Genomic DNA, 142,086 nt, shown 5'->3' with positions numbered 1-142,086 from the left:
ATCACTATAACTCAATATCATTATTATATCATGATATAATTCAATTCAAAGGCAATAAATGATAATAATGAATTATTTCACTATTTGCAAATACCAGTTGACCCAGGTCTCGTTCTTCCTCTCTCCTGCAGGGCACCTTTGTGTTCTCGCTGGTGCGCTGGTCTCCGCTGAGCCTGGTGAAGGGCCTGGAGGCTCCGGGCTGGGCCACCACCCTGGGCTGGCTGCTCACCCTGTCCTCCGTCTCCCTGCTCCCCATCTGGGCCATCTACGCCCTGGCCACCACCCCGGGGACCCTGCCGCAGGTTAGACAACACACTCAGGGGCTCCATGTTGTCATTTTAGCAGCGTGTGTTCCCAAAAATACATTTATGGAACACATGTACACCGTCAAAATATAGATGGAGATTTACATTTTTGTTCACAGATCTTGTTCCTCATTTCTCTCCTGTGCTTTTGTTTTTTTTTAGCTTAGGAACACATATGCTTCTTGGGGGGAAAATCAAAATAGAGCCCTGTGCACTGTAAACCAGTAACACTACCTCCTAAATTCATCAGATTTGTAATTACCCTGCAAAAACTGTCAATCTTAAAAACTGATTTAGTCTGTTACTGAGTCTTATTTTCCTCAAAACAAGTGAAAAATCCTGCCAATGGGGTGAGATAATTCCCCTTGTTTCCAATGCAGTTTCATTTGATCAGGAATCTTCTAGAAACAAGTGTCAGTATCAAGTGTCAGGATCAAGTAAATGACGTGATTGAAGAGAATTAAGATTTTAAAACCCATCACTAGACTAAAAGACGTGTTAAGATGGACCAGGATGTTAAGATGTTAGAAGAACTGACTAACTGTGACCTGTGACCCTACAGCGCTTCCGTCGTCTGTGCAGCCCGGCCCAGGACTCATCGCTGGCCCTCCGCCACTTCCCCACCGACAGATTGGCTCTCCCCTTCGACTCCACCCTGCCCCTGACTGACAAGCCCAAGGAACCGATCACCGACATCAGCGACGGTCGTAGGACCTGATTACGGTCAACGACACCGTCCCAACAGACACTGCCCAGCCAATCGGGTGTGGCAAAGGGGAGCATCAAACGTTATTTCTTCTCCTTCAAGACCTGGTCCCACCCCCCTACTGTGGCGGCCTGCGGTCGTTTTTTCTGAAACGGCACACACTCCTACACCTTAACCACTGTCTCCTAAACATCCCCGACTCTTTCATTCTCTTTATTATTTACTGCCTGAATGAGTTTATTTGAGGACCGGTTTCCCAAAAGCGCCTGTAGCCAGAGGATCATCTTTGTCCATTTTAATTATGGTGGAACAAAGACGTCCTTCACATCAAGATACCTCAGAGAAGAGTTTTGATAGATTTACACAGATTACAGATTAAAAACACAGAATTGGATAGATGCTACTGTTATTGTTTGTTGGAGTCTTTTCAGATCTGCACAGATAAACACATGCCATCCAAGGCAAACGGCACAGCTAACTCACCAGCAATCCTGCTATTACGAAATCATCATTTCTGACCATATCTGTTGGCATGACCAACTAAAACACAAAGTAGATGTTAAATCTAAAAATGCATGGTTTCAATGGGAACTAGCAAGTGGGAGACAAGTGTGTCCCTGCTAGTGTGTTAGCATGTCCGCTTAGCTGTGGGTGTCTCTCCATTGAATATATCTTTCATTCTGTTTGAATGACTTAGGTATTATCTGAAATGACTCTATGAGTCAGATGTACATTTTATAAATTGATTCATCTGAACTTTTTGTATGTGTCCTCCCCTAGCGGCTCCTAGCCTCTATGATAGCCATATCACAGAGTTACAATGGTTCATAACATGCCTAATGGTTCATAACATGCCTTATGCCCACAACAGGAACTGCTCGTGTTGGTGTTTATACACAACACAAGGGTTTTGTTCTTGCAATACCACTTTTTCACTGCCACTACCCAAGTACTAAACTTCAAGTAATGGCCGATACCGAGGCTTTACTTCAGAAGTAAGAACGCACACCCAGTGGTTTGCAGACATTAGGTTTTTGTAACAATTCCACAATCTTTTCTTTTAGTTTCATGCTTTATTTATTCAACCAAACGTTTTCGGCTACATGGCCGTGGTCAGGGTGATACAAAAGTGATTTGGATCTGCAGTAATCCATTTTTCTCTATTGGAAAGAAGCTTCTATACATGAAAAGGGCAGAAAATCAGTTTGCTTTGCTTTAATTTCTGACACGTTGTAACAGTGTCGGTGCATCTCTAGTTTCTCTAGTTGCTGTTAAGTGCTCTTGCTGCAAAAGTGAAAGGAAGTGTCTATACACTGTACTGAAATACAGCTATCAAACTGGGATCCATGCAATCAAGAGTATGTGAATTGTTTTATGCAGTCCCAATACAAAGTTTTTACATTTTCAGTGGCCAGAGTTTTAGCAAGATTATCAGCTCCCACCAAATGGTATGTACAGTATTTAACTGCTGCTGTGTGAAAAACAAAAATTTTGAGGATTGAAGTTTCATTCTGGACTACGAGACAGCATAAAATCCATTCAAAACTCAAAAGTATGTGAAAATAATTTGAAAAGTGAACTGCAAAAAAATCTATGCCACTCCAATTTTGACTGCTCTTTGTAGAGGACTTTGCAGCGCAGGGTCAGACGATTGAATGGTAACTTGTATAGTAGAACTATGAATGTTGACATTAGCTATAATGTCTCCTCAGATGCTTTTTCTGCCCAACAGCTGCAAATCAGAAATGGCAAGTCAAGAAATGACATTCATTTTCTATGCACTGTAAAGAGATTATAAGTTTTAGAATAAGAAATCATGGTTTGACAGCGCTGTAATGTGTAAAAGAAAGCAATAGCAACACGTCAGCTGCTTAAAAATATGCTGTTGTGTTTGTCTGTACCATAAGAGGTTGTTGACTGGTTCTGGGGTGATAAGTTAGGAGTAAGTTAAGAGAAATCATTTTACCACTGTACAATAATGCCTTCATTTGATTAAAAAGGTATTCCTCCCTTGATCTTTTGCACATTGTCTTGATGCAAAAGGATTCAAAAATGCATTTTTCTCTGAGATCCACAGTATTATATTTTATCAAAGTGAAAGAGAATTTAAAAAATGTGTGAATCTATATATTTTAAAAAAAAAAGTATAGTTTAGAAGAGAAGTCACCCCCATCCGTTTGTTTAAAGGGCAAAATAAATTCATAATATTCCATATCATATATTACTCAGACTTTTTCTTGAGTTTGTAAGGGGGTTTTGAATACTCGTTTCCAGAACTGCTCTCATTCTGTCCTTCTTGCTGTATTACGCAACATGAGGTCCTTTCAATGCGTCTCAATGGGATTTTGAACTCACCATTACAAACTGTACTGTAGTACAGGATAGAATGTGCTGTTGACTGGTGAAATGTATCTTTTTTTTTTTTTAGTACAAAAACTCCAGGGTGATGAATATTTTTTGAGTACGTGTGATGTGTTTAATATGCTCTCTATGGTAACTTGAAGCTGCTTTTTTCTGTGTACTGTCATTCAGACCTGGGTCAAAAATCGAACTGAAATCCTTTCGAACGCTCCTCTGAGATTAATTTAGTCGAATTCGCTGCAAAACCCGCCCATCTGGTGTGTGAGGCACGCTGAAACAAACGCACCGACTTATCGACAGGCTTTCATTTACTTTAAGCTGATCCAAGTGTTCTGTCACCTCTGTTTACTGGGCCGTATTTTGATGTGGCTCTTTATTTTTAAATGGGCTTGTTTTGTATATGTATCATCATTTTCTTATCTAAATGAAAAAAATATATATCTTTACCTTATGGATAAACATGCTTGTGTTGACTGTGTTGATTTCTTCCATGAGAGAGAGAAAGAAATTTCTTGCAAGAGAGTCAAATCGAGTGAGAAGTCGTGTGTGTGCAAATGTGTGTGTGTGTGTGTGTGTGTTCCACCTTAGAGAATACCTGTGGCCGAGGCTACCTGTCACCCAGGAGACACTGCTCTCTCCCTCAGCGCCATGGTAACAGATGAATGCTGGCAACACACCTGCGTTCTGCAGAGAGAGAGAAGAAATGAAGGGAAAGAGAGAGTGAGTAGTTTTAACAGAAGAGTGAAAAAAGAGAGGGATAGAGAAGAGAGTTGGATCAAAAACTGAAGAGTGAAATAAGTGAGGGAGAGAGAAGGGAGGGAGGGGGGAGTATTTATCCAGAGTGTGCTCTCTCTCACACACACACACACACACACACACACAACCAGCCATTTAGCCATCATAAGAACCATTCCCTTTATCTGCAGCATTTTCATCCTGATGGGAATTGCTGGTTCGGCATGAGGATGAAGGATGACAGGAGAGAGGAAGGGATGGAAGGATGGAGGGAGCGATGGAGCGAGAGAGAGGGATGGAGAGTGTGTGTGTGTGTGAAGAGGGAGGAGAGGGAGTCATGGAGACGAAGAGAGAGAGAGAGAGATGCAGCGCTTGGGGGAATTCTGACACCACCACTTAGAGTCTGGCGGTTATGTAAAAGGCTCGGGTGTCAATTAGCCGTATTGGATTCCCTCCCCTCCCCTCCCCTCCCCTCCCAGCCACCGTAGCAAACGGCTCGGTTTCACACACGTGGCTCGGCACGCGGGTGAACACACACACACACACACACACACACACACGTTGTTTTGGCGACGCGCAATATTGTATGCGCCCTGCCTTCGCACGTGTGATCCGGGTTACTGTGTAATTGTGCGTTATATGTGTGTAGGGGGGCGGAGGGGGGGAGGGTGTATTATGTGTAAAACAGCGGCCTGTGTGTGTGTGTGTGTGTGTGTGTGGATAAGGGGTGGGGGGGCGGTTTATGTCCATATGGTTCCCTTGGCATACATCTCTGTTTCAGATGATAGGGGATTAAAAACCATCCAATGGGTTGAGTGTGTGAGATTCAAAGAGGAGAGAGGAGGAGGAGAGAGAGAGAAAGAGAGAGAGAGAGAGAGAGAGAGAGAGAGAGAGAGAGGAATATGAGCCAAAGCGTGTGTGTGTGTTGCAGTATGTGTAAAGCATTGAAAGACGCTGAAACGCTATGGAAAGTTGCCTAATTTTTCTCAGGCTCGACAACATCCAGTTTGCAGCTGCAACGCTTTTCCCCACATGTATTAAAAATCCTTTCTGTGTACATTTGTCAGTAAAAAAAATAGTTTCTTATACTAACTTATGGTTTGAGATATCAGTCTTATTATTGTCAGGACCAAAAAAGGCTGAAAGATGCCCACAATGCATCGAAGACAATCTGAAAAAGTTATGTTATATTGTCACACACGCCAGATTCTTTTCTTGTTAGGGTGGAAAACCCTCTGGATTTCACATTTAGATCATATGATACACTGAAACCGCTACAAACCAAATTCCTTAAGCCCCTCTAGGCTGAGATTCCCACCCTGGTTATTCAATAGTAGTACAAACACTGTCTCCTCACACACACACGCACACTGTTATCTTTATACGGATTTAGGATAGTCTTTGCATACAGACTTCACCCAATATCAGTCTCTCCTCCCCAAATCCTGTCCCCCATGCTACCACACACACACACACACACACACACACATATACGTAAGCACACAAGGCCCGTCTGACATTACACTGTCCTGAGCAAACATCCTCTCTCACACACTCTCAGCTCTGGTTTGGGTCTGTCTTTATGGGCGCCTTTTACTGCGGGTAATACACTTGACAGTTGGGTGAAAAGGAGAGCATCCTGGGTGAGAAAAGAAAGAGAGAAAGGGGAGGAAAGGAGGGAGGGGGGGGGGCTCTTTACCTCCGTTGCATAACAGCGGAGTGTTTCGGACATACTGTAAGTTCACCTCGACACCGGATCCACTCCGCATTGGTCACCATCTCGACGTTTGTGGGTGTGTGTGTGTGTGTGTGTTTGTATCAACGGTGACACGTCAGCAGGCCGTGGGAGACGAGGACACTCTTATATCACTGCGAAGATAGTATTACTACACACACGCGCAACATGTATTTGTTCATATTCACCAGAGGAGAAGGAGGGGGGTGTCAAGTGACATTTTTTGTGGAGGCTCGGCGTTTTTTAAGTGCGGGATGGATCTTCTTCTTCATGTTGGCGGTCGCGGATGTGGGATGCTCCATGTGTGGATCGTACCACGCTGCGATTCGAGAGGGGTGCCGAGGCTTATGGTGGCAGCACATGGTGTTCCGTTTTGGCCGCGCTTCCCACGCTCCCGCCCACACACACACACACACACACACTCACACACCCACTGGCTGTATCCCAGCGCCAGCCAGGCCGTACTGCACACACTGCTCAGTCACGTACCGGGAGCTTTGGATTAGTGCTTTTGGAGAGCCGACATGGGCTCTCACCCGCTTGACGCACCGCGGCTGAAATGGAATATCTGCTTTGAGTTCTCAAGTTCTGCGTTTTGGGGGGTGGAGTGTCTGTGTGTGTGTGTGTGTGTGTGTCGACAAGGAGAGACCTGCCTCTTCACACACAAACACACACTGAAACCCCTTCTCTTCAACTAGCTATGTGGAGTCTAAGGTAATAGCTATTAGGTGACTCAGCAGGAGCAAATGAACAGGGTCCTGGAAGTCTTAAGAGTCACTACAAGCCATCATCTAGTTGGCTGCCCTGCCAGAGTGTGTGTTTATGTGTGTGTGTGTGTGTGTGTGTGTGTGTGTGTGTGTGTGAGAGAGAGAGAGAGAGTGAGGTATGCATGGCTAAATCCCTCCAAGCACACACAAGTACGACATCCCATTGGCACCGCCACACACACTTCCCTCAAGCTACAATAAATAATCAAGACAGCTCCCGGGACAGTTCCAGACACCTCCACGCATACTCACACACCTGCAGAGTCCACACACACACACACACACACACACACATACACTCTCTCTCTCTCTCTCTCTCTCACACACACACACACAACTTTTTTCTTTCTCTTACACAAGTGCAAGAAAACAGCACCTACTGTATGCATACCGACTTCCTCTAGACTTCCTCTATCTCCTCCTACTCTCTCTCTCTCTCTCTCACACACACACACACACCATTAAATGTCTCACACAGGAATGGTGAACTCCCTGTGTTCTTATTCTGGAGTGGCCATAAATTATCTATTCCCCTCCAGTCCCCTCCAGTTGCTGAAACTCTGCAGTCAGACCCTGTTGGACTTCCCCTGTGCCTTCAATTATTAAAAGAGGCAAAGTGGCAAAGTGTAAAAATAACGGACCGCTGTTTAAATAAAGACGTTTCCCCCTGTTGAGATAAATGGTGTTGGTGCTGGGAGCGACAGGAGTGGCTGTTTAGGAACTTCTTGTGTTTTGTTGATGACTACAACTTTTTTTGGTTGCATACACGTGATGCTGACGACCTGAAATAGACTAAAACACACTATAGAGAGGGAAGAAGGGGTGATTGTCATTCTCTATCTATGAAATAGGTTTTTACCATTAGGCTACAATTTTCTCATTTAGGTGACTTTCTTATGTACTTACACTATGAGTGAGCATGTAGAGGTTTAGTGTCTTGCTCAATGTCACTTTGATAGGAGAAAGAGAGGGAGAGAGAGAGATTTTTACAGGAGGTCTTAGTTTTTTTTTTGTCTCTCCAGATGATTTTGAAGCTTTTTGGATAGACTGACACACACACACACACACACAAACTCTCTCTCTCTCACACGCACACAAAGCATAAGGGGCCTCCCTCTCCTTTGCTGAGGCAATGGGAAATATTCTAGTGACAGCATTGTTCAGGTTTCTCTTCTCTCCTCTCCTCTCCTCTCCTCCAGCACTTGACTTTACTCTGATTTGAGGGAGAGGGAGGGAGGGAGGGAGGGAGAGAGAGAGAGAGAGACAGAGAGAGAGAGAGAGAAGAGGGGGGTGGAGGAGTGGTGATTGAGCGCAAAGGGGGCAGGACTTTTTCTCTCCGGGTCCTATTAAGAGCAAACTTTGTGTTTTTGTTCTCCAAGTTCAGCTCACTGCTCTCAAGCCTGCACCACTGTTTTCCCCCTCTCTGCTCTTTCTCTCCGCTGCTCTTTTTCTTTTCCATTTTTTCCCCCCCTCCAATGCTTTTGTTTATTCGGTTGTTTGGTGCGTTACTTTTCATGGGGGGTTTGGGCACCGGGAGGATGCGCTTTTCGGCGGAACATACAGTCAAAGTTGTCTCTCCGACTCGTCCAGGGTTGTTTTAGTGGAGATCTGGATGTGTTTCGTGCTGGAATGAACAATGGTGCGGCTCTCTGGTGCTCCGGCCGGGGGCATGCTGTGGTTTCGGCTACTCTTGTTGTGCGTCGTGAAGTTGGATCTGGCAACCGGGCTCTCTACTTTCCAGGCTTTCTATCCTCCACCTGCGAACGGCTCGCTTCTCACACCTGCCCGGAGGACGGAGGGGGTCGTGCGGACCATTGACCGGATTTACCACGGAGGAGGGAAGGTGGGCTACCTGGTGTACCTGGATGGGAGCCGGTTTCAGCTGGACATGGAGAGGGACGAGGCAGTGCTGTCGCATCACTTCAGCCCCCAGTATGTGCTCGCTATGATGGGGGAGAGCCCCGCGCCTCTGCAGCGGGAGTGCGTGTACCGGGGGACAGTGGACTCCAACCAGGAGTCCCTGGCCGTCTTCAACCTCTGCGGCGGGGGTCTCGAGGGCTTCTTCGCCGTGGAACACGCGCGCTACACTATCACGCCGATCATCAGGGCGAAGGGACACGAGCACGACGTGCGCGCCCTGCAGGACAAGGACGCGGAGAGCGCGCTCCACTTGTTCACGCGGGAGAGCTTCAGCTTCGAGGCCATGCGCGAGGGGCGCGAGAGCTGCGGGACGCGAGACGGGCGCAGGGGACGCAGGGATGCCGCGGGAAAACGCCGGCGGAGAGGACGCGGGAACGGGAAACGGGGCAGACAGGGGCTCGACCCAGAAAACGAGGAGCACGACGGCGCGCACGGTAGGAGATGGTGGAGCCGGCTCGCCAAAGCGGCCGCTGTGGAGACCGGCAAGCGGAGCAAGAGGTCGGTCTCCCGCGCCAGGCACGTGGAGCTGCTCCTGGTGGCGGACGACTCCATGACCAAGAAATACGGCAAGGACCTGCACCACTACCTGCTCACGCTGGCCTCCATCGCCTCCAAGTTGTACGGGCACGCCAGCATCGAGAACCCCATCCGGCTGTCGGTGGTGAAGGTGGCCACGGTGACGGAGAAGGAGAAGGGGCTGGAGGTGTCCAAGAACGCGGCGGCCACCTTGAAGAGCTTCTGCAAGTGGCAGAACCAGCAGAACCCGCTGGACGACGACCACCAGCACCACCACGACGCCGCCATCCTCTTCACCAGGCAGGTAAACAAACTTTCCTCCCTCTTTCCGCACCTCCTGTCCACTCCTCCTCGCGCCTGGCAGGCTCACCGGGGCGCCAGGTCCGCCTTTCTTCAGTCCCACACACCGGAGGAGAGGCTGCATAGCGCCCCGGTGTGATGCCAAGGCAGGGCGGAGTGATGCCATGGTTTGTTTTTATTTTGATAGTGCACGCGATGGCAGCGTGGTTTACTGTAAGCAATAACGGCTCCTTAAGTCGTTTATTGTATCTGTTAAATACATAAAATACGTCATTGTTATAAAAAGAACACATATGTTCAATAAATCTTTTTTTTCTTATTTTTGTTATTCAAAAATATAGTATTTATTTTTTTATTTATAATATTTCAGCCCATTAAGCCTCCTTGACTAGTAGCCTAACAAACATCGTTGCTAAGCAACACATAAGCAGGTATGAGAGTTTGACTGGCACAGGTGTTTATATATTATAATATTTAGAGTAATGCGGTCACGGGTGTGCGTTTATACAGTAGGCTTTAATATTAATGGCTGTCATTCATATTTAAATGAACAGTTAAGCCTTTGCGATCACAGGTGTGTCTTTATCGGGTAGACCTGTTTTACAACGGGTTTGACCGTGACTCAGTCTACTATCTGCTACTATAAGCAGCTTTCCACAGGTTTATTGGTCATCTCCTTCTACTTGTATTTGATTCTCTCTCTTTCCTTCCTTCTCTCTCTCTGTCTTTCTGCTGATTCTCGCGTGTGTAATGCGGCGCAGCGTCTGTGAAACAGCCATAAAAACTGTATTTCCTGCGCCTGGTGTTTTTCTAGGCAGGCTCCTCTGTCTCCAGCCTCCCCCTCCCAGTCCCCTGACAGCCCAAAGCCTCGGAGTGTGTGCGATCTGAGGCGCGCGCCCGCGGCGCGCACGCACATTCTTCCCAGGGTAGGAGGATGTAGTTGAAATCAGCTGCTGGGTGCATTTCAGAAATATCCCTAATACCCCTTGAAACTGCAGTTAATTAGGTAGTCATCCCAGCCTAGCACTTCCTCTCTCTCTCTCTCTCTCTCTCTCTCTCTCTCTCTCTCTCTCTCTCTCTCTCTCCTTCTCTCCTTCTCTCCTTCTCTCTCTCATCACTCCAGTCCGCACATTTTTTCCCAGTTACTTTTCCAGCGTCTGTCAGCCGGGGCTGGGAGCTGTCAGAAAAACAAACACATCCACCCTGTGAGAAGCCATACGTTTACCTAGACCACACTCATTTATCCCTTCTTTCACCGTCTCTTTCTCTCCCCTCCTCCCTCCCTCCCTCTCCGGTCTGAAGCCGCAGGGCAGCAGCAAATCTCAGTGCATTTTTCACCCCTTCTGGTGTGGCTTGATGGCGGTTAGCTCCGCTTGATGTGTCAGATAGCTCTCCTTGGATTGCGGCGTGTTCAAGTCATGCAAGGTCTTGTCGTGGCTGAGGCGGAGAGGTATTACCTCGGATCTCCTGGTACCGGCGCCAAGTTGGCACCGCAGCTGGTAGTGCATACCTGAGGTTAGCAGGTTGGCAAAGTGGCACAGTTCCTGTGTGCCAGCCACCTCATGGCTCCCCGCTAACCCTGTGGCCTCTGCACCTGCATGGGCAAGACTGAAACTTCCCAGGCTGTAGTCTTGTGTGGTGCCATCCTCGGAGGATGGGTCGGGCATGGAACCGGCTGTCCAGATACCTCGCCCTGGCAGAGGCAGGGCAGGAAGGCGAGGATCTAAATGGACAGCGGACTGTAATGGGACATGACAGGCAGTGTGCTGTGTATTTTTTGTCTGTTCTGCTTGGGCTTTGAGCCTGCTCAGATACCCATCTTTGCCCTGGCACAGTCCTCAGTGTGTTCCCATCTACAGTGTCAGTGTCCTGCCACTGAGTTGCACCACTTTTTTGTATAGTCCATGTTGGGGTTTGACTGATATAGGTTTTTGAAGGTCGATACCAATATCAATTATTTAATATTGAAGTTGCCCATAGCTGTAGCATAGATATTTTGGTGCTTATAATCAATATCTTTAAATTTGACAATTTTCATGCCATAAGTTACAAGTATTCAGTGTTTCCCCCTTAAATGTATTCCTGTCAGAGTGGAAAAGCCTCTGAAACAGCACTTCCAGCATTTGACACTAAAACCTTCCACTGAAACCCAGACTAATGAAATTATTTTAGGGTTCACAGCTCCTTAGGGCAGGGTGACCCACCACACCGATTTAATGACAGGGGAAATTCTGAGATACATTAGGCCTTGAATGAAGAATGAAGACAACATGACTGTCTGGCAGATATCTGGTATTTAATAAAATGCCAATATCGGCCCGATATATGAGCCATAGTATACCATATATCAGTCTATCCATAATCCATGTCTCTATGTTTTACAGGCAGTGTATAGTGACATACATTGCTATGGATGTGTGAACAGGATCTATTATGGACATAGTTGGTACTGGAGGTCCGCTGCCCTCCCTGGTGTGGCTAAGGCAGCTAATATGTTGACTAACATGGATAAACCTCTGAGAGACACTGTGAGGTGAGTTCTGCAGGACAAGTCTGTGCAATTGCAGTTAAATCCGGTCAACATGTTGCTGTGTGCTTACTTGGCAGAGCCAGCACAGCTAATAGGTGACCTGCAATTAAGGTCATGACCTTAACGGAGGTGAAAGATTAAGTCAGGAAAGGAGCCATTTGCCTTACTTTAACTTTGACCTCTGAACTGTTTGGCTATTAAAGGCCATTATCAGGAGTCTGTGTTTTGGCTGAGCGCTTAGATTGCTGTTACTTTACTCTTGTGTATCAGTATCACAGGCAGACAAGCAAGGTTTAGGTTTGTTTACTTTTAAACACTGGAGGAAAATAGACCTACTTTGTGTGTTTCAGTGAAACTAGAAATTCTTCATCTGAAAGTCATATTCTTTAGGAATCTGTGTATTCACTCACATTGCAGCTTATGTATTCTAAAGAAAAATATCAGAACGTGATGTTTGTTAGAAGAGTACCAAATTATTATACCATTATACCAAATACCTATTTTGGAAAAAGCAGCTGAAGGTTATCATCCAATATCTTGAATATGGATGATCCAGTCTTGAAAAGTGTTCATTTTGCCTTTTCTTTACAAAGTATTAAAATTTGTTTTTGCTATTAATCATTCCATAAGAGTAGTTGTCAGAAGAGGAAAGGAGCCCACACACTGTCAAAAGTAGTAAGAGTAGTTGTGACATTTTTTCAAATTGCGGATATTGCATTTTGGCACAAAACTCCTCATTTTAGAAACAGGATAGGCCCATTAGTGCTTCACTGAGGGAATGCCAGTCAGGAAATAGCCTTATTTGGCTCAGGTGCCTCGTACCTTGTTGCATTTTGGCTTGAAAAAGAAAAGGGATTTTGATGTATGAGTGAGAGAATGTCAGTGTGCAAATTATTTTGTCAGGGCTTAGGAAACTTTGTAGCCAAAATAGAAAGTTACAGGGGGAAAAAAGGGAGTTTTGACTGTGTGTTACAACAAATGATCTTTCGATTATTCCATCGTACTGAATGCAACATAATGTACTTGAGTGATCATAGTTCAGCCGAAACTGTATTCTGCTCATCTTTCATCTCTGTGTTGGACCGACTGCGAAGTGGATCGTGATTATTGTAGACCGCTGAACTAGAAGTGAAGCTCATTCAAGACTTCATGCCTGTAAAGTCAGACCAGCCCATTGTTCGCAGATGGAGAGGGGGGGTGGGTGGTGGTGAGGGGGGGGGGGGGGGTTAAGGAGTGCACAGGGTTGGAGGGAACTGGTCTCTTTGTGGTCGGGTCCAATTACTCCAGCGCCGGCACCCCCGCACCCGGAGTGAGATGACCCGTGCGGCAGTGTCACCCGGTTCCACACATACCAGCACCAGAACAAAACAACAGACACATTGAGGGAACCCGGGCCGCTCTGACTGTGTGTGTGTGTGTGTGTGTGTGTGTGTGTACACTAAATGTTACGTCATAGCAGACCGATGCATGCCTGCGCTCCCTTATTGTGAGCTGGGACAGTAGACAAAGCCCTACTGTAAGGTGGACAGAGAAAGAGAGAGAGGGATTTGGAGATATTGACATACACACAGTGCGTTCACGCTACTTTTTCACTTTCTCATTTGCTTCATGCAGTAATACTCCAAATATTTGGGTAGGCATTGCTGGCAGCCGGCACTTGTCATGCCAGTGATATTTGAGCGTTGACTTTTTCAACTGTTTCCACCGGGGTTGAGGTCAGTTCACTTTCAATTCACTCAGTTCAAAACTACAATAACACAGATTAGAGACTTTGTTCTCCTTCATTTCTTTACATATTTCATTTTTATTTTAGGCGTTTATCTGACACTCTTATTCAGAGCGACTTACAGTGAGTGCATTAGTGGAGTGAGATTAAAATCCTAGATCACCAAAAGTACAAGCAAGAGGTCAAGGGTCAGAGCCATGCTGCCGTTACAATATTCCTGTGACAATAGAGTGATCATGTAAGAGAGAATAGCTAGAAAAAGAAATAAAATAAGAGCTAAGGAGAGAGGTAGAACAGATTTCTTTGGAGAGCAGTCAGAGTGATTAAAAGAGAGGGAATATCATTCATTGATATGAGGTACTTCTTAAAAAGATGAGTTTTCAGTCTACAGTGGAAGATGGGGCGTTCCCCTGCTATTCTCACTGGAGTGGGACGGTTATTCCAATTGTTTGGGAGTGAGGGAGGAGAAGAGCCAACATATGGGAGTGCAGGTCCCTGTTTACCAGAATCAGGGTTTTGAATTATTTTGATGAAATTCCACCTCCTGAATTGAGTGAATTAGAAGTGAGTTTGACCCAAACTATTGTAAATCACTTTGGATAAGAGCACCAGCCCAAATACCTAAAACGTACACAGAGAACAGCCTTATGTAATGATGATTGATGTAAGATACACATTGATGTAGACACAGCATGTACCTATCCGCAGTCCATTTCCTCTGCCGTCTCCTCCACATGTGTATAACACGTTTTCATGTCACTTATATGGGAACATGTGCACACGTGTATATTTTGGCGTGACGGATACGCTGCAATGTGCTCTCCTCCCTTTCCTGTGCTCTCGTCTCCTCTCCTCTCCTCTCCTCTCCTCTCCTCTCCTCTCCTCCCCTTTCCTCCACTTCCATCCTTTCTCCTTGGGTTTATTATTATCATGTATGTGTGAGTGTGGGTTTCTGGTGTCCTTGTATTTACCAGTTTCCCTGTGTCTGTATACATCACGTGTGTGTGTGTGTGTGTTTTCATGCAGTACAGTGTACAATTCCCACCCCTCGCCCTCCTCGCGACGACTTTCTCTATTTGTTTTAACTGTTCTCGATATTTCACACATGCTCTATTTCGTCTGCCATATGTTGACAACCTGCAGAAAGCTCTTGGATCCCAAACCCTCGACCCCCAATCTGTCGACATGCGCTGCGGGCCAGAGAGTTCAGTCCCTGCTAAAGCTGCCTGGTAACAACACACAAGCCTGCTTCACTCCACATAAAGCGATGCGTGAGCGACTGTAAATTGCGCTCCTGTTTGCAGTCACGGTCTGAAGATTCCTTTGAGTGCGGACGCGGCCGATTCATGTTTCCAGGCAAAGTCATTGCTCAGATGAAAAATAACAGTCCGCTCAGTTCAAGTGGCCATGCTGTTATCTTCTTAGTGAAGTGATTTTGCCAGTAGTTAACAAAATGCGTGACTTGAGCATTCAGTCATTTGTCCAATCAGTGGGAGATGAGCGTACTTAAAGATAGACAGGCTCATGTAGAAGTGAATGAGAGGTGTAAAGAGGCCAGTCATTACTAAAAATCTGCATTGTGTTCGCTATGATGCAGCTAAACATATCACAAAGCATTTCTGCACAGCACAATATGAAAACAGCATATTAAACTGCTCAAACAGAGGTAGAAAATGTTCTTTACGTCTAAACAAATAAGTGGGGAGATAGTCAAATTTGGCCCCACTCACTATCTAAGGGCAATCTCCTTTCTAGCCACACCTTGCTGTGATGTCTCTCATTGCTTTGGCAACCTGTCAATCACAGTGACCTCTCCAGTCATTGGTGGAGAGCTGGTCCCACTGGCTTTCGATTAGCAGGCTTGTTGCAATCAGTGTGCAGTGTATTTTCACTAGATTCATGAAGCTCACTAGCAAAATGGCTAAGTGCACTCTCTAAGAGGGATATTGTGTGTGTGTGTGTGTGTGTGTGTGTGTGTGTGTCTATGTGCGTGTGTGTGTGGTTAACAGAAGCCTTGACTCAAATTGCTAGTGGTTTTGTAACACAACGAGGGTGCATACTCCTGAATGATCGCACACACACATACACATGCACACACTCGTCTCCTGACCTGCACAACCAGCTTGCCACCTGTTCTTGTGGTATTTCGCCCAATGTTGCTGTAACTCCTTGTTCCCTCCATTCTTCTCTTTAATTTCCGCCCGTCCTCCCATCCTTTCCCTCCGGCGTCTGATTCCTGAACTTATTTCTCTTTCTCTCCCTCCCTCCCTGCTTTTCTCGTCTGTCTGCGAGAGGCCGCCGGGTGAAAACAAAGTCGGGAAGAGGAGATACGGAAGAAGAGAACAGCGCGGACAAGGATGTTAGTTTGGGTCCTTTAGCGACATTTCAGGCTTTTTCGACCCACCGCTCTGATTCATTCATTTCTAAAGGGAGATTCCCATTTTCCCGCTGTTCACCCACTTCCTGTGATACTGTGTTATCCTAATGAAATCCATGTATACACGAGAAAGTGGGACAAAAACAAAGTTCTCATGATAGAGCCTGGGAGGGATCGAACAAATAAATAAACTGGAAGGAGGTGTAAAGAAAGAGAGGGTGAAAGAGTGTGGGAAATGGGAAAAGAGAAACAGACCAAATTTAAAGACAAACACGCTTCTCTATACATTCTGTCACTGTCTGTGTCCCACTCAAAACAAACAGCCTTCCTTCATTGGGTTTCAAGCTTGTCTGCGCACAGAAAAATAAAAAAAAAACCTTCTTAGCATAGAGTTGGCTCACACATACACACATGCAGCGAGTGTATTTGACTTGCCCTTTGTTTTGCTGGTGTGTGTCCTGCAGTCACTTGGCAAGAGCGGGCTTTCCCTTCATGGACAGTGTGTGTGTGTGATTGTGCATATCTGTGTATGTGCTTGTATGTGTATGTGAGTGTGTAATTGTGTGTGTGTGTGTGTGTGTAAGGCGGTACCGCCCGGCCAGTCATGTGTGTGTGCGCAGAACACAGAGCGGTTTGTTCCAAGCTGATCCGCCCGGAACGGGTAAACACCCTCCCCAGAGAGCCTCTCACACATTACCCAGCAGGCCTGTCAGCACCACTTAACATGACGATTCATCCTCTCCACGGGATGTGGTGTGTATGTGTGTGTGTGTGTGTGTGTGTGTGTGTGTGTGTGTTCCTCGTTTGAATGTATGTACACACGCATGAATGTTTGGCTGCATGCCGCTCTATGTGAGTAAGCAAGCGTCTGTGTGTGTGTGTGTGTGTGTGGGCGCCCGAATGCACATATATATTGAAAGCATGTTCTTTCGCATTGTGAGAGTGTGTGTGCATGTGTACGTGGGCGCCCGTGTGCACGCGCCCATCGCGAGCGTGCGCTTGCACCCCAGGGTGACAGTGTGATTGACTGATTGATCTCTCTCTGCGCAGAGCGAGGCCAGCCAGCGCGCCCCGAGGCCTCATCTGCATGGATGTGTGTGGGAGTCGGCGCGCAGATCAATACACAGTGTACTCTGGCAGACAGAGAGAGAGAGAGAGATGGAGGAGAGAGAGGGAGGAAGACAGTGGAAGAAAAATGAAACGGGGAGAGGCTTTGAAAGAGAGAATAAAAGAGAATCGAGAGAATAAAGAAGAAGAAAGAGGGAGAGAGTGGATGTGATGGAGAGAAAAACAGAAAGAGGGAGGAGGAGAGACAGAAGAACAGTCGCCGAGGAAAGATGACTTTACCCAGTGTATATTAGGAATTCCTTCCATTTAGCGTTGTCACGATAAGTGAAATTCCGATACCACTTCAATAACATCGCAAAAGATTGAATTCAATATTGAATTTCATTAACTTTTGGTCAAATGTGTTTAGCAAGCTGAAATTCCATTTCAATGTCGCCTCCAGGGGGCATATACACACAGACTGGAATAGTAGAAGAAGAAGGACCGGAATAGACAGAGCTGTAGTCTGGCTCTCGACAAAATTCATCATCGAACAGCTGAAAACATGGCAACAGCTTCAAACAGTCCCATGTCAAATATTTTGAACAGAATCCCACGCCACCGAAACTGGTTGGCAAAACTGGGCAAATGTTGTCCAAGTCAAGTGTGGTAACTTATCAAATATTCTCAGAGACTGTGACATTGCTTGGTGGTTTTTCTTGTTTGCCGTGGTATTGTAGTAGTATCAGATTTTTAGATATTAAACTTAGTATTGTATCAAAGTCAAAATACTCCTTCCTTATTCAGTTGTTCCCGTCTTTGCACAACCCATGCCTCAGTTGTCTCAAGGCTTAGAAATCCTGCTTAAACCCGTCTCCCCCTCAAGACTGAAGTGGATTTAATGGGTGAAATCAATAAGGGATCACAGCTTTTGCTTGTCGTCACTTGCTCGAGTCTGAAGAGCAGGTGGTCCCGGTATCTGGTAGATTCAAAAGAAAGACACGTAGACGTATGGAAACGTGTTTTTGAGAGGGAAAGATCCCGGGCAGACAGGCATCCTAGAGGGCAAGACAGAAGAGCAGCAGACAGAGCCGAGGCTGAAGCATGTAGGGGGCTGAACAGGAAGGAGCATGATAGCTGGAAGGTCCTTTATTAAAATCCAACATTTCATTTCCCTGCTGCCCGAGGAAAGGGAGATGGTTGTTACAGCTATTTCTTTCATGAAGGCACAGAGGGACGCATTACCGAAAGATTCCCGAGGGCAACATATCCATCCGTGTTCAAGGCTATGACTGACATTCTCAGTGTGTTTTGCTGTTGAAGACGCTGCCTGCATGAACACGATTTTAAGTTTTACACTGCACTGCAAAAACATGCATCTAAAAAGTCATTTAGTTTGGTATTAGAGTCTTACAATCTTGTTTTTCCTTAAACCAAATGAAAAAAAAACGGTATTGGTATAATTCCACTTGCAGTTCATAATGCAGTGTATTTCCAAGTGCATTTTAATCTATTTAAGGAATTTAGGGAATCTTGAAACAAGTGCATATATGTTGAAATAAGGCAGATCACTCAAGATAAAGGCATCGCTGGCATGAAAGTAAAACTCACTAAAGATTATCACTCAAGCTATTTGCTGACAAAAGATTTACATTTTTGTTGAGATGAGACAGTTGTATTTTTGAAATATTGAGCAATTAACATCCTTCGGTCATGTTATTTACACTACCAGTCAAATGTTTGGACCCACCTGATTGAATGTACTATGTTTGTCATTCTCTTAAAGCCATTTTGATCTAAAGGCTTATGCTTAAATGCTTGAAATGTGTTTTTTAGACAAATATAAATAGTGAAGTTGATCCTATGTATGAATTTCTCTCCAAAGCCTTTGCCTTTCCATCAAGGCAAAGGGCGGCTACTTTAAAGAATCTAAAATATAAGATAGTTTTGATTTGTTCAACACTTTTTTTGACCACTGCATAATTCCATTTGTGTCGTTTCATAGTTTTGATGTGTTTACTACTATTCAAAAATGTGAAAAATAGTAAAAATAAAAAAAAATGTGTGTGTTTGGTGACTGATAGTTTGTCCAGTTGAGACCTAGAATGGCTGGTACATGAGAGACTTGGCCAGGACGGCAGTAGCGGCTCACTGACTGTAGCTGTTTCCTCTGCTCAGGACCTGTGCGGCCACCACTCCTGCGACACCCTGGGCATGGCGGACGTCGGCACCATCTGCTCTCCGGAGAGAAGCTGTGCCGTCATCGAGGACGACGGGCTTCACGCCGCGTTCACCGTCGCGCATGAGATAGGTAGGCATGGATACACACACACACACACACACACCTACACACAAACACTGACGCAGGCACGCCGGAGCATGCGCTTACACAATCTCTCAGCACATCTTTATTGTTGATTAATATCATGCAGGTATTGTTTGATCTCATACACCTGATACCTGAGCACTCCATGTCTGTTTTCTTTTCTCATTCCTGCTGCGTGATAGATCTCCGAAACCGTGACGACTCCCATCATCATATTTCCCTCTCTATCTTTCTCTTTCTCTCTCTATCTCGATTTCTATCTCTCTCTGTCTGTCTTCATTCCTTTTTGCACTTTTTCTGTCATTCCTACTTCTGTCTGTTTCTCTTCCTCTCTATCTCTCATTTTTCTCTCATTTTTTTTGTTTTCCTGGCAATAAAAGTCAGTAGATTAACTTTCTCCTGAGTCAAGGAAAGAGGGATATTGATACAAGTCAGAAACACTGGAGGGATCTTCCCAATGTCAGGATATAGTTGAGGTGTTTGAGTCTTGTTAGAGCTCAGATAAGAGTGGATTTTGTCTGCTACAAAGTAATAAACGTATGTATTTAAGAGGAAAGTGGCCATGACTGTGCACCATCACTCCCTTTCCGTTTGTCTTTCACTGTCTCTCTTATGCACGTGCAGTCAAACTCCCTCCACCTTGTACCTATAACCTCCCAGTCAAATGTCCTTTCTCTCTCTCTCTCTCTCTGTCCCAGGTCACCTGCTGGGCTTGTCCCACGACGACTCCAAGTTCTGCGAGGAGCGCTTCGGGGCCAGCAGCGACAAGCGGCTCATGTCCTCCATCCTGACCTCCATCGACGCCTCCAAACCCTGGAGCCGCTGCACCTCAGCGACCATCACCGACTTCTTCGACGACGGCAACGGTGAGTCTGGGAGGAGGGAGGGGAGGCAAGGGGGGGGGGGGGGTAGGAGCAAAGGGACAGGGGAAGGATGGGTTCATGCTTGTGGTTCAGGCAAATTTGTAAACAGCATCTGTAAGTCTTTAAATCTGTCAGATGTCAGCATAGCAAGAACTCTTCCTAGCCAATTTTGTAAGACTACATGTCGCTTTTCTTTTCATTTTGGAACAAATCTCTTTATATCTTGATATGTAAGCATTTATTGTATTTATTAGTCTATTTAATCCCATTTACAAACCAGATACTGGCTGAAGAAGAGAGAAGTTGCGCTGCAGGCAAAAGACAATTGTCTGGACAGGAAATCAGAGCTTTATCCAAGATGAGCCACACTTTGCATAGTTTCATTAATTAGTTTCATTCATGAATGCCAGATGAGCATTGTTGGTTGACATTTTACTAGGCAGCTCCATTACTTGCAGCATGGTTCATGTGCCAACGGTATCATTTCAGGCTTGGCAATGTCTGTTGCTGTTCCACCACTTTTATTGAGTGACAGGCCAACTCAAGGTCTAGTTTGGCAATAGGCTAAAATAGATTGGCAAACACCAGGAACAGGCAGCAGGGAGGGCCAAGAATCTGCAGGGGATTTCACTGATTAGCACATCCTCAACAGAGAGGAGGAACTAACCGGTGAAATCACCTGATGTAGTGTTGGTTGGAATGAAAAGCTGCTCGGCCCTTCATGGCACATGGCCACCCATCCCTGCACACCCCAGTCAACAGACTAATCCAGAGTGGCATATAATCTCAAAATGTGGTTGCCTGACAAAAAAAAAGACCGCAGACCCCCTTTTTAAAACCCCCTCCTCCTTCTGTCCTCTCCTCCGTAGCTGAGTGTCTCCTGGACCCTCCTCGCCAGCCCCTGCTGGGCCCCGAGGAGCTCCCGGGGCAGAGCTACGACGCCGTCCGCCAGTGTCGCCTGGCCTTCGGCCCCGAGTACACGGTGTGCCCGGGCATGGACGTGTGCGCTCGCCTGTGGTGCGCCGTGATTCGCCAGGGACAGATGGTGTGTCTGACCAAGAAGCTGCCGGCCGTGGAGGGCACACCCTGCGGCAAGGGACGCATCTGCCTGCAGGGGAAATGTGTGGACAAGACCCGCAAGAGGCACTACTCGGTAAGAGAGAGAGAGAGATGGATGGATGGTATGAGGGAGAACGGTTGAAAAGGACACGTAGTGTTTGGATACAAGAGGTGTGTGAGAGAGAGAGGAACAAAGAGGGAGAAAATCAAAAATAGATTCCTTTTGTAAAATTATCCGTTCTTGTTAAAGGCCTTTTTATAGTTCAAGAAGTGATATTTTAAGCACAAACCAAACACACTTGCACAAACTTGTGTTTGGGAAAGAGAGAGAGAGAGACAAAGAGATGGAGGAATAAACTTTAGGTACAATACATAGGACAGCTACTCAGAAAGAAAAGGATGAGGTAGAGAGGGAGACAGAGACACCTAAAGTGGAAAAAATGTCATGGGGTATATGTATGACTTCATTGTGTGGTCTGATTTTTTGTGCCACTGATGATTTATGTTACTTGTTCTAAATTCAATTTAGCCTTAATGAGTTAAAGGACCGAGTGTGTTTCTGGCAGGCTCTTGACACTGTGTGTGTGTGTGTGTGTGTGTGTGCGTGTGTGTGTGTGTGTGAGGGAGGAAGAGAGAGCGAGTTGAAAAGGAGGGGAAAGAAGGAAAGAATATTTTCTTTGTGTTTATTTGTCACATGACATTTGAAGAGTCTGACTGGATCCTTGGCAGACTGTGTGTGTGGAGTCGGCCCAACTTCTGACTCGCTTCGCTTTCGCTGCCTGGTGTGACGACCAGTTTACTGCTCACACAAATGTTAAGCCTTCCATTTTAGATGGAGCCTCAACCGCTGACTTCAAAACCTTTGAGCCTCCGTATATTTCTTTTGGTATGATTGCAGAATAAGTAGCTTTAACCGTGGAAAGAAATGGTTCAATTAATGGTTCTATTAAAACACAGCAATGGCACTAAATGATGCGTTAATGTGGAAAAATTTGATCCAACAAAGCTCTTCAGAACTTTTGAAGGATCGTAGAATTAGTTTTCTCTCGTAAAAAGTCAAGTGCTACTCCTCCAGTCATTTTTATCACCGATGACTCATGCGCCACTGGTTGGAAAAACACAGGAATATGTATCTTGATCAGAAGTCCATGTTAGCATCAGAATTTGGTTCAGACTGCGCCTCCGGGGGGAAACGTGAGCTAGCGCTGTCAGGCCACAGATCCAGTTATGCTGTCCTGAAGAATGGCTTTGAACATGACATTAGTGACTCTCATTTTCATCACATGCAATTTTATCACATGCGGATGGCCTCATTCCTCTCTCTCTCTCTCTCTCTCTCTCTTTCACATCACACTGCATGACTAGTCTGTCTTGATCGCGAATCCCTCTCCAAAGGGGTTTCCCCGCGACACGTGGCCTGGCCGAGAACTAATCTGACTTCCAACATGTCTGATAAGCGCTAATTGTCCTCTCTCATCTCCCTCCCTCTCTCTCTCCTTCACCCTCCTCCTTCATTTCTCTTCATCTCTGTCTGATCTCGCTCTCTCTCTCTCTGTCATTTCCTCCCCCTCCTCATCTCTTCTGTCTCTCCTCCTGCTTTCATCTTCCCTCTCTCCTCTTCTCCCTCTCCCAGGCGTCCAACCACGGCAGCTGGAGTTCGTGGGGTCCCTGGGGTGCGTGCTCTCGCTCTTGCGGAGGCGGGGTGCAGTTCGCCCAGCGTCTGTGCAACAACCCGCCGCCGCGCAACAACGGCCGCTACTGCACGGGCAAGAGAGCCATCTATCGGTCCTGCAGCGTCACGCCGTGCCCCGCATCCAGTGAGTGTGACAGGCTGCCAGACTCTGAGACTCAGATACACACACACACACACACACTCATTACTACATATCACTGCTGTCAGGTGAAAAACCTTGTGCCTCCAAAACTGCAAAGCCAAAGAGCAGTAACTGTAGGAGGAGAGAAATTGAGAAAAGTGACTTCAATGTTTATCTCCTTTCCCAACAAAACTACTGTTGGTAATATAATTGGATAATGTATCATTTATAAGCATTTGTGGGTATAATTTATGTTGATGAGAAATCTAAACCCCCGTTATAATTCTTGACCTTTAAAGCACACAGAAATAGCCACTGCTGTTTGCCTTTGTATGGAAGAAATGTGTCTGGGTTTTCAGGAATTATTATTATTATTATTTTAAATTATGTAGCATACAAAATAAGTAGTCCTTCATTTCTTTCTAACCTTTTTTGCTGGAACTTTTCTGCAGCTAAGAACCTCCGCCAGGAGCAGTGTGAGGTGCGCAACGGACCCCAGACAGATCCGAAGGGGGTGAAGACCTTCGTGGAGTGGGTGCCGAAGTTCGCAGGAGTCCTGCCTAAAGACGTGTGCAAGCTGACCTGCAGGGCAAAAGGAACAGGATACTATGTAGTCTTCTCTCAGAGGGTGAGTTTTAGAAGAGCTTTTAGTAGAGTGGTGCTGTAATAAACATTATTATTTTTATGGTTATGGTTATTGCACACCTATAAAGGTCCTTATTGTTGTACTTATTGTTATGCTAGACAATTTCTTAATTGGAGCAGTGAATTCATAGAAACTTCATTCATTCATTCATTCATTCATTCATTCAAGACACCACTTACATGTATTGAGGACCAGTTTTAGGACTATGCATCTCATGATGATGATGATGATGATAAACATGATAATGATAATTAATGCTGATAGTGACGAAAGATATGACAACCATGATGATAATGACTATGGTGATTCACCATTTTTGTGGCACTGTAGATGGGCAACAAAGTGAGACCTTGTCAAAAACGTATTCAGATGTTTCCTGGCAACAAGTTGATCCTATTTGATTAAAGCAACAATGCTGAAACAACTCTGTGTACTGTTGCCTGTCGGAGTTACCCAAAAAGGATGCAGTGCTCTGTGACAACAACAATAATATTGAAGACAATAATGAATATATGACTTTGTCCCTCTGTAGGTGATAGACGGGACAGAGTGTCGTCCTTACAGCAGCTCGGTGTGTGTGAAGGGGAAATGTGTACGGACGGGCTGCGACGGCATCATCGGCTCTAAGCTCCAGTTTGACAAGTGTGGTATATGTGGAGGAGACAGTACAGGCTGTATACGAGTAGTGGGCAACTTTACCAAGAAGAGGTGAGGAGAAGACATGCGTACTGTATAAACAGACACTGTGCATGTTAGGACTTGGAGTGATCCTAAGATTATAGAAAAACCTATATTAAAAATCAAATACACAGGCGTGCATGCACAGACATTCACTCACATGCTTGTAAACCATAAAGAGGAGTCTTAACGTTAAGAGATTAAAATAGAAACTGACTTTATTATATCACTTAAAGAAAGGCCTACTATTTCTCACCGGAGACAATATCACACATTTGTTCATTTCTGATTCTTCTGGTTCAAAGTCTGTTTTCCAATAAGACAACTGCAGATCTGACCCCTCTCTCTTCTCCTCCCCTTCTCTCTCCTGCTGAACAGTAAGGGCTACACTGACGTAGTGAAGATCCCCGTGGGCTCCACCCACATCAAGGTCCGCCAGCACAAGGCCAAGGACCAGACTCGCTACACCGCCTACCTGGCTCTCCGCCGGCCCAACGGCGAGTACCTCCTGAACGGCAAGTTCATGATCTCCACCTCAGAGACGATCATCCCGCTCAACGGCTCTGTGCTCAACTACAGCGGCTGGAGCCAGAGGGACGAGTGGCTTCACAGCATGGGCCCCGGGGCCCTCCAGGAGGCCCTGGTGGTCCAGATCCTGGCGACGGACGCTAAAAAGCCCCTGGATGTTCGTTACAGTTTCTTTATGCCGCGCCGGACGGCCCCGCAGCAGCAGCCGCCGCCTCCTGCGGTCGTCCCCAACCAAAAGTCGATCCCTCTGCTCAGCAGCACGACGGTCTCAACCACGACGAGGACCACCACCACCAGCAGCACCACTACATCCACCTCTGCACCCCCTCCGCCCACGGCCCCGGGTCCCTCCACCGCACCGCCGGGGCCTCAGTGGGTAACGGGGTCCTGGATGACCTGCTCCAGGACTTGTGACACAGGCTGGCAGAGCCGGACGGTGCAGTGTAAGGACCGGGAGGGCAAGCTGTCCAAGGGCTGCACCCTGGGCGCCCGCCCCTCCGCCTTCAAACACTGCCTGGTGAAGAAGTGCTGAGGCGGCAGGAAGACAGAGACTGAGTCGAGGATCAAACAAGTCGTAAGAAGAAGTTATAATCTGTAACTCTAGCTCTGAAAGGGGTCGTCAGTGCTGGATGTAGGACCTTGAATGGGACAGTAAATTTAAGATGTAGAACCTTAATAGGACCGTGAATGTGGGCTGAAGGGGGGTGGACCAAACACACAGAGACTCAGAGACAGAAGACTCTGCCTTCACCCCTACTTGCCTTGCCCCTATATGCCAGAGAAATGTCCTGGAATTGTAAAAGCTATGCAGAGGACATTAAGTATGGAGGACAATTTCCATATAAAGTGCAAATAGCTGGGACAGTTGCCAGGCCCTGGCATAGCTAAGGACTTACGTTGCATGTCATTTACATGTGGACAATAATTGTCTGTCTGTCCTGTCGACTCCCATCCCTGGAGGCTCAGTGTGTATTGCCCTGTAATGGTATGTGTGTCATGTTGATTTTTTATGCTATTCCATATGTTCTTATCACTGTGGGGTTTTGGAAGTTTGTCCTTTGTCCTGTTTGTGTCCCAGACAACCGCCCCAACCATGGGAAGCACTCATTATCCACTCTCTCATTTTCGTCGAATCACGTCCCCATCCCAACCCCTATGCCCCGCCCACAAGACCCCGCCCTGTCTTATTTGACTGGTCTGCCCAACTTCCTCTGTGGACTGAAAACCAGGAAGCAAGACGAGGAACTGGAAGAACATAAAGTAGTTCCCATTCCAAACGAGTTCCCATTACAATTCTAAAACAAAAGAACAGGAGGACAGAGGACAGATTAAGATCCCAAACGTTTACTTGCTAACCGAGGATGCATCGGATGACGACTCGGCCGACGAGAACGAATGGGAAGCCCGAGCATCGCATCCAAACAGCGCTAGAGTCTATGGTACAAAGCCGGTAGAACCAGCTGGGAAACCGAACACCTGTGTGTCTTAACTGACCGCGTCAAGACCACAGTCCATCTTGGATTTGATAATCGCCTACAGTGTAGAAACGACAGCATGGTAGAAAGAGAGAGTACTGTGGCCTTCAGAGGACAAACCTTGCAACTGTAAGATTGACAAAGGGGCAAGGCGACCATGACACTCTATAACCTATAGAGTATATGATTTTGACATGTAAACAGGTTTGGGGCAATGCTTGACATTGTGTGTGTGTGTGCGCGTGTGTGCGTGTGTGTGTGGTGTGTGCACCTGCTTGCACCTGTGTGTATCCCTGTGCCCACGCCTGTGTTTAAAACACATATGTAACATAAACATATGTGACACAATAGTGTTTTTGTCCTCTACTGCATCTATAAGCTCCTTGTATCTTCCCTCTCAGCTCCGTCAGGTTTACGTTCCCTGTGTTTTCACACCGACCGTCTGCCTCTCTGTTTGTTTGTCTGTTTATCTGTTTAGGAAACAAACAACACTAGTATGACAATGTGTGCCCTGGATACTCGCAACGACAGCAAGAGGGAAACTAACCCTGTCCTTATGCAATTCAACTCCACCTCACTCTCTCTCTGTTTTTCCCTCTCTGTCTCTCCCTCTCTTTTCATCACTCAATCCCTATTCCAGGATCCACTCATCTATCCAGTCGCTTCATTCACTAGATTGACACTACCAGACCTTGGAGAAGTAGTATTTGCAAATGAATCATTCATTTTAACCCGTTTTCCTCCCTGATGGGCGGCGTTTGCCACATCACAACAATTCCGTTTGTGCCAGCAGATGATCCATTACAGAAAATAGAATTTCAAATACCTTCCTGTGATTATCTAAACTTTCTGGCACTCATTTTATTTTCCTGTGTGGCAAGCCCCACCCATCTGGCACCTATGTAGGATAAAACAAACCATCCAAAATATTCGCAAATACTATTTCACCCAGGTCGACATACCACACACTCTCTTCCCTCGCCCATTCAGATTTACACAAAGAATACACAATGTAAACATATTTTTATACAATTAATAGATCTCTCATGTATGTGTTAGTATTCAACCATATTTACACAGAAAAACACATGCAAACACACACACACACACATTTAAACAATGCATCTTGTACACAGTATTTGCATAACAAACACACATGCATGTATGCATACTCACACAAACTATACATTTTTAAAAATTATACACACATTTTTGAAAATTCACACTCATTTAGACACATAATAGCACCACACACACACACTCAACACACACACACACCCTACTCGGACTCTTCCAGTGGGGAAAGACCCTTTCGCTGAACGACAGAAACACAGCACTGAACTTGTAATTTATTGTTTGTACAACTGGTATGTGTGAATAAAAAACAAACGTGATGAGTTTTATTTATTATGGTAATTTTGTATCAAATTACTATTTAACTTAGGAATATGACTGTGCAGAATCATTCCTTTGTAAGAAAATAGTGTTTTTTTTCTAGTCATCCACATGAATATATGTACATAAAAATCTATATATTTAAATATCTGTGTATCGGTGTCGTTCATTTTATCTTGGGTGTGATGCCTTTAGGGAAATGTCGCATACACACACAAAAGCGAGTCTGTTTCATCTTATATTTTTATCTCGGAACAAGTGAAAACATGGAGTCATCAACACATTATTGATGCATCAAAGTTTCTGTTGGTTGTTTTGTAGTCTGTTGCATGATGTGTCAGGAAACCTAGTTGAAAGCAGGTTATGTGGAGAAACAGGTTGCCCACTACTTCAACCATATATTAACCATACTGCTATAGCATAATGAGACCAATAACAAGTTAGGGTTAGTTAGTTAAAAGTATAAAAATTGAGTGTTATTGGTGTATCATCCTTCTCACTGCTGACACTTTACGTTTAGACAGCAATGAAAAGATCAGATCTGACATATAAAGTGACCACAGATTTGAAGTGTCTATGAAGAAGCAAAGGTGTCATTTAGCAGTCAATAGGCAGAGCATGGCACTAACATCACCAGGGTTAGAGGTTAAATTTACACTGATGCCACCCATGCTGAAGATGTACTTTATGCGCTTATTTTGGTTGCAAAGACGAAAGACAAAGCAGCAAACAGTCAAGTGGTGAAATCCCTCATGTGCTCATCCCACCTCTACTCCTCGCTACTTTCACAATGTCTGAATAGAAGCATGAATATTGAGCGGATTGCCCTCTCTTCTTTGGAAAAATAAAAGTCAATCCAAATTTTTTCCCTGGCAGCAAGTCAAGATGCTCATGTGGTTAAATCAACAATGCTGAGGCAACTCATTGGATAAAGTTGGCCTGTGATGAGTCAGCTGAATGAGCTGAATGTCAAACATTTGTATGTCATTTGCATGGCTAGACCAAGTCAGTGTGCTACAGTTGATTCCTGGCAATGGTAGGCCGAGACAGTGTGTGTGATGTCACATGTTCAGTATTATCAGACACACTCTGCAAAGTCACAGGTTGATAAGACAAGACAAGATGAACTTGATTCATCTATATGGAAATTGCATGGCAGCAGCAGCAGAGAACAAGGAAGTAGCAAAACGGACAGTAAATTCAACATGTTGAATATTAAAGACAGTCTTCATCATGCTAAAACGCAGCTGTTATTGGCTAGAAAGAATCCTCTAAATGTTGACTAAAGACAGATTTACAGATTTAAAGGCGTCCGCAGTTTACAGATCTATAAACTCGCACACTAGCGCAAAGAGCACATAAGCAGGATGTGCAAACGTGCATCATCCATTACCCACGTTATGAGATTTACAGAGCAGATGTGCCGATCTGCATCGTTAGCTGTTCACACTCAGATTTACAGATGGAAGTCATCTGTGAGCAGAAACGTGCCTATAGAAATATGTGCCTGCTCATGTACAGAGGAGTACAGACGAGTTCGCACGCATCTCTGTGTAGGCGCTGCTGCAGGCCCAAACAGATTGAGTTATGACAGGACTGTCACCACTGTGTAGCCTCTTGGAAAAATATGGGATATGTGGGAGAAAAATGCCTCCCACACCATTAACGATATGCTAAGATCTCTCTCTGACTTCATGTTGATTTTTCCATTACTTTACTTTAACTTGTTATGATAAATTATGATGAATCTTGGCTATATCAACAGCAGTATTCCATTTCATACCGTAACAACAAATTCTCCTCAGCACGGGTTTTCATTCCAACCAAACACCACAGCATCTGATCTCACTGATTGGCGCCTTCAAGGAGGGACTAATCAGTGAAATCAGCTGCTCTAGTGTTTGGTTGGAATGAAAACCTGCAGACTCCTGGGTCAGGATGGCACTTGGTTGAAGACTATGGCTCTAGAGGGATTGTTTACTGGAGAGGAGCTGACCTCACCAGGCCCAATCCAAGCCTAAAAACCCTTATGAGGCGCTCCAGTTTGCCAGAGTTCTTACAGTTATAATGGTTATAATATATTTGTCAGTGTTCATTTAGCTCTGACAGAGTACAAATCAACATTCTGCCAGTGTTTATACAAGAACACACCCATTACAGTTAACACTTTTGGATTGTTTTGAACAGCCATCCCAGAGTCATATCAGCGCTATGAGAGGACAAACAACTCTCCAACACTTCTCAACTCCAAATAACTGTCACTGAAAAATCAACACTTATTACCACTGGAAAATGTGCTGTATATCAGTATTTTCTTATTACATCTTTGTGCATTGATTAAAGTAACCCATGTTTTTTGCCCTATTGCCCAATTTCTGACAATATTGTCCATCTCCATTGCCTCTAAAAGTTGCCCAGATATCATCACCCTACATTGCAATTCTGACCCAGGATCAGCACCTTGAAGCAGAAGCAGCTCTCAGCCCATGACGCCACACAGTACAGATTTATTAGTGAGCCTCTGCTGCCTCCATGCGGCCGGTATCCTCTACTCTGCAGCCTTACTGGTCTCTAAATGTGATGCCGCAGCGCCACCTGTCGGCCGAACTGGTGATCGGTCTCTCAAGCCGTGGAAAGTGTCTGCAGCAGGGTTGGGGATTTTCCTTGGCTCACACCTTCCATCTACTGGAAAATCACGAAGCTGCAGCTATTCATGTTTCTGACCTGTTGCTTTTAAGGTGGACTTCCATAATCTGTGCCTTTATACAGACTGATCAGTGAAGTTTGTTTTGGTGAGACAAACTTTAACTTCTGGTGCACAATCCATGCCACTATTAGGCCTCACGCACCATTTTAAAGAAAGTCGTTGCAGTGGAAATTAGCCTAATAAGCTTTTTTGAGGTCAGTCTAATTCATTTTGTACCTGTAAAGATTTTGTATACCATCAGTAGTCTCACCACAGGTCATAATCAAAATCATTGGTCATTTTTTTGCTCATTCCACACTGTCCTTTCAACTTGTCCCCCAAGAATCACTCAATCTCTCACTCCAATATTCCTATAATATGACATAGGGACCTACAGTGTGCTGTAAACAGTAGTGAGTTTACAGTAAGTTTACTATAAGTCTATTAACCTTAGGTCTCCTATAGTATTATATTCTTATAATATTCCTTTAGGGACTTATAGTTTTGCTGTGATATTTAGGGTCCGTATAGTAGCCTATTCTTTCAAATATTATTGTGTTACTTTAGTTCTTTTTCCTAAGGGACTGTTCCTGAACAGTCTGAATTTTAAGTTTACTTTCTACCATATATGGAGTTTCACCATCTTATTTGTGATGTCCCTCGGTGCACTTTAGATAATGCGATCCCTGCTTTGCCAATTACTTTAAGGAAGCTCCAGAGTAAACTCTTAGTGTCTGTGTTTGAGGGGAAGAGCTGTCCGGGCGGGCGGGGGAGAGAGCCCGAGGAGCGGGGCTCCGGCTGCCTTGGTCTGAGCGGAGAGGCAGCCGGTGAAAGACGCCGCTCCACCTTAAGACCTCACCGGCCCCTCTCCGCTCCCTCTCCCCGGGGAGCGGTGCTGCGGCACCCGGCCACGGCGCACCACAGCCGGCTTGGCACGGCGGAGGTGAGTACGGTTCCCGGAGCCCCTGGCCAGTGCGATACGGTTACCATTCCCCGACCTGCTGCCATCTGCCTTCTCCAGTTCCACTAACACCACATCACCGCTGCTGCAGATCAGCCACTGCTGCCTGTCACCCTAATTTATGTTGTAATGTGGATACAGGAGAGGCTTGAGTTTTAAGTAAGAGGTGTCAGTGAAGGGGTTTCATTACCATACCATAAATGTATGCGCTCATGGTGCTGTAAGGCACTTTGGATTAAAATATCCACCAAATAGCATGTATGACTATATGCTGACTATATGACATATAGTCAGTAGTAATATTTCATAGTAGGGAGTGTGTGTGTGTGTGTGTGTGTGTGTGTGTGTGGGGGGGGGGGGGGGGGGGGGGGGGGGTAATATCTCTTGATCCAAGCATCGACAAGCAGAGTATGAAGAAGAAGAAAAAAAAGTTTTCTCGGCCCAAAGCGTCCTATAGCCTACTCCACGATGATTGATTATTATGGCAACGCTCCAGGTCGTTGCGCACGGGATCTGGCCCCTCACATCAAAGGGTCCAAAGGAAGGGGGTGGTCTCGGGGCAGGGGGATATATAGGAGGGACCGGCTCTATCCTGACTGCAAGGCAAGAGCAGAGAACAGACTAGACGGGCCAGCAGAGGAAAAACCTGCCCCCGAAGTCAAAGACAGAAAGAGAGATAGAAACTGAGACAGCTGCTGAGTTTTTGGAGAAAGAGCCGCAGACGCTCCGACCTGTTGGAATTTACTGATTTCTTTTTGTGAGGCTTTTTGTCAGTAGTCAGACTTGCACATAACTTTAAATGAGTTTTGCACTGGATTTGATCCCTTTTTAGAATTTTTGTGAGTGTGCGTAATTTTGGGGACAGTTTTATGGAAGTTAAAAGACTTGGGGTTTGTAGCTTATAGTGGAAAAACCCTTTAAAGGATTTTACTTGCTTCCTCGCAGACACTTTATTATCAATTTCTCTTTCCACTTGACGGATTTGACAGTGATATGATGTGGTTTTTACGCGTTTCGTTCGGTTTAATTGCCGCTCTGTGCGTCGGCGCGGTGCGCAGCGCCTGGGAGGAGAGCACCGTGGTGCCGGTCAGACTCGACCCGACGGCCCGGTCGCAGAGCGAAACCGAACCGTGGCGGACTCTCTCCGCAGAGGAGACGGAGAAGGAGGCGGAGATGAGGGTGTACCGGTTGGACGTATTTGGCAAGGAGCTGCTCTTGCAGCTAGAGCCCGACCAGACCTTCCTGGCACCGGGTTTTGTGTTCCACGTCGTGGGGAGTCCAGAGACCGGGCCGCCGCAGGAGCCCGAGACCGGAGCCGAGCCGGGATGCTTCTTCTCGGGCACGGTGAACGGAGAGGAGCGCTCCGCCGCTGCGCTCAACCTGTGCCACGGACTCAGGGGCGGATTCTACCTTGAGGGTGAAGAGTACTTCATCCAGCCCCTCAACTCCAGTGACGCGCTCCCCACGGAGGAGGACGTCCACATGATCCGCCGGAGAGGTCGGGCATCTTTGACTGAGGAAGGGAGCTCCAAGTGCGGGGTCAACGAGGACGAGGAGAGGGTGCCAGAGAATCTGGAGAAAAAAGCCAAGCACGGAGCCGCTAACTCAGACCAGAAAGGTAGGGCTTCAGAAACAGAAGGCACATTGCACAACTTTTATATGCTTTTAGGGACACCACACTATCACTTTAATGGCGTTAGGGACCTGGACTTCATTTTGTTGTGTCCAGAGGACCTTTTTATTATATCAGCAACATTTTAAGCTGACGCCCTTATCCAGAGCAACTTACTGTGAGCGCAACAGTAGAATAAGCTTAAATTGTAAGATCACCGAAATTACAAGCAACCAAAAACAAGGAAACAATGAGTGCCAGGGCCAGGGCCATAGTGGCTGAAAATATTCCTGAATGAAATGAAATAAGGAAAAGAAAAGAAAACAAACGAAGTATTAGAAAGGAAAAGAAATAAAATAAGAACTAAGACCTTTTTTATTCTACAGAATCTCCTGAAAAGTATTAAATTCGAGGTAGACCCAAGCTGGAGTCATGTGTGCGCCAGGGTGCACAGCAAGAGTTAATGCGCAATGGACTCAGCTACCTTTGACAGCTCGAACTACGCACTACCAGAGAGGAGGGAGGAGAAGGGAGTGTGGGGGGGGGCTTCTCCAAGGGGAAGGAGGAGGAGGAGTGACTGAGGGAGAGGAGGGGAGAGGAGGGGGGAGGAGGGGAGGTACGGGGTTAGGGCCAGCCAGAGCCGGCAGCGCTGAGACGTGTAAACTCGCCTCCTGGTACAAGTAGCACCGTCAGACATTTTTTCCCAAGAAAGGATTTTCTCCCTTCGCCCTTTCTCCCTCACATAATTTTCCACCAGAGAAGGTCATTTTAGGAATGTGGACCCTGAGGAGGAGGGGCCGCCGGTGGTGTGACGCTGAGTCACGGCAGCCAGGCTCCTCCAGGCACATCCGGAGATCGCAGGCTCTCTTTGGAGCCTCTATCCCTCTGAAAAAACGAGGCTTTGTAGCTCATATTTAGGACACTGGTTCCAGGCCAGAGTATATTTTTTGCATTTTGTTGCAGACAAACTAATCCATTCATATCAAAAAATAACTGAAAGAAAACTCAGATGTTACTTTAGCACAAGCAAAAATTAGCCCTGAAACCTGATATCAGCTGACATGGTCCAAGAACCTGTTTAAGTCTGTTTGAGTTTACATGGTCTGACCTCTCTCTCTCTTTCTCTTTCTCTCTCTCTCTGCCTCTCTCTCCAAACCTCCAGCCCACCACAGGACCAGGCGTTTCGTCTCCACCCCTCGCTACCTGGAGATCATGCTGGTGGCCGACCAGTCCATGGCCGAGTTCCACGGCGCCGGGCTCAAACCTTACCTGCTGACCATCATGGCTGTGGCGTCTCGCCTCTACCGCCACCCCACCATCCACAACTCCATCAGCCTGGCGGTGGTGAAGCTGCTGGTGGTGTACGAGGAGGAGCGAGGCCCCCAGGTCTCATCCAACGCCGCCTTGACCCTCCGCAACTTCTGCCAGTGGCAGCGGCAGCACAACCCGCCCAGTGACCGCCACCCCGAGCACTACGACACCGCCGTGCTCTTCACCAGGACGGTAAGCTGGAGAAAGAGAGGAGTTTGTGTGTATCTGGATGGGTTTAAGATAGAGAAAGAATCAGAGATAGACAGAAGGAACGAGACATTTAAGAATACTCAAACTCTAACATTTTGGTCTCTCTCTTCCCCTGTAGGACCTCTGTGGTGCCCACTCTTGTGACACCCTGGGCATGGCAGATGTCGGCACGGTGTGCGACCCTGACAGAAGCTGCTCAATCATCGAGGACGACGGGCTGCAGGCGGCATTCACTGTGGCACACGAACTGGGTAAGATGCCTCTCAAAGCAGAAAACAGTGTCAGTGTTTTGGTGCGTGAACGTAAGAAAGTTAAAGGACCTTTGACATTTAGTATGCCAATCCATGCACTGAAAGAACTCTATCCTCCACCCAAGTTAACCATCATATTTCCTTTTTGTATCTCCTCTCTCCTTTCCTTCCTCCGTCCCTCCTCTATCCTTCCTCCTTTCATCCCTCTCTCCAGGCCATGTCTTCAACATGCCCCACGACGATGCCCAGCTGTGCTCCGGGGTCAACGGTAACCACTGGGGCTCCCACATGATGGCCTCCACCCTGTCCAACCTGGACCAGCAGCAGCCGTGGTCCCCCTGCTCGGCCCTCATGGTCACCACCTTCCTGGACAACGGCCACGGTCAGTGCCTCCTGGACAAGCCGGTCAAGCCCCAGCCGCTCCCCCAGCCCCTGCCCGGGACGGTCTACGACGCCGACCGCCAGTGCCGGCTGACCTTCGGCGAGGAGTCCCAGCACTGCCCGGACCTGAGCACCACGTGTGCGGCTCTGTGGTGCACGGTGACCACGTCCAACGGTTTGCTGGTGTGCCAGACCAAGAACTTCCCCTGGGCCGATGGAACGCCATGTGGGCACGAGAGCTACTGCCTGGCGGGACAGTGTCTCACTAAGACCCAGGCGGCCAAACACCAGGTAGAAACTAGATCCAATCCGACCGCACGGCAAAAGATCAACCCACATCACATAAGGCCAAAGCAATTAACACATTGTAAACATAGTCACAAAACTTTGAAACTTGGCAGTAGACATGGCAAAATTGGTTCATGTTTACTGTACTCTGCTTGCTATTAGAATAAGGTTGGGCTCAGTTCAACATATAATCAATTTAGGAAGTGAGTTTTCTTTTATGAGGAAACTATTGGGAACCAAAGCGCTTTCATTATTATTTGAACTTCATTTTCAATTTACATTTTGACTTGACTGAATTGACCCCATTCCAGTACTGGACATTTTAACATTGTAATGGGCATGTGCATGTGCTTATATGTGACTGACAGCACTGTCCTCTTTGCTTTCAGACTCCTGTGAACGGTGGCTGGGGACTATGGGGTCCCTGGGGCGACTGCTCTAGGACCTGCGGTGGAGGGGTGCAATACTCCTTCAGGGACTGCGACAGCCCCCTGCCCAAGAATGGGGGCAAGTACTGTGAGGGCAAGAGGATCCAGTACCGCTCCTGTAACACCGAGGCCTGCCCTGACACCAACGGTAAGAGATCTTAGCAGGACAGAGCCTGAAATATAATGTTGAGGTATCATTTTTTGTATTCAGGTTTACAAACCGATAAGTTCTCTAGCTTGAATACATAAACTCTGTTTTGATGTACCTTGCACATTGGTGTGAAAGTTAACATGCAGGTCAGGGTGAACCAGTAAATCTGACACCTCTCTGCCTCTCTCTCTCTCTCTCTCTCTCTCTCTCCCTCTCTTATTTCTCCATGCAGGCCTGTCGTTCCGTGAGGAACAGTGTCTGGCCCACAACGACATGTCAGCCCAAGTGTCCTTCGGTTCAGGAGAGGGAGTCGTGTGGGTACCAAAGTATGCTGGAGTGTCACCCAAGGACCGCTGCAAGCTGGTGTGCCGGGCCAAAGGCACTGGATACTTCTTTGTCCTCAAGTCTAAGGTGAGGAGCGAGGTTTGACTGACGTGTGTATGATGCAGTGTAGAATGTTACAACCTTCCCAGGGTTTTGGTTTGTCTCATAGTCTTTTCCCGTACTTGTGCAGACCTGCAAGTTGAGGGGGTCAGCTATTGTAATATCTCTCAGCCCTTGGGCTACTGCCATGCTCTGGAGAGGACTAGCTTTTTTCCTCTTAGAAAATAACTGTAACCCTTCCTTCTCTTTTTCCCTTATATAACTGTCTCACTAGACAGAGCTCTAATGTTCCGCTTGTGTCTCTTTGCTGCCCCCAGGTGGCCGATGGAACACCCTGCAGTCCAGACTCCACCTCGGTTTGTGTTCAGGGCCAGTGTGTCAAGGCTGGATGTGATCGTGTCATCGGCTCTAGCCGGCGCTTTGATAAGTGCGGTGTGTGTGGCGGAGATGGCTCCACCTGCAAGAAAGTGTCAGGGTCTCTGGACCGTGCCAGGTAAGATTTGACAATCTTTTTGGTTCTGCCTTTTTGAAATACCTGTTATTCAGAATCAGCAATCACCTTTATTTGTCAAATACATTACAATCTATTGCAAGATTTCTTTAAGTATCCACTGCTGGATGTGAAAATATATACTGCTAGAAGCAAGCATCACTGCATGTATACCAAAATGTATTTTTTATGGCTAAGTTTGACCCTCCTCCCTCTCTGTCCTTCCAGGCCTGGTTACCAGGATGTTGTGACTATCCCTGCCGGGGCCACCCACCTCGATGTCAAGCAGCGCGCTCCTGGCAACGGTCGTCACGATAACAGCTACCTGGCAGTGCGTCGCCAGGATGGCAGCTACCTGCTGAACGGCGATTACAAGCTGATGACCTTGGAGACCGACATCGCCCTGCGAGGGGCGCTCTTACGCTACAGCGGCTCCTCCGCCACCCTAGAGCGTCTCCGGAGCTTCTCCCCGCTCCCCGAGGCCCTCACCATCCAGGTGCTGTCGGTAGGGGAGTCCCCAAGGCCCCGGGTTAAGTACAGCTACTTCGCTCCTAGACTGAACAATGCTGCTTCAGCCTCCAACAACGGAGGCCGCCGGCCGTCCATCAATGCCATCCGCGAGGTCGGGGGAGCCGAGTGGACCCTGAGGGAGTGGGGTCCGTGCTCCCAGAGCTGCGGAGGAGGTACGCAGCAGAGGGAGGTGGTGTGTCTGGACCCCCAGGGCCGCCCGTCCAGGGACTGCCCCGAGGAGCTCCGCCCCTTGGCCTCTCGGTCCTGCGCCTCCCAGGCCTGCCCCTCCTGGCTCCTCGGAGAGTGGTCGGCCTGCTCCAAGACCTGCGGCCGAGGCTTCCGTAAGCGCCCGCTGCGCTGCATCGGCCACGACGGACGCACGCTAGCCCACGAGAGCTGCGACCCCAAAGACCGGCCGCGACCCCTGCTGGACTTGTGCAATCAGGGTGTCTGCTAAGGACTGCTTCCATATTCTGTCCCATTAACCCCCTTTCTCCAACCTAGAAGATCAGCCTTCAGAAAGACTCTGATCTTCACTGCCTCCTTCTTCCAGCACACAATCCAAGAGGCCTATGAATGTTTACATCCAGAGCAAGAGTGCTGCAGCTTTCAGTGGGTCTAACAGTTGCCCACATGTCAATGGGTCCAAATGACTGAGACTGTAACTGCCAATCCTTCCTCGTCTCCTTCCAGCCATTTTGGGGCCAGACGTTGGTCCACTGCGGCACTGCCACCTCACTGCAGCGATAAAGACTGCATGCAGCTCGCTGCCTGTCTGGCTTCGTAGCACAGCGGTGGCACACTGTGCCCCCATCAAGGGGAAGAGTACATGGACATTCCAGTTTTCTTTAAAAAAAGCATGCTGCTTACCGTGCCAATGTCATGCTTGTGTGTGTGAATGTTTGAGTGTGTGTGTGTGTGTGTGTGTTGAATCTATAATGTGTGTGTATGCTGTTTGTCCAAGCTGGGCTGGACAGACACATAAGGGTGGGGGAGGTTATTGCAGAGTATATAAAGAAACAAATGAAAGAGAATAGTACATATTCTACTTACTCACCCCATCAGGTATGGAAAAAAGATAGTTTATAGTCAGTGTTTATGTTGCCAGTACAACTTTATTTATCACAAACCTGCAACACTTCATACATCTTTATTATTGCCAGCGGCACATTGTAACACATTGTCAATATGTCTCAGTACATCAGACTTTGCCTTTTAGCCATATCTTGCCCTCATCTAAACAGCCCCAATGAGGGAACTGTTGAAAGACCAAAGAAGAGTGTGTGAGTTTGTGTGCATGTGTGTGTGTATGTGTGTGTGTGTGTGTGGAGATCTAGTGAGGGACTTGTCTCCTGCTACTACTTCATAAGTAAGTCTCTCCTGCCTTCTGCGAAGGCACGATGTTGTTGTTGTTTTTTTCTATCAAGTTTTTTTCCCTTTTGTACAGAATATCCAAACATTATTTATTTTTGTACAGCCTGTTAAATATAATCATGTGGCTTTTTTTAATATTATTTTTTATTTGTTATTTGTTATTGAGACCACAGAAGGAAGTAGAGTATATAGAGTATTTATACAGTGTTATATATATATGGTCCTAGGTTCATGAATAAAGTATCACATTGACCTGTGCACCCAATGTCTCCGGTGTGGTGTGTCTATTTGAAACGGGAGGTCCATTGATGTGCACACACACACACACACACACACACACACACACACACACACCCTGAATCAGTGAATGCTCTCATAACATCAGCATGATTTGGAGTAGATGCTGGCAAACCTAAAGAGAATTTCCCTACAGGGATCAATATAATATTGGATTATTATAATGTTAGCTAGCTCCAACCATATAATTTGTATGTGATACATGTTTACAGCCACTAGATGGGAGTATTTCACTACAGTCTCATCCAGTCAAGTTATCCATTAAAGGAAAGTCTGGTAACTGATTTTGAAGCTCTAGTAAACTAGTTCCAAACCTTTAGCGACTCCCTAACTCCCCCCCGATAAACGTCCCACCCTCCCTATCAGCCACAGATCACACACACATGCATCTTTCAGACACACATTTGCTTATCACTTGCTTGTGATAGAAGTCAGAGTCTTGATGTAGGATAAGGTGGATAAGATAGTTCAGGAATCAGGAGTTTGACTATCACTGCGGGGTGTCTGTCAGGACACAGTAGACAGGAATTCCTTTTAAAGGGTTTATTCAGGTTCAGGGTGTATGTTTATGCGTGTGGTCTGGAACAGGCAGGAAAATAGGACATTACAATTTTACAGTATAAGTGCAGGAACTTACCAATTATACAATACTATATCCTCATATACTATTATCAACCACTATAATAATAATAATAATAGTGATAATAATACTTAGTTTACTAAGTATACCAAATTACTGCCCATTTATCTTTATAGAAATAATAATAATAGTTTGCACATAAAGGAATACCCATACAATATCTGAATAGGCTATTGGATATTTGGGGTACAAACAGCAATACCAAGCAAGGCAAACAAACCATTGCACGATGAAACACCATATCTACACTTAAACTTATATCGCGGCGCCCTCATGTGGAGAGATAGGCAAAAGCGCACCGCTCTGGGTGCGCGGTGTTGCGCAATCAACCTCCGAAGCGCATGTGGCACAGACAGCACGCCCGCTCCAAGTGGCGCAGCAAGGTGCCGTCAGACTACATTCAACCAATCCACAATTACTATCAATTGGTAGTCATGAGATGACAGTACAAAAACTATGACTTTATAACCTCACACTAGGATAGAAATAATTATTCCGGCAATAACGCTAGCTTGAGTTATACAGGTAGGTCTAGAACATATAAAAAGGGGCAAAAAACGGGAGAAAAACAGTCTACTTACTTAGTTTTCAAGGACTCACACTTGAAGGAGAAAAAGGAACTAAGGAACACCCTGAACTTGTACTATTAACTATAAAGAAAGGTACTGTAGGTATGGAACAATCCACTCCGTGTAATCTTGTGAAGAACTGGCTGAATTAGACTACTGAATAGGGTGGAGTAGTAAAGGGGCATTCCTATTGGTCATTGGAATGATTGACTCATTTATCAGCCAATAAACACAGGAATTGATTAAATGGCAATTAACATTACAACTAATTATAGAGCAACATGAGGAAAGTCATTAAAACGTCCGTGACCTAATCACCCTTTTGTACACTTGATGTGGCGGCCTGGCGCCGACTGTGTCTTCAGAGAAATCAAGGCCTGATCTTCAGGTCTGTCTCGTGACATTTGTCCTCCCGGTCTCACTCAGCTATCTTTCCTGCGCGGTCTGATAACGCAGAAATGCCACAGAAAAAGCCTTTAAAGAGTCAGCGATGGATATTTGCCTCAGAACTCTTACCACCGATTCTGTTACACTTCTTGTCCCTAGCTCTCTTTCCCCCTGCGATATTTGTATTTCTTTGTTTCAAATTGTGTGAGGTCAAGCACCCTCCTCTGAGCTTTTTGGACCTCAGTTTGGAGACCACGTGGTGTGAAAAAATACCGAAGCACTGACGTTAAAAAAGTTGAAGTCAATGGCACTTCCTCTTAGGCCCCGAGGAAGAAGTTCCCCCACCTCGCCTGCGCCCACTGCAGCACAAAGGAAGTCATTATCCTGTAATTATGGATGGTTTAGAGGAAGATTGGCCATCTCTGTAATCTACGTAACGGCATAATGTGTCAGCAGATTCTGTAAACAACTGGTGTGGGCGAAGATGTATCCTTTATGTCTTTTTTTTATTTTTTTTTATTTTTTTTTTGAGTTTGACTGAACTCAAAAACAAGTTTGGGAGAAAAACACTGAGTGAAATGTCTTGCGTCACCACTGAAATGTTTTATTTATTTATTTATTTTTCTCTGTCTCGGGTCTGCGGCTCAGTTTTTACCTGCTTGTTTCTCCATGCCTCAGCATCACCACCACTACATCTACAAAACATCTGGAGGCCATTATGAATCATCGCTTCTCAGTGTGGGTGGCATTTCCCTGAACTAAATTATCTTCATCCTTTAACCAAACCTTAATTGCCCATAAAAGTTTTAAATTATAGCAAAGTTGATCAGGTTTTCAAGCTTCAAAGAAATGGTATTTGTATATTATGAATAGCAGTTCATATATGCCAATGTATATTTCAATATTAGGTAATGCTAATGAATGCCATAGCCTTGAATTGATATGACCATTTATCTAGTTCAGGCAAATATTTATTATGCCCATGCACGCACGTTCACTAGTGGATAAAATCTCCAACTGAAATCATTTTGGCAAAATCTTTCTTTGATACTTCCCATGTAATCTACACTTTACCAAAACAGTGTTAAGCTGAATTGGGCAACAGCTAAACAACCCAATGAAATGCCACATAAAGAACGAATATGATCAAGTTATGGTAGAAAATTGGCTTTGTTAGAGAGTGATTATGCCTTTTTATGAAACATTTACATGTCTTAATTCCTTTACATATTAGTTACTTATATTGGCTTTGACTCTTAAACTTATTGGATGCTTGAAATGATGCTGTCCAGGACTTAAAGCTTATTCTATTGACTTTACATAAGAATAAGAGCGTCAGTCAAACATCTTAAATGTCAAAGAGACCATCCGATAACCACAAGGTCTCAATCAGAGCATCAAAGCACTCCTGTTGAAGTGTCCTTGAGCAAGACAGTTATAGCTAAGTTCTGGCATTTTCTAGACTTATGTTATGACTATGACTATGTTAGACTTATGTAACCACAGTGTCTCGGCCAAATGTGCCTAACAGTTGTAGAGCCTTTACCAGTGGTTTCCAAAGGGGGGTCCAGGGACTTCCAGGAGTCCTTGGGGGGTTCCAGGTGGTTTCCAGCTAAATGAGCCATGGTTTAACTCTTTTATTTCCACTTTTATTTTTGTCTCTGCAGGTTGGAACAAGGAGAGGAGGTGTAAGTGTGTTTTGATCAGAGGTTTCACTTCTGCCTTCCCATCATTAGAGACAACTTCTTCAACTTGACAAAACAGAAGTCTCTCAGATGGGGTTCTTCAGCACAAAATCTCCCTTTGCCTAATGTGGGTCTGTTTGGGGGACTTTGACGTGAAACAGTTTGGGAACCACTGGGTTAGACAGTGGTTTTCCAGAAATCAAGGCACTGTTGTATGGAGAGGATGAACAAAGTCTATGTCAGTGACTTTGAGTGTGAGCTTAGGATTATAAACTTCTGTCTGATTTATTCTTTTCATCAAATTTGAATTATCCACATATTGGAATGGCTTGCCTGAGGATATTAGGCGAGCCAGATCAGTATCTTCTTCATCTTAAAACACACTTTTATAGACTCGCTTTTCCTAATTGAGATTCTCGCTCCAAGAGAAGTGCAGGTTATCTGACCTTGGAGATTTTCAGCATGTTATGCTCTTATCTCATCGCTTCTAGGTTTGTTGTTTTATGTTCTGTATGATCTGTATTTTTGTATGGATTTAATTGTTTTTTAGTTGGTTGCTGTCATTTTACTAGGCTATGTCTTTCGTCTTTTTTGGTGCTATACAAATTTATCATCATCATATATCATCATTATTATTATTATTCATGATCTTTGAATGTTACTTTATGCTTGTGTGGTGTTGCTGTTTTCAAAAGAACCTTTTGGGGTTACATATTTAAAAAGATAGAAAGTACATAACGGTTTTGCCTGATGGTCTGTCAGTTCTTTGATGCTCACTATCTCAGAGCTGCACTAAACCCAGAAGTTTATAATTCAAGTCAACAGCAGTGTATCAATGAGGTGAAGTTTCCAGCTCAGGCCAACTGTTACCCCACAGTTTTAAAAACATCTTGGGCAGCCAAAACTAGGCCAGATCGTGGTGCTTCATCTCTGAAAATAGCCCGAAGCACGTTCAAAACAGGGGCGCAACGCGCCGTCAGGTGGGTGTTAAAGTGGAGTGTTGTGCTGCTCGGTGTCATTACAGTCTGCTCCCTTTCATCCCAGCGCAGGTCGTGATGTGACGCCGAGACGTGAAACACTGGAAGTCGACGGGGAGATAAAGGCCGTCATGAACGCGGTGGCGAGCCCACACACGCTCACGCGCACGCATAGGCGCACATACGCACAAACATATGCACACGCGTTCGCCCTTTCAGCTGCGTCAAGCCAGGCGGGGGTAACCAGAATAATACCGGAAGATCACCGATTTACCTTCAAAATAAAAGCTTAAAAAAAAAAAAAGCTAATTGAAAATTCTACTACTACTACTACTACTGCTGTAACTAGGCCTACTATTACTACTACTACTATAACTACTATTACTACTACTAGCCTACTACTATTACTACTGGCTACTACTAATAATCAGTTTATTTGTAAATGTAAAGCACTTTTTAAAAACAGAGATTACAAAGTGCTTTAACAATCAAAAAATCAAACTCATAAAATAAATTAAAACAAGTAAAAGGAGACGGCATCATAAGATAAGATCAGAGCAGAGGATGAAAATAATAACAAAAGACGACAGAATAAAAGACATCACCCAGAAACTATAAAAATAAAATGAAGAGTTTTAATAAGTTATTCATATGAGAAAAACCTTCATTAGTCTTTCTTGTATTGGTGTGCAACAACAAGTATCATATCAAATAGCTGAATGGGACCATATGAAATTAAACTCTATCTGTAAAATAGCTACTAAAATGATTTTATTGTATTATGGTGGAAAGTGTTTGCTGACTTGTTGGGGTAATGCTAAAAAAATGCGAAAAAATACTGGATGACTTAAACACACACACATACACACACACACACACACACACACACACACACACACACACACAAAACATAAACTTAGAAGGATGTCTACTATCGAAAGAAAGATCCCTTTTAACCCTTATCTTGCAGTCCCATTCTGTAGCCTTTAGGAAAAAGGATTGAAATAGACTTTTATAAGATAGTAGACACCCTTGCAAGTTGGTAGTTGTCTGGAGGTTTGATTAGGCTATTTTGGCAGTCATGTATAGGCTATATGGCATCTATCTATCTTCTTCCTTAAATGCATTCTTCATTGTCACTTTGGTACTGTGAATTACTCCAAAATAACGCTCTTATTTTGAAGGTTGTGACCGGAAGTTTTTAAATCGTGTCTAGCTTGACACCGGTCTCTCTTCCCAATGTAAACTCAACAGGGTAATTTGAGCAAACGGGGACCGCGGGGGAGGGGATGGAAATAAAAAGCGCAGCAGAGGGAGGTTTGAGTGGGGGAGACGGGCTACGAAAGGACGGAAACTGTAGAGGCAACAATATAAGACAGTCCCACGTGGAAGGACAAACTGGGCTTTATCACTTTTGAGGGGAATAACTGAATCTACAAAGTTGTACAGAGGAGTTGGAGCGGGGTTTTTTTTGGGGGGGGGACACAATGCTCCCCGGTGAGCTAGCTAGGTGACGGACGGCTGCGACCACAGGCTCCCTGCCGGAGAAAAGACTCGTTTTGTAGAGTTTCCTGTCACTGATTGAGATAACACTAGTTGCCTGGAAATTGGACACGTAAGGAGGCAAAGGGAGGATATACACAGCGGTTATGGAGGAAAACCCCTGGAGAAAGACGCAGGCGGTGAGGTGGAAATTGTGGAGGAATTCGCTGCTGCTTTGTTTATTCACCGGTGAGTTGTTGTTGTTGTTGTTGTTATTTCGTTTTGTCCCGTATAAACACTTTCTCCACCCCTCAGTCAGCCGCCCCGGTTCATGAATTATTTCCGAGTTCATCCGCGTTAATTCGACTTTTCTTTATGTTTTATTCATGGTGAGAAGCCGCCGGACTCGAGAATCAACCGCTGCCGTTTGAACCGAGGGGATAAAAGGTTAAGGGAAGCTTTTTAGGCAAAGGATTAAATCATTTGTTGTCGGTCATCTAAACATCTAAGTGCTAAGCCAAGGACCCCAGTTTATTTTATAAGATTTTATCCAGGGGACCCCCCCCCCCCCCCCCCTTTCTGAGGAGATGCTTCTCGTTGAGTATGGATGAACTGTGCAGAGTTTCCACTTTAGGTGGGGGAAGTGAAACCTCTAGTCATTCTTATCTACATTGTTCTCTCATTGGGCTAACACCGAAAAAATGAAATAATAATAATAAACCTTAACAATCCCTTATTGTCAAGAACCTCTCCAAGACCCCTGGAAGTCCCCGGCTCCCATTTTTGGGAACTAGTCTAGTATAGTCTAGATGCAGTTTCACCCAAAACTATAGAGTAAACATGAACTGCTGGATAGAGAGCTGGAGATAAGATGCACACTCATCCTTACCCAGAAAGGGAATAATTTCTCAGTAACTGCTACTTAACAACTGGGGTAAACCCCTTTTTTTTGTGGGGGTGGTGTTAAGTCTGCAGGACAGTGGTGTAGCAGCGGTTGGGGAAGAAGATTTGGTGAGTTTAGTCAAGGTGTGTGTGTGTGTGTGTGTGTGTGTGTGTGTGTGTTAGTAGTACATGGTGCCATTGTCTCCCAGAGTGTGGAGAGACAGGAGCCAGGAGTAAAAGGAGGGGTGGGTAGGGGAGGGGGGCAAGACTTCCAAGGACCACCCAGAAAGCGAGCGCACCAGAAGTTCTGCCCTGTCTGTCTTGGGACCTCCTAGGCATTTTTACATGGAAATAATATCACGCCTTTACGCCGGGATGTAGTGTTAAAATACAAAAAGTGGGCGAACTAGACATCCTCCAATTTGGACAAAAGATAATTCTAGTCACAGAAAAAGCATGTTTCTCTCCCTTTTTTAAAGTCCCTAGTTTCACAGTTTGAGACTACTTACTGTGAATTCAGGTCATTAAGATTTATGTCGGCCTGTAAAGGTGAGTTTAGGTTTGTTTACCCTCCGCTGCATCATCCCCGCCTCTATGTAGCATCGTACCAGTTCTCTGTTAAAGCCTCTTCCTGCAGTAATGAAAGGCCGGTGCTCTGCTTTATGTCTCCTCTACCTGTGCGAATGTTCCCATGCCTGCAAATTTACATATACAGCCTAAGGCACACATCGTTTTGAGTGTGGGTGATTGTTGAGAGAAAGCAGATCTTTTCCCTTGGTGACACACACACATGCACACACACACACACACATAGAGCTTGTTTTCTTTGCAGTTGCCCTTCAGTTCAAGTGTGTTCGTGCATCTGGATCGTGAAAGACCCGGCTTCACGGAGCTGTAACCTTCATGTTCGGACTTACACAACAACAAAAAAACCACACACATACACAAATATCACAGCTCAAGCCTCAAAAAGCCTTCGAATAGAAAAGGCTCGTGTCACGGCAGCAGGTTCAGACGAGTACACCGAGAGAGGCACAGCTGTGTGTACAATGCTTTTGAATACGCAGGCTTTAGCTGGAGGTGGGTGGGTTGGAGGGTGGGGTCGGGGGGTGGTGGTGGTGGGGGGGGGGGTAATGAAACACATTCATCACACACACAAAAGCATGTAATAGACCTGCGACTGCCACGTCACGCTGTAGCACAAACGGCAAATGTTGGATGCTAAATTAACACGCTGGATCGGTGTCAATGCTGTAGGTGCGTACATGTTAAATGTTAGCTCTTAAATCATGATCATTTATCCGCCCTCCCCAGCACACACACACATACACACACACACACACACACACACACACGCACCAGTCACACTGTGTCCCATTTTATTGACTGCCCACTCCTAATGTAATTAATTCAGTCGTTGAATCATCATCCTCAGTACTGATGATCATGTGTCTGATCTAACCACCCAGCCCAGTTGTTTTCACACTTTTTCTCTCAGGGCACGATTTCAAACACTGAACAATTCTCCAACTTGCTGTTACACCTGCACACATCATTCCCATCATTTCAATTTGAAGTTAAATTGATTCCTTGACCCTGCGAACATATCGGCAGGATTTGGAATCGAGTCCCTATCGTTTCATAATTATGGCTAAAAAAATGAGAATTGTCTATTGGCGGAAATCCCAGATCTGGATCACCACCAAAATGTAATCAATTGGTCCTTCGTCCAAGGCCGATCTGTCCACCAAACTTACTGGAAATCTGTTTGTAAGTTTTTGAGATATCCTGCTGAAACATAACCTCCTTGGCGGAGATAAAAAGAAAAAGTTCATGTGAACCAAACTGATTTTGCAGGATGTGTTCTCTAATTTTAAAGCACGAGGAAGACACTCAGCCCAGAGAGGCTGCCCACTCAGCTTTGCTCCAAATTGGTATAACAGTGCTACTTAATTATTGAAAGTGATTTTGATTGCTAATTTTATATATCCACCAAATTCAGCCGGTTTGTAGCCTATAGTGTTTGATTCTGCCTAAAGTCACACCAGAGTTTCCCTCAGTGTATCAGAGGTCAGGCAGGTCACATGGGCTGATTTGCTTCCTGAATCAGAAGCATCTAACATTACTGTTGGATCATTTATGGTTATTATGTGGCAGGGGTTGACAGGCTATCTTTTGAAGCCCCATGTGACGTGTAAGGGCCTTTGTGAGGGTTTGGTGCGAAAATGGCATAAGTGACATTTTGGCCAAAAATGAGTAGGGTAATATATATATAATTGGAAAGCTTTCCAGTGATTAAAAAGAGCACATTTGTAATCATAAACAAAATTAAAATATAGGGGAAAATCCAAATGATTGAATGACCTAGATAAAATTTGGTGCAGAAAGGATAAAACTGCACCTATAGCTTTTTATAGGATATCAATTTTCTGATTCTTAATCTCTGTAAATGTATGAATGGTTCCTATATATTTTTTTTTAAATAAAAAAGATGCACATATTTTAAGTTTTGCTTCTGCTCAGCTGTAAAATTAGGAGAACGTCACTAATATCCAAATGCCCCTTTGGCTCTAAAGCCTTGTTTGGCTGTGGAAGAATCAAAAAGCCTCCAGTTTCTCACTGTTGTACATGGAGACTCTTTTAAATCTCCCTGCGGTCGGGCTTTGGTCCTGATCCAGCCGACTTGAAAAAATCGAAACATTACAGGCTTGCGAGGGTGACTGGGTTTACTGGAACAAAACCCAAGCTTCCTGTGTGTGTAGACTCTTTTTTTTTTTATTTCCAAGAAACTCACACAGGTATTGATTGCCCCCCTTTTTTTTAGAGTCTAGTGCTTCTAAAGTTCTGTGCGCTTATAATAAGTCAACTGTCTTCTTATTTTTCAAGATGGCTTTGAAGGTATAAATAGAAGCAGTTGGTTGGGGTTGTGTGTTTCTAATGCTCCGGGGCGCTTTGAGGTTAGTCCATGAAAGGCTTCATTATAGCGTTCAAGTGATTTTTCATCTCGGTAAAAGGTTAAAGCGAAGAAGTCAAAACTTTCCCCAGATAAAAAAAGACTGGACTTAATGCTTTCTGTTCAGGGTTCTTTTGATTTTGAATGGACACTTTTTTTTTCCCGGACTTTTTAACTTTTCCAAATGTGTCAGTTCCCCTGAATGAAACCTTCTAAAGAGTTCTTCTGAGTTCAGTTGAATTTAACTGCAGTTCAAAAGCCTTCAGCACTCACTGAGTGTATTTTGCGGAGCCGCTACACTGACACTGCCATGGTTGGGGGTTTAATTCCCACTGGGTCCCCCCATGCTAAAAATATCTCCACTTATTCACCAAATGGCTTATTTATTAACCTCAGTCATGCTTGGTCTCAATTCACTCTTAATTGCTTGCTTGAATCATATCAAAATGTAAAGTGTAACAGCGATTTCTTCATATTTGTTGGTGATAAATCATCATTTCTCAATTATTTCATTCAAGATAGGATATATGAACTTAATTTTTTTTTTTTACTAAGGTTGACTTCCTGAAGTAGAGTCCCCATGGACAATGAAAATCCTTAAGTTTGTGGATTTGAGAAAAATTAAACATGGCCTTTAAAGTTTTTGAAAATGAATGCATGGCCTTGATTTTTTTTTTTTTTTTATTAAAGTATAGCACTCAAATTCTTCATAATGCCTCACCTCTCTCTGTCCTAGCATCAACAGATTTGCGTTGATACAGCAGCAGTTTTAAAATGAAGGATTTCACCAGGATTTCTTGACTTGACAAGATCATGAGTAAAAAATGAGGCCTTTACGATGTCTAATTTTGACCAATGTCATATCTCACCCCAAAACACGACCATTTAGAGTCCTTGAATTTGATCTTTAAGTGAAAGGAGCCCCGCTGAAAGTAAATTGACCCACACAAAACCCTGTAAACATCAGCGTCAAGCACTTTCTCTCTTCTCCCTCTTCCGTTCTTCCCCATCAGGAGTAAGGGAAGAGCTGGTGACGATATGTTAGTGACATCCTACATCAATGGATTCTTAATATTGTGTGTGTGTGTTGCAGGTGGTAGTGAGGCCCAGTGTGACGGCTGTTTAGAGTATTGCTGTGATGGAACGCCGCCTTTCTGCTGCTCCTACTACGCCTATGTGGGGGATGTCCTTTCGTAAGTTAACAAACACACACACACACACACACACACCACCTGTCATCTAATGTGCTATGTGATCCCGCTGAGGGTCTGACCTTTAACCTGTGCCTGACTTGATTGGAGACAGCTGCTCTCGGCACTTTCGCCAAGTTTTCAGATTGCTTAAGAAAACATTATTTGCATAGGCACCAATTTATTGACGTGACTCCGTATTTGTATTTTTAATCTTTTAATGCAAAATCCTAAATGACTAGTAAAAGTGAAAAAAATTAAAAAGAATTGCATGAATGCGAGCAGATCTTGGACGCTGACTAATGCTGATTATGACGACGTAACAAACCTGCTAATGATGAATAATATTTTCAGATTTTACGGTGCCAATTCACAGACTCCTCTGCAGCGAACTCACCACACACACACACACTCCTTCACATGCTCCTTCACATGCTCACACACTCGCCACACACATTTCACACAGCTGAGTTACATCAGATGCTGCCGTCCGTCTCCATGGCAGCGGCTTAGGGTATAAGTATTTGGTCAAGTGTCTGTTTAAGACAGCTGCCTCCTTTCACACTCGACCTGCTCACTCACACTGTGAGTGTGTCAGTGTCTGTGTGTGTCTGCGACCCTGAGACTGTGCTCATTTATAAAGCCGTGTCAAGTGTGTTAAATCATCAATATTGTGTGTGTTTTTTGTGTTTATGTAAGTATTAAGCTCAGTGTCAAGTATATTAAACCAAGGGTAATGTGTTTTTCTGTGTGTGTGTGTGTGTGTGTGTGTGTGTGTGTGTGTTTCAGGGGCACTGCCATCTCCGGGATCGTCTTCGGCGTCGTGTTCCTGATGGGGGCGGTAGCAGCCCTGTTCCTCTGTGTGTGTATGTGCATGAAGAACGGGCGTGGCGCGCGGGTCGGCGTGTTCAGCACCTCCTACATCAACACTGTGACCCAGGGCTACCCAGGTGGGACAATACACACACACACACACACACACACACACACACACACACACACCATGATGAAAAAGAAAGGGGAAAAAAAGACCCTATATCGCAGAAACATATATCAGCTTTAAACGGTGGATTAACTGCATTTCACACACAAAAAGGCACTTAAGCCTAGTTTAGGTGGGTTTGGATTTACCCTCCCAATACATCCCTATATATATATATATATATTCACACACACACACACACACACACACACACACACACACACACACACACACACACACTGATCCAGTATACATACTCGACCCTTGTGAAACCTTATCCCCAGTCCTCAGGCAACCAGATATGAAAAGAGCAGCGCAGATCTAGAGCAAAATGAATAGGTGTAATATGTTACCGGCTCCACCCCGGCCTCCAGCACCCTGTAGAGTTTCCTGACTGGTTACAGAAAGAGATTTGCGCTTTAGTTCATGATTTTAAAGCCTCCAAACCATCTTAAACTAATCATTGGTTGTGTTCCGGTTGTTTGGACTCATCACTCCCTTTCAAATTCACTTGAAAACATTTTATTTCCCTGCCTTTTACCCATCACTTCCTACTTTTTTTGCGTGTTTTGCTCTGATCTCAAGTGTCCGTATTCGTTTTGTCCCGTTCCCACTTTAAGGAAGCACACGCTCGCCTCCCAGGATGTTGATATTTTTCCGAAGTGATTTTTTTGTGCACTTGCAGGTACACTGTCTGCACGCCTCTGTGTACTTCAGACGCCGCACGCTGTGACACTTCCCAGCCTCAGGAAAAGCAGGCTTTCCGGGGGCTTCATCATTTATTTAACGCGTTTCGTTCTCCTCAGTGGTAACATCGGCATGGTACATCGGCCCGGGACGCCACACTCTGCCCTCCAGCTCCGATCACGTTTCATAACACGCGGCTCGAACACACACGGCGATGCGATATTTGAAATGTATGATTAGTCTTCTATTCATTACATGCCGTGCGCTGTCCCTTTGCGCTGTGCGTGAGGTGCTGTTGGCTCTGTGTCATGTGAAGGTGCCATTATCTTTCTACACAATGAGTCATATTTGTTTTATCCTGTTTCCACATTCAGAGAGCAGGACAGCATGTGGTTATCCCACAGAGGAAGGATGCTGATATTGTTGTTAACAATGAAATCTATTTATTATCTTCTTGTAAAAATAAAATATAGCTTTGATTACAGGCCTGATCTTGTTTGAGCTCCACAATAGCTTTGTGATCAGCCTTGGACTTTGAAAGGAAAGCACTTCCTTTAAGGCTGGAGTTACAATACATGTCATAAATGTAATAATAATGTTAAAAGTGTGAGATTTGGCCCATTTAACTCATTGGGTTAGGACTAAGGCTCATTTAACTGATGTTCATTAATGTTTTCTTTCTTCTCTGCTCCTTTGGTGTTTCAGTGAAAATGGTTTGCAATAAAAGATTTCTGGTCCCTGGTCAAACTTATGCATTGCTGTCAATGAAACTTCATTTTGTTACCGTTGTTTTGAGCCTCTTCAATGTTCCTCCTTCAAAGTCCCTTGACCCAGAAGTGTGCAGCTTATCAATTCAGCCACTAGAGGGCGCAACTGTCCCACCAAACACCTTGCAAAATGGGGCCAGGTGGCCTGAGCTTAGGCTGCCCTCATCCACCTTTTGCCCTAATAACAGCACGCAAGAAAAACTGTGGAGTTCAAATTATAGCTGAGTGGATTTGTCAAACGCAAGAAATGCCTTTGTAACCAACCTACTAAAGCAGTGTCTCTTTCTGTTTGTTTTTTTTCTCTTTTCTTGATCTCAGGTCCTCCACCTCCCTACACCTACGACTACGAGATGTACCCTCCCTCGCTGCACCCCCCGCCCTACACCCCGACCCAGCCTCGACCGGCCAACTACTCCCCGCCTCCACCTTACCCCGGCTGCACCCGCAAGTGAATCCCCTGCTGCAGCTGTTCATCCAAGCAAGGGACAACTTGCAGAAGGCCAAGATCAGATGCAAGGGTTGTTTTTTGTTTTTTGTTTTTTTCCTTCTAGAGGGGGGGGGGCATGGGAGAAGAAAAAGTAAAATACTGTGAGAAGAGGATGTGGGTCAGAGACGCTGAAGAACTGCAGGGATGATGGTTTTTTAGCAGCCCCGCTAGCCCCGCGGCGGGTATTTCATTTTTTTTCCAGCTAATACCCAATATCCTTATCCATCCCCGGCTGTGCACATCAAAGGCACCGAGCCGCTTTGATGAAGGTGAAGACCACTTTTGAGTCCGCGCGGAGGGGGACCTCACTTTACCGGAGGAGAAAAAGTCTTTTGAGGACAGAATGTACACTCTGCATTCATTCCTCCCCCCCTGCGAGAGGGAAGACGCGAGTTTCTCCCTTCTGATTTTTAAACTTGATTTTATGTCGTCGACGGAGGAGAAAGTAAACCTGTTCTACACTTGAGGCGGGCCCGGACCTGTCAGATCTAAATAGACATATGGAGGACTTGAATATGATGCATAACAGTACTGATTGTTGATGGCATGCGGAGCCGCACGTGGACTGAGTTGCTGATACTGAAATGGCTTTTACTGTCTTACTTGAACCCAATGTTGTGAGATTGATAACATAATAAGGGTCAAATCACTTTCAATTCAATCAAAACCGGAAGTGGATGCTCTTTAAAATTCAAAAATTGGATATTTTTTTTGCCTTGGAAAGGTTCTTGTATCCAAATTGTGAAGCTGAGTAAAACTGTAAGGTCTGAGAATGAAAATTTAATCGTTATGTGAATTACAGTTGCAGTTAATGTTTTGAATTGAAAGTGAATTGACCTGAACCGCGACTGATTCTCGTGATCGATGATTGTGGATGTTGGAATCGGTAATAATAATGTCAGATGAATGATTTTAAGTGTTTCTGTTTCCATGACGATGTGTAAATTAAAGATGAGATTAAAACATGAATTTTTTACATATTAAATATGAACGTCTACTGCAGTCTCTATCCAACCATCTCACTGATTTATAGTATGAGTGATCAATAATGCACAGAGGTTTGTGTGTGTGTGTGTGTGAGAGAGAGAGATTATGTGAAAATGTATGTGAGAGAAAGAGAGTATGTGTATGGGTGTGTTCAAGAGTGTGAAAGAGAGGGTGTGTGTATGACTGTGTATACGTGTGTGAGAGAGAGGGTGTGTGCATTTATGTGTGTTTGTGTGAGAGAGATGATGTGAGTGTGTATGTGCAGTAGCCTATATGTACGTGTGTGTGTGTGAGAGGGTGTGTATGTGTATTTGTATGGGAGAGAGGGTGGGTATGTGTGTGTGTTTGAGAAAGAGGGTATGTGTGTGTGAGTGTATGTGTGAGCGAGAGGATATGTGTGTATGAGAGTATGTACAGTATATGTATGTGTGTGTTTGTGTGTGTACAGTATATGTATACGTTTGTGTGAGAGAGAGTGTGTGTGTATAAGTACGTGCATGTTTGTATGGGAGATAGGGTGTGTGTGTTCAGTGTGTGTGTGAGAGAGAGATAACGTGTATGTGTGTGTTTGTGAAAGATAGTCAGCGTGTGTTTAAGTGCGTGTGTGTGACGTGTACGAGAAATTAATGTGTGAGTGGGAGAGAATGCGTGCATGTATGTGTATTTATGTGTGTCTGTGTGAGAGAGAGAGAGAGAGAGAGAGAGAGAGAGAGAGAGAGAGAGAGAGAGCGAGAGCCCATGCCTGTGTATGTGTGTGTGTCTCCTCCCCATCCATCCCTAATCGCATTCTGTGCTGCGGTCAGGTGATCCGGCGCTCAGCAGCTGTGCAGCCTCGGTATCGTTCACCATCAGACAACGGGAGTCAGCGGCGCCGAACACACACACACTTTTCACCGACAGAAACGTTACACCGCACGGTGAAACGCTGCGTTTAGGACGCATCGTGACAGCAAAACGACATGGGGGACCGAGTAGCTTTACTGCTGCTGGCTGTAGCGGCTTCGGCTCTGGCTGTCGAGGTAAGAAAAAGCCCGTATTTGTCACGAGTATTTGGAGAATTTCCACCGTGCTGTCGCCGTTAGCTGCGTCAAGCTAGCTAGAGTTAGCTAGGACGAGACAGGAAGTGGGGCGGTTTTGCCTTCAGAGTTAAAGCGTAGATTGTGTCACTTTTGAGAAAAATGGGAAAATAATGATGTTTTGGGCTGTGCAGAGCAACATAAATTGTATCAAATAACGTATTGGAATCGTTACATTTATTATAGAGTGAAACTCAAGCTGTAAAATTGTCTGGTCACTTATTTGCTACCGTCATTTTCCGTCTATTGCATCTTGTGTAGTTAGGTATAATAGGGTTATGAACATGTTCTTCGAAACGACATCTTAGAGGCAACACTTTTATTTTCATTAACTATATTTCTCATTAAATACATTCTTTACTTCAACATTGGTAGTTCGTACTTGAAAACGTTGTTTCAACATAATAGGGCTTTATATTGAAGGCTGTTAGCGGAAGTCTTGTTTGTTAACCTGGTTAGCTTGACACTGGTTGGGAACAGTTGGATGTTTCTAAACCGGGGCGATAACTATGCATGGATTTAGTAAAACACGATGAAACCAGCGAGACTTTGCAGTATTTTGCCTTTGTCATTTACCTCCCCAGAAGCATAGGCTATAGATGATTACATGTTTTTAATTTAAATACCCGTGTTGCCAGTGAGATGCTCCGTGCCTTTTCTCAGGCGAAGTATCCAACTGATTTATTTAGACTATTTGACGTTGTGTTGGGTGTCCGAATAGAGTGTCCCTATTCTGTTTCTGTAAAACCGATAAGCAACATGCTTTTGACTGATTTTAAAATGTGTTATAAACAAGTTAGTTTTGTCAACAAATTATTTCCCCCCAACCAGAAATTTGCAAATAGCCCTGAATTATTGAACACGGTGATTGTGATACGGTATTTTGTTGTTTATTTGGACAAATGAAATGTTGTTTGACTCATTATTGTGAATAAATGAAAAGCGTATTGTCCCGAGGGCTAATTTTAAGGGAGTGGGCGTGTTTGGGAATGAAAATAAGTGTATTGGAGATTCCGTTCCCCCATAATAAACCATAATACGCCATATTCTGGTTTAAATGAGGGAAATTCACCCGTGAAGATGACAATATCCGTGGGAAACACAGATTATTAACGCTCTCCGGCATATTTCAGTGTGATGGTAGAGAATAGAGAAGTAAGATGGCGGCGGTGCACTGCAGCATTTATCGAGGGTCGGGAAACTGGGAAGCCAACAGGAGCTTTTATTCTAATTTCTGCCTTTCAACAGGCTCCTATCTCTCCCATCGTCCTGTTTTGTGTGATAATGTTCCCTCGCATGGTCCTTTGGGAATGTGTTTTTCTTGAATCACGTCCGTACAATGGAAACGTGAAGCCTTTGGACCCTGGTTTCACATAATCACTGCTCATCCATTTTTCAGGCGTCTTTGCCAAGAATGTCGCTGTGAATGTGCACTGCAAAAAATATCCACCTTAACGGGTCATTTACTTAGTTATTTATAGCCTTCAAATTGTGTTTTTGTTCAAACAAATGTGAAAAATTGTCAATGAGGATGAGATAGTTTAAGTCATTTCCAGTGCAAATCCATTTGTTTCAAGAATTGTTTTGAATCCAGTGTCATTTTCTTGATACTTGTGAAGTGATTTGCCTTTTCAGCTTTGATTCAAGATACTGACAATTGTTTCTAGAAAATCCCCCAAAACAAGACAAACTCCACTGGAAACAAGTGGACTTCTCTCACCCTATTGGCAGAATTTCTCACTTGTTTTAAGAAAAATGAAGATTTTAAGACTGGATACGACACTGAATGGCGTGTTACGGTGGACATTTTTTGCAGTGTGGCTTTGTTGTGAGAAAAATTACACCTTCCTGTAAACCACCGGTAGCCACATTGTTGCTGATAAGACCAGCAATTGTGGTCGAGCCGCAGCCTTTTAATTCTGCCTGTGGGATCTGTGGTTGTGCTTGTAACAATTATCGCCCCAGATACATGATAAAGGTGTTATTTGTAACCGGTCGATAGCACCAAACAATGGCCATTACTCAGGTTAGAGCTCTTTTTTGCATTGTTGTTCATTCCTGGCCAGCTTTTCCCAAGTTTTTTAAGGTGGATCAGGTCAAATGTGTCAACTGACCTTGATTTTTTCTTGCACATTGTAGCCTATAAATGGATGTACTTGGAATGAATAGTTTGGGCTACTCATAGAGGAGAGTGTTTGCTTTGTTAATAATCCATTGCCTATGTTAGCTAAGACTGTCTTTACCCTTTAGGTTATTCATTTGCATTTAGACCTCAAAGGCAGAAGCACTGAAGTGTGATAAAATAAGTGTTGGAAATGTCAGGAATAATATGAAGCAAGATTAAGCCTCAATTGAAAATGAAATTTAGCCCGATTAAAATGTCAACATTTGCACGTTCTTTATCTTGTAGACTAGCCTATAGCCTCATGATTGCCCCATACACACACACGGCCCATAGAGCTTGCCCTGACCTCTCAGTACACGGCTTTAGGAAGCTGTTTTTCCTGGCGGGCCCACCCTCTACATGGAGGCCGTAATGCGGAGCGTGGGAGTTGGATGCCAGCCTTTGTGTGTTTCCCCATCCTTGGGAAATGGCTCTTGGATCAGTGCAGGCAGTCTGTTTGTGTGCATACTGCAGTCTTTCAGCCTGGGGCGGACCAGCCCTCTCCCCTTATTAGTGTGCATTAATGCCATTATGCCTGTTGGCGCTGCCAGTGTTTCTCCCTGGCACCTTCTCTGCTGCAGTTCCTCTTCTTTAAAGGAAAAATCCACCCTCAGATAATCTTGTTATCATGATGTTCAGTGCATTCCAGGAGTTATTTTGTGATGAAGTGTAGCCTAATTAACTTTTTTGGTCTAGCTGCTTTCCCTCAACCTGCCTCGTCTACTTTTACTTCAGTTAGTGATTTCCAACATTTCCCAGAGTGCCTTTGAACAACCCTCAGAGAACAGGCCTGAACGTTTTCCTCTCAGCTGTGGGTCATATGTGTAGGTGGAGAGAGAGATAGGGGAGGTTCTGTAGTCGAGAAAAACTGAGTTGCATCCATTGGTCAAAACGCAACATGTCTTGTGGCTGCATTGCATTCTGGTCTATTTAGGCGGCTGTCAGTGGAGAAATTGGTCTCTCTGCCTTTTCTACGATGGATTTCTCCCTGTATGATTGTTAAACGTTGAACTGATTATTGTCTAGAAAGAAGCCCCTGTTCTTTAATCCTGAGAGGCAGATGCCAAAACCTGACATTTACCCTTGATGTTTTAGATAGATTAAAAATGTTCTGCTTTCAAACTCCATTGTAGCGGCGCTGGAAATATATTAATGTGACATCATATCGTCTACATTTGTCCAGTTATCCATGGAAATAAGAAAAATACACCACCAAATATCCAAATGGGGCCAGAAATGCAGGGTGCATCGCCAATAGCTGTTTTTGAAGTGCTGAAGTGTTTTAAGTGTTTTTCCAGCCACACCAGTCACCGTGGTCATTGATCTTAGTTTGTTGCACTCTCTCTCTCTGTCGCTTTGTCTCTCCTCATCTCAGTAAACCATGGAGGTTGTGATATGTCAGGAATGGCTGTCCTCTTCATTGTGACCGATGAATGTAGTTCGTCTCCGACTCTCTCCTTCTTTTTCTCTCACTCTGTCCTTCTCCCTCTCTCTCGTTTCCTTTGTTAACCCTCCTTTGCCCAAGCAGTGGATATGAATGATAATTTCTTGTTCAAATGGAGAGCATTCTCTGTCTTGGTCATGTCAACAACAACAACAACAACGCTGAGCCGCTTCCCATTAATGTTCCCCCTGGACGCCCCTCTCTCTGTCCCGTAGAAAGGAATTCCTGACCTTTTATACTGTTGTTTCTGTTGTCATGGTGGGGTCGCTCTGGAACAGGGGATGACGCTGACGCCCCCACCCCCACTCTGCTCTTCTTCATCCGCTTAACAAAACCTCAGACGACACATAGTTATTCCCAGTCACCCAGCTGACCTTTTAATAATGATGTAGCCTACATCAGCTGTTCATTAACTTATACCTGTACCTTGTTCTTTGCACTCTCTCTCTCTCTGTCTTATCTTGCTTTTTCTCTCTCTTTGTCTTTCTTCCAGTCTTGAATCTTCCTCCCTTAGTAATTAAAGTGCTTTTTTTCCCCCAGCATCCCTACCTTGAATGAAATGGTGGGCATCTGGTGGAGCTGATTTCAGCAGTAGCAGGCCAGGCTCAAAGGCCCGCTCTGTGTGCCGCAACCTGGCCTCTGAATGAGGCAACGTGGATAGATGCCAGAAGATTTGATTAGATCCAACAAGCGTCTAATAGCACCGGAATAAGTCTGAGAAGCTGCAGCCCCACTCCTCACCAAGGCTAATATATTTATAACCCTCATTTAACCAGGCGGGTGGACTAAGAGCACATTGTTATTTACAGTGAAGGTCTGGAGGAGACGTTTCAGATGGAAGGAGGTTTCACACCCTCCTGCGAGCTACACTCATACAGTAAAGGCTTACCTACCTTGCTCAATGGCACCACAACCACAGTTGTTGTAGAGGGAGATTTTCCCAGCCAGTGTTGGGATTGGAAACGGCAATATTCTGGACACAAGCCTGATTCACTGACCTTCAGGCCGCCGCTGCCACCCAGTCATGCTTATTATAAAGAGATAAGCAATGTCAGGCAGATATCATCCATAACACCCAGTCGTAATAGATGGCTTTTTTTATATGACATTTTGATGAGGCGAGCTGAAGTCTGGTAGTCGTAAGGGCCGGTTTTTAGGGCGTCTGACTTGGAATGGTATCTCCATTGCCAGGACACAGTATGAATTCATTTAGTGTACAAAATATTAGGACCCACTTATTAATATGCCATATGGATGGTGCACCTGACTGTTTTAGCATGTCTCCTCCCCTTCATCTTGCTCTCTTCTTCATGACTGAACTAGGATCTAAAAGGTGAAGTCAATAAGGGATCTTAGCTTTAATGGAAGGAGGAGGTAGTCCTGATTTACCACAGACTTTAGGGAACATGACACTCTCCCTTCCCACCCCTTGCCCACCCTTCCACAGCTTGAAGAAAGCTCCCACTTCGTAGCACCATTCATCACCATTGAAGCGTTTTTCTGTCTGTAAATATCAGCAGTGCGCCATAAAGACACACTCTTCGTTTCACTGCTGCTGACTAAGCAGCTGTGGGCACAGAATCTGAATAATAAGCCGAGAAACCAGCCGCCCCGACCCGCGCAATTACTCAGCAGCACTACAGAGTACATCCAGTGTACATTTCATCAGCGAGGCAGACACACACACACACACACACACACACACACACGCACACGGTATATATACACACAAAGGCTCTGTCTCCGTCTGAAAGAATGTTCCTGCTGTCGTTGTCATGGCATCGGTGCTGCGCATCGTTACAGTCACATCTTCGTCATAAATCCCATGCGTCACGGTCAAGGTTACAGTGTGACAGATATGCCCTGTGATGTGTGTGTGTGTTTTGTCTGTGTGTGTGTGTGTTTTGTCTGTGTGTGTGTGTGTGTGTGTGTGTGTGTGTGACCTTCACATTGAAAGATGACCCAGGCCGTGATAATCCGACTAAGGCCAATACAATCAAGCCTTAATCATGGTTTTGGTCAGACAGGCACAACAGTATCAGCGCGTGTGTGTGTGTGTGTGTGTGTGTGTGTCTATGATTGTCTGCATCTATGCACAAATGTGAGTGACTGTGACTATGGATGCCGCTGCAATCAGTATACTGATATCACGTGTATGCGTTTGTCGTCACACATCACGACTGGGACACACACTCATAAACACACACACACACACACACACACACACACACTGAGATGGCCGCGGGCAGACAAGCAAACAGACGCCCCCACCTTAGTGCCAGGGAGTGTTTTTAACATTTATTTTGGGCAGAGTGCATTAAGGCTGTTGTGAAGTGGTTCCACACATTTAGTCGGTCTAGAAGTGCTCCCATGAAGCCAGAGTGGCATACAGCACTTCTGGGGCTTTGGTTAAAAATGTAGTGAAAATGTAAGTAAAGAAATACATAAATACAAACGGTAAACCAGCTTAGAAAGGCTGCGTTCTTGGACATTTTTACAAATTGAATCACATTCTGGGCTTTGCTGGGACCAATCGAAGGTATGAAACTCTGGAAGAGATCAGTACCAGCAGAGATTGTATTCGAGTTGCATAAATTTAGAATTTGTCATGCTCATATTGTACCGTTGATTTCAATAAATCTATTTGTTGAATAAATTAATTCAAAAATAGAATTTTTAAGGCTCATTTTGAAATTGAATGCAATGCTTGAAACTCAATATGATTTATAATTGAATTAAACTTTTACCTATAATTTCAAAATCACTTTCTCAATTCAGACGTCAATCTCTGATTCAATCTCATGCTTGCAAACAAGCATGAGATTGAATCCAACAATCCAATTTTTACTTCAAATTGTGCCTTAAAAATTCAAATTTTGGATACATGTATTCAATAAATTCATTTTTTTTTAATTCAGCAGTGCAATATGAGCATGACATACTCAAATTGCTACAAATCTCTTTCCATGTGAAACCACTAGGAACTAACTTTTCCAAAATGTCCTTGCCACAAATGAACGGTAAAAACTTTCTTGAACCACCTCTGGGGTTGGACTCTCTTCTTCCTCTATTAGTCTTCATCTCTCTCGTTTCCAGCAGAGGCACGGCATGTTTTCAATACAGTATGTTTTTCAGAAAACGGATGGTCACCAAGAAACCACTTTGCCCAAATGCATCTGTGGCTCCTGCAGATATTTGCCGGTCGCTGTCTCATTATTTTGAAGATGAGGAATCTTCTCGGCAAATTTCCTCTTAATGATGCGCTCGCCCCAAGTTCTCTCTGTGTATCCCCAAGTGTCCACTCCCTCTACCCACACACACACACCTGAAGAAACCCCCCGGGGGTCCTTGTTTTCCAAAGTCGTATTCCTCCGCTTAGAAGTGATCTCATCCCCTCATCTCCTCATCCTCTCGGTTCTCTCTCTCCCCATGTCTCCGCACACCTTCCTGGGCGTTCGGGGTTGCTATGGCAGTGGAGTCTTCCCCAGGCGCCTGGTACTCGGACTATAATTAGGCCGCCATGCGATATTCCTGTCCTCCTCCTCCCATTCTCCTCCCTTTCTCCCTCCTTTTCCTTCAGTTTTTTGTTCCAGGATAATTTCTCTCCCTTGGTTTTTTGTAAACGCTGTGTCATCCATATGTTACTGATGTGTTAGAGGCCCGGAGTTGGGATTCACGGATCAGATGGTTTGTGTTTTATGAAATCCATTACTTCTATGAGTCGGGCAACACACTATCAATTGTAGACGACGGGATTTCTTGGAATCGAAGTGTGAAATTGAAACACTTGTTTGAAATGCCAAGCTGTCTGTGTATGTGTGTGTGTGTGTGTGTGTGTGTGAGAGAGAGAGAGACACGAGTGAAATGAGAGTGTCAGAAAGAGGAGGGGTATTCTTGACTGTGGCCAGCTATTTCTGGATCTATTTCCTGTTTGGTCTCCTCCGTGATGGAGGCGGACTTCCTGTGTTTGTACAGCGCCAGCAGCAGTGATGAAGAACCAGACAAGTGTCTGTGTGTGCAAGAGAGCCATTGGATGAAGAGAGAAAATACCCCATGTTTGAAGTGACAGTATGCTGCAGATTTAGAAAACTCCACATGAGGAAAACTGATACTTTCACACACATAATTACATGTATGACACACAGCTAGGGAGGGTCCAGTTGTAAGGAACATGAACAACGGCTTCACTGGCAGAAAGCCTGTAAAAGCATTTTAGGACCGCTACTCTGCAGTGTTTTCCTAACCCTTGTTGAGTGACATTTTGCACAAATATTACATGAAATGTCTCCACTATTTAGGGATTCAAGCCTAAAATGGACAAGATCCCTGATGTGTTTGATTTATGTTGATTTTGTTTTTTTAGTTCAGACTTAAAAAAAGAGTAGGCTTGGCTAGTATTCAAGCCTAAACAGAGATGTAGTGTGGGGCAAACCCACCTCAACTCAATTTACCCGCTTTTTTATTTGTGAAATAGAATTTACTCATTTTAAGCTGATATGAATCAGAATTATATACATTTAGAGTATTCATTATAGTAGCTTAATCAGACTGATAAAAAATAATAGGACCTTTTCAAGAGAATAAAACATAAATTAGTAATACTCTTGTGTTAGTGATTGTTTGCCTTACGGAAATCACCCACTGGCGTTCCCAGTTGACCTGCCAGCCATGTGCGGAGGCGGTGCTCTTAACCACTGCTGTTGATTCCAGGTATCCACTCCCATCAGCAAGCCAAGGCCCTGATTGATAATGCCTCTTAACAATAAGATTACTGATCTAGGATTACCTTCTCAGGTTACAGCACAACATCAACTATTGCTTAAAGCTGAGCAGCGTGACTTATGGCCTCTAGTTTTGAAATTTGACGCTAGTGAGCACGTCAGAAGAAAACTGGTCCTCAAGCCAGAGAATTTGATAAATCAGGGAGTATCAGGAATTTACAGGAATGTGCCAGAATGTACTGTATGTTCCAACATTCATTGCATTAGATGGTTTTCAGCTGTTTTATGCACAGCAGGCCCAAGTAGAGACCTGACTGTTCACCCCTTTAGAAAAACAACATTAACAAACCAGAAAGGAATAAAATGTTTATGGAAAGTCATTGAAAAGCCATAGAATTTTACATCAGAGCCACAGTGGTAACCCTGTTGGCAAACCTTACTTTGCAACTGTTTTATGACATAAGACTTGTATGCACCTTGTAGTTTAGGCAACAACAACCCACACTAACATATTTTTGGGTGGGAATATGAACAAATTTGTGTCAATTCTTGGGGAAACGCCATTGCATAGCTTAAAAGCTAGCAATCTGATATGAGCATCCCCAGTTTATGGTGTGACCATTAAGTATCCTGCAGTGCAGCAGGTCCCAGATGTCTGGCCGTGTGTGTGTGTAGGCCACCAGAGCACCATCTGTATATGGCGGCGGTCCATAGCAGAGTAGCACCCAGCTGGATACCAGTGAGGTCACAGCCAGTTTAGCAGGCCAGTAGTGGTGTTACATGCAGCTATTACAACTGATATCAGAGTCCTAATGACACACCCTCCTCTTTCTCTGGCTTCGTTTGAACATGCGCACACAGAAACACCAACATGCAGACCCAGGTACATGCAAATTACACATCCACATGCACACACACACACACACACACACACACACACACACCTCTGCTTCCTTATCAAAGCAAACTAAACTGATGATGAAATTCCCGCTCCCAGGTGGCTTGGATAGTGGCGTTGCCTAAGGTTGCCACAGCGATGACAGAGAGAGGTTATAACGGGCTGGTCCCCAGGGCTGAGAGCAGGCTCCGTCGCCATGGCGATTATAACCAAGGAGACCAAAAGTCCCTCCATCACGTCTAGACAAATTAAGTGGGCTGAAGTCAGAAACTATTTTTCTAACACACTTCTAATCAGATTTTAAACAGATTTGTCTGAGATGCTAATTCCCGAGAAAACCCCCCGAGACAAAGCTTAATCGCATTGAATATGAATGAAGATAACTCTTCAAACAAACTTTAATTCTACTCACAGACTCGTTGAAAACTTCTGAAGATGAAGACTGTGCGATGGAGAGCTCTGAGGAGAAACCCAAAACAACAAACACGAAGTAGGGAGAGTATGTGTCTGATATGTTTCAACCTGTTTGGAATACCAGATGGGTGTGGCTGGGGACGTTTCACATGTTTGGGAAATTATTAATCACAGGAAAGACTACTAGATCCACTTTCTGGCACTGATGGCAAACCCCACCCATTTGCACCTAAATAGGCTAAACGAAACCATTTTAATGCTATGACCCAGGTCTGATTGGGGAAACCATCTCATCATTATTTGACCTTTTAGGCCATAATAAATCAGGGGATCAATAAAATTGCAGCCAGGACTGACCTAGATCTATTGATCTGAGGTATGCTTGAATGAACTTGCAGTGATTTAATCTGCTTTACTGGAAGGTGCTCTTGTTTCTCCTGTTTCACCTTGCCTTACCTCAGCCTAAATAGGTGCAGGACTGCTCAGAAGATAAGCTAGGGAATCAACCCCACACCCTTTTTATTTTTTATTTTTTTTCACATATTCAAACCGCAGCCACCGTTTGCCCTGGTTTACTGGATGAAGGCGTTCTTTCCAGTTCTTTCATCAGACTCCGGGTCTGTAATTGGACTTTTGGCAGGCAGGGAGTGTGAGGGGAAGGGAAGAGGGTCTGGCTGCCCTGTAATCAGTGAAACACACTACCCACTGGATCCGCTCCCCAAACATCAGAGGCAGATAGCATTACACACACGCACACACACACACAACAGCCTGGGATAACATTACACACACGCACACAGCGGTCGACACACCCGCGCGCACTCTCTCACACACACAAACACACGTTAAGTCCGGTCAAAAGATGATCTAAGGGTTTTAAGTAACAGCAGGTCCTGCTTGCCAAGTGATTAGAGTGTGTGTGTGTGTGTGTGCGTGGGCGTGAGCGCGCCCGCTGCCGTGCACAGGCATCGCCGGCGTGTGCGCGGAGGGTTGAGCTTTCTGTCGCCGCGCCAGCCTTATCTAATTCAGCCGTCACATATCCTTCCCAGCTCAGCGAACGACTTCCCACGGTGAAGCATCTTGTAAACAACCTACAGACAGCCGGGCTTCTGTTCTGTTTCAACACGATTGATTGATTAATGACTCGGGGAAAAGCAATATAACCGTGTGGTATCACATGACAGCGCCATCCCAGGCATTATTGTTTAAAGGCTACCAAGGATAACACAATGAAGCTGTCTTGGTTCCATTGTGGTTGGGGGGAAAAGATTCGTTTTGTGTCTCCATTAGACAGACAGTGGGTGTGTGTCTAAGCCAGTGGTTGCTATCTTTCACGCTCAACCAGTTGACGTTATCTTGTATGTAGTCTTAGTCTGTAGTGTGTTAATGGGAGGAATGGGCAACAAATCACTGTGTCTGCACTAGTTTCTATGTACATATGTGTTTGTATGCCTGTGTGTGTGTGTGTGTGTGTGTGTGTGTGTGGATCTCAAGCGACACGTCTTGCTCTCCAGGGAGTCTCCCCCAGGGATGAAAGCTGATCTAAGACCCCCCACCCCCCACCCCCCACCCCCCACCCCCCTCCCTCAAACTCCCTATGGCAGGCCTGGGCCACTCAGATAAGACCGTACAATTAATAGCACCGCAGGAACAGCCCCCACGGGGACACTTCAAAGATTGCCTGTGTGTGTGTATTTATGCGCGTGAATACATTAAAATGTATCTCAGGCTTTGTGTGAGTGAGTATGGTGTGTGTGTATACATGTATGAATTCATTTGCGGTTTGTGTATGCGACAGATGCGATATTTCTTTTTCATGAGACAGCCGTTCACTTCTAATGGGAGATAAGCGTTTTTTCTGCTTTTTTAGTGCAGCCGTAAGTGGGTTTGTTCACACGTATCGGCGCATTGAACGTGCGTCCCTTTACACACCGACATGATGAAGGGAGTGGTACAAATGCACAGAGACGAAGGGAAAGACCAGTTATCATATCTCACCAAAACACACGCAGCATACCCGAGGGAGGGGAGTGTGTTCCTTTGAGAGGCGGGGGCCAGCAGAAGTCAAACGTCGACCAATCAAAAGGCTTTTCTGGCTGAATATCCCAGTTTGCAGCCAATAGTTGCATCTTCTCCCCAAAGTCAAATGAGTCAGTGACACAGAGTCTCGGCAGCAGATGTGATGAAGACGCATGACGAAGCAAAGATCACGTTGTGTGTGTGTGTGTGTGTGTGTGTGTGTGTGTGTGTGTGTGTGTGTGTAAGTGTGTAAGTGTGTAAGGTTTTCCTAAATGTGATTTGGGTCATGGGTTTCCAGCTGTGGAAATGGGTCACCTGTACGAGATGGAAACTGTGATTTGGATTACAGTATAACAAAATCACAGTGAACACACACAAAGAGACGCACACACACACACTAACACACACACACACACACATGCGTGCATGCGTGTGGACAGTCCACGTGAATGTGCAACTGCTGCAGTGAGCTTGTCATCCTCATAAACCTCCTTGGGGTAGCAAACCACTTTATCAAATTGCAGTAGCAAATAATCTTGCTTTAATCGCTTTACTACTGCAAACTTGTATGTTATTGCATTATGTTATTAGATTGTTGTTGGTTTGTATTTTTCTTGTTTTACTTTCCTTCATCTATTTCCCCCTGGGTCAAACGAATCCCATTTCATCCTCAGCTTATTACGGATATGTTGAACGCCTTTTATAGTCTAAAACCCAGCATCTCCTGCCCACTTTTACCAACCTGGACATGGGCTATGTGCAACTTAATTTTGCCTTCTGCCTGGGCCCAGTAAGTTAAGCCTTTTGTTTGTTACATGATTGACTTGGTTTTCGGATACAGCTTGGCCTATTTTCTACAAACAGTACACAAACACACAGGCACAAATTTCCCCCTTGTTTTATTCAGCTTATTGTTTTGTAATGTGTTTGCCAGCCTAGTTTTCTCGATCACAGCTTTTTGGTCTGTTGTGCTCATTTTGTCACTAGAGACGGCTGGCATCGGCTAGTGTCATTAATAAAAGCAGCGAGAAGCCGGAAAACATTACGATGGATCACTGCTTTAGTTATATCAAGTTTTGTAATTGCCTTCCAGGGGAAGTTGCATGCCGAGCGATATGTGGCTGGTGTGTACTTTTCATTCAAAACTGTCAACAGCATTTCCACGGCGTTTCAGCTCACTTTAATTGAAGTATCTTCATAGCGTCGGCCTTCTTTCCCGTGGCTCCCTCCTCTTTCGGTGATGGCTATCATGGAGGATTGAGACCAAAGGGGGATATTTCTCCTGACCAGGCTCGCTCCCTAATCCTCAGTGCCCAGATTACTGCTCCCTCCCTCCCTCCCTCCCTCCCTCCCTTCCTTCCTGCAGGCTGACAGGCTGGCAGACTGGCAGGATTGTGAAGCAGAACAGAGATGGGATACAGAGAGAGAGAGAGAGAGAGAGAAAGAAAGAGGAAGGAAGGAAGCCCTGCGTCTCCTTCCATGGTGTCCGTTTGTCTAACACTCTTCTGCTTATGTCTCTCGTCTTTTGTCCATCTGGCTTCCCTTCCCTGCCTCTGTTACTCGCTCAGCGAGTAACATCGCTTCCCAGCAATGTTTTTGGCCGCAAGAAAAGTAGCACGCTTCACTCGGCTCAACTGTTTTTACTGTTTCTTTGTGGGGAGGATTTGCAAGTACTTATGCAGTCATATCCCTCCAATCATTGCAAGATGAGCGTAGTTCAGGAATAGAATGACTCTTCCTCCTCGCAGCTGAATAGACAGGCCAGCATAGATATGAATAGAAGGTGTGAAGTAGTCAATCTTTGAAAATGGTGGCTTCTCTGTTTGCCAGGAAGAATTTTGGATGCGGCGCTCCACGAAAATTGACACTGAACTTTCCTAACAGAAGTAGCAGACGTTCTTCTTTTTGACATGAGAGTTTCCCATCTTTTCTCTATTAAGCCGCCGCCACCACCGCCGCCGTCTCTCACCTTCTCTCAACTTCTCCCCGTCTCTCCCCCTCCATCCCCGCATCCCTTCTCTTTTACTGAGCACTTGACCTTCTGCTTGAGCCCGAAGGCTTATTGTCCAATTCATCTGTGCTCCAATCTCTCCCCGTCTCTTGCTATTGTGTTTATTGTTCTTTCTCTCGCTCTCTCCTCCCGCTCCTGCCTTCCCCCGTCATCCCGAGACTCTGATTTATAAGCTTGCAGCGAAGGTTTGGCTGCTCCCTCGTCTTCCTTTCCCCCCAATCCTTCAGCAGAAAGACAGAGCGGCGGAGAGATAGCGGCAGAGAGACTGAGAGGCAGGGATAGAAAGGGAGACAGATTGGTGAGGACTTGATTTACCATCCAAAAGAGGATGATACAAAGAATTTGAATGTCGGCGAGCAGTTGGCACAGATTTGCCTACCTAGGCCTCAAGCAGAGAGGAAGTTGATTTATCTCTCTCGTTAAGGGACAGGGAAAGGCCAGAGGGTGCGTAGATAAGGTCAAAATGGAACTGGGCATTCAGAAGGCTAGTTAATTAAAAGATAGGACACATGCCGACGACTTTTTAAAGATTATGTTAAAACTTTCCTGGCTCAGTATGCCTTGGGTTTTACCATTAGCGAGCAGGATGGGATTTGATCTATGTCCCTAAGTGTTGTTCACTCACAGATGGCAGTGTGGGAATCGAGCGTCAACCCCCTAAATAACCCTGTGTTGTGCAGATGGCCCGGTGTCAGGACTAATGGCCACCAGTGCTAAGATGCCATGTGTTTGCGCTGAGGAGGGATGGGGGCAAGAGGAGATTTTACACCCCCCTGTGTGTGTGTGTGTGTGTGTGTGTGTGTGTGTGTGTGTGTGTGTGTGAGGGATTTACAGATTTCCGTGCCACTAGGGCTTGTGGCTCAGCATGTTGGCCTGTGAAGGACGTGAACTTCTGTAGGTGCCATATCCGACCCGTGGAACAGTAACCTGATCTGTGTGTGTGTGTGTGTGGTGTGCCATTTTTACCAGCATTTGACTGCAGTAAATGGTTGAACCTCAAAGAGCATGGTTACTACACTTTTCTGACAGTTGTCCTGTTTTCCTATTGAAAACAAAACTGCAACTGGTAAAATTATTCTCATGGGTCAAATGTTTTAGTGTCGTTTGATGTTGTTCCTTTACTGAAAATCATGTCACAGTTAAAGGAATACACCAGCTTTATCCCAGCTTAACTACAATGTTAAATGATATGTGACTAACTGTGGCTGTTTTTGTGTAGGAGAAAATTTACACAAAATATGATACAAAAAGAACATACTGTTTTAAACTAGCAGGGACTACTTAACTTGTCTCCATAGGAAGTGAATGTGGTGGGTGATGGGAGACTGTGTACAGCTAAAAATCACTGCACAGCGGATGGATACGTGGTTGCTCACCTGAAATAGTTCTAAAAATAAACCTGGCTACATCAGCTATATTGAGTTAATGAGATTGCATTTTTAAAATTTAGGAATCTTCAGGCTATTTGATTAAAAAAAACCAACAACTTTTTATTACTCAAAGGTGAGTCTCCTTACTGTGGATAAAGCTAGTTGCATACAATCATTCAACATAATGTATGCTAGAATGTTAGCATGGAGCATGATTTTGGTGTCCGTGTTGTCATCACTTAACAGGCAAGTTGACCAATCTCCCAAAAACATGGTGCGTTTCCTTAAGGGGTGTCAGAGGGCTAAAGAGGGTGTGAATCCAGCTCCTGACCTTTATCACCATGTCTTCCTGTCTTTCTCATCTTTAATGTTACACTCCACTGTGTTACATAACTGTCTCACAAATTATCTTTAAATATTAATTATCACGTTTGGAATTATTTTGCGGTGATATTCTTAAAGGTCATGGTGAGCAGACAAACACTCACTGTCATAAATACACATGAGCAATCTGCATACTTGCAAAGTCTGTCTTTATAACAGTTTTACATTTGCTTACTCATTTACAACGTCATTACTAATTACCAAATATGCCAAAGTCGACATGGCTAACATCATAACAGGCTAACAAAAATACAAAATAAATTCTATTTGGTTGAAAGACTTATTAAAAAGGCATGGCTTGGGTGGGAGTGTATGAGTTAGGGATGTGTGTGTACCTGCTAGCAATCTTTTTCCTTTTCAAAAACAGACAGAAACAGGTGAAACTAGACTAGGCAGAGTCACTTTTCAGCAGCTCCACTCACTGCTGTCTTCATCCGCCGAGTGCGTAGTTTCAATCAATATGTGTAAATGGAATTTAATGAAAGCTGAGAAAGTTCATCTTTCCAACGACACCAAATACATGCCTGCTGAATCGATCTGAAGATTTCACATTTCAACTTTTAAATTTCATTCAAATCGATTTCCCTCCCACGGCTGTCCACATATTGGAAGAGGGCGTTTTGCCCTGACAGCTTAGAGAGAATCAAGTCTGGAGGAAAAAGTATGCTATCCACCTCACAAAACAACATTTGTTTGCCTGCCAGGGCCTTCAAAACCATTAACAAGATTAGGGAGCACACAATGGCAACAGTCTCTCCCTCCCTCCCTTGCTCTCCTTCTCTTTTTTCCCCTATTCCCTCCCATTTTGTTCTAGCTCATTTACCAGTACAATGCAGACATTCAGTGGTTTGTCTGCACCTCCTCTCCTGAGGGAACCTCAACACAAAACCTCCTTATGCAGGCAGACAGCAATGCGCATACACGCACACACTCTGAAACACAAACACACATGCGCGCACACAGGCACAAATCGACACACAAAGAGACGCAAATTAACACACAAATATTTATACATTCATGCCAAGGGCTGACACTCTCTCGCTCTCACACACACACGCGCGCGCACACACACACACACATGCACTCCCTGTGTCTCTAACCAACCTGCTCTTGTGCTCAGTATATGCCACACCAACAAATAAACACACACATCAACAGAGGGTTATATAAACACCATACTCTCCTGGAAAAACGTGAAAAATGCATGCACAGGCGCATAAAGATACGCGCTCTTTCCATAAATAGTATCACACAGGAGTGTGTTTGTGTGTGTGTGTCATGTTTGTTTGCACTTGTGTATTAACGTCAAATGTAGAGAACACAAGGTCAGTTGTTTTTCTTTAGGGCTGCTGTTTGATGCAGTTTAACCTCCATGGTTATAGATTATTGATGTGCCAGTCTGTCAGTGTTTCTTACGCTTCTTTTGCTCTGTGTTTAAACACGCACATAAAAAGCAGATCTTTTGCTCTATTGTTCAGTGCACAAATAAAAGGTTTGCCAAAAGAAAACACAAGTTAGACTGAACACATCTTGTAGCTCAGTGAATTGAGCATGGCACAAACACTACCAGGTTTAGGGGTTTGATTCCTACGGGTTTCCTGCACCTGCTTAAAATAAATGCATGCACTCATAGTAACATAAGGCGCTTTGGATAACGGCATCCACCAAAATGGCATCTGTTAAAGACATATGCAGAAGAAGAAAAGCTGTCCTTCACCCCTCCTTCCCCGCCGTCGCTCATCCCTGGCATTTCTCTCTTCTTCTTCACGGCTTCTCTCCACCTTCTTACAAATCCTTTTCCCCTTCATCTCTCTCTCCCGCTCCTTCTCATCTCAAACCTGCTCACCCCATCTTACTCTCCATCTTACATGCTAATCTCCTCTCCCACTCTCCCCCCCCCCTTCCTCTAAGTAATAAAATTTAATTGCAGCCATCTTGCATTTTTCAATATGAGTGCTCAAGGAGTTTTTACGTAGTGAGTGGTGCATCTCATTAAATCTCTCTCCCTCTCTCTCTCTCTCTCTCTCCCCCCCCCCCCACCCCCCACCCCTAGGTGCCCACAGATGTTTCTATGGGTCTGCTGGCGGAGCCCCAGGTGGCCATGTTCTGCGATAAACTCAACATGCACGTCAATGTTCAGACCAGCAAGTGGGAGTCGGACCCTTCAGGCACCAAGAGCTGCATCGGCACCAAGGAGGGCATCCTGCAGTACTGCCAGGAGGTAAGATGGGGGGTGGAGGAGAGGGGTTAGAAGGAGGGTGGGGGTTGGGGGGCATTTCAGGACACACAGGGGCAACATGGATGTGCTGGAGGGCAAACCCCTTCGACACCGTTCACCCTTGATTGTACGTGTGCATTGCAGCTAATTCCCCCGCGGGAATCAATAAAGCCTGACATTACAGAATCATACTAATCCACGCTTTTAAGCCGATATAAATCTTTATGATAGAAATTCATATTATAGTAAATAGTGTCAGCCTAAAGCGGTGTCGAGTGGAGGTGGTACAGAGATGGAGGTCATGTCAGGACAGTGTTGAGGAAAGGATAACAGAGCGAGAAGGTCAAATTTCACGGTGTCTCCTCTTGTATTTTTGGTAGCGGGGGGGGGGGGGGGCTGGGGGGGATAATTTCACCGCTGGAACCCGCGTTTTGCTCCCAGACCCATTTTCATCATCATTTTCAGCGCCTGTCGCCGCTTGAAAATGGCTCTCATTTGCCCGTGTATTCCAGGATATATGGAATACTTGGACTGCAATTACCCTATATTTATTTTGTTTTGAGTGAGCAATAAGCCCGGATGATGAATTTTTATAGTCTTGACATTTTAGTAGAATTTTCTGGGTGGGGTAATTTACATTTTAGGCGTTTAGCTGACATTCTCATCCAGCGCGAATTACAATGAGGGAGCAGGTAGCGGTGCAGTATCTTATTAAAGGACACTTAGGGCGCGATCACACCAAGCGTGATTGGAGCGCTTTATTTCAACTCTGAGTTTACTCATTACTCATTTAGTTGCTTTGGGCAGATGAGAATAATAGCCATTCGGACTGAGGTAGCTCCAGGTAACTGCACCTGAAATTGCAGGTTTCTGTCCTCTCCCAAGAGAACTGAAATGCGGTTTGTTAGGAGTGAGAACGTAATCCCAACCAACTACAGGAAACAACCCCAAAACGCAAGCGTTTATGGGCAGAAGGAGACGGATGATATCTGAAAGCCAGCAGTTACTCTTGCTTGGAAAGCCTCGCACAACAAAATGAACTGATTTCCTTGTGTGTTTTTCCCTTGTATGAAGATCAGAGTTGGTAAATTATAGCAAAGAGTGCAGACAAGTCCAGCATGCTTAGCTAATATTTGTTTCGACTCCCTGCTGACAAAATCTCTAACCTGGCGGGATGACATGTTACCAAAACTCTGTCCAGTAAAGAGTCCATGTGACTTTTGTTTACAAGCCCTGGTTCTCTTGTAATTAGGCCGTGGGAACCAAAACGAACCAAATACACACATGCAACAAAGTAAACCTTTCCACTGTTGTACTGGCCAAAGAAAACAAACTGTAGGAGTGATCGCACCCTTTGACAGGACACATGGCTGTTGATGGACATACATTTGCTGTTGTGGGAATCCAACCTGTGACTTTTCAGTTTCTCTAACCACTAGGCCACCCTTCCACCGGGGAGTTTTCCAGCAGCGTAGGCTATCAGTGCTGAATGAATGTGTTGCCTAAGGAAAAATGAGAAGGAGGAGTTGTCGGATAAGATAAGGTGATATGTAATGAGATTCCTCTGAAAAGCATGTATAATAGGCTCAGGGGAAGATAAGTTCATCTTCCCATTGTTACCGGCGATAACAAAATCCAGCGATAACAAATAAATGCTAACCGAATCAATTTTAGGTCCTCGGATTTAAACACAGCATTTTGAACTTCAAACGTCAAAAGGGAAGAATATGATGAGAGACCGGGGGGAGATGGGGGGGGGGGGGGGGGGAGTGGAGAGATTTCCCACCCACAGCTGAGGGAAGAGCCGGCTTAGCAAAGTAGAACGCGACAAGGAGCCGAGAAGGTGATGAAATGATTTTGATTTCCTCTCTGAGAGGCGCGACAGGGAGGGGGGGATGGAGTAGGAGGTGTTGCGAAAAAGGATGAGGGGAGAGGTATTCAGAGAGGGATGACAGGTTGACAGAGAATATTGCACAGAGGCGGGTGTCGTGCATGGCTGAGAGCAACATAGAGGTAAACACAACAGTGTCTTTGCCTAACAGATAAAGAGCGATATAGAGCGACAAGCATTACAGAAGATCAAAATATCTTATAAAACGGGGGTGCCCAAATGTTTTGCTGTGAGGCCAAAAATCAAAATTTAACATGGGCAGTGGATCAAAAAGACTCCCAATGGACATGAATTAATTAGACAAAAAAAAATCCACTCTTTAGAGCATGACTTGGAGCAAGATTTGACCGGTGGGCTACACATTTGGCAGCCAGCCCAGTCGCAGAGGATACAGAGATCAGGATCGTGTCTTCGAACACACGACACCCATTTATTCTCAATCATTTTAAACTTTTGAGATAAGCGTAGGTATTAGATGATGGATGTAGGCCCAATCCTCAAACCTCCGCTTCTCCAAACTGGCTGGGACCCAGAGTGTGATTCATTTTCACTAAATGACTACAAACCACAGAATTGGATACCCTTGCTGTTGAAGCTCATCAGCAAAAAGATATGGAACCGCCATGTTGAGTGTGCCAGCCAAATGGCCAAGAAAACAATGTTGTGTTGAATGGGAACGCCTACTCCACTGAATCTCTTCCAATTCTGTTGTGTTAAGGAACCTAAACTGGATCATTATGATACTAAGTGTGTGTGTGTGTGTGTGTGTGTGTGTGTGTGTGTGTGTTTAGGTGTACCCAGAGCTCCAGATTACCAACGTGGTGGAGGCCAACCAGCCGGTCAGCATCCAGAACTGGTGCAAGAAGGGCCGCAAGCAGTGTCGCAGTCACATGCACATTGTTGTGCCTTACCGCTGCCTGGGTGAGACTAGTGTGTGTGTGTGTGTGTGTGTGCGCTCCAAACAATTCCTCTTGGGATTGGAGCAATAATGGGACAGCATTTTGAGTAAAAAAAGGACATGGATATACACTGGCTACATCTTTACATATACTGTATCTCTATATATCTATCTATCTATCTATATGCTGTAGCTTTGTATGCATGTGTCATTATAGCAACAACAGCTGAGAGGGGGTTCTTTACTGTAATTATGGGTACAGCGGTCATGCAATAGGTAAAATATTGGTATTGATATCAGCCCTCAAAAAGCATGTATACTGTCTGAAAACATTTCTAGAAGGTATTGTACATGCATAAGAATCAGAAACAGGAGAAACCAAGAAACAATCACTATCTAGCTCCCCGCCCCGGTTACCACAAGAGTTACCATAGCAACCACCAAAGTACAGTCAACCACGGTTTGTGGGAATTATCCACGTAGGTTGAAGGGCTGTAGCTGCGCATTGTGTAATGTGTATTAATTATACATATGAATATTGTATGTGCTGCAGTGGGGGAGTTTGTGAGTGACGCCCTGCTCGTTCCCGACAAGTGTAAGTTCCTGCACCAGGAGCGCATGGACCAGTGTGAGAGCCACCTGCACTGGCACACCGTGGCCAAGGAGGTGAGCGCACACACACACACACACACACACACACACACACACTGCCTTTAATGACTAGTGGGAATAGTTATTGGTCTAATGATTGCTTCCATTTTACGCAGTAAGTGGACTCTCTCTCTCTCTCTCTCTCTGTCTCTGTCTCCGTCTCTCTCTGTAGTCCTGCGGCGACCGCACCATGAATCTCCATGACTACGGGATGCTGTTGCCATGCGGCATCGACCGTTTCCGTGGGGTGGAGTTCGTGTGCTGTCCGTCAGAGGCAGAGCGCGACGCCGACAGCGCCGAGCAGGACGACGACGACTCAGACGTCTGGTGGGGAGGAGCGGAGGCCGACTACTCCGACAACAGGTACACACACACACACACACACACACACACACACACACACACACAGAAAAATGACAGCAAGACAGCTGTAGAATTATACACACATTAGTGCTCTCATCATCAATGGTACTGATACACTTTAATCTCCAACATTACCCTGAGAATAAAATTTCCCTACAGGTTGGTTATAATTTAAAATCTTTCTCCTTCTCTCCCTCCCATACTTTTTGCTTCCCTCCATCTCCCTTGTTTCCTCCATCCTCTCCTTCCCTCATCCCTCTTTCATTCCCATGTCCCTCTCTCCCATTCTCCCACCAACTTTCTCCTTCCCTCCATCCCTCTTTCCCTTTCACCCCTCTGTCCTTCTTTCTATACCGCCTTTCCTTCCCTCCATCTTTCTTGTTCCCTCCATGTCTCTTTTCTTCTTTTCTTCCATTCTTATCTCCTTCCCTCCATCCCTCTCTCCCTCACTTTTTCCTTCTCTCCATCTCCTTTGTTTCCTCCATTCCTCTATTTCCTTCCCTCCCTCCCTCCCTCTTCTTTCGATGCCTCTTTCCTTCCCTCTCCTTCCCTTCCTCCCTCTCTCCTTCCTTCCCTCCATCCCTCTCTTCCCAGTATGGTGCGGGAGCCGGAGCTAGTGGAGCAGCAAGAGGAAACCAGGCCATCTGTGGTAGAGGAAGATGAGGAAGAGGAGGAGGAGGTGGCTGAGGAGGAAGAAGAGGAGGAGGAGGAGGAGGAAGTGCTGGACAATGACCAGGACGGAGACGGAGAGGAGGATGAAGAGGTGGTGGAGGAGGAGGAAGAGGAGGAGGGGGACGAAGATGACGACATCATCGACACGCTTGATGACAACGACGACGGTGACGAGCCCACCACCAACGTTGCCATGACGACCACCACCACCACCACCACCGAGTCCGTGGAGGAGGTTGTCAGGGGTGAGGAGGATTGCCTGTGTCTTTGTGTGTGTGTGTGTGTGTGTGTGTGTGTGTGTGTGTGTGTGTGTGTGTGTGTGTGTGTGTGTGTGTGTGTTTCTCATCTCGAGATCTCTCAAACATAGATTTATTATTTTCCTCAAATGTCTCTTTCTTCATCTTTTTGTTTGTTTATTGAAAACTTGATTTATTGCATTATCAGGGTATCTGCGAGTCTGAAAGAGTCAAAGTAAATTATCTAAATTCAAGGCCTTCAAAAGTATTAACGCGTCTTAAATACAGTTATTAGATGTCTTATTTTTTTCACCATGCAGTGACTCCCTTAAGAATTAATTTCCTGCTGTCCTTTTTCTTATCTTTCTATTATTTCTCATTTCAGAACATTCATTAGCTGTGATCAATCAGAAATAGACTTGTTGTGCCATCTTTGTTTCTTTATTTTGGTTTTACATTGGTCTTTTCCAGGTAGCATTAAAAGAGTCTTAAAAAAGGCTCAAATTTGGCTTTCTGAAACCTCCAGATACCCTGTTATGTCACATCAAATATTTCATTTATGTTTGAATTTGTCCTTGAGTTCAAATCACACATTTAAGAGGCGAAGACCCTGAGAACTTGAGAAAGATGCTGACAAACATGGCGAAAAATGTCACTCGGTAATGCCCAAACACAGATTACGTGCTCGCTTGAGCATATGGTGAGCAGTGACCGAAGAGACATGTGGGTGTGTACTGTTTTGTGTATGTTGACCTGTGTGTGTGTGTGTGTGTGTGTGTGTGTGTGTGTGTGTGTGTGTCCTCCAAGAGGTGTGCTGGGCCAGTGCGGAGACGGGTCCATGCCGGGCCATGCTGCCCCGCTGGTACTTTGACCACCAGGAGGGCCGCTGTGCCCAGTTTATCTACGGCGGCTGCGGAGGCAACAGGAATAACTTTGAGTCGCAGGAGTACTGCCTGTCTGTCTGCAGCAGCGTCAGTAAGTCCTGCCGACAGCGGCTAACGTCCACCGGTCTGACCGCCAGACGCTTTCTTGTCCTAACCCTCGCTTCTACTCGCTGTCCGTTAGCTGTCTACTAGCTGCCAGATATTAACAGCTGTCCCTACTCACTGGTCTCCTGTAATCCTCACTTGCTTCGTGTGCTTCACTTCTAGACGTACTCTACCTGTCAAGTCCACTGCTGGCTAACCTTTAGTTTTCTCTAACCATCACCCTGTATGTCCGTCAAGCGAACCTTCACACTAAACACACTCTCTCTCTCTCCCTTCCCTATAATCATTTATGGATTCTTGAAGCCACCAACCTGACTGACTGTACGTCTTTTCTTCCTCCACCCGGGTCAATAAGTAATTGGAATCCTTTTACTGCCTCAGGCCTTGTATGTGCTTGTGCTTTGAGATGTTTTGTAAAGCGTTTTGGTTTCCTAAGATTGTCAAACCCATACGTCCAATGGTTGCAGCAACATTTTACTTAGAACCACCTAGGACCTGGTTTTGAAATGGTTTGAAAACTGTAGAAGGGTTTCAGCTGCAAGTATGCTCAATGAAACTCGAAACTGTTTCCTCTTTTTATTACACAGCTATTTGGATACTCAGTACTGATTGGCCAATGAAGGCATTCTGAAGTCTGTTATTTCTGCTTTTTCAATCAAGAAGTCCGGTCGAGTTTGTTGATTTCTAATCAAATTAAGTAGCAACACCTCATGCCAAAAAGTCATTACTCCTTGGTTACTGAAGATGAACACTTGGTTAAGCTTGTTTAGAAACATGGCAGATTAATTTTCTCGGAGAGCGCAAAACTTTTGATTGCCGTTTAGAGGCAATCTTACTGAGTTTATTTACGTTCCCATGGTTACAGTTCTGCCACAGTGTAGCTAATGGATGCTAGCGAGAGACGTTTCTATGGTTGCAGTCCTGCTGAACAATTTTTTGGCAGAAGCTTGTAAATGACTTTGGCTTCTCGTTGAGGTCTTGATTCCCTCTGTCAGAACCTATTTTGCGACAACGACCGGCTCGCTGCATGACAGTAATTCCAAACTTGTCACTGAGGAATTAAATTCTGGTTCATTTATTTCAGTGACATTGATTGTCAATGGTAACACTGAAAATGACGAGGAGAGTTCTATGATTTCCCCACCTTGATGATGTGTACAATCACTGGAAAAAAAAGTTTTTAAATGTGTGAATGGAGTATTTTTAAGGTTTTCCAATTGTTCCGGTTGTTCCAGACGGGATCATTCAGTCACAAACTGAACTGATTGGATTTCAAATAGTAATTCAGTCCTGGGTTGCCAACCTATTTTTCCCCCAGGCGTTTTATTTAATTCATTGCCAGCAGAGTGTATGTGTATATCGGAGTGTGTGGGTCTTTATGTGTGTGTGTGTGTGTGTGTGTGTGTGTGTGTGTGTGTGTGTGTGTGTGTGTGCGTGCAGGGGAGTTATGTGTCATAGAGCTGGGAGTGGAAGGCAAACGGTTTAAAGGTTCATGTTGATTTCGATGTTGTGTAAGGTTCGGTGACCTTGCTTTGTGTGTGTGTGTGTGTGTGTGTGTGTGTGAGTGAGTGTGTGTGCGTCAGTCACCAAGTGCATGATCTGCCCTGCAGCAAAATGCAGTCATGCTATCTCCCTCTCCCTATATTTCACTCTTACTTTATCTTCTCGGTGTGTGTGTGTATATTTGTGCATGCGGATGTGCTTGTGTGTGTGTGTGTGTGTGTGTGTGTGTGTGTGTGTGTGTGTGTGTGCGTGTGCTGGTATGAGATTTCTGCTCTGCTGAGCATAGCGGAGGTGAGAAAGTGCTGCAGTGTGGGAATGAGAATCCGGTCTGTCTTTTCCCCCAGCGCTAGCGGCCCACAGCCCCGTTCTCACACACACACACACACACACACACACACACATTCTCCCACACTCATGTACTTGTGGTCGCTGTGTGGTCAATTAGCGGTCAGTCACAGTCGGTCCCAATGAGGTTGACATTTGGTTAGACCAAAACAGCAGTTTTTCACGAATATAAAGCATATGATGATTAAAGTAGACATTTTCATACTAATTAAATGTGTGTTATATTTCTTCGTTCTCTACTGCCCATTGATATAACACAACAGTGATTCAGCCTATAGCCAGTTCATGAAAGCTTTTACATTTGCTGTTCTAAACACCTGGTATCTGTTCTTGGGAAAAATCCTCTGGCGTTCAGGAAGTGATGCGGCAGCAGCAACAGCAGTTTGTTTGGAATAAGTAGAAGAAGAACTGGGTAGTTAGCATGAGCAGTGATAGCCACTATATGAAGGTAAATATGTTGCAAAATGCGAGAGCTTGTAGACTTGATGTGAGAACGTGTAAAATACGATGTGAGAACTTGAAGAACAAAAATGAATGTGAAGTCACAGAAAAAATATTCACAAATGTGTAGATTGATATTTACATGAATACAATGACAGCTGCAAACTTGTAATCCGACATTTACTCATATTTATTTATTTTACTTGAGTCCATTTTCCAGTACGACCACAACTCCGTGATTACAACCTCTCGAATCGGTCACTGCAACTTCACAAATGTGCTCTCTTGCATCACAAAGTGACGAATCTGCGCGCCTTGACTTTTGCAACACTTCTTGCGATAAATGTGTTGCAAAACTCACTTGTAGCTGTGAGAGAGCGCCCCCCCCCCCCCATCCGCTAACCTTACTAACTTACCCTGGCTTGGTGTGCCATAAGGTTAGCGGATCTAACTTCGCAGACATGGAGGACGTCCTGAGGACAGCACATGGAGCAGAGCAAAAGAGCGCTTCGTCTTCCGATTTCTGATTGGTACACCACCAATACAATATTTTTTCTGTGACATTCATTTTTCAAGTTCTCACATCAAGTCTACAAGCTCTCGCATTTTGCAACATATTTACCTTCATACCACCATGGCTGTACAGACAAAGAAAAGAGAAAACCTACAGAAACTCAAACTGCATGAACAGAAAATCCAAGGAAAAAGACGTCACAGCACTGGACACACTGTTTGACTGACAGGTGATCTCTGGGAAGAGCAGTGCAGAAACACCACAGCAATGAGCACTTGGCACCAAAGGATGGAGACAAAAAAAAACAAAAACCAAGGAATTCACAGATTACCAGCAGTCAGAAGTGAAATGGTTTTGCGGTGTGGTGAATATTGAGGAATGGAGGATAACAAAATACTTGGCTTAGGTCAAAGTGAAAAACATCTCTGTTGTTTTTGTGTCTCTGTGCAGTCATGCGCTCTCCTCAGACGTAACCAGTTTCACATGCCGCACGCACGCGCACACACACACACACACACACACACACACACACACACACACACACACACACGGACACAGCCGCACAAGCAACACCAATCTCCTTTGATAGCACACTTGTGAAAGATTATCGACCCTCCACTGATTAAATCCTGTTTTCATGCAATAAGTGATCCATTTATATTCCACTCGATGTTTAATTAGACTCACCAGTGGTAAGTCAACCACAGAGCGCAGTGTAATCTACGCTGTCGAGCCCGCAGGATAGATTCCAGCGGCAGCATTTTGGCGTGAGAGCTGAATGAAGTTACATAAATGAGAGAGGGGCTTTGTCTATGTTCTACAAAGGACTATGGGTCATTTGAGGCGTTTCCTTGTTTGCTTGTAGAGAACGCTGGCTTCAAGCTACGGCTACTAGCTTGTTTTCTTTCTCTTGATCTGACGCTAACCCTATTAACCCATTTCGGGCTGTGTGTTGTGTGTGTGTGTGTGTGCTGAAGCAACACAGCCAGTCCCAAATCAACCAAGCAAACGTATATGATGAAATTAAGTCTTTTCTCCCTCCTCTCTCTCATTCCCCTTTTTCTCCATTGTTCCTCCTCCTCTTTTTCCCCGCACACTCTTCCTCGCTCTCTCTTTTCCCTTCATTCCCGTCCTTCCGCCTCACACCATCTTTGTCGCCCCCCTCTCGCAGTACCCACAGCCACGCCCAGCCCCCCCGACGCCGTGGACCACTACCTGGAGACGCCCGGCGACGAGAACGAGCACGCCCACTTCCAGAAGGCCAAGGAGAGCCTGGAGGCCAAGCACCGCGAAAGGATGTCCCAGGTACTGACAGAGAGAAAGGAAGGGAGGAAGGAAGGAAGGGATGGGAATAACATGGGAATGGGAAATTAGAAGAAAGGGGATGAAGCCAGGAAGTGGAAAACTACAGATGAGTGTTTTAAGTATGATGGTGGGAAGGGAAATGTGCGGAGAGGAAGGAGAGGAAAGGAGCGAGTGAGGACAGCCGTCTTGAAGCAGGAACAGAAACAGCATGTTTAAATAATCAACGTGCAACATGGCGACTTCAAGCATTCAGACAGTGGCAAATCCCAGAGTCTGATGCCTATCTAGCATCATGTTGTTTTGGTGTTAATTTTATCATCATGTCATGTCACCTAGCATTGTGAGCTGGGTTTTAGTTCTTTTTACTCTAAGTATATATATATTTTTTTTTAGTCAACCCTAGAAAACATCCTGCCATTTCCAGGAAATTTTACCGGTGTTGGAGAAAAAAAATTATCCGTATACTGACTGAGCCACTACATGTAGTTTGGACGGGTAATGGTGACCTGGGAGAGAGAGGAGAATTTCTTCTGTAGCAGGGAGAGAGAGGGGAGCGGGACTGGAGAACTGTGCTTGTATGAATAGAAAATGGAGGAAGAGGAAGGGGGAGAGAGGAAAGGTGTGGCAAGTAAAAAGAACAATGGGTGCGTTCGGTAATCCCCGCCGGGCGAGCCGACGGAGCCGATGCAACTTTAATTGTGTTCTTTAATCAACCGGCCCGCTCTCCGGTGGAGAGCCAGATGGCCCGCAATGAAGTCACAGTTTCCAAAGCTGGAGACGAGAACAATGACAACCTTGCACAGCAGTAAGGGTGACTTTTTGCCCGTATGGGGTCGGTGCGCCGCTGTGCGCAGGTCTGCTACCGCCAGGCTGCAGGACAGCCGTGTTTGCCTCTTTTCTTCGATTTTTATTAGATATAGTGTGAGCTTGGCCCTGCTTCACTGTTTGTTTTGGCATGCGTAGCTACAGGCGCAAAGTTTTCTGATTTCACACAGTTCACTACACCCGCACGGACACTCTACGGTCATGTGACAGGCAAAGGTCCGGGTTGAATTAATGAGCGCACCCAGTGAGTCAGAGAGGAAGGGAGGGATGGAGAAACATACAGTCACCTTTCTAAGGAAAATGGAACTGACCTGAAAGGGAACAGAAACCTTTGGAGGGTATTTACAGTGCTTATCCCGTCACATTTTCACATAGCATACGTGTAAATTTCCGTACAACTTATGAAGCAAACTCTAAACTCTAACGGAATGATTTACACAGGCGTGAACGATGATATTTAACCTCTGCGGCACAGATCATATCTTTTTACAGCTGTGTGAAAAATCTGATTTTCCCCCAATTAGACAGCTGTGAAAAGATCAGATCCGTGCCTCAAACAGCAATCAGCTGTTCTGCTCCAGTATAAACCCAGCCTGTGGTACAACATGCATACAGTTAACAGTAAATCGACCAGTACGATGTGTAACCCAGTGTGTGTTTGTCCTTCTTCTTCTTCTTCTTCAGGTGATGAGGGAGTGGGAGGAGGCTGAGAGGGAGGCCAAGAGTCTGCCACGCGCTGACAAGAAGGCTGTCATCCAGGTCAGACACACACACACACACATACACACACAGAGGCACCCAAGGTTGCTTCAATGTCATATTTTGTCATGTTTTTATATGTATTTTTTTCAATTATTGTGCCAATTTCAATCCACATGTCGCCACATGGTTGCGTATGTGTGTGTGTGCAAGGAGTGTGGATGTGGGTGAGGGTGTGTGTTCATACATTTTATATGTGTTTGTCTGCGCAGACACGCAGGTTGGCATCCACACAGAATAACATGTAACACACTCGTTTTTTTATGTGTGTGTTATTCAGATTACTGGGAAAATTATCCATATGATCCATATGTTCCCATATGGTTGTGTGTGTGTGTTCATATGTTTCCTGTGTGTTTGTGCATGCGCCTGTGTGATGACCACCTGCGTTTTTTACATATGTGAAACTGCGCATGAGTGCCAGCATTCATATTCCTCTGTGTGTGTGTGTGTGTGTGTGTGTGTGTGTGTGTGTGCACAGCGTTTCCAGGAGAAGGTGGAGGCGCTGGAGCACGAGGCGGCCAGCGAGCGGCAGCAGCTGGTGGAGACCCACATGGCCCGGGTGGAGGCTCTGCTCAACGACCGCCGCCGCCTGGCTCTGGAGAGCTACCTGACCGCCCTGCAGCAGGACCCGCCCAGGGTAGGCCAACACACACACACACACACACACACACACACACTGTAACTGTAACTGGTGCTGATGATTTACAGAGTTTCATGACCCATAGGAACAATCGTCATCAAATTCGCTTCCCCTGTGATTTCATTTCCTTAATTCTTTTTTTTTTTTCTCATCATATTGTAGATCTTACTCTTGTACTACCATTTTCCACCTTCTTGTATCTGTTGCTCTTTAGATTCTGTTATCTCATGCACTTGTTTTTTTTGGCTTATCTGATTTTATTTTTGTTGTTTCTGTTTTGTGCTCCCTTTTTGTTTGTTTTGAGGTGGGATGCTTTCATAAGTCCCTTGGGGATTTTTATCTCACCTGTACAAATGAGTGATTTTCATCTCTGCTTTGTTTTTTATCATCATATTTTATGACTGTGTGTTTTAATCTCTTTGCTTCTATGTTTTATCACTGTGCAAATGAACTAAGCTAAACAAAACAACCCAGGCCATTATTTATGCTTAGTAGAATCTCATAAATGATTGGGAGGAAAGCAGTCAGTTGACTTTTTGGGGATACAATGCTTGTGCAGGACAATGACAACACACACACACACTTTGAAAATTGACATTCTTTTCACACTACACATATTTAACACGGTCATACATCTCCCACTTTCATTTATAAAAAATATGGTTTTACTTAATCGCTGATTCTATTCCATTATCATTTCAAAGGATATGATTCATTTATGAAATTATACCCATGGAATAATGATCTAAATTAATCTTCTCTTTTGACACGAAATTGGAGAAAAACAATGTCATTGACTGATTTGGGGATTTGGAGTAAGATCAGTGTTTAAATGAGGCCCATAGTTCTTGTGTGCCAGAATGTATATGAACAAAAACTATCAAACTCTCCTTTCCCTCCATCCCTTCCTCCTCTCTTGCCCCTCTCTATGTTTCTCTCTTCTATCTCTATGAATCTCTCTCCCTCTCTTTTACCTTCTCTCTCTCTCACTAACTCTCTCTCTCTCTCTCTCTCTCTGCCTTCCAGCCCCGCCACGTCTTCAGCCTGTTGAAGAAGTATGTGCGCGCTGAGCAGAAGGACAGGCAGCACACCCTCAAACACTTTGAACACGTCCGCATGGTGGATCCCAAGAAGGCCGCGCAGATCAGACCTCAGGTTCATATATTAACACTGAATTATTTAAGTATTGCTGTGTAATGGTTATTGTGCTTTCGTCAGGGCCCATAGACTGTAGCCCTGCCTGAGGAATTTTAAATCACTTTTTAAAACAACTATTTATAGACTTTCTTTTTGCTCACCTTTTGACCATGTGTTGTTTCTTATTCCCTTTTATTCTTACAAATTTCCTTTTGGATGTTTCCTTTTTTTAAATCTCCTCCTTACGTGTTTTACTATTTTTGTTTTTATGCCTTTCTGTAAGGCACTTAGGAAACTCTGCTTTTAGATCAGTGTTATATAAATAAAGCTTTTATTTTTTGAAAGGACAGTAGGCAGGCCACTCACCTGTGTGTTTTTTTATTTTTTATCAAGAGGAGGAAAGTAACAAAGGAGAGAGTAGAGGAGACACAAGGAGAGGAAGCTCCAGTGGGATTTAATCTTAGGCCAGTGGAGGCACATAAGTGGTTACAGAGACGGGGGAATCAGCCACTTGACTATCTTTGCGCAAGGTTAACGCATTGTGTTTGTGTGTGTGTGTGTGCCACAGGTGCTGACCCACCTGCGTGTCATCGAGGAGCGCATGAACCAGTCTCTGGGGCTGCTCTACAAGGTGCCCGGCGTGGCCGACGATATCCAGGACCAAGTCGGTGAGTGTGTAGCCCCAAACACTCAAGAATCACACTTTTCTAGTGGTTTCACTCACACTTTGAAGCTTTACATTTTTACATTTCAGGAATTTAGCTGATGCTCTTATCCAGAGCGACTTACAATGGGTGCAACAGTAGAATAAGCCCTGGTTTCTAGATCACCAAAATTAGACGGAACTAAAAATGAAAGGTCAGAGCCATTGTGCCCTTACAATATTCCTGTGACCAGCGAACGGTCATGTAAGAGCAAAGTGCTACAAAAAAAGAAACAGAAGAAGACCTAAGGAGATGGGATTTTTTAGAAGGGATTTTTTTGTTTTAGAGCAACTGCTGAGCAGAGAGTGAAGATCATTCAGTGGGGAGAGTGTGATATGAGCTACTTCTTGAGAAGAAGAGGTTTTAGATGTCTGTCTTTTTCTCAATGCCTCCTCCAAGCAGTTTCTCCCAGTTGTACGATGAACCTGTTTTTTATCTTAGTTTAATTGCAAATAAAGTTACAAAGAAATAATGACTAAATGAGATCGACGACAAACTGTGCAAGTCTAGTGTTTGTGTTCAGGGGGTTCAGAGTGCACTTTTATCCCTCTGGTGACATTACATGGATTTCTGTCTGAGAACAATGTGGGGGAAGAAACAATTTCCTAATTACACTACATGTAATAGGGGGATTGAATTCTCTGAATTCCAAGCCTCCCAAAAAAATTTGTGCTGATAAGGGCATTGGAGCCATTTGGCCTAATTCTTCTGTTCTTAGTCAAATGAAACTGTTTGCTAGGATGATAAATCCCTTTCCCTCCCTCTGTCCCTCCCTCGCTCCCCTCCATTTGCGAGGTTTCTGTGGGTTTTTGGGTTTATTGGAGTTGTGTGCGTCACACAGCCATCTGTGTCTCTGTCTCCGAGTCTGTCACAGTCTGTACTGCCCCAGCAAAACACACACACACACACACCCACAGAGAAAAAAAGCAGCATTCAGTCGTGGTTATGCACCATGTTAAAAAAAATACATACATACATAACATACACTCTTGTTCTTAGATGGTTTCTGTCTCTTCTGAGTCCTAAAACTTTATTGTCTGTGTCATGGCATGGGAAGTTGTCTTTAATGTGGCTTCTCTGTGGAAGCAGAAACATAAAAACACAGCAGTGATGCACAAACAACAATAAACACTTTGTCTTTTTTTTTAGCAAAGTAATAATTCTTCAAGGAACCTCACCGGGACAACATTTTTCACTATATTAGAACATTCTATTTTGAAAGTAACGAACAAGTGGATGGATGGATAGATGGATGAGTGAATATAATTTAGAAAGCATAACACTAACTGGAACCTCCGAATCCCACACCCCTCCCTTCCTCCCATCTCCTCTGACCCCCTCTCTCCTCCCTCCATGCAGAGCTCCTGCAGAGGGAGCAGGCGGAGATGGCCCAGCAGCTGGCCAACCTGCAGACCGACGTGAGGGTGAGCTACGGCAACGACGCCCTGATGCCCGACCAGGAGCTGGGAGACGGCCAGACCGGTAGCCTGGACCTGCTGCCCCAAGAGGACTCGCTGGGCCTGGGAGTCGGCTTCATCCACCCTGAGAGCTTCAACCAGCCCAACACTCAGAACCAGGGTACATAGCACTGGATCGCTTAGAGCATGAGCAACATGGGCAAAGAGCAGTAACTGCTTTTTGTGTGTTTTTAGGGATCAAAGATCATAAAGTCTTTAAAGAGACAATATAATAAATCTCTTCATATCTCTCTCTTTCTCTCTTTCTCTCTCTCTCTCTCTCTCTCTCTCTCTCTCTCTCTCTAGTTGAGCCAGTGGACTCTCGCCCCAATCCTGAGAGAGGTCTTCCCACACGGCCAGGTGGGTGCTGTATGTGTTGATGTGTGTGTTTCCATCCCAACCAGGTTCAAAAAGTGCTCCCAGATAATTTTTAGCATTTGTTTTAAGCTATTTGGAATACCAGATGGGTGGGGTTTACCTCATCAGTATACTATCCAGTTGACTTTGTCACACCCCACCCATCTGGCACCCAAGTAGGCTACAACTAGCCATGAAAACGCTTCACAAATATTATTTGTTCCATGTCCCTTGCATATGTTCACCTATTTGGGTGTAGAGATGGTTTTTAGGTAACATAACACACCCTCTGGTGGCCATAGTGGAGGTCCTGTTGGGCAGCAATGGTTGTGAACAGCTGATTGCATTGTAATAATTTAATAGAACTGAATAGACATGGTTAATTTCTCTTCTGTTTTTGACTGGCAACTGATCAATCTGCATCTGATTTTGTGTTTATCAATTTATAAGATAGCTAACTGTGGTATCTGAATGTAATCAACTAACCATAACTGTCTTGTAAACGCATCTGATTTGCACACTAGCTAACCTATCTAGTAGAAGCTAGCATTAGTCACAGCTAGTTGTTGCATGTTAACATTAACGTTATTTGCTTTGCTAAATTAGCCTGCTGGCTAGTTAGCCAGCTAACAATGCCAAAAAGCAGCCATTTGTTCAGGTTAAGTTACTTGACTCTTCTCGAGCAACACCTCATAGTGCTTTAACTAGGACCAACAGGGCAAGGGCTGAAGACAAGACGGTTTCTGGTGTTACAGTAACCTATATTAGGAAACAAATCTATTTCATCAGGCTGTTCACTTTTACTTGCAACATTACTGAATTGACCTCCACCCACACTGCAACAGTATGTTCCAGGTTTCTCTCTTTTTCTGGCCTGGCTGTTATATATTTAGACATTAGTTGTGCACAGTAACTCCACTTGACCTCCATGATGGCACCAGCTGTGGTTGCTAGCAGATTTGTGATGCATCTGCAGAGCCCCTATATCTTGTATATGCACACAATTGTTATATGTGTGTTTATGTCTGTGTGTGTACTATATTCAATACATACTACTGTTACATGCTACATTCTGCTGTTCCTTCTTGCTTGAGTTTGAGTGAACAAGCAAGCGTGTGTGTGTGTGTGTGTGTGTGTGTGTGTGTGTGTGTGTGTGTGTGTGTGAGAGAGAGAGAGTGGGTGTATGTCACCATCCATAATACATATTACTTTTTCCTCCCTTGCCAGTGACTGGAATGAAGATGGAAGCTATTCCTGAGCTCAGGATGGAGACGGAGGACAGACAGAGCACTGAATATGAAGTTCACCACCAGAAACTGGTATGCACACACACACACACACAAACACACAAGCACAGATTCATTGGAAATGATTCATCTCTTTCTCTCTCTCTCTCTCTCTCTCTCTCTCTCTCTCTCTCTCTCTCTCTCTCTCTCTCTCTCTCTCTCTCTCTCTCTCTCTCTCTCCCCACTGTGGAGACAAATATCAACACTATTACACTCATTTCTGTCACGGTGCATGTGATCTTAGTCACAAGTACACACACAAACACACTCGGGGTCCACATCTCCACTCTGTCCTCCTGGTAAACTCCCAAGGTCGTCGCCATGGAGACCGGTGTCCATGGGGACGACGGCACGATAATGTAGTGTGTGTCACGCTTGTCTGCTCTTCGCTAAAACACATTGTCCTCAGATCAGAGTTAAGTTTGTGCCTCTGACTGCATATGTCTGCGTTTTAATGGGAAGCCACAGGTTAATGTATTGAGCCAGTGACAATATGAGGCTCCAGCCCAATTCACCACTCTTTCATTCTCTTCAGTATTGTAATACCAGCTCAAAAACCTCAATCCATGCTCAGTCAAATCCAAATCCGCCACCCTTATTCCTCTCACCTAAAGGGTTTAATCCCCTTAATCCCTACATTTTATTACATATCACATTTCTCGCATTCACACCGAGCAGCCAGTGTGTCAGACTGTCTCCTTAACTTAATTCCTTAATTTTATGCTCACCATAACCCCAATCAGCATTCTACAAGATTATTCTGCAGTAGGCCCACCATCTGAAATTAATTTTCTAAGTCCTATACATACTGCAATATTAGGTACGGGCGGGTATAAACGTTTCAAGATGGGTGTATTTGTAGAGCAATGCTGTTTGTTAAGTAAGTGCAGTTAAAGGATAATACTGGTGTTTTTTAAAAATTGTGCCGATTATATAAATTGCCCCTCTGCTTTACATTATTCCTGGTTTGTCTGTATGCAGTCACCATAGTTGAAGATATCAGGACTGGTTTTCATTCAGAAGAAGCCTTCTGCTGCCCTTCATTGTTATACAGTATGAAAAACAACTTCCACAGAGCGAGATAATCCATCACAGTAAACATGAAGTCTTCATTTGGCTTAGTCAAAGTTTCTGTTTTATCGTCATTTCATCCTGCCTGACTTTTTTTTCATATCAGCGCTGCATTACGTTACACTCTGCTTACTGTCAATCAGCTGACACCCACAGGGAGAAATGGAAGTCTCCACCAGGGAATAATCCCTTACAAACTTCATTGTCACAACCATGTCTTCTTATTTAGGGCGTCTTTGTTAGTCGGGACAGCAGTTAATTTCAAGCTAGGTTTGACACAGTAAAAAAAACATGTTAAAAAATCTAATTACACAAGGCACACATTGCAAAATGATTGCGGGAAATGTAAACTAGATGTAGACACTAGTAAATGGGCTATAACTCTAAATGACACCGGTATTCTCCTTTAATGACATACAAACAAAATCTAAATCTATCTAAATAAAAGAAGTAGCTGCTACTAGAGCTTAGTGTTTCCCTGGGGGAAATGACTTTTGAAAACCATTTTGAAGCACAGTTAACTCCCAGCTCCCGGTGTGAGCTCTGGGAATATCCTCATTAGTCAGCAGTGTCAGGAGCGCACAACAACACACCATTTCCATGGTAAATGCTGCGAAAAATAAGCTAACGCTGTAAAGACAAGTCCCTGGTGTACGCAGCCTGAAGCGGGGCATTTTTACACTCAGGATAGTAAAATAATTTGGGTTGCAGGCTGTAGTTTCAGCGCGGCTCGTGATTGGTCGCTGCCGTGCAACTGACAGGTCAGCTGACCCGCGTCTGCCCTCCCCCTCCCCCAGGTCTTCTTTGCAGAGGATGTGGGCTCCAACAAGGGTGCCATCATCGGCCTGATGGTCGGAGGCGTCGTCATAGCAACCGTTATCGTCATCACCTTGGTGATGCTGAGGAAGAAGCAGTACACCTCCATCCACCACGGAGTCATCGAGGTGAGAAACAACAGACCTCTGTGTGTGTGTGTGTGTGTGTGTGTGTACGTACTGTGTACAAGCTGTTATATATAGCAGGCAGTCTGGTACGCGTGGGCAAGTGTGTTTGTACAGGCACGTGTGAGTGCGCATGTATTTTGTGTTTTTCAGTCTAGGATGGGCACTTATTTGCATGTGCGTGTATTCGTGTGTGTGAGTGTATGTATATTGGGGTATCTAAGAGTCCATAAAAAGTTTGAAAGTCTTAAATTATCTAAATTTGAGGGTTAAAACATATTAAATGTTATTAGAGGTCTTAGTTTTTCACCATGCAATGGTTTCTTTGCGCTGCAGGTCCACTCCACTCCCACAACTGGGCTCCATGTCTCTTTAACAATTAATTTCCTGTTGTCCTTTTTCTTCTACTGCCCATTCATCATGTCAGAGCTTTCATTAGCTGTGTGCAGTTAGGAACAGGCCGGTTGTTCCAGCGTTGTTTCTTAATCGTAGTTGTTAAATTGGTCTGAAATTAAATTCCAGGTGGCATTAAAAAGATCTTAAAAAAGTCTTAAATTTGGCTTTCTGAAACCTGCAGATACCCTGTATGTGTGTGCATACTGTTTACATACATACGGTGTGTGCATGCTCAGGTGAATATTTATGTGTGTATGTGTGTCCAACCCCGTCTCTCCCTGGCTCCCCTCCAGGTGGATGCTGCCGTCACCCCCGAGGAGCGCCACCTGTCCAAGATGCAGCAGAACGGCTATGAGAACCCGACCTACAAGTTCTTTGAGCAGATGCAGAACTGAGGAGAATGTCACATGTATACACACACATACACACCACTCCTCCCACACATCAACACCCCTCCTCCCCATCATCCCGTCCCCCCCATCCCCCATCCTCCTCGACCAATCCCACTTCTCCAAAGGCAGTGTGGCTTACACCAATGAGTGACTGAAATAGTCAGTTACAAGCATATGGAGAGAATCTAGCCGGAGTTTCTTTCATTTAGCCTGGGCGTACACTGTGGCCAAGCCTGTTTGCACCGTGTCTGTTCACTTTATTGAAACAGACGCCTTTAATCGGAGAAAGGGGGTTTTTATATCGCTCCGTCTGGGCCTGCTGAAAAAGAAGGCCCCGCCCAGTGCATCGAAACAAACCCACCCCGTAAGGGAGATGGTGTCCTCTCCACGCTGAGCCAGGGTCAGTGTTTTAGATCGTTTTTTTGGTTTGGGATGGTTCTAGGTGTGGAGTTACGTAGGCAAACCTGACCGTGGATCAGCGCTGCAGGAGACGCCCTCTCTGTCTCACTCACCCTGGGCCTCATTTACAAAAGTGGTGTTTGTGCTTACGACCAAATCCAAGCCAAAGGTGTGATTAGTCAAAAAAAACTGTCTTCATGTCAAAATCAAGGGTTTACATCGATCTTTTCAAATGTCGTGTCAAAAGCCGTTTTTCATCATTGCCCGAGGCGTGGATGCTACAGACATGATTCTCATTTGTTTTTATCGTATTCGTTGAAATGATCGTATGACAAAATCTAGGATGAAATCAAACATGATTTTTTTAAAATGAGGCCCAGTGTTGTCCGCCCCTCCCCACCCCACTGCACCACTACTGCACTCACTCTACAGTCTACACTGGAGTATAAGTGAGCCTCCCCTCCCTCCCTCTCCTCCTCCTCCTCCATCCCTCCTCTCATCCCCTCTTTTCTTTGTGCATTCTTACGACAGCTGGGCTGTGTTAAGTCACACAAGGCTCTTAAGGATATGTGGAGATGCCGCTGATGATGATAATGATGATGTTGCTGATGATAATAACGACGTTGACGACGGTAGTAATTATGTATTCTGAACGAGCTGTTTTTATTTTAGAGTTTCACTATCGTTTCCAGTTTTGTTTTTCAAAAAAGAACGAAAACGGAGTAAAAAAAAAAAAAAAAAAAAAAGACAACCCGATGTAAAGTCCTTTTTTTAAATTGCGTGTAATGTACTGAAGTAATGCCGAAATCTTAGCTGTTCCTATGTAGTGCATGATGACGACAACAACAATGACAACTGGATTTGGGGGGGGAGAAAAAAAAAAAAAAAGAACAAGATCTTTACGCTGCTCTTGAGAGATTCCTTTCTCACGTATAGATTGTCATTCTAGCAAGATTGTACATTTAGTATCTTCTCGTGATCACGTGACTTCAAACAATGATGAAAAATATATATGAATCTAGATGAATGGGCTCTGCTTTGATATCATGTTAAATACACTTTAAGAGAGATCTGTGCTTTTGGGATTTAAAAAGTGTGTTCCTCCTTTTTATTTAGATTTTTGACTTTTTTGTTACCATGCTACGTTCCTGAAGCTACAGGAGGGGGGCTGGCTTGATCCCTATTTGTATATTGTTCTTCTTCTCTGAAATGTATTGTGTTGGAAATCCTTATGCGTTTGCCGACGTCTGTGTAGAGGCTTCTCGGAATTCACCCTATTTAATTTTTGGTCACTTTTCGTTGTTTTTTCTTTTCTTTTCGATTCATGTTACTGTGTGTTTTTTAAAAGGGGCATGTCGATGGGAGGCCGGGTCAAGGTTATAGGGGATGGGGGGGTAGGGAAACAAACGGGAAATTGCGGTGGGAGGTGGAGCGGAGCGGGGCGGGGTTAGGATGAACAATTCTGTGTGTGTATGTGTTTGTCCTTTTTTTCAGTCTGGTTATGCGTTTTTCGTCCAGTTCTGCGTCTTGCAAGAAATAAACCCCCCCCCCCCAACACCTTCTCTGTTTTTTTGTTTTTTTTAGTCTGTTTGCAAAACACGCAAATGGGTTATTTTTATCCCCCCCCCCCTCCCCCGCTGCTCCTCCATCTCACTTTCTAATCATTCGAGCTTCTGCGACTAGAACAGGTGGAGTGCTGGAGGAGGAGGAGGAGGAAGGAAAGGAGGGCGAGCTAGAGAGGAAATGACTTGCAGTTCCGGATGGATAGCCAGGCAGGCAGTCTGTATATAATGGATTTTCACTCCCCCCCTCCCCCCCTCCTTCCCTTCAGGCATGCTGCTCACCTCTCTGCCATCGACGCACCCCGACTCCTTCAGAGGCAGAACACTGTAGTCCGTACACAGATGATAGGCGTTCACCGTCGAGAGCGTTGAGAGGGAACGAAGGGGAGGAAGGGAGAAGGGGAGGGGTTCATCATCCTGTCATTATCGCTTATCAATTCCACAGGGAAAAGAGGGATCAAATGGCAGGCGGTGATAAAACAAGTTATCAGCACAAGTAAGAAGGAAGAATCCCCCGTCATCAGCGAGGATCTAGGTCGGTTTATTTGTCTCGACGTCGCATCGAGAGAGAATAAACATCGTGACCTCCCTCCCTGTTTGAGTATCTGTTTGTGATGGCGAGTAAAGAGCCGCATGTTTGGAGTGAAACGTATCTACTGAGGCTGCGGTGGGGCGGGGTGGGGTCCTACGCCTTGGTTTCCAGAGGGTGCTCATCATAAGCCCAACAGAGGGCAGTAGAGTAGAAGAGGAAGCAGGATTTTCTTTCTATCTTTTTTTTTTCTGTGGCTTATGTTTTTTTTTTCTCCACTGTGTAATATTGTGCAGGCCATTTGCATTGACTGGGAAAACGCTTTCTACACTGTATTCCATAATAAAGTTTTGAATGTACATACAGATGCGGTGTCCTCTTAATGTGTTTCAGGTTACAGAAAACGAAGATAAATAGGGTAGAAGGCCAAATAGTAGATATCGTATGTCGGCAAAGTGATGCAGCGTAATGCGTTTTTGATCAGTGGTTTGCAATTTGCAGGCACCTGGAACACGCCCACCTCTTTTCTCCAGGCATCTAAGCTATGTAAGGTAATCATTGGTATATAATATGGATGATGCAATTACAGTACATTATCCCCACCTCCCACACCGCTGAATTAGTTCTGCTGTAGAGTTTCTGTCTGGTAAAGGCTTTGCAAGGTATGGCTTTTGCCGGGTTAAGACACATTAAATATATAATATATATATATATGTAACCAAGCAGTTAATACTTCAGATTACTTTGTTTTCCTGACTGCACTTAACTCCAGTATCAAACAGCTTGATTATAATCTCATACTTTATTGATCCCTGTAAGGAGATGTTCGTTTTGTTTTCCTCTCTATGTAGAGAGGTCAAAGGTCAGGCTCAGCTACAGAGCAGCATTCCTGGAGCTGGTCAGTCACTGGAGTTGGTCAGTCACTTAAGCACTGTGGATGCTTGCTGACAGGGGATTGAACTTAATACACTACTCTGCTGCCCCCCTACAAATTATATTGAGTACGGTTATTTGGGTCACTGTCTTGAGAGGGATCAGTTATTTTGAGTCTGAGGTGTTTAGGTGTTTTCACACACATTTCAGATGCACTAAACTGAAAGCAAACCAAGGTTTTATGCTGACTAAATCTACAACTAAGCATGATGCATCATTTTAGTAAAGTGAACTAAAAAAATAAATAAAAAATACAATCCATCTTTCTGTTAAAATGAGTAAAGGCCATGTACTAACATCACGTCGGTACATAATCTGAAATGCCTATGGTAATTCTCCAGCTACAGTATGTGTACTTGTGCCTTGCTTTTTTAATGCTGGACACATGAATAGCAACTCAGGACACATTCATGACAGTCAAAATGCTAAACTGAAACTACATAAAATAAAAGCTAAAAGTAACATTTCTGAAAAATAGAATCTAAACTATAATCTCCAATCTCCAATTTGAAAATAAAGTCAAAATAAAAACTATTGTACTGCTGTGATAACCAGTGATCCAGGGGTAAATATAAAGGTAGATATACTGTACAATGAACTTCAAGTCAGTGATCTTCAAGGCAAACAACCACAAATATTGACAAAAAATGTGTTTTTCCCTTAAAAACACTACCCTATAATTTACACCGGTTTGATACTAGTGCTATTGTGTGTACTATAAATTAAGTAACACAGATTTATGTCAACCTAAATAGGAGGACAAACTATTCCGCAAATAAAATATAAAGGTTGGTAAACTGATCCTCAAACTCTGGAAAAAAAAAAAAAAAAAAACATTATGGATCACAGCCTTGGGTTAGGGTTAGGGTACGGGTTAAAAGCATTGAAGTATTATATCATTATACAGTATATCTAGTCGAAAGACAGAGCTGCGCAGCGCTGCGCAAAGGAAGTTACACTTTGATGTCCGTGAACACCTCCCATTCTCACACCACATTCCCACAATCCACCGCGGTCCTTCACATTTGGATCTGAGCTCTAAGTGTCAAATCCAAGGTGAGTAGTGCGATTTAATATAAACGCGAATAAATATTGGACTTTGTCATATTTTCCATTATTGCAGACACAGAATATTACTTGTGCATTTCAATAGTTAATATATGATGGTTTATCGAAGCTTAACAAATGACAGAGGATATTATCTGAGGGCCTAATCAGGTCAGCTAATGTTAGCCTAGCTTGCTAGCGGTTGTTGTGTCAAGTTAGATGACGAAAGCTAACAGTTAGCTAGCAGTTAGCTTCGGACGTTATGTTGCCAAAATCAAATGGTGACCTTGTGTAACGTTGGTCTGTAATTGCAGTGTTTGGCTTCAGTTTCTAACTTGAATGGTAATAAAGTCGTTAAAGTATCACTGCATTTAGTGTTTAGTATGAAGTAGGTCTACATGAAACGACGGTATCTACCTTAAAAAGTTAGCTAAACTCCTGTAACCAAAGTGTTGTCTTGTAGGCTGTATAGTTTGTAGTTTACCAGGATTTTCAGAGCAGAATACGACTAAACTGTTCAAACACCAAGTAAATAACTGGATGAAGTGCTCTGCCCCTAAATACACTGGACGTCAGACTCTGCATCTCCCACCAGTATGATGCACTGAATGCAGCACAGCTTGTTGATGAGAAACTAACAGTCTGTCATCCTCTGGCAGCATGGCACTGCACCGGTTATTCCAGCTGTCCTCCCTGCTGCGCTCCGCGGTCACCGTGACACTGCGCAGGAACATCGGCATTTCTGCTGTCCTCTTCAACCGGGCCAAGGACCTCGACCCAGTCCAGAAACTGTTCCTGGACAAGGTCCGCGACTACAACACCAAGAGCAAGTCAGTAGCCACCATGATGACTTATAATCGCAATTGTAATATAATACCTTAGATATAAGTGTGTAATAACCCCAGCAGTTTGAATGCAGTTGTACCCCAGTGTTTTGCAGGTCATATGTGCTAGCAAGGACTATCACTCTCTTCCTAGTCTCAAGCCCAATAGTCCTATAATCTGACACTGTGATACATCAATCTGGTTGAAAACTCACTCTTTAATCAGAAGGATTGTGTTTACCAGAGAAGTGAGTTTAAGTTCTTCAGCTTTGTTTGTTGGCGTCAACTTGAGATCATCAGCTTCCTCTGCCCAAATCCTACCCATAACTATTAGTGGGTAAAGTAGTAAAACTCTCCCCAGGCCAGTCCAAACAGGTAACTTTGCTCTGCTCCGTATTACTACTCTGTCCAGGATAACCTTCAGATATTTGGCTCAGATGTCATGCCTGATCGATAGTGTGTTTGGAGTCCAAATATACTTTTTGTGTCATCACTATCACCATCACCCCTGTCTCTCTCTCATCATTTGGCGCTGTGTGTCTCCTACCAGGTCCTCAGGTGGCCTAGTGGATGCAGGCCCTGCCTACCAGAAGAACGTGTCTGAAGAGATGGCCAAACTGCAGAGACTATACGGCGGAGGAGACCTCACCAAGTTCCCCGACTTCAAATTCCCAGGTCAGTGGCTGAAAGTTGTAGAAAGTGACTTAGGTTATACATGTTCTTCTCCTCTCCCCCTCCTGTTTGTGTCTTTCCCTTATTATTTGCAATTAAAAAGACAGACAAACCTGAGCAGCATGACAACATGGAGAGCTGAGCTTAATTTCCTCTCCAGAGTGCCAGGGTCAGAAAATGCCTCCAGATCAGAGATGCACTTATTTCCCCTGGTTGCAGTAAATGAGCTTTTTTAGTCAGCCTACTCACTTCTTTTGCTGCAAAAAACAAAGTAGTGGAAATGTACCTTTTTATTGAATGACTGAAAAATTTAACTATTACTTAAATCTGAAGTAACTAAAGTTGCTCATGAAAAACAGGGAGAGGTAAAGGAATTATTGAATTCCAGTTGATATTGAAATAATTATCGATTCAAAAATGACATATCCAAACACTTGTATAATCTTATTTTTATCTAATGAGCCAAGGGTTTAACATTGACCTTAGCTTACCGGTAGATTGAGGCACATTTGAAGGAATGAAAGGCCCAGATAATAAATTTAATAATTACATAAGTCCTAGCTGATCATGGACATTCAAATCAACTATTGTTCCTTGTGTCATGCAGTTTTATCAGCAAAAAAGTGTTGGAATCCTCTATGTGCTTGTAATGCCATGCCCCCCCCCCCTTTTTTTTTTTTTTTTTTAAAATGAAGAGACTTTCAGTGATTCTTTGCTTTCACTTGATTTCACAGTTCCCCTTTATAAATATGTACTTCTTTGCCATTGGAGTGATGTACTGTGATTCAGGTCTTTGTTTAGGCACTGCAGTGTCTATAAATAGTGGAGATGGCGAGACAGCTCAAAGCAAGATGATTTCCTTGTTCTGATTGAAAGCAGTCCATGAGCTGGCTGTGTCTGAGCTTCACACTGTTTTTTGATGAAGCTGCTACCAGCTAGTTGCTATAAATTGCTCCAGTCTTTGTCTGGATTTCAACTCTAATCTCATTGCACTTTGTAACATTTAAGAAAAGCGCTGTGCAAATATAGTTATTATTATATTGTGTTCAGAGATGATTTGTTTCAAAACCTCTTGCCCTCAGTAGTTTGTGTTAATTCTGGGCTCACAGGAAAGTGTTGCCACCAACTGTCAATCATATTTCTCTTCTCTTTTTTTTTCTTTCAGAGCCCAAGCTTGACGAAGTGGCGAAGTAAATGCTATCCATGTTGTATATCTCCTACCTGTCACCAATATGTTGTATTTAATAAAATGATATTGGATTGAACAGTGACGCACTGGTTGTCAATCGAGCTGCTCCACCCTGATTGTGACCATACAGTGTGGTGACAAAATCCAATCTTCTCATCTTACCCAATCATTTGGCGAGGCCGCTCACACACCTTTCTAAATGCGGCGCAGATCAGAGGTTTGTGCCCAGACGACAGCATGCTGAAACGGCTTGCATCAGCACCTAATATTAGCTGGTGCCTCTGTTATAAAAATACTTTGACTTCATCTCCATAGTAACATCATTTGCAGGAAAATGGTAATTTATGTGTGTTTGAATTCCTGAGGCAACCTGTAATTGTTGGATGGGAGTTGTATTCCCAAATGTATTCAGTTCTACCTTTTATTAATCCAGTATTCCCACAATTTGAACATTATTTTTAGATCAAATTGAAGAATCCAAGTTTATTTCCATGAATGAGGCCATAATAGTCCACCAAGTGTAGTGTCCAGATTGTCCAGTAACCCTGAGAAGCATGGTGAGGCTTAGTATAAATCAGTAGTTCTCAATCCTGGTCCCCGAGTCCCACAGCCCCGCTGGTTTTCTAGTCTAGCTGGTAGTTAATAACATTCACCTGGTGGAATCAGGGTTGAATGAGACCTGGGACACCAGGTTAATGTACTCAGCTCAATTAACCTGATAGCTACACAAGTCTTACAGATTGTGGGGTTAAGCTCCGGAAATGTACCAACAATAGCTCATTGTGACAAGCAGCTACATAACTGAGTTTGATAACAATGGAGAGCTATAAGCTACATTAGGGCATTGAGTTTATGGGTTAAATCCCCATATCCACTCATTCAGAGTATGTTTTGATAGCCAACAAGAGAACAATTTATGGTGTGATGCTGTTGTCAACACAGGACATTATAAATACATTTGTGGATTTGGGGCGGCTGGTTTGAATCCCTCAGTCCTAGTAACGAGGATTTAAAAAAAACAAAAAAAAACATTCCCTTTGAGGTGACAGAGAGCAGAGGCCTGTGTTACTTGAGAGCAGCTTACAGCTTAGTTATACAGGCACTCACTCAACAACAGAGATATTTAACTGTAACATTTATTCAAAGGTTGAACCCTGACTCTTGTGCACCTCAAGTTCATATGCTAACTACTTCTGTGGGAAGAGAGCTCAAGAGTCTTACCTGTTGGGAGATGTCAACAGATGGTGTTTTGATAAGTTTCAGCATTTGGAAATGTGTGTGATGATGTGCACAAGAAACACAGACACAGTTTATAGTTGAAAAGCAAGAATTAGGCCATAACAATTTATTATGTCTGCTTTAGAGCCCTATGAAACAGCCAATTAACTTGTGACACAACTGTCATTGACTGTCAGTAGCCTGCTTGATCTGATTGATTTAGTGTAATTAATCATTACTCTACTTAATCAGATTGACAGGCGGGGTCAGACTAATGATAACTGCTTCTCAGTTTGTTGCTGGTGCTGTAATAATGATCACAATAAAGGAAGGCCCAATGTTTTTTAATAGAAAACCTTTTATTACTGATACATCATTCAAATAAAACTCTCAACAATCCATTCACACACTGTCTAAAAACAGACACTCCATTTGATAAACATTGATAAACAGTGGCACAAAAATATAAAGACAGAAAAAGTAAGGCAAATTCTTTACAAAAAACAGTGATCCATAGATAAATATGACAGACAAATTAAAAAGGCACAAGGTATATAAAAAGACCATGCAGGCACGTTAGGGCGGAATGGGGTTGGTCTCAATCGGCTAGAGTGGCTTCCTTTTCTCCTGGACTGGGTTTCCCTAATTGCATGTTGGTGCCAAGATCACGGCCTGACGATCTCAGTGGCGATGTGGTCGTGGGAAACCGCGCCCCAGTGTAATAGAGGACAAAACATTGGCAGATGGCTGATACTGAGGTAAACGGCATTTGTTTGTGAGTAGATTTGAAAACTGCTATGCAACTGAGATGCTTTTCCCTATGGCTTTAAGGTAATGACACTCACGGAGAATGACTGTTCCCCTTGTAATGCTCACATAGTATAATCAAAGTTTATGAGTATAATTCCCCTAAATGAAATGGTCAGTCTTTGGTAAAAGAACACATAGGTAGTTAATACATTTGGCCTGCAGAGGGAGGAAACAAGCAAAGTGTGTAGAAACCTCTAGTTGAGCGATAGGCAACTGTGTGCTATGGACGGCCGAGACATGCACAATTCCTTCCAACCAAGCACTACAGCAGGTGATTTCACTGATCAGTGTGTTAATGTGCTAATCAGTGAAACCTCCTGGTTTGTCTTAGGTTGGAATGAAAACCTGCAGACTCTCAGCCCTCCATGGCACACGGCTGCCCGTCCCTGCTCTAGTCCCTGGACCATCCAGAAATGATCAAGTGGAATTTCAACATCTCACCACCAGGGGGGAGCAGAGTGCCATGTAACTGTACTTAATCCCATATGAACAGAACACGTCAATGGCAGGAGCTGCCCACACCACAAAGCAAGAGGACAAGAAGCCTTGCAGAATCGTTTGTCGCTACCCATCCGAAGGAGTGGTAGAGGAAAAAAGATTGAAATTAGTGTTGTGTCTGCACTGGGCAAAGAAGAGCTCCTTATGAGTCCAGAAAAAAACAAGAATCCAGTGTTGGCACCTTATCACAAGCGTGATATATTTTCAAAGGAAGGCCAGCTTCTCAGAGCATGAAAGACTGGGTGTGTTTGAAATCCTGGGGCTGCGGGGGAGAAACAGAGAGAGAAAATTCAGTATTTGCATTGAATCTAAAACTTACCACAGTTTGCAATCTCGCAATCATTTAAACTCCTCCAGAATTATGGCTCTCAATAATGGCTTGGGGTGACGGTGTTATGATTTCAATCAGAAATGCAGCAACGTTCATTAGGTAATGTGTGAGCCGCTCATGCTTAAGTCAGCGTTTTGCTTGTGTCACCGCTCAGTGTCCATCAAGGAACATGAAAGAGAGACAGAGGGAGAGGAAAGGGGGAGATACACAGAGGGAGAGGGTAAAAAAAAAACAACCACTCACTTCTTGGGGCGGAGGGATGTAGTTGACATTGGACCTGAAAGACAAAGACACCATAAGCGCATCGGACAGTTTGACACCAGCACAAAGAAGAGAAGAAACGCGAGGCGGACAGCTGTATCCTGAGTCATATCTTGCCCTGTATAAATAATGCACATCATACATGGCAACCCTCCCATTGGGTAAAGAGGAAAGCCTGCTTCTCTGAACCCTGAACGGCTGAGCGGAACAGTATTAAGCTGGAGAGAGTGATGCGTGAGGAAATTGGAGTTCAGCGTTCGAGACGGGACATTCGATAAACCCAACGGTCCCAGTTCCAGTTCAGGACACAGGCACAAATGTACCCGCTCACACACACACAAACACACACACACACACACACGGAGACAACATCTTCTCAAGGCAGTCACTACTCCTCTGCTTGTCTGTCTGTTTGCACCTCATCTGTCCGTCGGCCTGTCTAAGCGTCACACTCACATGTCCTCAGTTCTGTGCAGGGTTTGGCTGCTGATGTGGGCTGCACCATGACACTGGGAGATCCAAAATGACCTGTAGGGGTCAACGGTCAGTTTTGATGGCTTCAAAAAAAGGTCAGAGTTCAACAACGGGGGCTCGATTAGGGATTCACACTGCACACCATGCTTCTTATGGGGGTTACTAACGGTGACGCTGTGCAGACCATGCAGCCAATCATGAATCATGATGCAGGAGAATTCTGGTCGGAGCCAATCGAAATGTCGGGGTGAGCGGGTCAAGTGGTGAGCCAATCACATGCAGCAATTCAAAACCCCTACATATAAATTTTTTTTCTCTGTTGCGCAAGAGGCCGCTGTAACCTGGAAGGTCTCTCGCAAGTTCGATCCCAGCAGCTGCCTACTGTCCTGCTGAAGTGTCCTTGAGCAAGACACTGAACCCCTACCTGCTCACTCATTGTAAGTCACCTTCCATAACCGTTCTCAAGTGGTTACGCTCGTATCTTACCAGCAGGTCTTTGGTCTGGTTATGGGGAAAGCGTCTTCATCCTCTTCATCTACATCTGGTGTTCCCCAAGGTTCGATCTTAGGTCCCTTATTGTTCTCTATCTACATGTTCTTTCAGGCAACATCATTCGTAATATATCCCCCTCCATAGCTATGCAGACGACACGCTGCTATAAGTTCCCATAAAAAACAGCTTCTTTCGTGTCTTCTTTCATTCAATCCTAAAAACATACTTTTATAAACTTGCTTTTTCTTATTTTTTGTGTTTAGATTGATCGGCATCATTTTCTTGTCGATTGTTTTTTTTGTTATTTGTTTATTTTATTATTACTCTTAAGGTTTGGTTGTTTTTACTGTTTTCCTCTGCTGTTCTGTGAAGCACTTTGTTTCGAAAAGTTCTCTATAAATAAAGTTTATAAGAGGGTTAGCTAAATGACTAAGCACTTCAAGTGTCATGTTACACTCTGCGTAATAAGGAAGTTGTTTCTCCGAGACACATTTATCTGTACACATTTCACCAGAGGTATTAGAGTGGTAGGACAGCTAAGTATGGTGGGTCAGTGTTTTGCTCAAGGACACTTCAACAGGAGTGAACTCAGTGGTTTTTGCAGGCACCTAAAGTCTCAGTGACAACCAGCCCAACCTGCTGCACAGTTGCTTTTGCGCAGATTCCCTGTCTCTTCCCTAGCCACTGTCATATCTGAGGAAAAGCTAAAACTGAACCCTGGTCAGTGTCCAGGGTGACAACAGTCATCCCCCTAAGATCCCCTTGACCATTCCATTCACTCTACTAAAGGCAGAGCTACATCCTAGATCCGTGTTCCTACTCTATTAACGTGTGCCTACTATTGGTGCATCAGAAATCATGTTGCATTGTCTCCGAGTCTTTGTGAAGAAGCCTGTTCTATAAATAGGAAGTTGACACTGACAGCTCCAGTTAGCTCAGTGGGATAAGCGTCAGACTTTAACCTAGACAAAGAGCTTTTGCATCGGCTTCAAGGAGAGTTCCACAATGACTCTGCATCTAATGCTGCCCAATAATAAGACAATAATCTAATAACTTAAAGTCAAGCAAGTTAGGGAAGTCGCATGAGGACACACATTTATCTCTTTGCGTTTTCTGGCTTAATAGCCAGTCTGGCATCAAAGCGTCATAACGCCCACTCTGGTGTTTTTGTAGAACAGGCAGTTATATTAGGAGCTGTCTGTAAATGCAGTGTACATTGCCCCCCCCCCACCCCCCACCCACCCCTCCTTAGGCGACCAACTTCTCATTCTTGAATCCTTTCCATCTCTAAGTAATCCATTTCAAATTACCCGTCCCATCTGTGTAATTGCCTGTAATTCTTTCTACTGCCAATATTTTGTTCCTTACTGATTAACAGCCAATAATTATTACATAATTATGTACTAATCTAGCGGAGTAGAGAATATTTCTCCTTCTTTGATTGTCGGTATTGTTCCTCCATCTGCGTGGCTTCATTTTGATGGGACTTCAACAGATGTGCATCTGGTCGGAAATGACATAAAAAAAAAAAAAAAAACCCTTTCCCAAGGTTTGTGCATCTGTTGGCGCCCATCACTGATGAGTAGAAACACAGGCGCTGCTGTGGCTCAACCCCACACACACACACACACACACACACAGCTGTCACTCTATACAGTCCTGACTCAGCACACAGACGCAGACACGCAGTCTAATGTGCAACAACAACCCCCCCACCCCCACCCCTCGGCCAACCACACTGCACTGTATACAATATTAGCGTGCTTCTGTGTTGGTTCACATCAATGTTAATGTAATCACAGAGCTCTTACCTTCCTCTGTGCCCTGTTGATGGATGGGTTGGGAGGACAATGGAAGAGAAAAGAGGAGGAACGTCACTTTTTCAAGAAGGTAAAAAAGCAAAATCCTGTTCATGCAATACGTAAGCAGACACTGTATCTATCAGATGAAACTCACGGCTGAAGAACCCGTTCCGGTGCAAGAGGTATCCCCCACATCCACAGATGGCGACGACCAGACAAACCACCACCACCGCCGCCGCCACGGCCGCGACATTAATGTCCTCTGGAAGTGGGAGGGAGGAGGGAGGAAGGAGGAGGGAGGGGTGGCGGGGTGAGACAGGTGGGAAAGGCGAGACTGAGTTATGATCGTTTTTTCATAACGAGGAGGAAGACAGATGGAGAGAAACACTCCTTTTCCTGTTTCATGTGATTGGATTTGTGCTATTGAGTGCAGGGAGATACATTTCAATCCATCATACAGGGAGATAAAGGGGACATTGACTCCAGTGATGGCAGTGATGGAGCGGTAAATAAAAAAGAAAGTGGGGAAACTTTGAACTCCAGTCCAGCCTCGTCATCATAAGGTGAACGAGCATCGACATCAACAGAAACAAAAGACCATATTTTTTTAAAAAAACATTTTTTTCTTCATGCAACCTACCTCAGTCTGATCCCAGTTACTATAATATTTTCTGCGAATTTATGACTTTCACTCCAAAGTGAGATATTCACCGTTTGGAAAATATGACACCTACTCCAAACATCAAAATGATTGCTGGCATGAAAGTAAAGCTGTCAGCCTTTAGACACAAAATAGTGATACTTTAGAGGATGTAATCATTTGTTTCTTTTTTTAATCTGGAGCAGAAAACATTTTGGTCCCCAAATGTATATATATATATACAGTATATATAGCATTTTGGAATAAAACCCTTCAATTCATAGCAAAGCTTTTTATCTGCCTATAAAAGTGAGTACACTCCATTTCATAATTTAGGAGGTGGGTAAAATAAGTTTTTCCCCTCCACTGCATCCCTGATTTTCTCCCGTGTTGAAAGGTGTGGGGCAAGAGGGAAGATAAAATGTGGACAGGCACACACGCACGCGCACTTACCTATCGTCATGCGGTTGCCCTCACACATCTTGGACGGTCCCACCCCGTTAGAGGCCAGACAGCTGTACTGACCGGTGTCCTCTTTGGCTACCGCCTTAAACTCCTGCAGGAGACAAACAGAAGGAAGAAGAGATGGAAACATGCGTGAGGGGTTGGTTGTTTTTTATTCTTCTGCACTATCCATGAAATTATGTTTTTTTTTAAATGTTTGCCTCAAGAATGCCATGGAACGCAAACCAAAGACCACCTTCAACACATTCCTTCACACACCAAAACCCAACAGAAGCATCTCTATCTTCTCTTCTCTACACACTCCTTCCTTCCCTTCCCCTCCCCTCCCCTCCCACTCTCTCTCTCACCAGCACTCCGGTGTGTGCGTTGATTTGATAGGTGGCGTTGGCGTGGCGCGGGGGGCTGATGGGCTGTTTGTCCTTGTACCAGGAGTACGTGGCGGGGGGGATGCTCTGCTGGTCCCTACAGCGCAGCTGCACCACTGAGCCCGTCACCGCCGAACTGGGGATTTCACACGACGGGGTTTGTGGGGGCACTGGGGGAGGGGAGAGGGTAAAAAGAAGAGAGGAATACAATCAACTTAGGTGACAGATGTGTGGGTTTGTCACATAGGAGTGGCAGAGACTGTAGTTTTTTTTTTTAGTTTGTCTCAAATCTATGCTCTTGACATTTCAGCCCTCGTTCTTCACAGAGTCTTTGCGGGCCGTACCCAGGACTTTGAGCGTGACGTTGGTCTCTCCCAGGCTGACCGAGTCGAGGGGAGCGCTGATCTCACAGCGGTACTCCCCCGCGTCCTTCTGGGTCACCCTGCGCAGCGTCACCGTCGCCCCGTCGATGGACGCCCGCCCTTCAAAGGGACCTGGGAGAGAGGACAGAAGGTCAGGATGAGGAGAAGAAAATGTCTTGAATGACAGACAGAATCGCATTGTGGTGTTCGTGAGACAGTTCTTTAATCCTGTCTTTACCCATTCAGGGACTCAAACCAGCAGCCTCCTCATCACTAGCCCGCTCCTCTAACCTTTAGGATACATTTTAGAGAAGGTTGATGTGTCACATGAAATGTAAGCAACAATAATGCTTACTGAGCGCAATCATTTGACATTCTGTTCCTGTTCCAATGCAATTTGTTCTAATATTGGCACAGGGAAACTTTCTTTTTAGGAACTAAGAAATACAATCTTGTTTCCAGATAGATACCACCATGTATTATTGAGTTTATCCAATGGGTAACCCTGACCCCTAAACCTAACCCTAAGCCTAACCCTAAACCCAAGAGGTCAGATAATTTCCTCAACCTACAGAGGAGCATGTAATCCTTCAACTGAAGTTAAAATGTGAAAGTCACCAAAATTTGGACTTACAAGGTTTTCACACAGCAGCAATGAATAAGCAATGCTACAACAGAAAAAAAGCAAAGTTGTGTTCTTTGTGGTGGTTTCCGAGAATAGATTTCAAGCTGCAGGGGTTAGTTTCAGTGCGGTGTTGCTTCATACCAGCATTTATTTCATATCACACAAATTACAACACATTATTAGGGCCACCAGCTCTTTCAAAGAACTAGCCTGACGAGGGGAAAGCTGTGATTCTGTATTCATTTCCCCTTCAGTCATGAGTTGTCAATGAAGGGGAGGAGATGGGTCTTGACATATTTGTATATTTGACTATTTATCTTTTACTATGGACTTTGATACTCACAAAATAAATATCCTTGATCTGACTATCTATAAGGGGTAACGGTGGTGTACTCCGCAGCATCCTTGAAATTCTGGGGTATTGAGAAAATCTTGTTCTCCGAGAGGCGGTGATGTCATCAAAAAAATGCTATGCAGAGACGCATATTGGATCCACACAGTTAACACACTTGAGCCCTTTGGTCTTAATGAAGAACTAAACTTGTCATGTTTCTATATAGATGGACTTGTTGGTGTTTTTGGCTTTTCAAAATATCTCTTCCTCTATTTTTTTCCTCATGTATTTATTGAGAGTATATATTCATCCACATATTGTATTTTCTATGGATGATGATGCATATTTATTCTTTGTTGATATGTATTGTTATGCTTTACTTTTGTGTATATGATTACTAGGACAGCTATATAGTGTCACTACTATCTCTGTCCAAGAGTCAGTAGTCTCTTGGAAGTCTTTGCACCTTCAATAAAAGGCTAAACTGTGTGTGCTCCAGTGAATCTTTTCTTTATATGTGAAAAAATATTCAGACTTAACTGTGCTTTCCATTAAATAGACTGACCAGGTTAAAGCTATGATTCATTATTTATTTCACCCATTAAACTCACATTACTCATGAAGGAGAGATGTAGATGAAAGGTAGGAGACTTAAAGAAGGATTTTAAGCCGTTACACTTTTGAAACATGAATTGTGCAATAGGAGGTCCAATATCTTGAACCTTGCTTTCTCGCCATATTTTGGTGCGGTTTTCTCTTACAGGCACGGCCAAGTGTCCTGTGTGGCAAACCCCACCCATCTGGCGCTCCAAGCAGATTAAACCAAATGCTGGACCAACTCTGTGATCCGGGGCTGTTGACTCAAGAGGGATAAAGAGAGGTGGCCGGCTTTCCTCACCTCTGAATTGTCCGTCATAGTAAACAAAGGAAACGTCTTTCCCCTTCTTCTTCCACTCGATGCGCGGGTTCTGGTCTCTCTCTGTGCGGAACATGCAGGACAGCACCGCATCTGGTTGGGAGAACAGAAAGGGGGAATTCGACTGATGACTTATACACATGGGACTTTTTTTTACTGCTGGGTCTGTTTGACTTTAAAAGCTTATTGCACCACTGAGAATTTGACAGAAGCATCAGAACGTTCTCCCTCACCTGAAAACTCGCGCACCTCCACCTTGTGTCTGTTGCTCGACACAGTAACAGGAACAGAGGGGGAACCTGGTAGTGATAGAGGGAGGGTGGGTGGTGGGGGTAGAGAGAGAGAAGTGGGGGGAGTTGAGAGGAGGAGAAACAAGAAAAGAGGAGGAGAGAGCACAGGAGAGAGAAAGGAAAAGAGGGGTGAGAGCAGTTCAGGACGTAATATCGCTTGTCATCCATTAGGGGGCAAGGTGAATTGGTAAAGTGCTTCATGTTGCCCGCCAACTGCAAGAGGAGAATGCTTAATGGCCGTCTTCGGTCCGCCTCGCTTTACTCTGAGGCAGATGCAGCAGACTGAGGCTTTCTTGGTCAGATCTGAGGTAAAGGCGGGATTACCCCCCCCACCCCACCCCTCCCCTCCTGCTTTAATCCTACGTTAAGGAGCGGCCCGCCGTATGGCTGTCTAAGGTTAGGTTAGGGCAAGGTCGCCAACCATCTTGCCTAGATTAACCGGAGGTGGATGATGTATGGACGGCTTTAGGAAAGAGGGGCAGACGGGTCCCTGTCCCTGTCCGTGTCTCCGCCGCCTGCCTGTCACTGATATCCAAACAGGAACAGGAAGCAGGAGCTCTGCCTTTCCTGAGAGCTGATTGGTTCAGGAACTGATTGTTGTTTGGTCTTCCTGTTGTTCTCTGCAGGTCGTCCATGGGAGAGGCCCATCCGAGGAGGGAGTAGGTTGGACACACACAGACACACACACACACAAGTGACAAATGCTCACTGCTGTTTAAAAACCTAACATCTCCCAAAAGTAAGTTTTACACGACTTAAATGAGAAAAAAACCTAGATTTTCAGACGGAACACCATGAATCTTTGAAATTACATAATAAATGTTGAATGGACCTCATGGGTCCTCACTTAGCACATTAAGGGCTACGAAAAACTTGGAAGTGAATATTGAAGATGTGAAAAAACTTCTAAATTGGCATAGTGAGGTTGTCGCAGGAAAGAGAGCAGCCTTCATACACTCCTCTTAAAAGCAAAAAGCACTGACCTAACGACCCCCCCCCCCCCCACCAGCACACACACACACACACACACACTCTATTTGTTTTTCCTGCCATTGTCTCTGCAAATACCATGATGCATAGGGACAGATTAAAATCTCACAAAAAAAAAAAAATAATAGGTCTGATGTCATGTAAACATGTTGGCAGGATTTGCTAATGTAAAACTCGAATACGTGACTTAGGAACTGTCAGCAATGGTGATTATTCTTCGAGTGTGTGTCACATTTCCAAAGTTACCGTCAGCTCGCTGGGTTCCTGTTTGTCATTCTACGTCCTGTGTGAGTTTATTGTTATTGAATGACTAGGAACTTCAGCCGCTTCCCCCTTGTGAAGGGCAGGGCTGCATGGAAGAATGGAGGCCAGGCTGAGACAAAGGGCAGCAGGGAGGAACCGGAAGTGTGGATGGAATAGAACAGGAAGGCAGCCATGTTGGATGGCCATAAAAACCCAGCATGGAGGTTACAATCAGACCTAAAGTTCACTGAAACCTTAATGCCCAAAACCTAGGTAAAATATAAGCAAGATCCCCTTTTGGTATTTAAATAACAGCCTATGTAATAGAAATGATATTTTCCAAATGCAGCATCGTGCAGTCAAGTTTTTTTCCTTCTTTTTTACATGAAAAGCTTTTACCGAAGTTGGCTCAATTTCCACCAATTTCACTCCCTCAAACTTTTGCGTTAAGTGAATGAAAAACGCAGACTCTCCCTCCCGACGCGCTCTCTCTCGCCGTCACTTTGCCATGTGTGAATTTGTACCAGTGTAACAGGATTATCGCCGCGGCCTCGGCGGCGTGTTCCTCGACACCCTCCGAGGAGCATTGTCTCTCTAAAGGATGAACAAGGGACGGGGGGCGAGAGATACGGCGAGATTAAAAAGAGACGAGAATGAACGACAAAGGAGAGATGAGTAGCCTAAGAATAGAATACAAATGAAGGGACTGGAGGAGAACGAGGCGGAGGGGACTGGGGGGGGTGAGTGAGGCGAGAGCGAGAGCGAGATGGGGGTGAGGGGGGGCAGGACAGGAGAGGGGGACAGACCCGCAGAAGCATGAATAAAAGAGAGAGTGGGATTGAAAGCCGGGGAGATACTCTCAGACAGTATCACTGCGAATGGGAGAAGCTCTTGTCACATAGTGTGAGACCGGGGCCAGCGCCACCTTGAAGGGTGTCTCTTTGAGGGAAGGGAGATGTAGCGAGGCTGACAACATGCCCACACTTTGCCACTGCCTGGCCGACCGGCGGACTGACTGGCCGCTGGAGCAGGGACTGACTGACACGCACACACAAACACACACGCGGTTGTCTTGATGTACTTGGGAGGACGTGCCACCAACTACAGTCTAACCCTCTGCACTAAAAACCTTAACCCTTACCCTCACCTCAACCTAAATAAGTCCTACCCGTAAATTAGCTGCTTGTTTGGTCCTCACAAGTATAGAAACACAAGCACACACACATACACACAAGCATAGAAGCATAGACTAACATACGCAGACATACAAGCACACATGTAGGCAGAAATGTACCGACAAAGAGGCACAAATAAGCACAGACAGGCACTCATGCAGTGTATGAGATGTCCTATTGCTCTTGTATCATGCTTCAGTATGAGCTGTGTGTGACTATGTAAATTGTCAATACATCCCTCCACCAGCACCACTAAGACCGATTCCTGTACATTTCCATTTGGCGAATAAAGTGATTCTAATAGAGGCGTTGCAAAAGTATTGTAACACACCTAGCGGCCATGTTGGGAGGCCACCGCATTATTCCAATGCAACAGCCTAGTCTGACTCGCTGCTATCAACACTGCAAACTGGTTATGTTTTGTTGTGTGGTTGGCTGTTCCAATAAGGCAAGAGAAGAAATCATAGACTTCCAAAAACTGTCGCACGTCAAGGAGAAAAAACAAAACATATATCAGAAAAAAGAAGACGACACCAGTTAGCCTAAATGAATCGCAAGACGTCAAAGCAGACAGCGGTCAGTACAGGGTCTGCTCAGATCATTTGTGACTAATTTTTAACATGGTGTAACTTTCCAAATATAAGGCTAGCTATCCAAGAAAGAGTCAACAAGAATTTTCTAGGATCTTTAGAGAAAGAAATGTTTCAATGACTGCTAGCATACGCAACATTACCCTGCTTTCATTGCTTAACACAGGAAAGCAAAAGAAGCGGATTTGTTTACACAGCTGTTGATTTACCTAGAGGCACCTAGCTTAGCTAGCTAGCTAGCAAGATTGGCAACCAAGTTTAAGGCTTTAGCTATAACGTTACTTCCCTAAACTTGGACTACAATTGCGATTTTTCTTCAGCATTAATCAGACAACGCTTTCTTATTTTAAAGAGTGTGAAAGACAAACTGAAATTGGTGGCATAAAATCACTTATATTGACTCTTAAAACTCTTTCATGTGTTCATGTAGTTTGACCAGCGGGCCTCTTTAACAGGTGCTGGTCTTCCACTAGCTTGTCAGGTCTTCCAACAGGTATGTTTGCTATGGTATAGATTCTTCTGGAAAGGGCCTATTGCGACTTTAAATAACTGGTACAGATATCTAGAGAAAGGTTTGGACACAAAAGCACAGACAAGCATATAGACACACGCACACACACACACACACACACACAATCTCTCTCGTGTGGCATAACCCCCTCCCCAAACAATGAAACAGCTTAAACTCACAGAGGGACCGCCACCCTCTCGCCCGAGCAAAAATAGAAAGATGGCACGCTCGCGCCTTGGCAGACGGCTTCCTCTCATTATGTGGTCCGTACAGAGTGTTACAGAGAGTGAGCGGGTGTTGCCAGGGCTGCGCCGAGGTCAAAGGCATGGCGCAGTAATAATTAAAGGCACTTATTCAAATTAACAAGTAGCAAAATGAGCAAGGGGGAGAGATGTACTCGTAGGAGATGCGCTGTATGGCTGTGGGATACAGATAACGCGGACGCAGGCGGCGCAAAAACATTTCAAAGCTGAGAGGGGATCCAGAAAAACAGGGTGAGGGCAGCGTGTGTGTGAGTGTGTGTGTGTGTGTTCCCCGTTAGAACAAAGCCCCTCTGTGTGGCTGTAACCCTGTACTGCTGTGTGAGCAACAGCTGTCTCAGTCAGACATGGTGTGTGTGTGTGTGTGTGTGTGTGAGAGAGAGAGAGGATGAGATGGGGGGTGTTGGGTTCCCTTTGCCATAGAGCCCCACCCAAACACACTTCCTATAGGTTTTTTTTACATTACAATACACAGGCATTCAATACACACTCTGCCAAGTCAGCTTTGATTTGTGGCTTCATAAACCGCCGTGATACACTGTTTACATCCATCTCTCTCTCTCTGTGCGTTTTCCCCGGACGATGTGTTATTTCTGTCAGGCCGTCCAGAGAAGGCCTCGGCACGGACCGCCGCACCTCCGTGAACCCGTGACCTCCTGGCCTGACAGGTGGCCAATGTGGGCGCACCATAAACCGAAACGGAGGAGAGTAAAATGTGCGTCACTCACTCACACTGTCTCATCACATCCATGTCACACGGCAGCCACTCCCCTGGAGTCATAACAACTTGATTTACACTGCTTTCTCATTAGATCTTTTCTCTTTTCCACATTCACACACGGTGGAGGTTCAGTGTGGACTGAGCAGGGAAAGTTAGAGGGTGATTTTGCTATAAATGGGATGGGATTTTTCAGGTTTTTTCCATTCGTTTTCCTGTTTTGTTCCTAAACCTTTCTGTCTCCTGGTAACATCCCTGCTATGTAAACACCAGATCTTTGTCACGAGTGAAAATAAGAAACAGTTGGGAGTCACTGGTGGGAATCCAGCCATTGACCTCATGCACGGAGCTGGCACCTCTTCTGCCAGAACGGGTGCCCACCCACCACTGGTCCGCCCACACCCTTGGGTGGCACCCGGCCAACTACAACTTTGGGGCCAGCTCATAGGAACCCAGCCGTGTTTTACCAGCAGCACCGCCCACTTACACAGTTGGTTTTTTTTTTTTCCAAGTTGAGGAATTGGGCAATAATGTCCGAGTATTTGTTAAAAAAACATGGATGAGCAATGTCTGTCTCATCCATACACTGCAAAAAATGTCCATCTGTTTTAGTTTCATATTCAGCCTTAAAGTCTTTTTTTTTTTTAATCTAAATTCTGCCAATGGGTTGAGATATTACAGTTATTCAGTTATTGCAGTTTCACTTGTTTTAGTTTTTTTTTGTATTATTATTATTAAAAACTTTATTACTAAAAACTGAAGAATAACACCTATCACTTCACTATCAAGAAAATTACTCTTGATTTAAGCAAATTCTTGGAAAAATATTTGTTTTGGAAACAAGGGAAATTATCTCACCCCCTTCATCAGATTCTCTTCAGTTGTGTAAGACTTTAAGACTTAGACTAGACTAAATGACTTGTAAAAAGTGACATTTTTTGCAGTGTACTTGCATTGATATTACAACATCCATTTGACAGTTACTGTATGGGAAAAAGACATTCTGATAACAGACAAAAAGTAATTATTTTAAATAACATGATCATTGTTTAAATTATACTAATGCTGCTATCCAGCATTTTAATCATCTCTATCCTAAGCTTTATCCCAGAGAGAGAGAGAGAGAGAGAGAGAGAGAGAGAGAGAGAGAGAGAGAGAGAGAGAGCAGAGTTAATTCATATGAATGAATTATTGCCATATCCCACTTACATTGCATCAGTAAAATAACAATGGGAAGATACAGGAGCGTCCTCTCCATTATCCACAACTCTCGGCTGAGTCTCGTCTTCCCTGGAAGGACCGCGGAGGCAGATCGCGAGCCTCAGGTTTCTTCTCGTACTTGTTCACAACTCTCCAATAATTCATCCAGCTTCCAGGGAAAACTGCTCTCCAGAGGAACCGACCGGCCCGGAGCGGCGCGGCGCGGCTGGGCAGCGCGGACGGGACGAGCGGGGCGCACCTCCGGGGACGGATCGGTCAGAGACGCCGGCGTCCTGGTCGGGGCGTCGGGCGACGGTGTGCCTCGTTTTACTATCACTGTGACGGATGTGTGTTTCTCCGCGCTTCTCTCCTGTTGTGTGCTCTCTCTCAGCGCTGGGTGAGGTGGAGATGGAGGGGAGGGGAGGGCGGGGTGCTTTCAGACGAGCCGAGTGGCGGAGCGCCGAGAGCGCAGCGCCGTGTCCAAGACGCGCACTGCACTGCCAAATGGCCACATAACACCGGGGTCGATAAATTGGGCATGGCAAGGTGTGGCACTGACCATACCTTAGCCCGAGTGAGTCCAGACCGGATCCTGCAGCCTTTAATCATTATAATGGAGAGCAAAGCCTGAACATTACCAGAGATTTATTTGGAAATCTAAAAAAAAAAAAAAAATAATAATAATAATAATAATAATGATAAATATCTGGTTAGTGATAAGTCATTGCTCCAGTTTGCCCCCCAAAATGTAGTCTATTTATATACTTTATGAACAAAATATTAGTTTATCCCTTGTTGATTTCCCTTGTTAAATCTAAACCAATCACAAAGGATAGATAAAGAGAAGCAGAAGGATTTTTAAGCTTTGAGACAATTGAGATGTGGATTATGCAAAAGGGGCTGCAACTCAATATCAGGAAGATGTACCTAATATTTTGTACATTCATGTGTATAAAAGGGTTTTAAAGATTTGGTGGCACGTGACATAAGATGTACTAACTATCACTGCCTATAAATATCACACTGAAGTTGAATTATCCAAAAACTACATCCCACCCCCATTGCCCCATTCATTTTCCATATAATTCACTGAGTTGGTTTAAATGGCAGTAAAGCCGAGTTTCTCCACTACAGTAAAAGGAAGACAAGAACATTGGACATCAACATTATTTAGCTTCCCTGGTTATTCACAGGAGGTAACTGGGTTAAACTGTTTTTTTTTTTTTACGGTAAGAGAGGATGCAACTGCCAATGAAAAATTTGGGGTAGTAATGAAAAATTAATGATCCAAGGGAGTAATAAGTATTAGAATCGGTTTTTTTGAGCAACACGGGTCAGGGAGGGGTCGGTGTGAGCAACGGTTGCGGTTCTTTAATGCAGAGATAAGAGGAAAGAGAGGAAACGGACCACAACCATTTAATTAACCCAAGTCCAGCAAATCAATGACTCTGCACTGAATGGCCACTGGCTGAAGAAGTGTTTGACCTACTATTGCATAGGTGGGATGTGAGAATTTGGTAGTTTCCAGGTCTTGAAAAGTCTGAAAAAATATTGTACTCTCCCAATATACATACATACAGATACATTTTGTGGTTTTTAGACCCCCATCATATTTGTTGCTATGGAGAATAAACCTTCATCTGTAGAGTGATATGGCAAGAGCTTATCAGACTGAACACCAATCAAAAACTTCCACTGTGAACTAAAATGCGAGGGAAGCAGCAGGGGTGAGGGCGCCGCCGACCTCGCATCCCAAAAGCTCTTCAGCATAAGACATTATAAATTCATTTCTTGGAATAGGTTATTCCAGGGTGTTTTAGTAGCCATTCAAATTTAATAAAGTTTGAAACCATCTGTGCAGAGGCACTATTCATCCCTAAACATCTCTCAAGCTCAAGTGCTACGGCAGTGTGGAATTCAGGGCAGCGATTCAAACATCTCAATTGGCGTGCGATGGTGCGACTGGCTCGAAGTCTGAGGCATATGTCCTTGGGTGTGTCTCACACATTGTCAGTGTTTGTGTGTGGGGGTGCGGTGCGGTGGGGTGGGGTGGGGGTAGAGGGGGTGGTGGGATGGCTGAATGGGGGCAACAGCTGCACAGCGGCTAACTTTTCCGCCCCGAGGCATCACACACTCTTTAGCCTTCTCTTAGTTGTGATTGATTCAGTTGAACTTAATCATAGTTTAGGATTAAACGCATCAGAAAAGTTCCTTGTCAGTGTGAACCAGAACATTAGAGCGCTTCTAGAGGAACATTGGGTCACTTATAGAGAAAACCTTTACTTTGCTCTGTCTTATGTTGTCTGTCTCCCACTTGTATTTCGGCCCAGGGACGTGCAGAGCCTCCTTCGGGGGGCCAGGGGCTCAAATGACAAAAGGGGGCATCTGTAGCACTAATATGGGGTGGGGGTGGAAAGTCTAAGAACTACAGTGGATTTGATATAGAACTGCTCAGTTTTCTTTGCTGTGCCATTGGTATTATCATTAAAGATTAACAGTTGTCTGAAACATTTCTGTAACCCTGTACCGTAGCCTAATAGGACACGGTAAGACAAATTATTCATGTCCCTCCTGCCATGAGTTAGTTGTACTTGCCTGCTCTGTTACCACACTTGTGTGAGACAAGGTTGGCTAATGGAACATCATAGTATGTCATGGGGTTAAAGACAACTGCAGCAAAAAACACCAGCAGTATGCAAATAAATTAAGAAAAACAGCCCTACATTTTTGCCTTTTTTTTGTCTCTTCCTTCAGTAATGAAATGAAGCTTTAAAATACTATTATAACTATATGACATAGTTCTCCTATTGTTTTGATAGTGATTTCTTGGATTTCCTTAGGATGTAATGGGGGTGTGGTTTGATGAGAACACAGGAAACGTAATCAGAACGTAGGAGTGTTGTGTCTAATGAATCAAAAATGCCTGGAATCCTGGGGGGGGGGGGGGAACAGTGGAAAATTACCTGAGGACTGTTTCTCAATCCTCAGGCTTGCTCACACTTTCTCGCACTTTCTCCCACACGCCTCCAAACACACTCTGAGGATTTAGAGCCACCTGTCTGAGAGTGATAGACACAACAGCTGCACCGCTGCCTGACCGTCAGCCAGCACACACACACACACTCCGCTTTTGTCTTTAAGCAAACTGCTGACTGCACTCTATACACACACACACACACATGCATGCATTTCCATTTTCGTTCTCTCTCACTCCCTATGTACACACACACACTCAATCAGCTGAACAGTTACAAACCAAAGCGATCGCCCCCTTGGGAGTGTTAACATCTTTCTACACACACAACGCAAGAGACGCGATCACAACTTGACAAGAGTAAAAGAAAATATGTCCCTTCAATTAACAATTTACATAAGAAAGAGATGAGGGGAAATGATTTGTCACATATTTTTTCACATTTATTGAACAAATATTACAAGCGGATACATGATAAAGTGTGTATGAGTGTGTGTGAGGTGAAGCAGGGGTCATTACTGGGCGGCTGGGGGAGGAGCTGAGTCAGCGGGAGAGGGTGGAGTCGCTTCATCGGCTCTCGGCACCTCAACCTGCGGAAAAAACAGAAACAGACTGATTGTAGACAGATGGAAGAAGATAAATCCACCCTCAGATATTCTTACACTGTTATGTTTAAGCAATCTGTGATGTTCAGTGCATTCCAGGAGTTATTTTGAGATGAAATGTCATTTATTTTTTTGTTGTACCCACTTTCCCTCAACCTGCCTCGTCCACTTCTACTTCAGTTAGTGATTTCCTACATTTCCCAGAATGCCTTTTGACAACCCTCAGAGAACATGCCTGTGCTTGCTTCATCCAGCTGTTGGTTTAACATGTTAGGTGGATGAGCAGCAGCGTTAGCATATTAAAAGCGAGAGAGTGAGAGAGCAAGGTTTTCCAGTCGAGAAAAATTGAGTGTGGTGTCTTGTGGCTGCAGTGCATTCTGGTCTATTGAGGCTGCTGTCAGTGGAGAAATTGGTCTCTCTGCCTCTTCTACGATGGATTTCTCCCTGTGTGATTGTTGAACGTCTCTTGGTGCAAAATGACGGCTCTAGAAAGAAGCCCTCGCTCTTTGATTCTGAGGGACTGACACCAAATCCTGACGTTTACTGTTGATGTTTTCGATCTTTGAAAAATGTTCTCCTATCAAACTCCATTGTAGCAGTGCTGGAAATATCAGCATCACATCACATCACGTTGTTTAAGTTTGCCCATTTATCCACAGGAATCCCAAAAATACACCACCAAATAACGATATAGGCCCAGAAGTGCAAGGTACATCGGCAACAGCAGTTTTAGGGTGGATTTTCCCTTTAAGCAATTAAGTCAAATATATTCTACTTAACATGGGCAGGAAGCAATTATGTTCCCCAAGGTTTGCAAACTACAATTCAAACTGGTACTTTTCATCTGCAGTCCCAAGAAAAGGGCAGAGGACACAAGTTGGAGTTCAGAGGAGCAGCATTGACATTAATGTAAATGTAGAATGAATGTCAGCTAATAACATGGTGCCATTTCCTCTAAAACCATAAAACTGATGTCAACCCACTCCTGCAGCAGTCTGCCATGTCTATACTAACCCTATGCTTGTAAAAACCCACAGAGAGAAGAGGATGAGTGCCGGAAAGGGGCGATTCAACTATTCTCCACTCTTAATCTACGTCTCTTTTCCCCTGCTTACTTTTGTGCCGTTTCAATTCCTTCAATAACTGCATTTGAATACGAAAATGAAATGTAGGCCACACAGCACACTATGTCATCAGTTGCCAAATCAAGTGTGTCTATTAATGAGTACTTTTTCATTTTTTTTTTTTTTCATTACGCAGTCAGTGATGCACTGAGAATGCCAGAAAAGGCTGCAGCAAAATATATTTCGCCTAGATGACTCCATCCAAAATTAACTCGCAGCCTAGTTTAAATTTGAAGAATTTATGCTTCTCCTCCAGTGCCGAAGTCAAGCCCGGTTATGCTCAGAGCGGAATCAGTTTTGCATCAATCTAAGTGTGCTGACGTACAAAGTAAAAATATAAGAGTCTCGGACCTGAAGAGGTTTAAAAATACTTTCTTCCTTGGATCTTGAGTTAATGTCTGCTGCTTTGATGTGGAGTTCAGAAACAGCGTCCTTCGAGGAGGATGAGACCTGATTTTCCTGGAGACTACATCACCGTCTCCTCTCTTTGTGTTCGCCAAAATATACATAAGAAGAATTTAAAAATAGCCTAAATGTTCAATTATAACCTCTGACTGTCTTGTGAGATTTCAAGTGCAGACTGCAGCCTGGGACTGGGCAAGGCCGAATGTGGAGCAGACAGCGTTTGGACTAGTATCCGGCGTCCGGGCCGATGCCCCCTGACGCCGACGCCCCTCCCGGGCCGGCCGCACCGCTTCAGCTTTGATGCTCGCGATCTTGGACGGGAGTCTGAAGTCGAAAAACTGAGATGTAGGTTCTTACCGGTTTCTCTGCCCTCTGCCTCAGTTTCCTCCACACTGTGTGATGAGCCTGCGGAGAGAGAGAGAGAGAGAGAGAGAGAGAGAGAGAGAGAACGTGACTAGGAGGCACATGCAGCCTCCAACGAATTACAGATATTGTGCAATTACACGACAAGCTTTGATAGCGGAAGGAGAACATAATGTCATTCAATTTCCCTTTTTTTTTGCTCCGTGACAACACTTCTAGCATCAGAAAGAGAATCACTTTATTCGGCAAGCAAAATAAGCTGCAAGGACATTTTGACGGCTAACACACAGGCACCCACAGCGCAGCACCCGCAGGACCCCACATTCAGCACAAGGGAAAAGTGCAACACACACAAATGCATCAGAAGGATCCGATGGAAATTGTGTAACACAACTGTAATTGTATATACAGCAGGGACCCGACTGACAAGGGTTTTGCAGGCAATATTTTTACACTGAAGTCGCCGATATCTGATATTCTGTGCTGATATTCAATATCTTTGTATTTGACACTTTTCATGCCAAAAAATTACAAGCAGTCAGCATTTCTTCCGCAATTCTATTCTTGGCAGAGGGGAAAACCTCTGAAGCAGCATTTAGATCAAGTGACATTAAAACTGCACTGAAACCCAGACTAATGACTTTTTGGGGGTTAGCGCTCTAAAATATGAGCCTTTTCCTAATGAAGTCATACAAACAGTCCTTGCAAGTGACCGCTTTTTCAGTTGTTCTATTCTTGTGGGGACATTTGGACCCTGAAATATACTAAAACACACACATACCAATCCACACACATGTCCCTACCTGTAGCTGCAGAGGCAGGGAGAGGCCCTGAGCGCGGCGGTGCAGGCCCCAGGGCCCCTGTCCCAGGCTGTGGAGGGCCGTCACCTCGTACTGGGAGCACAGGCCCGTCCTGGCCACCAGGGGGCCCCCGCTCAACAACACATGGTCACCGCATCTAGGGAAGCAATGACAGTGTTAGAGCAAGAAGAAGAGGAAGGTGGAGAGGAATTCCTATGTTTGTATGCTTAGTTTGGGAGTGTATAGGTGAGGTACCAATGTAACTTTTTGCAGTGAATTGTGGGTGTTTGTGATAAACAGTAGTAAACAAAGGGTACGTGTAGATACATTTGTGAATGAGAGCACATTGGAAATTGGTAATAGGAAACGTGAGGATTTCTTAAAAAGTGTGTCACCTGTGGAGCATCACTGTGCCTTTGGGGCTCTGTGCTGCCTTCTGTTCCACCTCTTCCTGTTTACACCTGGGGCGAGAGACAGAGAGAGAGAGAGCGAGAGACAGAGAGAGAGAGAGAGAGAGAGAGAGAGAGAGAGAGAGAGAGAGAGAGAGAGAGAGAGAGGACATCATTAATTGTTGTATTTGAAAAAGTAAGTCAGAGTAGATGCTGCAGACAAACTATTAGAGATATCTTGTATTTCTGAGCATGGCCATGCTAAGAAGGGAGGATACAGAGAGAAAATGAAAGATAGAGATGCACAGAAAGACGGAGACAGAAGAAGAAAGACAGAGGAATAAAGACAGAAAAAGAAAGGTACAAAGAGAGAAAGACAAAGCAGTGGAAAAAGAGGTATGAAGGAAACCCAGCAGTAGACAGAGCTGCAGGTGTTTATTAACCTGCCAGACAGCCAGACAGCCTACCTGCTGTGTGAGAAGACCTCCAGGGCCACAGGGGGCGCCACCTCCAGAGGCTCCCAGGCCAGGTCCTGGTGGATCAGCTGCTGGGCACGTCGGGTCAGAGAGCGCAACGACTCCTGGGGAGAGAAATGGAAACACCGCTTTACACTCCCAAACACATTAGTCCTGCATCCTCAGGCTTCTGCGATCCGAGGGACTATTAAACCGATAATTATCATCAACACATTCACAGATTTAAGTAGCGTGACTGATTTATTCCTCCCTAGAAACCTCTAAGGACAAACAGTTCTCAACAGTATTACAGTATTACAGTGTGAATTTTCATTATCACCTATGAAATATAGGTGATAATGAAAATTCACACTGTAATACACATGCACTATTTTATGGACGTACCTGTTGCCTCTCTTCCTCACACTCCCACACACAGACACACATTAAAATGCTTTATTTGAATTTCCTAAACTAAACTAGAATTTACATAAGAGATATTATAGAGGTTCACTATGACTTAAGGACATTTGAAGATACAAAAAGCATCGTCTCTGCCAAACAGCCTGGCTATCTATAGCTGGCTTTCCAACTTTCTTTACAAGTATTTTTAAGTGAATTATGTTGTATTGAATTAGAAAGGCTGAATGGAAAGGACATCTCAGGAGTTTGCTTAGGAATGGAAACAAACTAATGAGTGCAGAGGCTGAATAGAGTTTTGTGCACACACACACACACACACACACACTCGCCTCGGAGGGAGTCCATGAGTCTAGCTGAGCGTCGAGCACCACATCACAGCAGAAGGCTCCTGAAGTGACTGCAGGGAGAGACAGGGAAGGTTCACCGGAAATAAAGGTGGAATCAAATGAGCAGCGCACAGCTAAGGCAGTGGTTGGTGATCACGTTGATCATGTGACCCGATCATGAAGAGAAACTCCTGTACCTGGCACCTCCGGCGTGGAGAGCAGCTCCACAACAAAGTCATCCTTGAAGGCGGTCTCGAGCACCTGGCCTAGCAGGGCGGCACAGGAGCGCCAGTAGGCCTGAGGGAAAGACAAGAGTGTATATGAGTAAACTTGTTGGAATAAAGTTAACAGCTGAGACTGATGGAGGAAAACACAATGCAAAGACAGGCAGCAGATGCCTGACTTGACCCAGTTTCTGCTGTATGTGAATTCATTGTATGCAAATGTGATTTATGGTGTAGATGGTGGCTTTAACGCCTTTACATCCATCTGGATATTTACCATTTAGCACTGACACCAGACTCCAGACTGACTCACAATGAAGTTAGCGGTTCAGTGTCTCGGTTAAAGTACACTTCCATAACTAAGTCAAAGCACTTCATGACCTAAAAGCTGTATTCCTACCTGGTTTGTTGATGTATAAAATATGAATGGTTCTGTGCGGTCATCAGTACCTGGTTGACCAGCGATGGGTCAGCGTCTTTGAAGGTGAGCAGGGAGAGGGAGCAGGAGTGGGTGAGGGGCTGGTGGAGGGGCCACAGCTCCCCGTCCACCAGGGCCAGGGCCGAGGTGCTCACATGGTACTCTGTCAGGTCTGAGGGAAACACACAGGAATCTTCTGAGTACAAAACAACTCTTTATTTCAAAGTGCAACATGTAGCTTTTTAACATCAATAAACACAAACGGAGCTAAAGGTTTCAGAGTTTCTTCCAATGGCAGATGATGGAAGGAGTGACAGGCTGAAGGAATAATCACTTCCAACATGTTTGTCCTCTTCAGTAAATCGAAAGAATAAACAAATGCATTTGGAGTGACACCAGGGAGGGGAAGTGGGACAAGTAGCAACATCCTCTTTGCGGCAGGGTTTATGGGAAATGTGGTCTTAATTTTGAGAAACACTAACACTAACAACAGCACTGGTGTGAGACGGAGGCTACCAATCGTCTCCGCCATGGTTTCATTTCGTTGTTAATACCAAAGTATCACAATTAATTTGGCATTGACATACTGATGTTTAAAAATATTATAGATAGCTATCTTGAAAAATGAATGCTCTATAGTCTGTACACTTCAGAGAGGGAGAGGCTAGAGAACAGAGGAAGCTAAGCAATTTGTTAATTCAATGAGCAAAAACATACATAAACACAATGAAGAGCAAATGCAACATTCATTGTAATAGCCCTTGTTTTCCTTATACAATGTGGGGTGAAACATGTTCCCTGCTCCCCCACACAGATTCCCCTCTCGTGTGTGTGTGCGTTTCTACGCAGATTCAAGGCAGAAAAGCGTACAGGCTCAACCCCATTCTCATCACCTCCCTCCCTCCTTCACTCACGTCTGGCACAGCTGAGCGGGGTGGACATTCCTCTGTTCATGACCAGCAGCGTGCCGTCCAGCCCCGGGCCTTGCATGGCCACCTCGATCTTCTCGACGCGGGGGTACAGAGCGCGCTGCCTGGCCTGCTCTCTGGAGAAGACTGCGTTGCGCTGGCTGTGGACCTCGGCGGCCGGTGGACGCACGGCTGCTGCGGTAGATGCCAAGCCTGGAGAGGAGAGAGGATGGATGGATGGATGGATGGATCCACACAGAGAGGCAGGATAGGTGGGAAAAAACAGGAGCAAACACGATAGCAGATACACTGATGATTCCCATCAAGGCAACAAATGTTAGATGTATACTTTTTTCCATAAAAGAGCCTATCCTCATATAACTTATATCAGGTTACTATTACTTACTACCATGTACTATAATTTAATGCCATTAAGATTTACATCAGTCTAAACATATATTGTTTGAACATGAGATATTTGGTTTAGCAGACTATTTGGAGAAAGCTCGGGAAATGAGGAGTCCAGTATTGTATGAACAAAACGATAAATGTTTGCTGTTCTCTTTCGTATTAATATACATATATAATTTTATGCATATGTGTATGCATGCATGACTACATGTAGATATGTGACTGTTTATGTATGCATACACTATGTATGTGTGGGTATAAATGTAATGGTCATGTTTGTACACACTCTGTCTTTCTTTCCTTCTTTGTCTCTTATATGGATTGTATTTTGCGGACAAAGCATTTTTGTGCAATGTAACTGGGAGTTTTGCGCTAATCTATAAAGGTGCACGTCATGTCGGATGAGCCACCAGTGTGGCATGACACAAAAATAAAGAATTTATTCATATACAGTATGTTATATCGTATATATAAGAAACAACTAAATCCTAAATCCTAGTAAAATGTTCTGGATTACAGCAATTTATCTGCACAACAGCCCTCTTCTTGGTCCAATATTGTAGATAAATGACATTGATCCATCTAGGGTTTCTCATTCATATCAGTGTATGTGCTCTGCACATTTGAAACATACTGCCAATAGTAACTACAAAGGTTTGCTAGTCATGGAGTCCTTAGGTAAGAGCCTGGTTTAGCTGGGTCTAAGGACATGATACACGACAAAAACGATTTGGCGGCACCAGTGTGACGGTTACAACAACTTATTATGATACATTCAGCTTCATCCTCCAAGGTCATGTTCATGTGTGTACAGGCTGTCTGCAAGTGTCATCAGGTTACAGTTAAGGCTTTGTAAGGCTTTTTCATTGCCAATTAGAATGGAACATAACACAAATTGGACTAAATGTGAAAATGAATGACTATCAGAATATAAGTCTGGGTGACTGGGCTGCTTTCTCACCGGAGTACCGCAGTATTACCAACACTCTACTGGTGAATTTGAAACTTCAAATGCTTTATTTAGTTGTATTCGTGTATGTATAACATTTTAAGGCCTTGGGTTTCACTAATACAATTCAAGACATTTTAAGGACCTGTGTTCATCTCATGGCAGGATCATTTCTCCAGACTAGTATTAAAGCTACAACCTGTCATTATAACTTAGCTAGCTCACATGCTAATGCTAAGCAGGTAAGGCTGACGTTACTTACGGCGCTGGATAACTTGACACACGGTCCTGCACGCCATTATGAAAAAATATTTACAAAACTACATTCAAAAATAACAGAAATTGGACACAGAATAATACAGGGATACACGTCTGTTACAGATTCCAGCTGAAGGACGCCATGCCTGTTTCGTGTACAACTCGGATTTTGGTCCGGAGAGGAACTGAAGTAGGAGGCTGAAGAGTTCCGTGTGAGACACAAGAGGCTGAACTGCTGTTCCGATACATGACAGCAGGTGTCGCTGTTGTAATTCATTCCAGTGAGGCCTGTGGAAGAAAACCCTACAAGAAATATTGATTTATATAGAGCCAACAAAAAACATGACCTTCCCTGAATGAGTTCACCGTGTTTCAGACTAAATCATGTCAATCAAGTGCAATTAGGCTATTCCCCTTTTGAATCCCACACAAACAAAAATCACTATAATATTCCTATAATATTCCTATAGGGACTTAGAGTGTATGTCCATAGTGAGTTTATAGTGACCTTACCATACTTTATGGTACATCCTATGGTATCAGTATAATACTGCTTTAAAATTCCTACAGGGACTTGCAGTTATAGTGTGAGCTTGTATAGTATCCTTCTAAAATTTATTATACAATTAGTATAGTTCTTCTTCATAAGGGATGAAAGATGATTGTTCCTTACACTGATTGGATCGAATCCAAAGTTATGATCTTGGCTTGAAAGTCTTACATGTTCCCAATATCATCCCCTAATGGACTCTAATGGCACTCCCAATGTGACAAATGCTCGTTTGATTTTCAGGACCAGAATCAGCAGTAAGTGTTGGCACTAATGGCGGCAGCAGACTGCTGGGCCAGGGAACACAGCAGCAGGACCAAAACATCATAAATCATCTAGACGTGGGCCACGATGGAGCCAGATTACTGCTAACTAACAGAGCTCACAAGCTATTTCCACAACAAGAGCAGATCTTATGAAGTCTGTCTGCAGGGCAAAATAAAATGTTATTGTCACGATGGGGTGATGTCGGCTCGCTTACTGTGCGTGTTTCACTGCAGTGATAAGGAAGAGATGACATTTCTCTGTTTTTTTCATTTTAACATTGGTGGTTTTCAACTAAAATCAAAAAGTCACCATTATTGATCATCAGTTGATTATTGGTATCAACTGATGTCCTGTCCTGCCTCCCATACTGTGCATCACACTCCAATTAACTCTGTAGCAAACCTGCCTTACACAACATATTCACATTATTCTTAATATTTGTTTCAACCTGCTTGGAGTAGCAGATTTGCCTCATCAGGACAGTTTAGAAAGTGTCTGGTGTGTTTCCCAATTACAGAAAAGTAAACTAAACCGACTTACAAATACTTTCTAATAACAATAATGAATAGTATTTGCAAATGTTATGTGGCACAGATCTGCTCTGTAGTATGAATTATTTTAGGTGACACCATCTTATTCTGTTCCAGTATAATTGCTTTGCAGTTTTCAGGTTCTTCTCATCCAGTCAGATGGAAAATGCTCAAACAAATACTGAGTACCACTTGACTTCATTTTGGATTTGTTTTCAAGATGGCCACTGGCTAGAGAGAAGCAAGATAGGAAGGAAAACGTTCAGAGTAGTAAATGACACAATTGAAGACTTGTTCGTAACATGTATGGTCTAGAACTAGTAGATAGATCTTATATTCTAATCTACTGTTCATTTGTGCAAAATCAATCAAATCAAAGGATCATATGAAAAGTTTCATTCCCATGAGATATCCAACATTCAATAAGTTATACCTATTCTTACAAAATGATTAATAGTACAAAATCAAAACAAATTCTGGCCACTTTTAAGTCTGTGGTTGATAAAATGGTAACACTTATACATATTAGATCCTTTATAGTTAGAAACACTGAACCCTTGGTCATTTATTTCCCAAAAGAATACACAGCAGTTTGGAAACTGACTCACATATATGCTAAATCATTGCACTTTATTCATATCCATCCAACAACAAATGAGCGTGACACATTTGTGCAATAAAGATTTATTTTTTTTGTTGAAAATAAGTGTTTCTGACTGTTGGACCACTAACATATCTGATGTGGTTTAACATAGATGAGCTACACATAGAAAGTTCTGGAGCCTGATGTTAACTTAATATGACGGAGGAAGGCATTTTGTTTTGTCTGTCTTGTCATCATGGTGTGAAGATAGTGTCCAGTACATGATTATGACTGATTGATTGGTTGATTAGTTGACTCTGTCTCTTTGGGTGAGTTTGATTGTACTCCATGTCAGTGTGACAGTACAACTGAGTCGAAACATGCACACATCATCCACAATGAGCATCTCAACCTTTTGGAACGTGTGAATGAATTCCCTTAATGGTGCAGTCGACTTTTCCTCTGTAACATTCATTCATTCATTCATCGTTAGGCAGGCCCACTGTAACATCTGACCGCCTGTTTGACCCCTTCACCCCTTCACAGCGGGGTTACCTTCAGACCGCGGTCTGATTTGACATCCTTTCAAATACCTTCTGTGTTTGATTGGTCTTGCCTGGCACAAGTTGCGCTGTCAAAATGTCCCCAAAAGTGCAAAAACAAGAGCAAAAAGCAAACATGACCAATAAAATCACTGAGAACACTGTAAGTAAACTGCAGTCCTCGTTTGGACCGCCAGCGCCTCGTTTCCCAAAAGCATTTAGCACTATGATCTTCTCTGTCAATGGCTTTTCAGATGGTTTTGGCACTATGTTGCCTTTGGGAAACCCAGACAATCTGCTCATATTAATCAGGAGGATGGTGATGGAGGTGGGGGTCAAGTGCTGCTTTTCTTTAAAGGAAGAATCCACCCTCCGATACTCTCACACTGTCATATCATCAGTCTGCGATGTTCAGTACATTCCAGGTTAATTTGTGATGAAGTGGTGTAATTTACTTTTTTGGTGTATCCACTCGCCCTCAACCTGCCTCGTCTACTTCTACTGCAGTTAGTGATTTCCTACATTTCCCAGAATGCCTTTTGACTGTGGTGGAGAGAGCAATAACTTAGCAACTTTGTCGCTAGATTTAACAACTTTTCAGACCCTCCTGGCAACTTAACATTTATACAACAAATGTAGCTACTTCTTTTAGGGAATCATGTTAATGTGCTGACTCCCAAAGCAGCTGGCAATAATCTGTACAGCTGAAGCCAATTTGTGCTGCGTGCTTGTCTAATCCAAAGTGGTCTAATGATCACAATGCTCCCCATACACAGTGTAGCCCCTCCCTCCACTGAGAGCAGGGGCTGGAGCAAATATATTGATATGCAAATTAGCAAATGACATCATCTGGCAACCTCGTGCAACTTTTTGAGCAGCCAATAGCTACTTTCCTTGGAAGAGAGTTGGCAACACTGGCAATAGTGATAGTGATAGATAGCACAGTAACAGCAAACAGCAAGAAAGTGAGTTTTTCCAGTCGCAGTGTTGCCAGCTCTTGTCCTCTGTATGATTGTTGTTGAAAATGGAGTCTAGACAGAAACCCTCGCTCTTTGATTCTGAGGGACTGGCACCAAAACCTGACGTTCACCGTTAATGTTTTAGATAGCTGAAAAATGTTCTGCTATTAAACTCCATTGTTATCCACGGGAATCAGAAAACATACACCACAGACAGTGTTAAAGTGTTTTCGGGTGAATTTCCTCCTTTAAACTCCTCCCCCTTGCATCTAGTATCTAAAGGGGCCACATGTGATCCACCTTCTCACCCGTCGCCCGTCCGAACGGCCCGACTGTCCCGACCGGGCCGCTACTGCAGGCTGCAGGCGGAGCAGCAGGTGTCGCTCCGGTCCGGCAGCGGGCAGAAGTCCATCTGCCGGACGATCTCGGTGAACAGCTCGTCCACCATGGTCTTGCTCTTGGCCGACGTCTCCATGAAGGGGCAGCCCCAGTCCTCGGCCAGCGCCTGGCCCTCGCTGGGGGACACCTCGCGCTCCCCCTCCAGGTCCACCTTGTTGCCCACCAGCACCACCGGCACCTGCTGGTACCTGGTGGAGAGAGGGAGAGAGAGAGGGAGAGAGAGAGAGAGAGAGAGAGAGAGACATAGAGAAAGAATGAGGGAGGGAGACAAAAGTGGGGAAAAGAAAATGGAGAGGGGAGAAGAAAATTATCAATGTGTAGGTATGAAATTTGCAGCCTTATTCCCCTCTGTGTCCACTTTGTCTACTGGTAGAGAGGGAGAGAGACAGAGAGAGAGAGAGAGAGAGAGAGAGAGAGAGAGAGAGAGAGTGAAGAAAAACAATTTTTATAGATGTGAATTTGAAATTTCTCTCCCTCTGGGTCCACTTTATTTCAAACCAAGACTACAGGAACTTCCTGATACCTGAGGGAGATGAGAGAGGGAGAGAGAGAGAGAGAGAGAGAGAGAGAGAGAGAGAGAGAGAGAGAGAGAGAGAGAGAGAGAGAGAGAGAGAAAGCAGGCAGTGTGAAGACGGCAAGGGGAAAACGCCGTTGCTGGGTGTCTATCCCACACTAAACTGAGAAAGAGCGCGTGTGAGCGCAGTGCTGGCCTACATATTTGTTAGATGCTGAAACAATGGAGGAGTTTGAACAATGCACAATGGAGATCGAGGGAGAGAAACACAGTAACTGTACAGTAGAAGCAGCTTCCCAGGAGGCCAGTCCACCATCAGTCCCTGGGTCTCTCATCTCCGCAGGCTCACACAGTCCTATTTATCTACAGTATGGTGAAACGCTCATTAGCTTAAGAAAACCTGATAACCGTCTCTTCTGAATCTGGTTGGTCTACATTTCTGGATGTAATCAACCAAACATTTCGTGCTAGTCGTTCTCTAGCGTCGTGTCGAGCGATACTATCTCTAATGGCATGCAAAGCTGTACTTTTAATGGCTTGTTTAAACCGCCGGCTCCCCCCTTTACATCTTGCTATCATGCACTAAGCGTGTCTTAGCGGATCAAAAGCTTTCTTCCCCAACGTGTAGCTGACGATTCCAATCCTCTTCCCTCTGAGGCATCGATACAAGGGAACCAGGCTGGGGAGAGTAATGGAATAGGTTATTGAATAATTGAATAAAGCTAATGCGGCGCGCTCACAAGGGGGAACGCTGCCCTCGTACCTTGGAAACAACTTCATACTACTTCATACTTAGCTATAGCTCCTGGCTATTCCTGCATTTAGGACTCTACTGTATATCACACCAAATGATATTGATGTTGACCAGATACAATTAAAACTCAAGAGGCTAACAAGGCCTGTTCACACACATAGAATAGTATTGTATGTAAGTTTCAGACCAAAATATTATGTATGTATACATTTTAGAGAAAAGGCTGTCACCTGAAATCCATGAATTATCTCATTCTCAAATATGTTAGAATTTTGTAAACAAAGGCCTTAAGATAGCCAGTAACTTTCTATTCCACAATGAGTTTTACTTTCATATTAGCATGTATTAATAAATGTGAACCCCTCTTCCCAAATTTTCGTCTCAGTATGATACCCTTCATGACTTCTGTGATGAAATGACTGAAGACTGTCAGCCACAAAGGGCATATTTTCTCACAACAGGTAATGGAACAATTCAAAGCATCTTGGCACGTATCACCTAATAGCCTGGCTATCAGTCATCCCTAAGTGCATTCTGGGCCTGGCTTATTGATCTGCTGGTGCTATTGAGAAATGGGCTCTTATCTACAAATTGGTAGCCTGCTGCCACTGTGCTCAGCCGGGAGAAGAGCTGAGGCGCGGAAAAGAGCCGGCCAAGTCTCGCTGTGCCGAAGACACGGGGATCTGGGACAGCAGCTGTTGCTGAGGAGGGAGAGCGTCCTTTAACAAGCAACAAGCGACGGCCCTGCTGAAGTGTCTCTGAGCAAGACATGAAGCCGTACCAGCTCCAGGGTCACTGTTCTGTAGCTGAGCCTGACCTTTGACCTCCCAGTGGAGGAGGGAGGGGGCAAGAGAAAAGAGAATTTCCCTACAGAAATCGATAAAGTATCACGTTAGTGTTAGCAGTTAAAGACTCTTCGCCAGAGAGGAAGAACATACTTAAAGACACATTCATGAATTATATTTAAGAAATAATACTACTGAAGAGTTAAGTCAGTGATCGCAAAAATAAGTTTCAACGCTTTTTAATGCACAGCAGCAGCATTTGAAGATACCTTTTACGGTTTGTTTTTGCCAATTTAAGTGCCAGATGGGCGGTGTTTACCACATAGGACAATACAAGTGCCAGAAAGTTTGGACAGTCACAGAGAAGTATTTGCAAGTCAATTTAGCATACCTTTCTGTGATTGACAACTTACCTGTCACAATTAAAATGCTCCAGATGTGGTAAACTCCACCCATGTGTTGCTTCAAGTAAGTTAAAACAAACGCTACAAATGATTTGCAGCTACTGTGTTCCCCAGGCCTCTTCATTATTGGTTCCCAAAAAACATAGTGCCATATAGGAAATTATTCTAAATAACATGAATAATTCATCACCTACGTAGTCTACATACTTAAACTGTGCCATTGCGCCTTTGACTTTCTACATACTTCTTAATTCTCAAGCAAAGAACACTTGCTCCTTGGTTCATTTGCCAAAGACTTTCCCACCTTGACATTTCGCCCAAAGGTGCTGCAGTTACAACACACATACACACACACACGTACACACAGACACCCAGCTGACCTCAGCAGGACGAGCATCTCCCATGGCCTGTATGTTTGGAAAACCGGAGTGTGGAGGGTGTGAAGTGTGAACAAGGAAAGCGCCACACAGACAAATGTAATCTGACAGCCTTGCGGGAGAAACTCTATATATAACTACAAAGACACAGGGGGAGCTAGTATCTCTGGAGGGAGGGGGGGGGGGGGGAGTATGGGCCTTGTTTGTTGCAGCATATCAAACCATCTCACCCTCCACATCAGATGCGCAGAAGCTGCAACTGTGCAACACGGCGCATACAAAAAAACTGCCCCATAGGCATTTATAGAGCGGAATCGTGCATTGTACACTAAAAATTTGAAACTTTTGAACCCAACGCTTCGGGCAACGTTTTGATCGATTGATATGAATTTATGAACAGTCAAGCTCCCAAAATGATCTGCCCTTATTTCAAATGAAACTGAAAACTGTGAACTTTTTGAAGACGTCCAACACAAAGCCCGGAAAATGATGGCATCTGCGTTACATCACTGTGTTTTGTTACAGCGATAAAAACCCCCAGAGCTGCACCTCACACCTGATGCATCACTGTGATATACATCATCACAGTAAAGAGCATCCTCAAGGCTATTATGGTTTTTATACAATGGTTACCAACAGGGAGGGAAAAAGCACCAAAATATCCTACTCAAGTAGGCCTAAGTACTGTCACTTTGCTGAAGTTTTACTGAAGAAAAGGTGTGATTTTACCTTTACTTTAGTAAAACTGGTGTAAAATTCGAAAAAAGCAGCTAATATAAAATGTACTCAGAGTAAAAGTTACTGAGATTACTTACAAAAAATACCCCAAAAAGTACAATTTCACAAAAATGCTACTCAATTACAATAATGAGAATAATTGTTATTAGTTACTTCCATCCTTGGTTAACAATGCATAAGTGCTGCCTGAAAAGTTTTCTTCAAAGTAGTGCAAAAAACAAGAAAGACTGCTAACTCACTCCTTGTTTACCACAACAGTTGGCAGCCGTGCATTATGGGAATTATGAGCACGGTTGGAACGCCTCTTTGATCAATCAGATTGCTTGGCTGAAACTACTCGCTGTATGAATATGCAGTAGAGTAAAACATTTGGGCCGCGTTTTCAAAATAGGTGCCAGGGAGAGACGTCACTGTGGATTTGCGGAGCAGACAATACCGCCGGGTGACTGTTTAGGAATTCACAGGGAGGCACGCATGCTAAAAAAGCCACAAAAAAAAAGTCTCCATTGAAGTGTAAAATATTGCTGTAAATCACTTCCACAGCAGCTGAATCCAAATGAAGCCAGGAGGAACAGGGGGATAATGGTACTGAGGGAACCCATGTGCCGAGCTGCCAAGCCCTTCACAGCGGGAAGTGCTGAGCTACAGTTTTGTCAAGTGAAGTCATCTTACATCCACACCCCCCAATAGAAGATCTTTGTGAATTCAGCCGCAGGTTTCGGCACATTTGTGTGTCTAGTTTGGGGAAAACACAAACTTTTTCACCCACATCATTTAAACAGACAAAGCAGCGAATCCCTTCGGGCTGGTGACTCAAAGGGACAAACGAAAACTTAGAAGGAAAAGCTCCACCTTTGTTGATAGAGTGACTTTTCTTTTTCTGCTCAACTGAATCTCACAATTGTGCACTTGTTTGGTGCATGATTTCAGTAAAGTCTCAGTAAAGAAAGTGAATAAAATACCTGGAAAAACCTGAGATCTCTGAGAAAAAAAGACTTCAAACTTTATCTCCTGGTCCTGACAAAGCATTGTGGGTACAAAAGCGGACTGCATGTCATTTAACGGCATTAATGGGTATCATTTTTGCTGGTATGGAATCTAAACCCGAGTCATGACCTTTGACCTTTAAAACACAAAAGGTAGTTGCTGCTATTTGCCTTTGTGGGGTATTATTCCACACACACACTCACACACACACACACACACATACAGACAGAACCAGTGTTTATAACTCACAAAAGGACGGTCTCTATATTTTCCGCTTAGCTTTGGGTACACAGCATTATTAAGGCTACCTGCTGTGCTAAATAGCTACAGCAGCGTTCTTACCCGTTTTCACAAGCCCCACAGCACTCACAAACACACGCACGCACACACACACACACACACACACACACACACACACACACAAACAAACACACATACTAATTACCAAAGAACAGCCAGGCATCTCCAACACGAAGCCCTCCAACCCTGCAGCAGCCTCCATGCTCTCCACATCTGTTGTTAATTAGCGGTTGGAGCAGCTCGGCGGCGCGACAGCCCGGCTTAACGCATGTAGCTGCTTGTAGAGCCGGACGGGAAAATCACAGAACCTATGGCGCCTACATGGTGTGGAGACCCAAGGGATGTTGCCGCTGAAGAACAAAGCTGCTGCTACAGCTAATGTTGTCTCTGCAGCGTGTTGGCATCTGGGCTACATGGAGAAGAAGGCGAGGGAACACAATAATAAACCGCAAACATTCCTGTGATAAACAGCAGAGTAAGAGACGGGGCCTGCGCGGCAGATGGAGAAGGTCTTTGGAGTCTTTGTTTTGTGCTTTTTGTTTTTTTTTACGATGAAACTCCTAACTTCGTTTCTATCTTTAATGGTGCAGCCCCCAGGTCTTCCAGATAATCTCATTTTCTGTATTTATGATGCAAACTCAGTTTAATGTAGCCAACAACCCGGAGTGAGGAATTAAAAGGCGGGCTTTGTGCTGATTGGTGCAGCCTCGTTTTAAAGCTGGACTAGGTAAATTTGCACGCTGGTGAGCCCCAATGGCAGCGAGAGGCAACTGTTTGAATGTTGCAGGCTCCAAAACCCAGAAATCATATAAGTCAGTAAACTGCACACTCTACCTAAATATTCAAATTTCTTCCTCTTAGTGGCTGTCAGGGTTGGAGGTGGTGAAGAGGTTCAGCTATTGTTGGTGAATCCAGATTTGCTGTTTCTGCTGTTTAGGAGACTAAGAACCTCATTAACTAAAACCTTTAGCAGGTGCAAAACCATTCAGTATGTGCAAAGTCAACACAGAGACTTGTGATTGGTTTAAGACAAACTGCTTGACCAGTCAGGGGTTATAGCATTGGTTCTGCACATGCTAAAAGTTTTTGCACTCAATAAAGGCTTCAGTAAATCAGGGCCTAAGTTGTATATGTTGTGTGCAAAATGTACAAACCCCTCAGCCTTGAACCATGCTGTAGAAGAGCCAGTGGAAACCAGAAGGCACTTGGAGAGCACAGATCTCCGCCAACGCTGAACAATTCTCCAACTTGCTGTTACACCTGAAGGCATCATTCCTAACACTTCAATTTTAAGTTAAATTGATTTCTTGACTCTGCAAACATACCCTTAGGATTTGGGGGCAATCTCTATGTTTGCGATTTTCATAGTTATGATTAAAAAAAAATAAAAAATCATCCAACCAAAATCGAAACACTTGTTCTTTGGCCCAAGGCTTATTTGTCCACTAAATTTCAGGGAAATCCATTCGCTGGTTTTTGAGATATCTTGCTGACAGACAACAAATAGCCAAAAACATAAACTCTTTGGTGGAGGTAATTAGGTTGGATTGAAGGGAAAAAATGCTGTGAACAGAAGGAAATATTGTACATTTAAAGGCATCTCAGTGCTGAACGTGAGAAAAGGATGAACCTTAGAGTGGGCCAGTATGGTGAAAACAGCTGAGTAAGCATAGTTCAGTAAATATGTTAAGTCAGAGCACTTTACTACTTGGACTAATTCACCAAGAAGGAGCACTTTACTTGTGGCTCGTCCTAACTCGCATTTTAACCCAAGCTGGTTTAGCATCTCTCTCCCTCCATATATTCTCTGTTTCCTGATGGCCGACGCTAAAAGCCTGAGGTCAGGAAGTTGCTGTGGACCTAAACCCAAGTGCCCCCTGGGATACGTAGTTTTCGGTCTCCACCCAGCGCCTGATGCTCGCCTCCTGCTATTAGACACAGCATCAGTGCAGCGTGAAAACCCGGCCGAAGTGCTTTGAACGCGCCGCCCTCCCGGGTCGATACAACCATAAACTTTTACATCCAAGCGAAGAGATTATTAGATTATGAGGAGGGCTACACCCAGATGTTGTTTTGACAACCTGCAACTGACACAGGGTTTATTTGGTTATTCTGTGAGGTGCTGGAGTCAAGGGCTTCTGTAGTTAAGGGGGATTTGCCTGTGGCCAACTACACTACATAAACACAGAAGATACAGTATTTCAGAGATGATGTTGTGGCCCAGCAGTAAAGGAGTAGACTGCAGTTAAACTGTGCAAAAATGATTAAAACCCACATGATAAATGGCACAAAATTTCACCTCAACAGAATCCATCAGCTCCAGCTAATTACAGAGATAATGACAGTGTATGGATTCAGTGATTGCACATAGTGAGAAATGAGCAGAACGCGTTGTGAGTGCAGTAATATACTCACAGGAAAAGTCTACTATAGGTTCATATGGGTCATTTAGGTTTTTGTGGGGGACAGCTAACTTGCTAACAGTCTTTTTTGAGGCTATACAGTTACACAGCAAATTTTCCAGCGTTAGTAAGTGTTGATTTTTCAGTGACACTTATTTGGAGTTGGCAAGTGTTGATTGGAGAGTTGTAGAGCTGATATGGCTGTGGGGCAGCTGTTCAAAACTATCTAAAAGTGTTAAATTGACTCTAATTAATGGGTGTGGACTTAGAGAAACAGTGGCATAGGGTTGCTTTTTATACTCTCAGATCATGACAGGCTAACAAACATACAAATGAGATAGTTTGATTTGGTTCAGCATCTAAAAATACACTGTTAGGATGGAAATCTACCAGTTTGGGATAAGTGTGAACTTCAGTAAAGTGTATTTCCTGCTTTGCACCGCACCTCCCCATGTGTATCTATAGGAGAACGTGGTAAAGGTGATATGTGGGCTGGTCTTGTCCGATGCAGGGGGATCTCATGGCTTCCTGCCACCTGCACTGCCACACAGCAACAGAACCTATACGATCTAACTTCTTTCCCATGCTTCCCCCGCGTTTATACGACTCGCTAATGGAGGCCTGATGTCTTCTTGGCTTCCAACCCAACACAATCCCATTAAGTTCTGGTGAGTGGGCACATGTTATATCTCAGTGTGGCGCTTGTTGCTGCTGCTGGCTCAGCAAGAAGCTTCTGAGGAGGGAGGCTGACCTCCTGGAGACAGCTAATGGAGACCAGGAGCTAGTGCTGCTTGTTTCATTAAGGATAGACACCCAAAAGATGCAGTAGACCTGTGTGTGTGTGTGTGTGTGTGCCAGCTAGGCCTATTCATACCATTCATAAATAACTTGATATCAATGGAAAGCACCTATCCACACTGTACATTGTTTTTGGTTTCATGTAAAGCACTTTGTGATAATCCTGGTTGTTAAAAGCACTCTAAAAGATTTGGCTGTGGATCAAGCTTCTCACAACATGCAACATAAGAATTTTATGCTCAAGAAGTAAATATGTCAAGTTGTGGTGCAGCAGGGGCGTAGCTAAGAATTATGGGCCCTGTGCACAGGAGGTGACTCTGGCCCCCCTCTACTTTCCTCTAATCCCCTCACCACCATTACTCCATCTATGACAAACATCTATATCTACCCAAACACACCTACACACATTCATTTACTGATTTATCGGACACATCCCTAATTGAAATGATAGATTTTGGGTGTTGGCTGTCATAACCAAACTTTCACCAGCAGCTCCAAAATCTGTCTAAGGATTACAATTTTGTTTTAGTCTGCGCAGGAAAATCCTAGACAAATTTTTATTCCTGCTTGCTCCAGTTTTCCGCAGATAACACGCCGGTTGCTGTGTCATAGTTTTGAGAACGTTTTGTTTGTTTGCAGTTTTGTAGATTTCAGCCAAACCCCCGTTTCAAAACCAGAGCAGTGTGAAATAAAATATGAAATATTTATAAATGCACACTTAAGGACCACAAAAGGCATTTTAGTCCAGACACTTTAGCGGCCCCTCCCTCACCTCGGGGCCCTGGGTATCCTTTGTCATCTGAAAAAAAAAAAAAAAAGCCCCCCCCCCTCCAGTTTAAACTGTCAGGCTGCAGAGTAACCTCCCAGCCTCATAGTCATAGTGTCATTTCACATCCAAAGTAAGGGAAGCACTGAGCCAAAAACATCAATGTGTCACTACTCACTACCCAAAACTCACTGTAACTCCATACTGCACTGTAACTCCAGTGGGGGAAGTGACACTCCTGAAGGAAAGATCTCTGCTTTTATTCCGCTCTCTTGCAGCCAGGTTTGTGAGATGAGCTCAGTGGATCTGTTGAGTAATGGACTGGTCTGATCAAAGCCATTCAGGGTTAGTCATGTGAGAGAGAGAGAGAGAGAGAGAGAGAGAGAGAGAGAGAGGGAGAACATCAAAACCAGTGAGAGTTCAGCGGGGTTGATATATGACAGGTGAGCCGCAGCTGGGCTCTTATGAGGAACATATGAGCTGGATTCACATAAAGACAACATCTTCGCACGAGGCTCCGGGGCAGAGAGTCTGTTCTTAATGACTTGCCTGGTTAAATAAAGGTTAAATAAAATACAAAATAAAGAAAGAGAGAGAGAGAGATGGAGAGAAAGAGGAAGAGCAGATGGAGGTTTAGCTCTGTGAGATGATTTGAGGTTTGGGTCCAAGCGTAAGACAATACGCACTGGGTCTTTTGGTGGTTCTCCAAGTGCGGTTCAGGGACCTCCAGGGGCCCTTGAACGGTTCCAGGGGGGACTCCAACAAAATGAGGAATAGTTTAATTTCACTATTATGTATGACCCCAATTAGAAAATGTATAAGAATGACTATTGTAATCATGACTTTCACTCTAACTACTATTCCCTGCATAGACAGTTGTACAATTCAATACTAAATCAACCACAACTTCCCATATCGATGTTCTTGGTACAAAATCGTATCAAATGGGGGTTCGTGACCCTTTTAATTTCTAAATTGGGTAATAAATTTCTTTAGTGCTATGATTCAGACCACACACACACACACACGCACACACACACACACACACACACACACACACCCTCTCCTAATACAGAAGGTTATTCAGTTGTTCCACCCGATAATGAAGTTACCTCTCCCCCTCACCTTTTGACCCTGATGATCTGATCTCTCATGGGTTTGATGTCCTGAAAACTTTGCTGGTTGACCAGGCTGTAGACCAGGATGAAGCCTTGGCCGTTCCTGATGTAAAGATCCCTCATAGAGGCGAACTGCTCCGTGCCGGCAGTGTCCAGGATCTCCAGCACCGACGGAGAGGAGTCCACCTCGATCTCTTTGCGGTAGAAATCTTCAATGGTCGGGTCGTACTTCTCTATAAATGTCCCGGTGACAAACTGGACGGTCAGAGCGGACTTCCCCACCCCGCCGCTACCGAGCACCACCACCTTATACTCCCGCATGGCGCACCAGTCTGGCTAAATCCAGCATGCAGAAAACAAAGTCCTCAGCAATGGATAAAGGAAACGCATCCCCATGCACGGTTGCCTTGCATAGACTCAGACTACCGGCATGACACAGTAATAGCCTACGGTAAACGAGATGCTCTTGTCTTTGTAGGCGGGCAGACGAGGTGATCCTGGAGCATTTAGCCCTGAGATGCACAGCTACAGCCCCTACTGAAATATTCCCACGCTATCTTGAAGGGACACCATTCCAGAGGCATCCATAATGCAATAAGGCGTCGGTGTAGCAAAAATAAGATTGGCTATTATTAGAAATCACTAGATGGCACATGTTTTCATGTACCTACAAATAGAAGGCTAAAGCTGCATTTCTCTGTACAGTGGGGTACAGTACAGTTGAAGGCAAAGAGCCTATTTATCCTTAATGAGACAACAGCGCTGGGGATCCACGCCTCTGGAGTCGGTGCATCCTGTGGATGTTACTACAAATAGTCCTGTAATGTATGGGGGGTGATTCGTGCCACAGAGAAACAGCAGAAGGAGGAGAAGCAGCTTTGTCGCAGCTAAGATACTAGGAGAGGCATTATCATCATGGAGACTAAATTACTAGAAGCATTGTCATTGTCAGCATTGCAACTATGTTTTGTTTTTGTCATAAAATAGAACCAATCCAATGGTTTGGTTTAATATCAGCTAGATTGAAACAAATGAACTAAAATAGTGTGTTTGACTGTTAATCATTTCATTTTTATGGAAATTTGTCAATAAAACACATTTGAAATGAATTTGCATCATGAGCACAAATTGCATACATTTAAATGTATTCAATCAATTTATTTTAGGTCTATCTGAGTCAATTTCATAAATGATAATTAATTTAAGTTAGAATTACTTAATTTCAGTTTAGTAGAAATTTGTCATACAATTGAAATGCACAAACCTTGCAAATAGACCAAAATATTTTTTGAGTGAACTGCAATGATGCATTATGTGGTATGGATGCCATTGTAAATTGCCTACATACACATTTAATTTATCTGCAATTTTCTGCTGTGATTGCTCTCTCATTTTAAAGGCTTTAGCAGTGTCACACTTCATAGTTAAGACAGGTTTTCAGATAAGACTTGTTCCAGTTCCAGTTAAAAAGGCACTGTCTCTTTAAGCCATGGTGCCATGCCAGCCAATCGTATGGTTGTTGATAATGATTTTGACTCATTTATTTCAAAATGGGAACATGAGTACAGGGTTATCCAAGATAACTACATCCAAGTTTGACAAATCAAGCCGCAACCTGCGTTCAAGGAACGGAGATAGCTGGATGAGGATTAGCAAATGAATTCCAACAGGCTGACATCATATTAGCCTGGATTAATTACGCTACACAACTTCCCATATCAATGTTCTTGGTACAAAATCTTATCAAATGGGGGTTCGTGGCCCTTCTAATTTCTAAATTGGGTAATAAAAAAGAAAAAACAGCCCTGCTATTGTCACCATAGAAACTAAGCTATTGCCACAGTGAGAGTGGGTAAAACTTAAATTTAAAAAAGACTGTAGAAAATATAGTCTACATTTAATAATTACAGGTATAATCATTTTGAAAAAGATGACATCATGTACATGGCCATTATTAGGTTTGGAATGTGAGTGAGAGAATTAACCATTTTTGACAAATTATTGGTGTATTTAGGCTCGATTAATTTGGATATGTAAGAGACTAACCAGAGAAGACAGCAAAGTAAAGCTGGGAAAATGCCACAGGGAACATCTAACTAATGGCTATAGCAACAATCCTTAACAGTAACATTATGTTTCTCAGCAGCGGTTATCCATACAATTATTCAATGTGCTGCGTCACAGCAAAACTTAAGGTGTAAGGAAAGTCTGCTATCATAACCACTGCTATTTCTCCACAAGTC

General features: G+C 44.4%; 9 protein-coding genes across 10 annotated transcripts in view; 6 read left to right on the top strand and 3 right to left on the bottom strand.

Annotated features, from left to right (window-relative positions):
* The window catches only part of LOC139930593 (sodium- and chloride-dependent GABA transporter 2-like), a 19,516-nt gene extending 15,828 nt beyond the window's left edge, over positions 1 to 3,688 (top strand). Inside the window, exons 14-15 of the mRNA XM_071923810.2 lie at positions 132 to 302; positions 868 to 3,688. Of these exons, the coding sequence (XP_071779911.2) occupies positions 132 to 302; positions 868 to 1,023 (327 nt within the window). The 3' untranslated portion in view covers positions 1,024 to 3,688. The remainder of the gene's footprint in view (positions 1 to 131; positions 303 to 867) is intronic.
* A 4,431-nt stretch (positions 3,689 to 8,119) lies between these two features.
* Positions 8,120 to 27,925, top strand: adamts5 (ADAM metallopeptidase with thrombospondin type 1 motif, 5 (aggrecanase-2)). The gene is made up of 8 exons (XM_078291124.1): positions 8,120 to 9,349; positions 19,204 to 19,336; positions 20,050 to 20,217; positions 21,084 to 21,367; positions 22,907 to 23,090; positions 23,540 to 23,715; positions 24,266 to 24,441; positions 24,790 to 27,925. Exons 1-8 carry the CDS (start codon positions 8,246 to 8,248, stop codon positions 25,469 to 25,471), a joined length of 2,907 nt encoding a protein of 968 aa, XP_078147250.1. The 5' UTR covers positions 8,120 to 8,245; the 3' UTR covers positions 25,472 to 27,925.
* Positions 27,926 to 32,070: 4,145 nt separating this feature from the next.
* Positions 32,071 to 39,106, top strand: adamts1 (ADAM metallopeptidase with thrombospondin type 1 motif, 1). The gene is made up of 8 exons (XM_071923772.2): positions 32,071 to 33,074; positions 34,231 to 34,571; positions 34,708 to 34,840; positions 35,055 to 35,512; positions 35,899 to 36,085; positions 36,321 to 36,499; positions 36,790 to 36,965; positions 37,191 to 39,106. Exons 1-8 carry the CDS (start codon positions 32,450 to 32,452, stop codon positions 37,927 to 37,929), a joined length of 2,838 nt encoding a protein of 945 aa, XP_071779873.2. The 5' UTR covers positions 32,071 to 32,449; the 3' UTR covers positions 37,930 to 39,106.
* A 5,634-nt stretch (positions 39,107 to 44,740) lies between these two features.
* Positions 44,741 to 53,833, top strand: cyyr1 (cysteine/tyrosine-rich 1). Its single transcript, XM_071923812.2, has 4 exons — positions 44,741 to 45,132; positions 49,812 to 49,911; positions 50,698 to 50,858; positions 52,663 to 53,833. Exons 1-4 carry the CDS (start codon positions 45,051 to 45,053, stop codon positions 52,794 to 52,796), a joined length of 477 nt encoding a protein of 158 aa, XP_071779913.1. The 5' UTR covers positions 44,741 to 45,050; the 3' UTR covers positions 52,797 to 53,833.
* An 817-nt stretch (positions 53,834 to 54,650) lies between these two features.
* appa (amyloid beta (A4) precursor protein a) lies at positions 54,651 to 95,168 on the top strand. 2 transcript variants are annotated; one of them, XM_071923788.2, is made up of 17 exons: positions 54,652 to 54,837; positions 72,373 to 72,540; positions 75,220 to 75,349; positions 75,880 to 75,992; positions 76,150 to 76,340; positions 76,935 to 77,257; positions 78,056 to 78,223; positions 82,212 to 82,345; positions 83,855 to 83,929; positions 84,411 to 84,569; positions 85,599 to 85,727; positions 86,278 to 86,377; positions 87,773 to 87,991; positions 88,177 to 88,230; positions 89,455 to 89,546; positions 91,382 to 91,528; positions 92,215 to 95,168. In XM_071923788.2, the coding sequence occupies exons 1-17, from the start codon at positions 54,778 to 54,780 to the stop codon at positions 92,314 to 92,316; spliced, it is 2,364 nt and encodes a 787-aa protein (XP_071779889.1). In that variant the 5' UTR covers positions 54,652 to 54,777; the 3' UTR covers positions 92,317 to 95,168. The 2 variants fall into 2 exon arrangements, with proteins under 2 accessions (XP_071779890.1, XP_071779889.1); XM_071923789.2 differs by lacking the exon at positions 78,056 to 78,223 and having other exon boundaries at positions 54,651 to 54,837.
* Positions 95,169 to 96,730: 1,562 nt separating this feature from the next.
* atp5pf (ATP synthase peripheral stalk subunit F6) lies at positions 96,731 to 99,544 on the top strand. Its single transcript, XM_071923805.1, has 4 exons — positions 96,731 to 96,792; positions 97,443 to 97,613; positions 98,158 to 98,282; positions 99,445 to 99,544. Exons 2-4 carry the CDS (start codon positions 97,444 to 97,446, stop codon positions 99,471 to 99,473), a joined length of 324 nt encoding a protein of 107 aa, XP_071779906.1. The 5' UTR covers positions 96,731 to 96,792; position 97,443; the 3' UTR covers positions 99,474 to 99,544.
* Positions 99,545 to 101,014: 1,470 nt separating this feature from the next.
* On the bottom strand, positions 101,015 to 115,408 carry jam2a (junctional adhesion molecule 2a). The gene is given in 13 exon segments (XM_078291189.1): positions 101,015 to 102,256; positions 102,569 to 102,602; positions 103,043 to 103,114; positions 105,364 to 105,384; positions 105,514 to 105,616; positions 106,448 to 106,550; positions 106,807 to 106,994; positions 107,169 to 107,318; positions 109,044 to 109,154; positions 109,295 to 109,360; positions 115,048 to 115,108; positions 115,110 to 115,139; positions 115,141 to 115,408. Coding segments are annotated over 13 exon segments (1,041 nt in total). The 5' UTR covers positions 115,204 to 115,408; the 3' UTR covers positions 101,015 to 102,217.
* Positions 115,409 to 118,430: 3,022 nt separating this feature from the next.
* Positions 118,431 to 126,235, bottom strand: mrpl39 (mitochondrial ribosomal protein L39). The gene is made up of 10 exons (XM_071923790.2): positions 126,075 to 126,235; positions 124,459 to 124,665; positions 123,577 to 123,716; positions 123,100 to 123,199; positions 122,906 to 122,973; positions 122,166 to 122,278; positions 121,705 to 121,770; positions 121,313 to 121,466; positions 120,504 to 120,551; positions 118,431 to 118,602 (listed from the first exon to the last, which is right to left on the bottom strand). Exons 1-10 carry the CDS (start codon positions 126,109 to 126,111, stop codon positions 118,528 to 118,530), a joined length of 1,008 nt encoding a protein of 335 aa, XP_071779891.2. The 5' UTR covers positions 126,112 to 126,235; the 3' UTR covers positions 118,431 to 118,527.
* Positions 126,236 to 128,108: 1,873 nt separating this feature from the next.
* LOC139930579 (ras-related protein Rap-2a-like) lies at positions 128,109 to 140,203 on the bottom strand. Its single transcript, XM_071923791.2, has 2 exons — positions 139,851 to 140,203; positions 128,109 to 130,088 (listed from the first exon to the last, which is right to left on the bottom strand). Exons 1-2 carry the CDS (start codon positions 140,162 to 140,164, stop codon positions 129,851 to 129,853), a joined length of 552 nt encoding a protein of 183 aa, XP_071779892.1. The 5' UTR covers positions 140,165 to 140,203; the 3' UTR covers positions 128,109 to 129,850.
* Between the last annotated feature and the right edge of the window lie 1,883 nt (positions 140,204 to 142,086).

The sequence above is a fragment of the Centroberyx gerrardi genome, chromosome 21, assembly GCF_048128805.1.
Source record: "Centroberyx gerrardi isolate f3 chromosome 21, fCenGer3.hap1.cur.20231027, whole genome shotgun sequence".
Lineage (NCBI taxonomy): Eukaryota > Metazoa > Chordata > Actinopteri > Beryciformes > Berycidae > Centroberyx > Centroberyx gerrardi.
The sequence above is the reverse complement of the archived record's forward strand: the minus strand, read 5'-3'. Positions and strand labels throughout refer to the sequence as shown.

What these genes read in the sequence shown, in the direction of transcription:
- adamts5 (XM_078291124.1), top strand. Translation starts at nt 8,246, where the DNA reads ATGGTGCGGCTCTCTGGTGCTCCGGCCGGGGGCATGCTGTGGTTTCGG. An exon ending in CACCGTCGCGCATGAGATAG is followed by an intron (nt 19,337 to 20,049) that starts GTAGGCATGGAT and finishes TCTCTGTCCCAG; the next exon opens with GTCACCTGCTGGGCTTGTCC. An exon ending in GGCAACTTTACCAAGAAGAG is followed by an intron (nt 24,442 to 24,789) that starts GTGAGGAGAAGA and finishes CCTGCTGAACAG; the next exon opens with TAAGGGCTACACTGACGTAG.
- adamts1 (XM_071923772.2), top strand. Translation starts at nt 32,450, where the DNA reads ATGATGTGGTTTTTACGCGTTTCGTTCGGTTTAATTGCCGCTCTGTGC. An exon ending in CACTGTGGCACACGAACTGG is followed by an intron (nt 34,841 to 35,054) that starts GTAAGATGCCTC and finishes CCCTCTCTCCAG; the next exon opens with GCCATGTCTTCAACATGCCC. An exon ending in CCCAGGCGGCCAAACACCAG is followed by an intron (nt 35,513 to 35,898) that starts GTAGAAACTAGA and finishes CTTTGCTTTCAG; the next exon opens with ACTCCTGTGAACGGTGGCTG.
- cyyr1 (XM_071923812.2), top strand. Translation starts at nt 45,051, where the DNA reads ATGGAGGAAAACCCCTGGAGAAAGACGCAGGCGGTGAGGTGGAAATTG. An exon ending in TATGTGGGGGATGTCCTTTC is followed by an intron (nt 49,912 to 50,697) that starts GTAAGTTAACAA and finishes TGTGTGTTTCAG; the next exon opens with GGGCACTGCCATCTCCGGGA. An exon ending in TGTGACCCAGGGCTACCCAG is followed by an intron (nt 50,859 to 52,662) that starts GTGGGACAATAC and finishes TCTTGATCTCAG; the next exon opens with GTCCTCCACCTCCCTACACC.
- appa (XM_071923788.2), top strand. Translation starts at nt 54,778, where the DNA reads ATGGGGGACCGAGTAGCTTTACTGCTGCTGGCTGTAGCGGCTTCGGCT. An exon ending in GCCGACTACTCCGACAACAG is followed by an intron (nt 76,341 to 76,934) that starts GTACACACACAC and finishes CTCTCTTCCCAG; the next exon opens with TATGGTGCGGGAGCCGGAGC. An exon ending in CGTGGAGGAGGTTGTCAGGG is followed by an intron (nt 77,258 to 78,055) that starts GTGAGGAGGATT and finishes GTGTCCTCCAAG; the next exon opens with AGGTGTGCTGGGCCAGTGCG.
- atp5pf (XM_071923805.1), top strand. Translation starts at nt 97,444, where the DNA reads ATGGCACTGCACCGGTTATTCCAGCTGTCCTCCCTGCTGCGCTCCGCG. An exon ending in GACTACAACACCAAGAGCAA is followed by an intron (nt 97,614 to 98,157) that starts GTCAGTAGCCAC and finishes GTCTCCTACCAG; the next exon opens with GTCCTCAGGTGGCCTAGTGG. An exon ending in CCCCGACTTCAAATTCCCAG is followed by an intron (nt 98,283 to 99,444) that starts GTCAGTGGCTGA and finishes TTTTTCTTTCAG; the next exon opens with AGCCCAAGCTTGACGAAGTG.
- mrpl39 (XM_071923790.2), bottom strand. Translation starts at nt 126,111, where the DNA reads ATGGCGTGCAGGACCGTGTGTCAAGTTATCCAGCGCC. An exon ending in CTCCACGCCGGAGGTGCCAG is followed by an intron (nt 122,974 to 123,099) that starts GTACAGGAGTTT and finishes CTCTCCCTGCAG; the next exon opens with TCACTTCAGGAGCCTTCTGC. An exon ending in CCCTGCCTCTGCAGCTACAG is followed by an intron (nt 120,552 to 121,312) that starts GTAGGGACATGT and finishes CTCTCTCCGCAG; the next exon opens with GCTCATCACACAGTGTGGAG.
- LOC139930579 (XM_071923791.2), bottom strand. Translation starts at nt 140,164, where the DNA reads ATGCGGGAGTATAAGGTGGTGGTGCTCGGTAGCGGCGGGGTGGGGAAG. An exon ending in CAGATCATCAGGGTCAAAAG is followed by an intron (nt 130,089 to 139,850) that starts GTGAGGGGGAGA and finishes TCTCTCCACCAG; the next exon opens with GTACCAGCAGGTGCCGGTGG.